Source organism: Ustilaginoidea virens, chromosome 2 (assembly GCF_000687475.1).
Source record: "Ustilaginoidea virens chromosome 2, complete sequence".
Classification (NCBI taxonomy): Eukaryota; Fungi; Ascomycota; class Sordariomycetes; order Hypocreales; family Clavicipitaceae; genus Ustilaginoidea; species Ustilaginoidea virens.
The window spans coordinates 2,943,574-3,077,271 of NC_057317.1; the positions used below are offsets into that span (position 1 = coordinate 2,943,574).

Sequence of the window (133,698 nt, forward strand, 5' to 3'; positions counted from 1 at the left end):
TTACTGGCTACCTTGGATGCCTGGGCCCACCCCTCCTTCGTGTATATATAGGATAGCTTTTCCCCTTCTTTCTAGATAGTAGAAGGGCAGTACAATCGAGTCTGTTAATGCACTATATGCCTCTTAACTTCTTACCTTCCCTGCGTTTTCTGGTTATCTTATATTTGCCTTGCCTTTACACTTGCTCTGCTTTATAGCACTTGTATAGTCTTAGGACTTGGTGAAAAATCTAGTATTATACTAAGATTAGTTCACAGGTCGCAGACAGTCTCGTGCTATCTAGCTAGCTAGTAAGGCTCTGCTTTTATAGTGACCTTGAGAATTGCAATAGTTAAGGTCGAACTTCGTTATAATAGCTATTAAGATTCGGAAGGACTTAGCAGCTAGTGTAGTAGCATAAGTCTCTTTATTACTATAAGGTTGAAGATTACCACGCACACAAATTCGGGCTTTAAATTTGGTGAGAAAGCTGTGTTTATTACACTTGTATTTAAATACCTACGTAAGTGGTATAGGCTTATAATTATTTGGAAGGTCTGATAGTTGGGTAGGCTTGAAGGTTCCTTTATTCTAGTTATCGTAGAATTCGCTCTTTGCGGCCTTTTTAAATTCTGGTTCGAAACGGTGACCTTTTAGGTCTTTCTAAAACCTTAGTTCAGGCGGTAGGGATAATCAGTATAGGCGTTCCTTAGTGCCTAGAAAAAAACTGCTAATAAAAGCCGTACTAGAAGCATTCTTACTAGCTAGCCTAGCTAACCTTCGTAGTATAGGACTGCTACTAGTCTTAGTACTTGCTTCGGAAGGATATGTATCAGAAGGATGTGTGGAAGCTGGGGTAGGTAGCTGGACTGTAAGATATTATTGTTTACTAGGAACAGCTTGTTTACCAGTAGGTATAGAAGTCGAAGGTAATATTATGCTAGTAGAAGGTATGGTAGGACTAGGAATATAAGGCTGGGTAGTACTAGGGGTAGAAAGAATAGGTATAATAGTAGTAGAAGGGTGAGATATATAGAGCTCGTTTATATCCTCATACTCAGATGCGTTATCGATATGTTGTGGTAATTGTATTTCAAGTCGTTGTGGTATAGCGGCGGATTTACCACTATAGTAACTATTTTCATTAAAGGTAATATCGCGAATTCGTCGTACTTTATAAGGGTCGGGAATCCACATACGATAGATATTAGTAGAATCGTAACCTACTAAATATCCTATTTTAGCGTGTGGTGCTAGCTTTAATTCTCGTCGATTAGTGCCTTTTAATGCTATTGTTATTAATAGATAGGCCTTATAACCGTAAGCCTTGAGGAATGATATAGAAGGCCTAGGGTCGGTATAATATTGAGTATCCCTAGCATTATTAGCTAGCCAGGAATAAAGCCGTTGATGTGGTGTAATCTACTAAAGGCCTTATTGTGGTGTGCGATTATATAAGAAGGTTGTGGCTTTCTATAGCTCCGGCTATAGGTCTTCAGGTAGGTTAGCAGCTAGTTGTAAGGTCCTAGCTTTAGCCCCTATAATACCCCCCGAGCGTTTAGCTGGGCCGTTTTAGGCTGAGGTATAAGGCGCTGTGACTTTATCCTCTATACCTAAGGATATCTTCCAATTATGGTATTATTGCTGGAAAGCAGGGTCGTTATCGCGATAAACAATAGAAATAGCAAGGTTCTACTGGCGCTGTAAATAGTTGTTAAGGTCTGCTAGCTTTCCTAGGATTTCCGATTAGGTCCTAGAATATAAAAGATAATAGAAGATAAATTTAGTATTATCATCCCGTAGTAATAGTACTGCAATAGCACTATTGTAAGCTTGGTCCAGTATAAATATGTTAATATATACCCGCCAGAAAGGTCTTGGGCTAGGTAAATGGGGCTGCCGGCTGATAATCCTAGTGGCCTTAGATAGTGAGCACTACTTACAATCAATAGTAAGTAATCCCTTAATTTTAGCGCCGGTAGTCGACTGGATTATCCTTTCTAAGGCTTCCTTATTAGGGTGGCCTAGTCGCTTATGCCATATCGTAGCCGTAGCTTCTGAGGCAGACGCATTATGGGTATCCTTCGAGATAGCCACTGCTGTAGCGGGTGCTGTAGTAGGTTAAGTGGGATGAAATGGTGTGGATTGTGTAGCCGCAGAATTGTTGATTAACGGAGATATATTTTTATCTGGTATAGTAGGGTCTTCTCTACTAATAATAGATGAAGGCGGCGTAGTATCTTTAGAGGTATTAGATGTGGAAGGGCAAGATACTGTAGTATCATCAGAGGGGTAAGATACCGTAGTATCCCTAGCAGTGGTAGTAATGGCGGTTGGGTAAGATACCGTAGTATCCTTAGTGGTAGTAGTGGTGGCAGTAGCAATAGCGACTTCGCTATACTTAATAACCTGCTGGCCAAATATCCGGTTGGTATAAAATAAACGGTCCTTATTGTATGTAATCCAGCCAGTCTGTGAGTTTTAGTAGTAATTTGTACGCATAAATCGCTCTAAGCTTGCCATATTAGTGTGAAATGTCGGTGTATATGCTATGTGTAGTAGCTCGAAGATGCCTTTATTAGTATTTAATCGCACTCTTCTATATCCTAGTATAGAAGGATTAGATTTGCCTGTAAATGCTGTTTCCGGCTCGATATTTGGTATATAATCTAGCAACCGGTCCTTATTGTTGGTGATGTGGGTGTTGGAACTACTATCTAGTATCTAGGAATCTTTAAGTAGATAAGATATAGTTAAGAGAGATGCTTATGGGCTGGTAATAGATAGGGATGCCTATGGGCTTGTAATAGATAGGGATGCCTATAGGCTTGCCTGTGGGCTGATAATAGTCGTTGACGATATAGTCGGTTCGGGTTGTATAACGTTATATAATATATTACTATCCTTATTAGCAAACGCAATTTTAAGTGATATAGAAGGAGAGGGTGGTTGTAATATAATAGGATTAATTGTGATTCCTTTCGCTTGTAATGCTTTAATAATTATATCCTTGAAGCGCTGGTTAGATGAAAACTTGGATTGGATTTTGTTAAGTATAGTAGTATTGGGCTTCTAATCTTTAGGCGCCTTTTGCTGGTTTAAAATATAATAATCTTCCTAGCGATATAAAAGGCCATAAATGTATGGTTGTTTTGGCTTGGTAATATTAGTTATTTTTTGTTGATTTTTATTGGTATCTATATCCTGGAAAGAGGCAAAGGCACTTTGTGCTCTTTATTGTTGTGAGGCAAACTCTTGCTCGAATAAATCACTAATATAATAACTGTTAGGTATCTTTTTCTCTTATCCTTCTTTATTATTGCATTGCTTTTCTTTGATTTTATTCTTCCAATAATTAGAAAAGGCTAGTGCAATAGATTCTACGGCGTCGATAAAATCCTGGGTTGGTCGGAGTCCTTATGTATCTGGTATGTTGATATTAATAGCTTCTATAAGGACTTTCTTGTAGGAAGTAATCCAGCTGGATATCTTAGTCCTATTAGGACTTCGCAATACAGCTGTATAGCGCTGGCGGATATCTTTTTTATGGTCCTAAGTGGTGGGCTGTAAGCGTTATTTTAATAGGTATAGCTATATAGCAATATCATTCTCCTGGCTTATGGTATTGTAGTAGTTGCCTATAGTTGCGATAATCTAATGTTGGATATTAACGAGAGCCTTTTTTTTATCTTTATAATCCTGTAGGGCAGTCCTATAGATATTCGTTATATACTGCAACCTAGTAAAATCAGAATTGTTGAGGTTAAGGATAGAGGAAGTATGAGGCTTAATGGTAGAAGTAGTAGGCTCAACGGGTTATTATAAAGTAGGCCTATCTTGTATAGAAGGGTTGATATAGGCCTAGATATTTTCGTTGATAGCGAACTTCTTAATAATCGAGATCTATTTAAACTCGTCTTTACTGCCTAATAGTTGGAAGTTTGCCGGGTTCCCTAGGTCGGTATTAGTAGCTATAATAGAATAGGTAGGAAAGGTAGGATAGGTAGGATAGGTAGGATAGGTAAGATAGATAGGAAAGAATAATAATAAGAAAGAATAATAACCTAGCCTTAGTTAAAGAAAATCTAATGGATAATGTAACGATGTGGCCCAATTGGGCCCTAAGCGGGTGTCTGCGCATATCGCTAGGTAAAAAACCTACCCTCTTGACCATACGGCCAAAAGAGTACGTATTGTACCAAGTTACTTTGACTTGGTACAATTGACACCTATATCACACTAGCCGCGCGCACTTACTGTGAGCTTGCCCTTAGTATGGAGACGGGCGTAGCCCGAATCCTTGACACAGCTCCCCTCTCCGCAGGCCCTTCAAGCTTATATGGCTGGCGCCGACCATATGATACCACACACCCCACAGAGGCTAGTAGCATGTCCTCTGTAAGCCCAGGTGAAGAGCACCGCATGCGGGATTCGAACCTGTGACCTTGGGTAACTTGGTACAAATGTAACGATGTGGCCCAATTGGGCCCTAAGCGGGTGTCTGCGCATATCGCTAGGTAAAAAACCTACCCTCTTGACCATACGGCCAAAAGAGTACGTATTGTACCAAGTTACTTTGACTTGGTACAATTGACACCTATATCACACTAGCCGCGCGCACTTACTGTGAGCTTGCCCTTAGTATGGAGACGGGCGTAGCCCGAATCCTTGACAGATAAAAGTCTAAGTAAATCTAAAGGGCAAAATAGTCCCGGTAAATAGTCCTAGGCAAAAGAGATTAATCTAGGTGGTCAATCCAGTCAATCCAGTCATAATATACTATACTTATAGTCTTCCGGCCTTAGTAGTTAAAAGTCGCTTGCCGGCTTCTTAAGTCAGAAGAAATATTTTACGCAGGCAAATATATCGGCACTACTGCGTTCTTTTGGGCTATACCTTATACTAGCAATTTATATGGCGGCACAGGTGCCCTAGTAGAACTTTTGCCTAAGGCTGATTTCTTCGTTAGAAAGAATATTTAATTGTAGAAAATTATCTAGTAAGATAGCGATGATATAATAGAAGGTGCGTAGGTAAGCAGTCGGTATGCCTATTGCGTATTGCACGGCAAAGGTCGGATTAAGGTGATAGAATTGCAATGTGAAAATGCGCGATTATGCTGGTTTGCATGCTATTTATCACGCGTTTATACGGTCCTAGTAATAATATTAGCATAGAGGTATAAGAAATATAGCAGCAAGAAAAGATTAATATTGCATAGAATGCGTAATTGCACTCTTGCAAACCTATACACAGCTGCGTGCAGCTAGCTAAAGTCAGTACGCAGTTGTTTGCGTATATAATAAAAGGGGGAAATAGCTGGTAATCCGTCGGACTAGCTAGTAATTTGTCGGTGTGTAGCTGGCAATAAATGCATGCGAATAATAGTTGGAGAGAAATCGAAAGGATAAAATAGATAGAATAAAGCGATTTACCGGGTGCAAACCGGGCTTATAACTGTCAAACGTTTTCGCCTGCTAAGATAATGCAGTATGCGAAGGATAAAGGCAGTGGAATGGTAAAATCGCAGTAAGGTAAAGTAACGGCACAGATAAGATACGAGACTAAGGCGTAGGGACAATCTGATATGCATTAATTCTGCATACTTGCTTGCATACATACATCTATACATTCCTTCCCACTATTTGGGTAGGAATATCTAGGGATTTAAATATATAATATTCCAACATAGAATATCCCTAGTGAAATCAATCTGACGTAAATATCCTGACCATACTGTGATATTATAGATATGTGGCGAAATGTGCATTTGTAGTGCATCGAGATTTGCGACGATAAAGTAGTGTGATCAATTTGTGATGCATCATACATTTGCGCGTAAGGGAATGTGTATAAGTATTGGGTACTCAACTTTGCTAGCAGCCGCCATATAAATATAAGTACTGAATACTTAATACCTTTTTCAATCTGATGATGCGGCGATGCGTAAGAATTGTCGGCGATTAATATCCAAAAATAATAAAATAAAATAACAAATAATTTCATTCTGACAGTATAAGCTATATCGAGAGTGGTAGGGGGGATAGGTCTGCCCTATTATATCACCGGGACTGGTTAGTATTCTAGTTAGGGTTTGCTCGCCTACTCTACAAAATAGGCCTATAAAGAGTTTATCTGCAATTGAATCTATTGTATTCCCTCGGAAAGTTGCTGTATTTAGGTGTGTGTATTATATTGGGGGCGCTGCTGCCTTGTGCTGTCTGCCCCTATCTTATTAGGCGTGTTCATTTCGATGTCATGTAATGCTTGCATTATTAGTTCTATAACATAGAGTTATAATAGTAAGGCTGAGAGAGTCTATTTAAATATAACGGACTAGCCCTAGGGCGGCTGCGAATAGGCATTAGTAATATATATTAAATAGACTAAAGAAGAAGGAAAAGGATCTAAGTAGGAACCTTCTATCTAGTCTATTTATATCCCGATTATGATACGTATCGGAGTCCTAATATAGTCCTGTGACTCCGTCTATTACCCTTCTTAGGCTAGACGCGGGCGCAGCCCGAGTCCTAGCCATATTATAGCGCGGGCGTAGCCCGAGCCCGTGACAATAATATTATAATAAAATGAAGCAGTTAGGGCTATATAATTAAGCTCTTTAGTGGCCCGATTATATATAAATCGGGTTAATAAGATACTATCACGATATTGTTAATAGAGGCAGAGCTTCTTATGATATTTTATACGGCAAAAGAGGTTATCGCCTTTAGGAGATTATACGAGGAAGTTAGGCTCTAATTATATACTGATATCCCTATAATTTAATGCGATAATACCTAGACTATTCGCCTATTAAAGGAGGAATTCTTTAAGCTCGTAATACGGCTTTATTATATAGATATTTATTATTATTAGCTGCGATAGGAGGTTTAGAAAGGAATAATTGATATTACATAGGTTCCAATAGGCGATATAGTTGCTGACGGTTTTATAAAGCCCCTAATAGGCTAGAAATTTGAAATCTTCTGCCGCTAATTTAGGCTCGTTATTTTGAAGGGATCTTATAATGCTAGACCGCAGTCTCACAATATTAATCTTAGTGGTAAGGAAGAACCTTAGAAGGACTAAAAAGACGCCCTATAAAAATCAGATTGAAAGAGGCTTTTCAATAGCTGCACTTATTTCCTATAAGAATTAAAATCTACGGTTTATTGCTATTTTCTTACTTTATATGTATGCTATTGGGCCAATTTACCCCTGTATAGGTAGCCTATTTAATAATGGCACTGTCAAGGATTCGGGCTACGCCCGTCTCCATACTAAGGGCAAGCTCACAGTAAGTGCGCGCGGCTAGTGTGATATAGGTGTCAATTGTACCAAGTCAAAGTAACTTGGTACAATACGTACTCTTTTGGCTGTATGGTTAAGAGGGTAGGTTTTTTACCTGGCGATGTGCGCAGACACCCGCTTAGGGCCCAATTGGGCCACATCGTTACAGGCACTATCATTTTGCGTACATCGTTTTAAGTGGATTAATATTTCTACTTGTTATCTTGCTTTATATTGAATTTAGCTATATGGCAGGATATCCTTGAGAAAGTATATCCTAAGAGGGTATATCGGAGGGAAATTGGCTTATCTGTAATGTGGATATCTATTATATCTAAGGTCGGATGTGCAGAGTTCCCCCTGGATTAGTAGGCCCTTAGGGGTACCCCTTATCCCTCTATAAATAACTGGGAATATAAGTCTCTTGGAGGAGACTTAGTTCCTTTAATCAAGGATTATCGCATTTTCCCTGTGCATTCTAATAAGTATTCAGTACTGTAACGGTTTGGAGAAGCGGCGACATTGCAAAATTGCATCGACTCCAACGCTGGGACGAATGACTAATCAAAGCCTACATGATCATGATCCACTTGGCCCCAGCCATTAAAAGATTGTCCGCCGCGCGCAAAACTTTGCTTCTCTTTTTTCCTCCTTTACTTCCTCGTGCGGCTGGCATGATATGAAAATCTCACCCGTGTTGCTCGAATCCCCTCTCCAATGGATTTTAAACTAGAGCGTCAGTTGTGCCACAGAGGAATCATAATTGCAGGCCGGCCACTTTGTGACTTGGGTCCTGGTGCACTCGCACTTGGATCGCCAACATGGAGGCTGGACATGATCTGACCTTTTTTTTTTTTTTTTTTTTTTTTTTGTTTGTTTGCTGTGACTCCCGCCGTTGCTCGGCTTCGTGTCTTCTCCCCCCTTCTTTTGACCTCGTCAGCTTTGTTCATGGCGCGGACATGTGCCTGAACTCGGGCTGTTTGGGCAGTGTGTCCCGAGGTTTACTTGCAAGGCTGCCTTGCCTGCCTGTATTGCTCCAGCGTCAATAACCCAGCACATACTCCGTACATAATAGTCTTGACTCCCTGAAGATTTGAATCGGATGCCGTAGTGTCTGATGCTTTGTGCTCCATGTCATTCCTACCTACAAGGACCCCAACTCCGTGGCTGTCTACCCATCACTTGGTCAAGTACTCGTACCATCTCTCTCTAACATGCCATCATGTCTATTCGTTGGGCTCGTTTTGCAAAGGTCTTGCCTTTTTTTTTTCTTCTTTCTTTTTTTCTCTCTTTTTTTTTCTCCCCATTAAAACAAGGTCATTCATCGTCCCCAACCTTTTGCAGTATGCCCATCTCTCTCTTGGTGCCAACTTCACCAATAAGCGCAATTCTGTCCAGTCGAACAGTTTCGGCGCCATCACATCCCTTTTGCACATACACAACCAAGGTGGTCGTCTTTTGAAATTTGACAAAGCGCAAGTTGATGTTGGCTGTCGCTTCGGAATTCCAATCCTCTGCCTTGAGAGTGATGGCTTGAGTCGGCTCGGTATCATCCGCCTCGCTAAAGTCCATGTTCCGGGGTCTGTTGATATATAAATGAATGACTTCAGGTCTGGAGACCTGGTCCTGTCCTTCTTGAACGGATGTAATCTGTACACCCGAGTTAGTGAAGCTGCAAATGACGACTTTTTCTCGCTGTTAACAGCTGACCTGCAAAGTATGTAGCTTCACGGAGCCTTGAAAAGGGACAAACAGCAAAAGTTGATCATCAGCTCCGCTCTGCACAAAATCCTTGGTCGCAACATCTCCCTCCTTGTTTAGAGTACTCGGCCTGGCGCTCTCGAAGAGTACCTTGACTGGCCCAGCGTCTTCACCGGCGTTCAATAGCTCGCAGTTGCGAATCTCGACTTGATCTGTGATGTCACTATATCCTCGGGGAATCTCTGCGCCGACCCATCGTTCACTGCTGCGGCCGGAAGCAGATTCGGAAGCCTCTCCGAGGGAATCGATCTCGGAGAGTAATTGCGGAATGATTTTGCTGACTTCAGCGGTTTCCGCCCCCTTCATTCTATGTATGACTTTCGCATCACGGAATAACAGGAAAGTGGGCAGCGCAGTAATCTTCCATTCTCGGGAAACATCGGCCGCCTTATCGGTGTCCACCTTGACGAAGACGACCGAGTTGGGACGCGAGAGAGCCTTGGAAAGAGCATCGTAGACTGGTTCCAGCTCTTTGCAAGGGGGGCACCAAGTGGCGAAAACTATCAATGGCTGATGATTAGCACCAGCTTCGAGCAACGTTGAAAGCCCACCATCAGTAGATGGAAAGCAAACAGCGGCTCCTCGGTTGTTTGCATCGGTTTGCATTGGGTCATTCGTTGGAATGTCCAACAACATCTGCGACGAGGCGGCAGAGACAGCTCAAGGGCGGAAACGAGAGGATACTCACAGTCCGCAACGACAATCTTTGAGCTTTTGAGGATGCTGTCGAATTGCTGCTTGGAGCTCACGATGACCGGTGATTGCGACATTGTCGTGGGCAGGGTCGGAGGTTGAGAGCACGGATGGAAGCTGTGCGATTGCTTGTAGCTTCCAAGTCAGCAGCCAGGACCGCAGCCACGGCAGGGCAGCACAGAAGTCAGCAGCCCACTCAACAGACTTATTAGAGCTTGAGGTCAACGGTAGGTACGTTTGACGGAGCAACTACTAGCAGGTACCCCCAGTCTCCTTGTAGGAGGTACCTTGGGGGAACTCGGCAATAAAATCCAGTCTGGTCTTCTCTCAGCCAGCCTTCCAAGTTCCAGTCTCCACACTCCACACTGCCATGTCAGTCAGTATGCACCTGCCGGCTTTCAGCCTGGCGCTACCAGACAATTCGGCCCTGTCCTGTCAACATGAATTCACCTCGAAGAGCATCGTCATGCTGCATCATCGACGCCAAAGGATCATGGTTGCTAGTTCATCAAGTGCCGAGCAAGGTTACTAAGTATTGTTGAGCAGGCAATCGACCCTAGGGCATTCAATAGCCAAGGCAAGCTTTTCGAGCTCTCATGCGTCAGACCGCGTTGCGTTGCCTGCTTGCAGCCTCGCTCACCTCCAGGACAGAAGAGCGCGTCTCGACACGTATAGCCGTCCTATAAATGAACATGCAGGGTGCTACTCTTTTTCATTTTGCTCCAACTTCTACCGATTTCATCTTGATCAAGAAATTTGGCCATTACTAAAATGTTACGCCATACCTACTACCGAGCAACCCGAGACCGAATCAAGCCCGCCAAAATCTTGGACTAGTGGCTGATTGATGTGGATTCTAAGATATTTTTGGATCACGATGCTTCCCGTTGCGGCCTACGACGTGCTACTAATGTCAATATGCCAAACTTTCAACTACCTAGGAACCCCTCGAGTGATGGCCGGGAACGTGTTGTCCCAGCCACAAGTGTCAATCCCAAACCGCGGCGCCGTGTACACTGCTCAGTTGTTGGATTGGTAGGTAGGTAGGTAGTTAGTTCAACTGCCTGTTTCAACTGCCTATTTCATTCCCGAGTGAAGTTGGCTCTTTGTACGGAGTATGCTGACTTTGATCAAGCGAAGGCCTTTTCTTTTTCTCCTCCTTGGGGGAAAAAAATGCGAAATGAAAAGCATAGCCGGCCCATCCAACCTTGGACTTTTTCCTTCCCCGTAATCTCCTTTCCCGGTGCAAATGTGTCATCGAGTCAACCAGAGTTTGAGAGTGTCGAACCGTTCTGGGGCGAATAGTCAGGTCCTGAGGGCATGACTCTCCATAGGGGTATGGACGGCGTTTTCCCCTCGAATTTTACTAAAATTTGCTCTCGATATTGGAATTTGGTACTTTTGCGCCGCTCAAAACGAACCAATCATGCGGCAACCACCACAGGGCAAGCTTCTATATCCTAGCCTCTAGGTACCCGAAGTCATAGTTGAATGCCGATGCAGGGGTCGGGGTCAACCATGGCGAACTGGTCGGACAAGGCAGGGCGGCGGCACACCACCAACACAACACAACACATACACACATACATACACACACCCCTGCAGGGGCAAACAGTAAAGCAGGCGCAAGCCAAACACTGTACTTGGCAACCGTCTGCATTTCACCTTTTCGTCACTTTACTTCAGTCCCTTTCTTATAAGCTCTCGGGCGCGTAGAGGCAGTAATGGTGAATTCCTCCTCCTTACCCTGTCTTAAGTTTTGTCAAGTCAAAGTCAGGCCGATGGTGCCTGATTGGCTTCTCAGTTTCACTCCCTTGACCTCGGATGAAGCCCTGGCTTGCCCGGACCACGACTCTCGCATCCGTTTGCAGGCTCATCGCTGTTTTTTTTTTTTTTTTTTTTTGGGCTGCAGAAATGTGAAATGCCCCCAAGCTGGAAAAGATATAGGGATTGCTTTCAATAATAAGGGCTCTTTGCTACGCCCCTAAACCGCCTGAAATCCTGCAGCGCTCCGCTTGGCCTCTCAAAGAGGCCTTTTCTAACGACCCATGACTCGGCCATCTCTGGACGGAAGGTCAAGAGGTAATTCAGAAAAGACGGACATGAAGGAAAAGCTGTGGACGACAGTGAGCCTCGAGAGAACGAGCGTCGATAAATTACGACCAGCATCACCACCAAAGACGAATCCGTGGACAGCAAGGCCATCTGCCACGGTTGCTGTCAGTCAGGATTGGCCCAGTATTACCCCAGATTTCGAAAAGATTGATGATGAAAGCGAGTCAAGTGGCGCGACAAGAAAAGCACTTCATTCTTTTGAGCGAGGCAATCACCAAAAGCGTGACGGCAATAGGATCGACACTGCCTCGACGACAAACCGGGAACGACCGGCACCACCGGCACCACCGGCAACACAAACTGGCGACGACAGGTTTGTTCATCTTCTGCCGACAAAGCAACAAACATGACACCCCCGACGCTGAAACTTGGCTCACAGCTTGTGGCTCCGACCTCTGGGTGCCGACATTGTAGTCCGAGTAGCGCACGAGACATTCCAAGTCCATCGTAGTGTTGTAGAGCCCCAGTCTACATGGTTCCGGGAGAATCTTCCAGCGCCAGACCTGGTAGGAATGCTCCGACAATACTCCCTCTCAGGCGAGCTTTCACACTGACCATGTACAGAACGGCACACCAATCGAAGTCAACTTGCAAGTTTGCCACATACCCATAGGCTACACGCTCAGATTCATGTACACAAAGAGTTCGTGGCCCTTCCTCACGCAGCGATCCTTGTATGCTGACAGTTCCGAGGCAGGGCTGGAAATATGTCGGTATGACCGAGAACACCCTCGCGACCTTATTCATATACCCCGTAGCGCCCTTCTCTACATCGGTGCCACGGACCTCGGCGTTGAGGCAATGCAACTTCACATCGTACAGCTCCTTCGGCAAACGGCACACGACTTGTCTGTATATCTGAGTACGGCCTTGGCCAATCGGAAAATGAATCACCAAGATATACTTGGGGCCTTTGACCACCTTCGCAATGCCCTGGAAGTCGCGCATTCGTATTGCTGCCAAGACGACAAATTGCAGCTACGACTGGCCTTGGCCCAAATATTGGATACGTTGCTCCCGTTTCTCATTCAACACCCAGAAGTTCTGGACCTCTTCTCTTCTGACGTCTGGAGGAAATACTCTGCAAACATCTCAATGGACCTCTTCACAGTTCGCCAGTCGAGAAACGTGGCTCCCCAAGCATTGGATGAAGAAGCAGAGGTGCCCTTTGGAGACGAAAATGACTTTCAGTGAGTAAAATCGTATTGGCGTCCCCTTATGGGGATAGTATTAGTTTCGTGGCGGACGGAACTTGACCTCTAGAATGGCACATCCGTAATGCCAACCCACCAAAGCAGGGGAGCCGGCGAGGATCAAGGTGCGATTGGCATGTAGTTGTCTGTATTCCCGCGCTGTTTGCATCCACTGATCCGGAGTGCAAACGGGAAGAGAAGCTTGTGTAACAGCAAACGGGGAGAGAGCAGCGATGTTGTACGCTTTTCCATAAGAATGGATGAATTGAACATAGCACGCAGTAGGGAAAGAACCCAGGAAAGGGAGGCCAAGAAACCATGCAGCCGGAGAATAGAGAATCGAATACAGCGCAAGGAGCGATTTGCGTCTGCGCAGGCAAATGCAACGACAACGACGACGACAACGCGGCCACTAGGAAGAAGCAAATTTTCAGTTTCGGCACATCTGGTCTTGTGTTGTCGACCGGGGACTCGACCCCATCCATCCCATTCATCCCAGCTCACATGCAGGCTTGCGAAGCCGTCATCCTTTTTTTTCCCTCTCGCGTTCTTTCCAATGTGGACGAACCTTTTGTGGCCTGGCATGGCATACGCTTAAATCCAATGGTGCATGACGCATTACTACAAGAGCGACAGCGGCGCACGTCGCCCCTATCACTTCGACCAAGACGAGCAACATACCCATCTGGTATGCTTCCCCGGTGTTACCAATCACAGTTGGCCGGTATCTGAATATCGGAACCGGCCTGTTTAAAGGTCCTGGAACGATGCTACATCGTCGTCAAGGCCTCGTCGACGGAACTCGCTGAAAACGCAACCTTTGTGCCTTTTTGCGTCCATCCCAGCAGTGACTCGTCTTGAAAGACTCGAGCCGTTATCGTGCAGAGAAGGTCCCTGCGGAAAATATGAAGGCCACGTCAGTCTCCTGCTGTCAAGTAGACCGAGCTACTGGATCCCCAAAGAAACGCTTCCGATCAAAATAATGTGCGAAAACTTGCAAGCCTCGATGGAAAAATGACGAAAGGTCTAAACGTGTAAATTCAGTCTGAGCCGCGGTATTTCGAGGCGGGCCCTGGAACCGTTCGTAAAGCAGCATACGGGTCAAGAGAAACTAACGGGCTCAGCAAGGTAGACCTGATGCGTCGTCCGTGGTTTCGGTTGCAAAGTTTGTTTCGGTTTACTTTCGGGGCTCGACAGCTCCCGCTCCTGCTCCCGCTTCTGCATTGCCCACAGCAAACCCTTGCACAAGCACGAATACTACCGAAGACACGGAGCAAGCTGTTTGCCAACCAAGCACGACAAGCAGTGGGCATTGCTTTGCCCATTTCCGCTAATGCGGTGATCTCGCCTTGGACAAGTGTGAGCGAACCGTGTTTTCTTGCAGCGCTGTGACCATGGCGCTGCTTGTTACTTGAGGTCATGTCCGAGAGGCCTTTGGTGGCGATTCTGTGGGCATTGGTTGTGAGTCATGTCCGGAATCCTCAGGTGCGACTCTACCGGGGAGGGGGGGGGGTGTGTTTGTTGTCCAGTAGGGCAAGGAGGAAACTTGGGCCTTTCCCGTTGATAAATGGTTTTAATAAAATGTCCCTTCTGGTTTCTACTCGGCGCCGTTTCTGTCAACTGGTTATATTTTTCACGGATACCAGCTACGTCAGGGTTATGGGGAGAGCACCATGCAGATCCAGAGGCTTCAATAATCATGGCATCATCATTAATCATTTCTCAGGCATAGCCCTCATGTCCAGGCTCCATCCTCCTCGTTACGTGACCTCGTTACATGGTTTATACATACAATCCCGCTAGACGGCGACAGCCCAAGGCCTACATGATATTCTTTTTCATCGGCGATGGTGACCGTATCTATCCCAGTCACCAGCATGATATGTCTCTTTTCCCTCTCTTTCTGCAGTGTGGACATGGACGTGGGTAACTCTGCCCCTATCCTGGATCATGAGGGGCGGCGGGGGGGGGGAGGGTTCAATAAATCTCCTTGGCGCCTCGACGTATCGGAAAGTGTCGTACTTGGGCTCCACGGGAACGGGAACGGGAACGGGAACGGGAATAAAGCGATCGCGTTCAATGTACACCTCTTTCTGGCGGGCCTGGGAGTGGCGCCGTGAGCGACTGTGACTGTGACTGCGACTGGACTTGTGTGACCTGACCGAGGGCTCGACGTCCACAGCGATGACTTCTATCTGCGTCTCAGGCTCCGGGACAGATGGCGAAACACTTGGCTCAGGAGCGCACGGTGGCAGACATGGCAGTGGTTCAGGTTCGGGCTCAGGCTCTGGTTCCGCGGGTTCCTCAACGACGGGGCAAGGCTCGATGGGCGGTGGCGGTGGCGGTGGCGGTGGAGGGATGATGTGCGTGATGTTGCGGCGGGTGGTGAGGAGATCGGGCTCTGGACGGGACAGATAGAATCGCTTCCTGGAGCTGTGTCGCGCTTTCGGAACGAGGTCAGCATGTCGCTGAAGGCAGCAGCGCAGACGGGAACGGCAAGAGGTTTGTTTTGTCGTCGACTTACCCATGTTTACCGTTTACCCTGGGTGGGTTGGTAGGGAAAGACCCGGGCTTGGTGGCAGCTGAGTACTGAATTAGCACTCGGGTAACGAGGTTTGCATCGAGGCAGAGTTGGCGAGATCAGGTTGGGTGTACGGAGTAAGAAGGCTTGGTGAGGGGAGAAGTGGGCCAAGGTTATATCAATGCAAGCACAGAGTTAGACCGCGGGTCATGTGGGCATATATTCCATTTACACAGCGCTTGGCGCCGGGCATAGACTGAAAGACCGAAGACTGTCGCGCAGCTAGGCCTGAAATAGGCAAACAGAGACACGGAAAGCACGGCGGACGGTTTGGAAGGAGAGATGGAAACTTTCAAGCTGTTGCGTGCGGCCTTTTTTGGTCCGATGACGTCGTGCTGGCTGGCTGGCGGGGCTGCAGGTTTTTGGGGGTTTTTGGGGGAGGGAAGGAGGGCGGCTCGGCGCTGGAGGGGGCTGGGGGAGGCGACGGGACAAGGAAGCCCAGTGCCCACAAGGCGATTTACTATTAGTGCCGATGGGCGGGAGGGCGCGCCAGATTCTAGCACGGCGTAGCACCGGGGGCTCCGTGCCAAGTTTCCAACGACGTACTGATGTTGTTTGCAGGGGCACGGCGGCCCAGGTCCGTTCCTTGAGTGCCTGGGGGGTACGGACTGGTACGTTGGGTACCTGTAGGAGTAACCTTGGGTACCTTAGGTACCTATAGGTAGGTACATACGTACATGTTCATGTATGTATGCAGGGAAGGAACTCCCGTGTCAGGCTGGCATGACAATCACTAGAATGAGGAAGACGGCGCGGAAGGATGCCCCCAGCCCGTTTCCCGCATCACCTGCGCATCATTCCCTCCCGCCAGGACGATGTTCGTGACCCTTTTTTTTTTATTTTTTTATTATTATTATTTTTTATTTTTTTTCAGCAGAAAGAGTGTCTGAAAGGAGCGTGGCCTAGAGCTGTTTGGCCTGGGCTGCTGCACCGAGCACGCAGCCAAGGGCGCCGAGGTTGCATGACGTGGGAGATTGGGTGGCCACGGTTGTTTGCGGCGAGAATGGCGATGCATATAAAAAGGATGGGGAAATGCGGCGAAAGCATAGCGTCAAGTGCCCTGGAATGTGGCGAAGAGGGCGGCGAGCCAGCCACATACACCCAGCCATTATTGACCAGACGACCAGACGTCAATAAGTTTAGATTAAGGACGCTGGTGCTGCGAGCTGGCAACTGCAGTGCCCGACCCGCCCTTTGCCAGTGAGCGAGCGAGTCACTCACTGCAGTGGAAATGAGAGCCATGCACGCCATCAGGTTAGGTTAGGTACCTTGGGTAGGTACCGGGTAGGCGGGGTCGCTGGGCCAAAACGACTTATATCGCCAAGTCACGTGGCTCCGCCCAACCCACTTATATCACTCCTTGCGTTGCTATGATTTCTTTTCCTGCCCATGACTGACTACCTAAGGTACCTAAGTGAGTGCACTCCCAGTCTCACACGACTCCCACCGAATCCACTGCGTGCAGCTCTACTGCGTCAAGGGCGAGATGCAACATGAACAGCTCAAAACAAAGCAGCGATGAGTCCATCTGCAGCGACAAGTGCACTTGGCCACCTGGCTCAACCTGATGCAACCCCCCTCACCCCCGTCGCCCCGTCCCCCTGTCCCCCTGTCCCCTTCACCCCGGTTCCGCCCTGGAGCCTGTTTTGTCCGTCCATTAGCGAGTGAGGGCTATCCGCTATCCGTCGACGGAGTAACCCTCTTTTGAGTTTCTGATTTAAAATTCCAGGCCTCTTGCAGTCCCTCGTGAACACATGGATCCCTGTCAGCCATGACGGTCAAAGTTTCAGGCCGTCATGGTGCCACGCACAGACGGAGGATTTGCGAATTGCTCGGGGCGGCGGGCTCACTCAGCCATCAATTTTACTCGCATTACGCCCACCACGCCCCCGTTCTTTCCAAGATCAGCGATCAGCCCCCGCGCCGCGCCATGCATTGCATGCATTGCATGCGTCTGGTCGTCTGGTTTGGTTTGTACCAAAAGATGTACTGTGGGGACCGGCAGCGGAGCCGCGAGACTAAAATCAGGGCGTCGAGCCCCGCCGAGCCTTTTAATGTTCTTTCACACGAGGCCTTATACCATCGACGTGCCTACATGACTACCTCATGAGGTCTGGTAGTATATAGTACGCGACGACCCCTTTGGGCCATCACGACGCAGCCAGCAGCAGGTCGAGCAGCAGTTCGAGCAGCAGGTCGAGCACTCGGTAGCCGTGCAGCTCACGTCAATACCTCGCTTGATCTTCCTCGAAAGTCATCACCTGCCTGTTGCCTTGCCTTGGATGAACTCGAGTGTCGTCCTATTTGCGCGCAAATCTAAAAAAATAGACGGGAATCGGGGTCTCGTTACCGAGTTGGCGCAGAGCTCAATGGAAAATGGAAATTAGTGAGTGCGTGGAGAAAAAAGGTTGGTTCAAAACGTTACATGCTTTGTGGCTGGCTTCTCGGATCTGAATTTCATTTTGCAGCGACGTGAGTTGCGCTCCGCTCGAGCCTATCGGTCCAAATATAAGAAAATATGACATCTGGTATATAATCTCACATCACTCGCCGTCTCACCCATGCTCATTACTCTTGATGGTAAAAAGCAAGCTACTCTCAACTACCTCATCCACCATCTGCCGACCTCCCAAGTTTCCCTTTTACCTATCCTTGTTACCGACAAGTTATCCACACCAGCCTTGTCCAAGCAAATACACCGCTCCCCGACTGTGCTCAGCTATCTACTGCAGCGAGCAAAACCGAACGCGCCCCTTGGCCATGCGCTTCTCTCAGCTGCTCATGGTGCCGTTGCTGGCATGGTCTGCGTCGGCTGGTCTGACTGGACCTTTTGGGCGGCCTGAAATCAGTTGTGGGAGACATGCTCCAGCCGAGTGTAGGGACTGGGATCTGTGCAGCTGCAAGTTTGGGCGTTATCAATGCGTTAAAGATATTCTGATTACGAAGTGCCTCGAAGGTCGCTGCTTCTGTGCTTACTGGGGGACCGAAAGGCGTTAATCAATCATTCAATCAATCAATCAATACGGCGGCGGCGTCTAGTGGCAGACGCGAGGCAGATGCGAGGCGGATGCGAGGCAGACTACCTCTAATTTAAGCTGCCAATCAAGTACGCACGCCTTGCGGTTCGCAGAACAAGTATTCGCATTGCGGGGACTATATAAGGGTAAATGCACTCACTCTCCAAATGATGCTCTATGTAAAGTGACTTTGTTGACTGTAAGTGATTGATTTTACGCCTCCCTTCCCTTAGGTAGGTACCTACCTCCTTAGGTACCAGGTACATCATATCATATATGCTGCGTTAATGCCCCCTTGCGTCCTCGGGCGCTTGCGCCTCAACGGCACCCATTTAGTTGACCTCTGGCGCACCAGACCCCACCAGTCCACCGCCAAGTGTCCGCCAAGTGTCCGCCATCGTCGTCAGCCCATTGACCCCAGGCCTCAACTTGCCACGGAGCAATCAATGGCTCCCTGCGCATGCGCCTGCGCCTGCGCCAGCGCCTGCTTTGGCCCACCAGGCCCAAGGCTGGCCGGGCGTCTCGCAACCGACATTGGACTCAACTGTGTCTGGTCGTCAAAGTCAAATGGCCCGCAGGTGCAGTGCAGTGTAGGTACCTGATGTTGGTTGCCCGTGCACATTTACATAATAGCATCAATTTGTGCTTCGGGGCCCCATGTCCCCCTACTCCGGAGAGTCACATCCCTGGACTGGACGCTGAGCCCTGGTCTGGTCCAAGCACCCGGCGCTGACACGCCCCTCGCACCGCACTGCACTGCGCTCGTCGTCTGCCCTGGCTCATTGACCCCCAGCCTGCAGTGCTGTGCTGGCCTGGGTGCTGGCAGCTGGCTGGAACTTCCGCCCGCCCTCTCCACCCGAAAGCTGCCGACAAGTCGCTGGGTTCTTTCCCATCACAGCTCGCGCTGCATGAAAACGGCACGGGGACCATGTCGCAGCCTACATCCCGCTGTGGCCTGTCCTCGCCCTCAGACGCATCCTCCACCTTGGACATTGACGCCGACGGTGCTGCTGCTGCTGCTGCTGCTGCTGCTGCTGCTGCTGCTGCTGCTCCTGTCGCTGTCGCCGACGCCGACGCCGACGCCGACGCCGACGCCGGAGTTGCGCCTGCGTCTCCTCGGGACCAACGCCCTTCTTTTGCTTCATCTTCATCCCCTCGGTCCCCGGCCTCTCTCGACCAAGAGCCGACCAGTCCTGCCAGTCCTGCCAGTCCCAGTTCGCCAACAAAGACGAGGGGGCCTGTCAACGTGCCGCCTCTGTCGTCTGTTCGCTCCCTGCCGCAGCCTGGACAAAGGTGAGTGTTTGAAGTGTTGCCAATGCCTTTCCTACGCTGCCAAGATATTCTTTCAGTGTCCCACTCGACTTGAAGGTTCTCGACCTCTTGCCTCCCATTCCCTGCGCTGCTGCACCTTTTTGGCGAACCTTGGCCAACATGGCATGGGACTTCTTTCTTCTCCCCCGGTCCTGAAAGGCTACATACATGTATATGCTTTCAAAGGAGAACGAGACCAAGAGCTACTTGTTTCGTCGTCTTCCTGGCATGTCTTGGTTGGCTCTTTCTTCTGGTTCTCTTTGTACTGTCGTTTTCGTCTGCTTTGAGCAACCCCCCAACCTTTTTCGGCTGCAAAAACATTTCTTCCCAAACCGAGGCTGACACGCATCTTTGTTGTTTCTCCCAGATCGCCTCGACCAACGGTACCTAGCCCGCTGTCCACGGCAAGCAACGTGGCGACCTCCCGGCCGAGTACATCTTCTTCAGAACTCGCTGTTTCTGCGACACAACAGGGATCTCAGCCCACTGGCTGCAAACCCACCGAGGAGGAGACATCCAAGGCACCCGTTGGGCAGACGACCTTCCTCCGTGACTCTTCGAACTCGTCCACTACAGAGAAGGACCTGGCAAGGTTTGTGATAAAACGTTTTTTTTTTTTTTTTTTGTCCCCAGGCACGCTCAGACTTGGCTTGACACACGCTTTTCATTCCCATCGTCGCCATATCAAACAGCTTCATTACTCCCTGCACGAGTCGAGCCTGCTCCTCAGCCTCGCTGACTCTCTCATGTCTCCCAGACCAAATTTCCCAAAACATGCGAATGACTCGAAAACTTTTTCCGGTCCTTTAGCGTCCAAGGTTGTCAAGGCTGCTCCTGGTCCGTTGAGACTGGCTGGATCAACCATGGCTGCCACAATTGCTTCGACTTCGAACGAAGCGATGACAAGATCACCCCGGAACCCCTCCTCGGACACGATTCTGTCGACAACGTCCTCGACACAAAGACGCTCCAGCATAGCCGCCTCACAGGACTCCCAGAGCTTTCCAGACATTGCGAGCCTGGTCAAGGCTGCTGGCAGCCCGGAAGCCGTGATACAGCACCTGCTGAAAGAGAAGCAATCCCAGTCACAACAAAACAGCCAATTGTGGAGACTGGTTGATAAGCAAAGGGCCATGATCTTGGGGTTGAACAAGGATCTCGAAGCGGCCTTGAAGGAAAAGGAAAAATACAGACGGAAGTTGAAAGAAGTCATGTCCAGTCCAGCAGTTGCAAGAGTTGCATCTCACCCAGGGGCGTCTGGTCATCGTATCAGCAATGCACAAAGAGACACGAGATCCCCACGTATCGAGGTGCCGGATCCAGGAACCCAACCTGCAGTTCCCGTCCCAGATTCTCCGTCACTCGACTCCGACAGCCAAAAGAATTCCCCTGTCGATCTGTCCATGGCACCTTATCCGATTACACCGCCGGCGGACAGGCCGCACGTCTCAGATACAGCGAGCGAGATGTCAAGTCCCAAACATTCCATGCCCAAGCCATCCGAACATGCTCTAGACAATTTCGATCATGAAGAGGAGGAAAAGGTTGCGGACACGGCTTGGAAGGATAAGGCTGAGCAGCAAATGGGGCAGCTTCCGTACGATATCTCGTTGCCGCCCTCTCGAAGCCTTCCGACTGGTCCGCCGAAGGTGCCTCCGCCCAAAGTCCCAACTGCGCCTCCTTTCTTGGCTGTGGTAGAGCCATCTCCCTCTTCTGACACAGACCTCTGCCACCAGCTTCCGTCTCCCCCACGGAAAGCGCCTCCCGCGCCTTTGAAGCTGCAGCAACAAGGTTGCCCCGAGGTGACGACACCTGCTGAAGAAGATGGCACAGACTCCGATTACGACGATATCCTAGAGGTTGAGGAAATAGTCGATGGGCACCGTGGTCGCCGAATAACGCGGGATGACAAGGATGAAGAACGGGAAAATGCCCGAGTTCCGGACCTTCAGACGCCCAAGGTTGATGTGACAAAAGGCCTTGCGCCTGCCGGTTACCCCTTGAGAACTGCTTCCGTGAATGCCCTGCTCCTCGCCACCAAGCCGGATCTTTTGGCTGCTCCGCCGTTGCTCAGTCCTGGTCTCCCGTCCAGCCCTCGTCCGTTTGGCAACTCTCAAAACCCGGCATCTGCACCATTGTCGGCGCGTTTTGGCCCCGCTAGCCCCTTGTCGCCTCGCCCTCCTCGCCAACCCATTGTACTTGCACCAAACACTCCCTTGATGTCCTCTCCTCTAGGCTCGACCAGCTCTTTGGCGACGCATAATATCCCTGGCGTTGCGAAATGCGAGTCCGATGGAGGTCAACCCAAAATATGCAGAGGTCTGGTCACGGAGGAATACCCTGATCTTTTGCTGCCTCCCAATGCGCTGCCATTGGTTGAAATCAAAGTGGCCTCTTCCCGCATGAAGCCGTCCCGCGCGAGCCTCTTGTCCCTGAACCAGTTGGAGGAAGATCCCGTTTTCACCCTCGCTGTTCTCTCACGAGCACATCAGAGTGAACTCTGGCGGGTAGAGAAGGACATTGCGTCCCTCAGCAGGCTGGACGCACGGCTGAAGCAGTGTCATGCTTTTACAGCCAAGGCACCGGAGCGATCACTATTCAACGGCCACGCCCCCGCGAAATTGGATGCGCGAAGGCTGGCACTGGAGCAATACATGGACGACCTCCTCGACACTCCCTTAGATACGGCCACGGCTGCGGAATTGTGCAAGTATCTATCAACGCATACCCTGCCGCCAAACGCAGACGAATCGAACTCGTCCTTCCGCCCAACTCCCGAGAACAGTGGACTTCAGACTGGAGCCGACGGTCGCCCACACCGAACCGGTTATTTGACCAAAAAAGGCAAGAACTTTGGCGGGTGGAAGGCCAGATTCTTTGCCTTGGAGGGCCCGCAGCTCAAGTACTACGAGGCGCCTGGCGGAGCTCATCTGGGCACCATCAAGCTTCAGAATGCTCAAATAGGGAAGCAGGCACCGACACAGAGCAACGACAATCAATCGCCAGCCCGGACCAACGCGGGCGAAGACCTGGACAATCAATACCGACATGCCTTTCTGATCCTGGAACCCAAAAAGAAGGATTCCAACGCTCGTTTCAAACACGTATTGTGCGCCGAGAGCGACAAGGAACGTGACCTCTGGGTGGACGCTCTCCTTCAATGGATAGACTACCGGGATCCGGACGAGGCCGAGTTGGTTCAAAGTGCTAAAGCAGGCGCCGACCTGCAAGCGTTTGAAGCGGACTACCCGGTTGGCGGCAAGCACAGAAAGGGCATCCAGAGCAAGCCCCAGCTTCAGACGTCCGGCTCCGGCACATTGATCGGGGTGAGGTACGATTCAACGCACGCTGGCGAGGCCCCTCAGAAGGGGGCAGCTGCGGTGTCGGAGATGATGGCTAGCCCACCAAAGCACGGGAACGAGACGTTGAGTGCGCAGGTGAACAAATCCATCTCTGCGCCGAAAGATGCCCACATCATCTCGGACTCTGCTGCCTGGGGAAACAAGCCTGGGCTAGTCCCTCCGACGCATGACGAGAAGAAGCAGAGGAAGCGAAGCTTTTTCGGGTTTGGTCCCAAGGCGCGGTCCTCGTCGGACGGTCAGGACTCGCTGTTTGGTGGCAGCGATGCAGGCTCGACAAATGGTCCATGCCAAGCCCACAGCCAGCAGAGACCCGTCCGACAGGTGTTTGGAGCGCCCCTGGCGGAGGCGGTTCGCTACAACCCGCCCGCGGACGTCAACGTGCCGTTGCCCTCGGTTGTGTATCGGTGCATACAGTATCTCGACTTTAAGAAGGCCACTGTCGAAGAGGGCATCTTCCGGCTCAGTGGTTCCAACGTGGTCATCAAGCAACTGCGCGAGAGATTCAACGTGGAGAGCGACGTCAACCTGGTCCTGGACGAGCAGTACTATGACATTCACGCGGTCGCATCGCTGCTGAAGCTCTATTTGCGGGAACTACCGACCACCATCCTGACACGAGACTTGCATCTCGACTTTTTGGCCACGGCTGAGCTGCAGGACCACGCGGAGAAGATGGCCAAACTAGGAGAACTCGCTCTTAGACTGCCGCAGGCAAACGCAACGCTGCTGAAGTACTTGATCGCTTTCCTCATCAGAATCATCAACAATTCGGATATTAATAAGATGAATGTCCGCAATGTAGGCATCGTCTTCTCGCCAACGCTCAACCTCCCGGCGCGGGTGTTTGCCACGTTTCTGCAAAACTATGAGGCCATTTTTGGGATCGACCCGGAAGAGTACGAGCTGCCATGCTCCTCGCTCACCACCGGGCTCGAGTCTCCCGGATGGCACATGGACGCAGCGACGACGCCAAGATTTGAGCCGCCGCGTCAACCGTCGACGTCGTCGGGCAGCGCCTCGCCACAAGGCCAGGCACGGACGGAGAACGTGCGGGAGCAAAACTTGAGGGAGCGTTCGAGATGCACGCCGACTCCGCCGTTGATTTCGACGGCACAAGGCACTCGAAGCACGCCGACGCCCCCGCCAGGCAGCCGCGCAGTACACGAGAGCGGCCACGCTGGTCCTGCCGGGCACGACGGCCACAACCACTATCCGTCACCAAGGGCTACTACTACTGCGCTCTCGCACGACAGACAAAGCAACCAACCCCCGAGCGACGAGCAGGGCGTCAATGCTGCGCACCATCAAGGATCGAAGAGCCGTCCTCGGGAAGAATCACGACTGCACAAATTTTCCGAGTGACGGGAGACGCGCACAAGAAGACGCCTTGGGGGTCTTTTTTTATTTTTATTTTATTTTATTCTTTGCTTGCCTTTTTTTTATGCTTTTTGCGGGTTTTGAAGAGTGGGATACCATGCCTCTATTCACGCCTCGATTTGATGACTCGATTTGACAACCTGGAGGCTCTGTTTTTTTTTCCCCCCGTGAGATGAACGGGAAGGATAATACTGGACGATGAGGGGAAGGTTGATAATTCTGCGTACTATACGATGGAGACTACTTGTCTTTCGTTTTTGCTCCTTGGCCGGCAACAAACGCTGTTGGGGCACGGCTCAGAGGTCGGCAATTTCATATCTTGAAGACATACGGACCAGACGACTGGCGCCAAGGTTGGCCAAAGATGGGCCAGAATGCGGGATTCAAAATGCTCGGCCGGCGGACATGATGGCGTATAAGCGCATGTATTCATATAATAATATCCGAAGGCATTGTCTGTTGCTGGGGTCTGGAAATAATGATGCGAACGATGCGAACGATGCGAACGATGCGAACGATGCGAACGATGCCACCTCCTTGGCTCTGGAGTCGAGGAGTCAATCAAAGAGAGAGAGATGCTCGCTGCGTGCTCGCGAAAAGGGCCATTTCCGTTGGCTGTGTGTCGGGATAGTCGTGGCTACCTTGGGTGCCAGCCAGCTCTGCTGGCCAGGTCGGTACCCCATACATGTGTACAGTATGTAGGGACCTAATGAGGTCAATATGTATGAGATGTCTGGTCGTCTCTGCCTTGGGCCACCATTCATTCATTAGCCGCGGCTGCCAGGGGGCCCAGTGGCCCCGGCCCCGCTGGACCACGTCGCCCCAGGGGTGTCGCTGCATGTGCTGTGCTGCCCTGGCCTGGGCCCCAGCAGTTTCCAGTCGGCACCTGGTACACGCCCTAACCCGCACGCTAATCCGCCCGCTAGACCGCCCGCTAGCCCGCCCGCTAACCCGCCCACTAACCCGCCCCGAAACGGGCTCCATCACCCGCCCGTCACCCGCCCAGACCAGACCAGACCAGACCAGACCAGACCAGACCAGAGTTGACGCTATTCGCGCCATCGCGCCTTGCCACGGCTCCTCATGGACGTGGATCCTTGGATGTTACGACCCAGTCGTCCCGCAGAGGCGTCGGTTTCCGGCGCCGGAGGACGTGCCAACGACTCGCAGCTGCCTCGTGAGCCGGGCGTCTCGACACGTCATCGTCCGGCGGCGGAAACCCCGCCCTGCGGGAGAGATGATTGGGAAAGCCCATCGACGACGTCGACAAGCCGCGGCGGCTCGCCCGGGCAGCATCAGCATCAGCATCAGCATCAGCATCAGCATCAGCACCAGCACCAGCACCAGCACCAGCACCAGCATCGAGATGGCGTCGGCCAAGGTGCCGGTGGCGCAGAGGCCGCGGATGCCAAGAAGCCCAGGGCCTGCGAGGCCTGCCGCGGACTCAAGGTCCGGTGCGAACCTGGTCCCGGCGACGGCCCCGGCCCCTGTAAGCGATGCAGCAAGGCGGGGAGGAGGTGTGTCGTGACCGTCGCCGCGAGGAAGAGGCAGAAAAGGACGGGTAGTCGGGTGTCGGAGCTCGAGAAGAAGATTGACGCCCTGACGGCCAGCTTGCTGGCTCGTACGGCCGCGCCGCCCGGCCCTGTCGAATCTGGACCGGCTTCTCGAGCGAGCATTGCCTCGGCGAGCCAAAGCCGGGACCATTCTCCTCCTCCTCCTCCTCCTCCTCCTCCTCCTGCGGCAGCCGGCCGTAAACGAAGGGCTTCGTCGTCGTCGCCGTCGTCATCGCCGTCATCGGACTGCAGGGCCGTCGAAACCGAGGCGTCCCCCGCGACCGCGACCGCGACCGCGACCGCGACCGCGACCGCGACCGCCCGGCCCTGGTCGACTCCACGACCCGACATCGTCGACCGAGCCGTCATAAGCGCCGAGCGGGCGGCAGAGCTGTTCCGGCGCTACAGGGAGCAGATGGCGCGGCACCTGCCAGCCGTCGTGTTCCCCCCCAGCACGACGGCCTCGGACCTCCGCCGATCCCGGCCGCGCCTGCTCCTGGCCATCATGGCGGCGGCCTCGGGCGAGACGCCCGGCCTCCAGCGCCTCCTGCACAGGGAGCTGATGCAGCTGCTCGCCGAGAGCATCGTCGTCGTCGGCGACAAGAGCCTCGAGCTGGTGCAGGCGCTGCACGTGGCCGTCATATGGTACCGGCCCCCCGAGCACCTGGACGGGCTCAACTTCTACCAGCTCGTGCACATGGCCGCCGTCATGGCCCTGGACCTCGGGCTGGGCCGCAGGCGCGCCTCGGCGAGACGCGGCACCCCCATCGACCCGACGAGCCTGGAGTGCCGGCGGGCCTGGCTGGCGTGCCACTTCCTCGCCGCCAACGCGGCCATGTCGCTGCACCGCCCGAGCCTGGTCCGCTGGACGCCCTTCATGACCGAGAGCCTGGAGCTGCTGGCCACGTCGCCCGAGGCCGGCCCGACCGACGCCTACTTCTGCCACCTGGTCTGGACGCATCGCATGGCCGAGGACATTGGCCTCCAGCTGGGCGCCGACGACCCGGACGCGCGCCCGAGCATCACGGACGCCGGGACCCAGCGCACCCTGAGAGGCTTGGAGACAGCCCTGGACGAGTACATTGCCTCGGTGCCGGGAGGCATGATGCAGCGTGAGAGCAAAAACACACCCTTGGCCCTTGCCCTTCTTTTTGTTTTCCCCCTTTGCCCTAACCGTTGTCAAAACCTCGTCTGTTCTTCTCTACGTATATATCCCTCCCCCTCACCTTTCAACGGCTGACAAAACATTTGTCGTCTGGTTTTTCAAACCGTCTCCCTTTTTCTTTTGGCAGCCACGCTCAGAATGGGATTGAGCATCTTGAGCCTCTACATGCACGAGCTGGCGCTGCACTGCGACGGCCGCGTCCAGGATGACGACGACGACGACAACAACAACGACAACAACAACAGCAGCGGCAGCGAGCCCTTACGAAGCACGGTGCAGATCAACGCCCTGTCGGCTTGCCTCGCCGCCATCGACAGCCTCTTCCAGACCTTTCTCGCCATGGACGTGGCGTCCATCCGGTGCCTGCCCGTCTTTACCTTTGTACGGGTCGCCTACGCCGTCGTCGTCCTCATCAAGATGCACTTTTCCGCGCCGAGCCGGTCGTTGCCGTCATCATCATCCCAATCATCATCATCGTCGTCGTCGTCGTCGTCGTCGGAGCCGGGCAAACCCGTCGGCAGGGACGACCTCCGCGCGGCGTACTACATCGACGCCCTGCTGGAAAAGTTCGCCGCCGCCGCCGCCGGCGACCGGTGCCGCCCCGCGTCCAAGTTTCTCCTCGTGCTCGCCATGCTAAGGACCTGGTTCCTGCAGCACGGCGAGAAGCTCCGCGCCTCTCCACCCGCCCGCGTCGCCAGCCGGCCCGGCCTGCCGTCGTCGTCGTCGTCGTCGTCGTCGTCGTCGCCCGCGCCGTCCGTGCCGCACCACCACCTCCAGCAAGACCAACCGGCCGACAGCACCCCTCTCCAGGTGCTGTCCGAGGTGGCCACGCGGCGGGATGCCAGCGTCCCCCGCGCCTTGTACCCCTGCTTCCTCCCGGGCGGCGGGCAAGCCCCCCAGACGGCGCATTCCGACCCGCCGGGGCCGTTTGCTCCTCCGCCGCCACCCAGGCCCCAGCAGCAGCAGCAGCAGCAGCAGCAGCAGCAGCAGCAGGGCGTGCCCGAGGGGCCGGCATACGCGGCGATTGACCCCTCCGCCGGCTTCAAATTCGGAGGCTTGGCCGCTTCGCCAGCCCAGTCGGGCGATTGGTACGGCGGGGGGGCCAGGATGGCCCTGAGCGATCCTCTGTTTGGCGACTTGTTTCACGCCTTGCCTGACTCGTCTTTTTTCTCTTTTTGACGTGACGGTGCGTTGCGTTGCGTTGCGTTGCGTTGCGTTGCGTTGGGTCTGGGTCTGGGTATGGGTTGGGCAGGACATATGGCCAAGGTTTCAAGTTGAAGAGAACAGTATATAACATTATATAACGTCATAGAACATCAAGTGTAAAAATTCTACTCAGAACACGAGTTACAAAAGTATAACATGGCAGGTAAAATAAGGCGTATAAAAGTCCAAACTCCAAGCTCCAAAACGAGACTGGAACTGGGAAAATATCATCAAAAGAAAAGGGCAGGAAAAAAATGGCCACACACAACGACCCCAATTTCTTTACTTACAATGCCCTCAACAAAGCACAGCTCGACGCAAACCCCCTTCATCATGCCTCCTAGTCAATGCACAGGCAAAGGCACCAAGTCATATCCGGTCACTGCCAAAGACTTCTGTTCAATCTGCCCGCTGCGTAGCCACGTAACCATCTCACTACTATTTCGCATCTCTACTAGCACACGTAGGTAGCTAATACAAGGCAGCAGTGGAAACAAAGAAAAAAAATTGCGACGGAGAAAAATCCATGGCAAAACAAGCGTGATGCGAAGCCCCGTCAACGCCTGTCGTCGCGTTTCCACGCAACGGCAGCGATTCTGCGCACTCACGAGGCGCCGTCTGCCTAGCAATTTGGCCTTGAACCCGTGCGAGAGCGTCTCTTTGCTACCTCCTGTGCTTGGAACCACTCAGCAAACCAGCCCAAGACAGTTAGATCCCAATGTGAGCCCTACATCCACAGCTACATAAAATACATGATCATCAAGCTGTACGCCGCATGTTCCCCGAGGGAATGGCAGCATAAGAAACACAAGAGAAGATGGAAGAAAGGCCTGAAAACAAAAAACACATCTCACTTTGCCGCTCAAGTCGCTTTCGAGGTTAAAAAATGTTCGACTGTTTGGGCCGATTCGCGCGGTTGTCTCTCGCGAGAGAAATGTCATGGCCATGCCCAAAATGATGTGTGCTTGTCGCAGCAGTCCATCAGTATCCGATTGTGAGCAGCTCGCTCACAACTTCGATTCGGATTCGAGACCCTTCCGACGTAATATGGGGAAACAAGAAAAAAGTCGCCTCAGTCAGATAGGCCGATAAATATCCGTCACTCATTCGTTCTCAGAAAAAGTCATTGTCCTGAAAAGGATTATGACAAAGGGGCCTAGAAGCCGGTTTCTGGTGAAATGAGAGGTAAGCGGCGGTAACCCGTGGATCCTAGGCATTCCTGTTCATCCTCCAGTGCCATTTTGCATGTCGTCTGTCAAGTCTCCTTGGAGCTCGGGTTCGCTCATGTCAATCTTGCTGCAACGCTCAAAGGGAAACACGGAATGAATAAACGAGCAAAACCACGTAAGAGTCTACTCAATCCATGTAGAAGTCGCCCTTCAGGATTCTCTCCTGAAAGGCATCTGGCTTACGAGGCGCCGGCTTCGGTTGGTGGTGAGGCGCCGGCGGTGCTTGAACAGGCGGTTGCGTCATGTCGGAGACGGACCTGGCCCGATCGTGGTGAGGTGCAGCTCTTGGAGGTGAGGAGGCTAGCGAGAACGAGGGGCGAGCACCTGTGACGGAGCTCTCGGCTCGAGACCTAAGTTGCTCGGACCAGTTGAAGCCCTGCTGGTCTGAACGAGACGTGGAATTGTCAGAAGGGGCTCTTGAAGGCATGGTGTTGCTTGCCTGTGGAACTGTAGACGAAGCCATGGCAGTGCTGCCTCGGCGGCCAACTGCAGAAAGTGCTGCGCCAATGGCGGAGCCTTGGCTCTGCGAGGCTTTGCGAGCCAGAGACGATGGGGGAGAAGCTGGGTTATTATTACCATTGCCAGGACTGTTTCCGCCCGGTCGGTAGCTTCTCATTGTAGAGCCGCCAAAACTCATACGCCGGGCGAATGGAGTGTTGGGGGCTGTTCTGGACATGCCCGGAACGTCTTCATCTTCAATGGCACTCTCGTCGATGGAATCGGAGCTGGTCGACATGCTGCCGCGGCGCATACTGAAGGAAGGCGGATTGGCAGGCGATGTGCCCGAGAGGCCGATTGTGGTGACGGAAAGTCGTCGTCTCTGAGGGTCGAAGCCATTGTTCAGCTGAGCGCTGCCCCCAATGGAACCGGTGCTTGAGCCACGCTGAAACAGGTTGGATAGGGCAGCTTGGGTGATGGAGCTGCGACGGTGGCCCATGCCATTTGGAGAACCCTCTGAAGACATTGCGGATTGATGGCCAACTTTGTGCGAATTCCGACTGTATTCGACTGAGGGTCCAGCCTAACTGCGGTCCAAAACGGCGGGGGGTGAAGGGGGGGGGGGGGGGGGGGGAAGCGGATTACTTTTGTCGACAGGATTTAGGGGGTCCTCTACTTCTCGGCAACTTTTCACGACGAGGTTTGGGGGTGACAGTTGACAAAGAATTGAACGGGTCAAGACTGGTTATCGTTTGTTTGAGCGCAGTCCGCGGAGATGGGAGAAGGGAGGAGATGGGTGTGTATGGGAGATGGGAGGGCATACAAGTAGGGGCCAGCTGGGGCGACACGGTGGGAAAATGTAATTATATACGTCAAGAAAGCACGGACAAGAAAGCACGGACAATTGGCGGCGGGAGGGCTGCAAGCATTACTGTGGCAAGCACTGAAAGCCGGGGAAGTTGCGGCGCTAGAGTTGATGGGCGGGCACGCAGTATGGGGAAGGAGCACAGGCATGCATGGCATGTATGTATGTACAAGGCAACCACTACAGGCCAGGTACCTAACCCAAAGTAGGCACTACCCATGCCCTCGATGGAGGGGATAATAATTTTTTTTAAAAAAAAAAAATTAAACAAAAATAAAAATAAAAAAGAGGAAGGCGGAGGCGGGGGGGCGAAGAGGCAAGAAGGGGAAAGCTGCTCTGCTCACCTTGGCCGGCAGTCATCAGTAATCACTGATCAGTCCATTTGGATACACGATGTGCGGAGAGTGAGTAATCACGCACTAGACTAGAGCGTCAAAAGAGAGAACTTTTTGGAGTGGTGGGCTGATTCAACACAACACTGTGGCCGAACCGTTAACCTCCGTGAGCACCTTTCCGAGCAGTGAGCAAAGCAGACCAGAGCAGCAGCGAGAGCGGAGGAGGTGTGGCCTAGGGGACCCTCGATTCGAACGGCAGAAACGGCAGGCCATGCCGTGCAAGTCCACACCAGACTGGCACACTGACCTGGATGTTACTACAGGCACCCCGTGATTCGAGGAGACAAAAGTGGGTACGAACTTAGCCACGCCAGCAGGTTCGAGGGCCTGTGAGCCAATCCTGATCCAGCCCAGCAAAGTTTGCCTGCATGGAGAAACGGGCTCCATGCCTCCTGTCTCGGTACGCCGTGATCGACACATTTGCTTTTTGCTCACGTGCCAGGACAGTGACGACCATCGCATGCCGAGGACGAGTGGGTTTATAGGACGAAAGCTTGGTCCCGAATCCTGTGCTGGCGGCCGAGACTCTGAGAAAGCCGCGACCGGGGGTTTGCAAGGAAAGCCCAAGGAAGAAATGATTCGACGGCTCGAAGATCTGGGTGGGGGTGGAGAAAGCGTGGCGTCCATAGTGGATGCTTAGCTTCGCCAGGGGGGTGGGGGGGGAGGGGGGGTGGAGGGGGGTGAGGGGGGCACTGGTTTGAATGGCACGGACCTGGCTTGCAGGCACGTAATGGAGAGTGCGTATCTTGAGTCTGGCGCATGTCGAATGTGCACACTCGCGTCTGCACTGTGCAGTATCATGACATTTCCGACTAGGATGAAAGGAAAAGTGTCTGGCGAGAAAGCATCCTGGGGGACCGCGAGGTGGGGAGATATTCATTGAGGCAAGGTTCCAACGTTTTGGCTCCCGTCTGCGGCCTGGGCCCTGGACTACCGGAGGTTTACAGTGTACATTGTACAACCACCGGCTCAGCCACCGGAGGCCAATGACGACGCAGCTAAAAGGGGCGGGCAGCTGCAAATCTGTCTGCTGCATTCCTTCGGAGCACATGCCAGGCCCTCGATTGGCTTTTCGATTGGTTTTCTCGCCATGCTCGCTCGAGGGAAGGAGCTGCCAGGCACTTTGCACTGCATTGGAAGGCACGAGCCGGCGAGGTGACGATGTTTGAGTTTGTCGCCACTACCGGTAGATACGATGAACGACCCTGCCAAGGTAACTCGACTGCCCCTCGAACTGAATCAGAAGGTGGAACGCGGATGCGGATGCCTGCTGGATCGGCATGTTTTTTATCCTCAAGATATCATCAACTGGTGAAATTAACCTGGGAATTTGGCCCCGGGGCGCGGGTGGGGATTGGGACGCACTGTAACAAATCGCTGCGTGCAGTGGGGAACAGTACAGGCCTCGTAAGGCCTCGTACCGTTTGGTACTATGGTGACTTCGTTTCACGGTAGTGAGCCGTGGCCCTGCTCGTGCCATAGGGGCTTGGCGGCGTTGGCTTTGGCCGCCTTGGCCAAGACTCAATTACGCTCAGTTACCAGAATGGAAGGGATGCTTCCGTACCAAGGTGTAGTTCCCCCCCTTTCATCCCATCGACGGGAATAAGACGCTGAGCGTAGTTATTCTTCATCCCATCGACGGGAATAAGTCGCTGAGCGTAATGATTCCTTTCGCCCTCCCTCTTCCCTCTTCCCTCTTCTCTTATCTGGCGGGCAGCCCTCTGCGTTCCGCCACAACTTGCGGGGCGAGCGAGGAGCGCGCCTAAATACGTACTCCGTTCCGTACTCCGTACATGGGCCCGACTTCCCCACCACCCAGCGCTAGTCCTTTGCGGGGTTGACACACCCAAGAACGCACTTTATATCTCCCGTCTCCGTACTCCGGACTCCGGACTCCGTGGGCTACCTACATACATGCCTTGGGGGGGGGTCTTGAAATATCAAGGTACGTGGAGCCCCCAAACCTCCCAAGGGCAGAGAACCTGACTTCACCTTTTCGTACAAGAGCCATGCCATACTCGGTACAAGCCACTGTGTCAGTTAGCGGGGCAGCAAAACCTGGCCAGCCAGCAAACAACATGAAGACAAAGCGCCCTGGTACGTACCTCCTAGACCCGCGTTGCTGAAAGGAGGTTGCCGTGCCGTGCGACGCCCCACAAGGCCCTAGTGACAAGTGACGTAGTGACGCAACTGGAGGGTCCACTTCCGACGAGTCGGGCTGCGGAAACCCCTAGGGACTTCTGGCATTCAAAGCGCCTCCTACCGCCGACAACGGCCAATTGGCATTTGAAAGGCAACATGAAAACATCTTCCGATCGGTTGGAATCCCCAGGGGATGAAGGTACCATGTCAGTACCTCGTTTTGGGGTCTTGTGGAGCTATCCTTGCAGCGCGGACGGAATGTTTTGATTCCCCTCCTTGATCAGGGAAGCCGCGTTACCATGTACCGAAAATGGAAAAAGGCTCTTCCCAAGGCCTGATCGCTTCTTTCATCGAATTCTAGACTACGATTTTTATACTGGACGAACTTCAGCCTTGGTGCAAGAGGGTCGAAAGCCTGTCTTGATGTGGCGTAGCTCCGCAGTTGCAGGCCCCAGTCGTCCATCCAACATTACATGTTCCTGGACCAATCTCCCTCTTGTTGATCATACTAGCCACAAACCTACCAATGGCCCAAGGCCACAAGTCGCGTTTGACCGCGGATCTGTCGTTCTGGGAACGCCCATGGCTGCCAATGAGATGAGATCGGCCCCCCGATAATACCTTGAGCGAATCACGTTTCGCAGCTCGGGCTGATTGGCCCCATGTCGAAACCCAATTTTTCACCGACACACAAAACGTGGTCGTCGGCGGGTTCTCGAACCAGTCCTCGTTCGTTCTTGACGTGCCACGCGGGCGAAACCCTTGTGTTGCTGTAGAACAATCATCCGATCCAGCCTGCACAAGACGCTTCGGGCAGAGAATCCATGCCAATGCGGTTCCAAGGGGAGACAAGACTCCCACGTCCACGTACCAACTCCGATTGACTCTTACTCGGGAAATTTGGTCCATAGGCGAAATCAAATAAGGGTTAAAGGCCGACAGGAGGTACCTTAGCTAAGTACCCGAGGTACTCCGTACCTAGGTAATGAGTGTAAGTGGGTTGCGGGGAATCTGACTCGGTACGGAGTATTCCGTACCCGCGCTACAAAGCTACAAAGTGGGACTGCACTAGGAACATACTCTCCCTTAAAACGGCTGCCTCAGGCACAACGCTTCTGATCTAAACAAGGCACGCCCAGTACGGACCCAACGCAGCAGCAGCAGCAGCCATTGACGCCATGGTCCATTCCCCAGGACTTAAACACAACACATTCCTGAGTCGCCACAAAATTAAAGAGGCAAAAGTGCTGTCTGATCTCCGTGCAGATACTCCGTTCCGCACACACCTCTCAAACACAACGAGAATGACCCTGGTCTACCGTCTTTGCCCGCAAAGACCACAAACTCCACAGTCATCCGAGTTGACGTATCCGCTGTTTCTGCATGATGAGGTGCTGCATGTCCATGAATCCGGCCAAAGTGCAGGGTTCAACACATTCGCGCACATGCTGCACGTAACTGCCAAAATGTTGTTGCTGAATGAGCACATTGAACAGGCTGATGATGATCGGGCTGATGAAGCTAGCTGCTGTGCAGGAGTCGACCCTGCTCGCCCGCCATGCCCAAGCTTGGTTTCGGATGACTTTGACCAGCGTGACTCGGAGTGGGCCGGTTTCTCCCGGGGACATGGCCCTTCTACTTTGGGCTCTTTCTTGACACCTATTGTCGCGGGTGGCTGCTGCCATGATCGTTCACTCGGCTCCTGTTGTTTGACGCACACTGCGGGCCGCAAAGACGTCTCTGGCACAGGGGACTCCATCTTGACCCTGGCGCGGAACACATCCTGCAGTTGGATGAGTTCATCCCTCGCATCTGGATTGGTTGCATCTTCGTCGGAGCATACTCTGACCATACTTCTGCCTTTGGCGTCTCGCAAGGGCGTCACGCCATCCAAGTCGATTGCGTCCTGGCGGTCGGTTTCGGCAACGTCGTCGTCTTCGTACTGGCTCTCTCCGGTCTCGCTTTCTGATGCTGTCGCGTTTTCTTCGACTTTGCACTTTTTGCCGTCGTCTATTTCTTGATCCTTCTGCTGTTCGAGTCGTGCCAATGCGGCTGCCGCACGGAGTTCCCGACCTCTCGCGCTTCCTGCCACTCTAGGTTTCGCTTTCACCCTCTTCCCCTTTTCCAACTTGATCTTGGTGTCTTCATCTGCACCCAGCGCAACCCCATTAACACCAAACTTTTTGAGAACCCTCCGCTCTTTTCGTTGCTGGTGCGTCAGCGCAGTCTTCGCCTTGCGTTTCCTCCGGGGAGAACGATATGTACCACCGCACAAATGCTCCGGGAGGACCTCGTCGGAGTTGACCTGGTTGCGCTCCCACTCTCCCGTAGTCAGATTCGCACCACGGCCCCATAGGCCCTCTCCAGTGTAGCCTTCGCCCCAGAGATCGGTCATCTGGGCGGCGAATTGGTTCCTTACGACCCAGAATGCGCGCGAATGATTCATTTGCTTGCAATGGGCTAGTTCGTGCATCATAACCATCTGAACGCAGTTGAAGGGCAGCCAGCGGCCTGTTTGGACCGACCGCAGCACGAGCTGGACAACTTCTCCTGCGTTGAAGTTGCGACCGACAAACTCACGGTTTGGTTCGTATTCTTCGAGACTCATTACCGAGAGGTGATGTTTGCGCATTACTGGGACTGAGAACGATTAGAGAGAGACCGGTCTACTTTCTGCTCTTGAACAATGCTGGTCAGTGCAAAGTCGCGATTCTCTGTATACTCACGGCATTGTGCTGCAATCCTTTCCAGAAAAGCCTGCGCAGACTTTTCGTGGGGACCCGGTAAAGGCTTGATGAAGACAATGTTGGGGTTTGGTTGCGAATTTCTGGCATTGAGTCGCTGTATGCCGATTGGCATCTCGAATGCGTCATGGAGTGTTCAACATGACATGCAGGGGTTGGAACTCTGCTTGGTTCTGGAATGATGGTCAGGCTCGAGAGGTCGGGACGTGCTTTATTTGTGATGGCCAGCCGAAGTTGGATACCACGTCGACTCGTGGTTGATTCCCGAGCATTTGCCTCTTTTCGGAAGCAGCGTGCATCAAATCGAGTTGAGGAATGGAAATTCCATGGAAGCTGCCAAGTGCACCAACTCACACGCGGAATCAGGTGACTCCACTCATACAAGCCGCGCCAACTACTTCACTTTTCCTCCCCAAACCCGCTCACAAAATGCTTTTCCATTCTAAGTTTTAATGCCTCTGGATTCTGCCAGCTGGGAAAGTAAAATATTTTACCGGATACGGTAACTATTCCCGGGTTGATTTTTCCCCAGTCAAGGACTCTTGTTCCAATATTTGATCCGCAAGGCCCTTCGACTACCCGACAGAACAGGTACTGTAGCATATGTCTCCTCCCGCAGGAAAGGAGGAAGGACATGCACGGACATGACAAACAACCGTTGTCTCTGAAGAATATGGACATGAGATTTCGAGGGCTGCTAGAGCCGGCGTCGATGTGATGCATATATTCATCCATATAAAAGGATCTACTCAATTCGCTCGCTAAATGCTGATTATGATCATACCTGAAACCTGCAAAACGCCCAAGCGCCGTCGAACTGATTCCCGGCCGGACGAAGCACCCGAACGAATGGGAGGTTCAACCCGTTTCTTTATCATCCTTGCTCATGCGGGAGCCGCTGGTTAGCAGCTCCCCGAAACTTGCGTCATCCTCATCTCCCGCTGCAGCGGAATATTTCCCGCCAACCTCGGCAATGGGGGTCCGGAAAGAGGGAGACCTCTGCCCGTGTTGGAAAACCGTCAATACTCCCTAGCAATGCTGGAACCAGGACTGTCACGTTCAATTCTGGAGGTTGGACCTCTCTCCGTGGCCAATTGGAAGGGAGCTGTTTCTTGACGAGTCTCCCCCAGACACGTGAAAGGTGCCATATTCTGCAGAAATCTTGGGATCATCGCCGACGACATGTTCTCCGAAGAGTGAACGAAACCGCCCCGTGCTCAGGAACTGGGCTCGGGCTTTCAATATGCGGTATAGACGAACCGCTGCCGAAATAGAAACAGTGGCATAGAGGCCATCTTCTATCTGAGAAAGCACGCTGACAAACACCCCCACGAAGAAGACGAAAACCTCCATGGGTGACACGCGCCAGAATTGCTGGACGGTTTCGGGTGGCGTAACGAGATCTCCTACCGCGTGGATAATGACAGAGGCCAAGGTGGCGCTGGGGATGTAAAAGAAGACCGCGGTCAAGTGGTAGGTTGTCAAAAGGACAACAAGACCCGTGACGATGCCAGCAGCCGGTGTGCAAACACCAGCCTTGGACTGGATTGCCGTTCGGCTGAAAGACCCGGTGGATGGATAACCGCCGAGAAAGGGTCCCAAGACATTCGTCATGCCAATGGCTACCATTTCTTGTGAGGGATCTATGGTATAGTTGTTAACTCGGCCAAAGGACTTGGAGATGGCAACATGCTCGACGAGCATGACCACGACAGTAGCGGGGAGATGGGATGCGAAATGCGAGACCAAGTTTCTGGACAGCTCGGGAACGGCGACGTTGCAAAATCCTACGGGGCATGAGTCAGACGGCTTGATTTGATGGAAAAGGGTGTAAAGCTAAGCTTACCCTTGGGGACAGTTCCCAAAAGGCGGAAACGAGGGTTTTCTCTTGAATCCATGTTGACCAGCCAGCTGATGATGGTATACAAGACGATGACAAGGACGGTCCGCATGGTGCTGATGAAGAAGAAGAAGCGCTTGCGGCCGGGATACCGCTCAGCAGCAGATGCCAGGGTATGTCGGATGAGGTATAGGAGGAAGAGGGCGGAAAGCCCCACGGCGGCATCGAGTTTTGCTTCAGAGAGATGCTTCCATGTGTTGACGAAGACGTCGAACGCAGAATCTCGGTTGGAAAAGCCGGCCAAACCCAGAAGGGAAGGCAACTGTCCGGCAGCGATGGTAATGGCGGAACCGGTCATGAAGGCTGATAGGCAGGTTACGGAAATCAAGTCGACGATCCAACCCCCGCGGAGAAGGCCAATTGACAGAACGATGGATCCGGCAACTATGGACAACGCTGAGGCGACAAGATGGGGCGCAATGTCTTTTCCCTCTGGTGAGGAGACGACATCCCGAACTACGCTACCGACTACCGTGGACAGGACGGCGACAGGTCCTATGGAGATATCCTTTGACGTCCCGAAAACCCAGTATATCATGACTCCCATGAAGGAGGAGTAGAGTCCGAACTGGGGCTCTAGCTCCGCCAACAAGGCGTAAGCCATGCCCTGAGGTACGACGACGATACCGACAGTGACACCGGCAACCACATCGCCGGCGAGCCATTGTAGATTGTACCGGCCGATCCAGCCCAGGAAAGGGAACAAAGACTTGACGTAGGCGTCCGCAGCCTTTTGCCGAGCGGGTATCCGATCACGAAGCCTTTCAGACGCGGCGGGGTGGCCGTCGGCGACGCCTTCATCACCGATGTGGACGGGCAGGATGGAATCTCCGGAGTGTGCGGCGTTGGCGCCATCCTGGACCGCATCTTTCAGCTTGACGCCGAGCAACTTCATGGCGTCGGGCAAGTGAGTGGCAGACCCGCGTCTCAAGGGCTTCGAAGCGATGGGGGAGGGAAGGGGGGGGGGGGGGGGGGGGCAGAGAGCTCCAAAGAGCTCGCTGTGCCAGACGTGTTCTCCAAGCCGCAAGAAAGGAACGATGGGTGGCGCTACGGTGGGCGTGGAGATTGGGACCTTGGGAGAGAGGGAGCGAAGGGAGCAAAGGGAGCGAATGCCAGACACAGCAGGAGACGGCACGTTTACACTGTTACGGCAAGGCATTGATCAAGTCAAGCAGCTTTGGTATGGATGCAAATCCCTCCCCTGGTGGCAGCTTTGAAGGCTCCCCAGGTCGGGCCAGGACGCATGGGCAGGAGGGGGAGGCTTTGAGCTTTGAGATTGTTGGAGATGACCAGTGAAAGAAGGGAGCGATGAGGTGCTCGGATTGCCCCACAAAGTCGCTGATGTCGCCATCGCCGTCGCATAGCCCAGCGCTTACATGGGGTGGAGGAGAGGAGAGGAGAGATCAGTTGCTAATGCTTGGAAACCCCGAAACCCCGAAACCCTACGGTGGAGTTGGGCCTCGCGCCAAGAGCCAAGAGCCAAGAGCCAAGAGCCTCAAGAGAGTCGGGCCTTGTGTTATTCCCGGCTGCCGGGGGGCGGTTGGATCCAAGTTGCACAAGTCTGGTACTGCGTAAGCCACCCGGGCACCTAGGAGTGCTCTGTACTCTGTACTCTGTACTCTGTACTCTGTACTCTGTACTCTGTACTCTGTACCAGACCCCTTCGAGACCCAGTTCGAATCGAGCTTATTCCCAGCCCCACACGAAAACGCGTCTTCTCCTTCTTCGCCCTCAAGGCTATGTATATGCATCATCAAGCATCGTCAGAATCCAAGCCGGGGCCATCGGAAAGCATGCCCGGCTCCTCTCCCGAGGCAAAGGCTGCCGCCTCTGGCTCGCCATCCTACATTGCCCACGTGGACCTTCAAGTGCCTCCGTCTCCGCGAACCCATCGCGCTCTCCGACGCCTGCAGTCCGCGCACACCTTGGGTGCCTCTCGGTCATGCACATCCAGCCAGCCGTCCCTCATCACCCAGCAGCGACGCGATCTGCAGCGGAACGCCTCGCCCACCCGCGGCTTGAACACAACCCGCTCGCCTCAGCGAGGCCGCGCCAACAGCGATGCCACCTCGGCCTCGGCATACACGGGCGCCGTGGCCGCGTTAAAGCGCACCGGCCTGAAGAAGCCCGTCTTCTCGCACGGCCACCTGTCCCTGCAGCAGATATTTCGCGACGGGCCGAGCGACGGCGACTTTCTCGGCGCCCTGGAAAGCGCCCGGTGGAAAGTGATTGACGAGGGCATCAAGAGCGCAGACGATGGAATGGTACAACCGCCTCTCTCTCTCTCTCTCTCTCTCTCTCTCTCTCTCTCCCCCTTGCCCGCGTCAAAGTTGCGGTGGCTGCTGACGCTTTCTTTGCTATTCGTTCCAAACGGCCCTTTTTTAAAAGTCACCGCTTAGAATCTACGTATGGCTTGTTCTGCTAGACGCACCCATCATGTCGACCAGCGACTACCTCTCCCTCATTCACCGCGGCGCGTCGCCCGCCTACTCCAAAATTCGCAACGACACCTTTCGAACATTGACTACAGATCCCCTCTTTCGTCGGCGCGTCAGCGAAGCGAGTCTCATCCGGCTGCTTAATGCGATTGCTTGGACGCTGCACGACGAGAAGGAGCAGCAGCGTCAGACCAGCCGACCTAGCAGTAGTCAGTCCTCCGCCCCGAGGCAAAGCCTTGGAGGAAGCGTTTCCGGGCATTCTCAAGGCAGTGAGTTGTAGCACGCCGCTTACACTTGCCAAAGCGCGCTCAGCGACCTCTGGGCCCCTTCCGTCCTGCATCTACCCCGCCCATGACCCATCTTCCTGCTGTGCTGTGCCCATTGCTAACCCGGACGACGCTCTCGTCGTAGGGTCGGGGACTGGGCCAGAGCCCGGCACATATGTCCAGGGCATGAATGTGCTGGCGGCCCCCTTCTTGTACGCTGCCCGCAGCGAAGCCGAGGCTTTTGTCGCCTTTCACTCTCTCCTCACCAAGGAATGCCCTGGGTATATTCGTGGCGCGATGGACGGTGTCCATCGTGGCCTGGCTCTTGTAGACAAGGTTCTGGCCATTGTCGACCCCAAGCTCAGCATGTACCTCACGGCCAAGGGTCTATCCGCGGAGATATATGCCTTCCCATCGGTCCTGACCCTGTGCGCTTGCACACCCCCGCTGCCCGAGGTCCTGCGGCTCTGGGATTTTCTGTTTGCCTATGGGCCGCATCTGAACATTCTCTGCATTGTCGCCCAGCTCACCATCATGAGGTCGCAGATTCTTCAATCGCCTAGGTATGCTGCAAAGCCATCCTCTTGTCCAGCAGCTGCACAGCTCGCCAGCTAACATGACGCCAAAGCCCGAACAAGGTCCTGCGATCGTTCCCCCCTCTGAACGCTGACCTGATCAAGAGCGTGACCATCGGAATCATCAAGAAGATTCCCGACGACGTCTACGCGGAAATCGTCGCTCACGCCATGTGAATGGCTCCAGGCTTGGAATGGAAAGCCGACGCCTCGCGTCCGATGGCTATGATGATTTGATGTATGATGATTGACAATGCTTGGTAACGGGAAATGTCTACTGAAACGAATTATGCGACGCACGGATATGGGAAATTGCGCAGCAGCAGCAGCAGCAGCAGCAGCAGCAGCGGCGGCAGTTGGAGAATGAGCACGAAGCTGGCGTTATTTGGCTTTGTGGTTTGGTTATTTGGATGTTTTCGAACATGTGGCAGCTGGGTGAAACTCTACCCGGTTCCGCAAAGGGGCGGGCCGTGTCATAGGAACAGATCAGCAAAACCAGGAGATCAAAATATCAGACGGGACTGACATTGCGTCTGACAACGGCTCGTTGTTCCCGTTGCTGATGTCGATAAAGAAAGCCGCACATCGGAAACTTCAGCGTCGTGTATAATCAACTCTATGAGATTTATGCATTTGCATCCATGCAATGTACACAGATAAGTGTGTGCTTGTCAATGCCCCTGTCTATATGACTCCTCGTAGACTCCTCGTAGATAGTCCCCCCCCCTCCCCCTTCCATCTTTTAACAAAAGAAAAAGAGACAAAATGAAGAAAAATTCGGATGGCGCTGAAGCCGAACCGGTGGTGAATGCTTCGCCACCGAGAAACAAAGTGTATACAAGACCGCGATTCATTACCCGTGTCGCATATCGCATATCGCGTAGCGCATTGTACCAAATCATGTGGCCGCAGCCCCAGTGTTTTTTTAAAGGTGCTTGCGAGCAAGCTGATGTTGCGACGAGGACGGAAGCACGGCGAATCGGCTACATAGGCCCCGCCCCCCCTAAACGAAACGAGACGAGACGAGACGAGACCGAGCCGAATAAAGAAAGGGTTGCCAACAGAAGGGGCGTTCGCTACGCCGGGCAACCTCCCTCGGCACGGTGGAAGGCGCTGGAGAAAAAGGTTTGCATGGCAGTGTAGTGGAAAAGAATGCCTCCCAACACGGCGGCGTGCCACAGGTTGTGGCTGCCGCCGACGTAATCAAACACGCCCGGCCACCAGCGCTCAGGGATCTTGCTCGCATAGACAATCGCGCCGCCAAAGTAGACGAGAAGAGACTTGAGAATGGGCGAATAGAAGGTGATGACGAAGTCGGGGCCGTGGGTGAGCGACAGCTGCAGCATGGGCATGAATCCCGTCAGGGCGAGCCCGACGAAGAAGGCGACCCTTGCCCAGGCCATGTCCGGCCCGTTGAAGCTGGGGTGCCACGGGAGGACGACGCCGCCGATGCCCAAGCCGGCCGTGAGGGTCATGTATACCCAGCGGCTCCAAAGGTCGCAGTAGAAGGCGGTGTACTCGGTCGTCAGGATGGAGGCCGCAATCAGCAGCGAGATGCCGGTGTAGTCGACGCAGGCGAAGATGGAGATGGCGTTGACGTCGGCAACGGCGTTCATGGTGTGCCAGATGGTGGAGCAGACCAGGGTCAGGCAAGCCATGGCGAAGAAGACGGCGGCCACAAACACGTCGCTCTTGGAGCTGAGGGAAAAGTTTGCGCTGGAAGGGTAGAAATACAAGGCGACGGCGAGGACGAGGAAGAGCCCGACGACGTGGGACCAGATGTTGATGAACTCGTTGGACATGTTGAAGGCCGACTGCACGCATTCAATCTTGGTCTGGGTGAAGCGGTAGCCCTTTGTGATGTGCGGGTTGTTGCGCCAGGGGATGGGCAGGTCGTGGTAATGGAGCAGCCGCGTCTCTCGCGCCTGCGCAATGGCCTGCTGGATATGCTCCTCGAGCGACAGTGCCGCTCGCCTGGCCCGGCCCAGCCCCTCGTCGACGACTTCTCTGGCCCGCTCAATGCTCTCGCTGGCCACGCGGCGACCCTCGCCCATGAAGGCCTCGGCGGCGTTGGCCAGCCCCTGCTCTCGCAGCTTGAGCGCGCGCGCCTCAAACTCGGAAAGCATCCCCTCGAGGAGGTCGACGCCCACGCGGGCCTTTTCGTGCAGCGAGCCGGTAGCCGCTAGGGTCTCGTGGTACCGCGTCTCCAGGGTCTCTACCATGATCTGCAAGCGGCGCCTGCCGGCACCGAGGACTTCCTCGGACGCCTGGCAACAGCGCGAGCGGACGGCTTGAAGCGTGGCCAAGGCGCGGGAGAAGCTGTAGTCCTTGCCGGGGTCCCCGCAGTAACTCTCGATAAAGTCCAGGCGTCGCTCCAGCTCGGAGAGGAACAAGTCCACCTTGAGCAGGAGACCCTCCTCGCTGTCCATGATGGTTTCCACTATCGACCTCGGGCGAGGCAAGACGGACGACGAGTGCCGTCGCCGCCGAGTGCTGGGGCGGTCGGCAGTATGCGAATCGGTACCGGACGATGACGCGGCGGCGGCGGCGTTGGCTGAGCTTTCGTCCTCGCGCAGCTTATAGCCGCAGGCGGACGTGAGCGCAGTGGTGACGTCGCTCATGATGGAACAGAGGAATTCACCAGCAGTGGCAAGTCCTTGGAGTTAAACGGGGTTTGATGCATATATATGATGGTAGCCGCTAGGTCTTGCACAGCAAACCAGAGGGCGGGCAAAGCGTCGAAGAGAGAGAGAAGGTATGGTATGGTATGTTGCTTGCTGTGCTGTGCTTGGTCTTGGTCAAGCGTCGATGGGAGGGGGGGGAGTTGCCATTCTGGGCGCAGCCGTTATAGAGGGGCGGGACATAGGTAGGTAATCAACAAGCAGCCCTGGCACCCTGGCACCCTGGCACTGAGCAAGGGAACGTCTCAATCGTCTCGAAACGGCAACCTGGGAAGGTGCGCAGCTGTTGGGACGGAGGGGCGGGGGGGGAAGGCGCGCTTTCCGCTCTTTCCATTGGACAAGCAGAAAGATTGCCGATCTTGGTCTACAGTCTGCATGTAAGTAGTCCGTCCACATTGATAGTGGCTGCAGTCGCCACTCGGGCACCACCTGGCCGACCAGGGGCCAGTGCTCTCAGCAGGTGCCCTAGTAACCCAAGGAATTTGATCATGGTTGACCTCATGCACGGTGGACCCCTCAAAAAACTAACATGAACCAGACCAATCAGCTGGTTCCAGGCTACCAGTGCTTGGCGTACGTACCTAATGTACCTTACTGTAGTTCAACGGACTCCGTACATAACCGTTGAGGTATTTCCGTATTGACTGACCTAAGGTGCCTGCCTCCTCTGGTGCCTCCGTCAACCACTTGTCGTTACGTTGACGATCCCGTGGTTCTCGAACCAACGTTGACGTCTGGTTGCTCGCAACTCGGACCTTAAAAAAAAAAAAAAAAAAAAAAAAAAACAGAATCTTGGGAAATTGGGTGGCTGAACGCAGCCAACTACGGCGATTCCAACCTTGGGCAGAACTGAAAGTAGAAAGCATTCATCACTTGTTTCAATCCGATGAACCACCGCAGGTAGTATTCGGTATGCTACAAGAGTGCGGCTGCGTGTCATGAGCTGGTGCAAGCCTGCAAGGCATTATTCGGCCGAGGTGTCGATTGTTTGATGCCCTTCCGTCACAGGCAGGACACCCCAATTCAGAGTGTGGAATCCGCGTGATTTGACCAACTTCCCCAGCATTGTATAGTAGGTTGTGATCGCGTGATCGCTACCCGTTCGTTTCTGACATCGTATCCAGCAGCTAACACTCTCTGCCCGCGGCCATTCCCGCTTGGGTGTGAGCAGAAGTTGGCACAGTGTGCGACAGACAGTGTTTCTCCACCTCGCGTGGAACAACGGCGTCCGTCCACACGTGCATGATAGTGCACAGTAATCCGTAGGCATGGGCCCCTCTCCCTTCCGCACAGTGTGTAGTGTGCCGTGTACAGTGTACAGTGTGCAGTGTACAACCTTGCGCAAACCTTCAGAACAACCTCGTCTCCATCAACAGGAGCCTCATCAACCATCTTCCAAGAAAACTGCAAGCCGACGAACCCACCCCACCGACGCCCGCTCATCCTGCAGCAATGGTCATCGACAAGATTGTCTCCGAACCTAGCCTTGTAGCCGTGCTAGAAATTTCGGACCAGGCGCGCGACCAAGCACATGCTCTCCTCGGCCTAATCGACCAACAGAGCGATGCTCCCCCTTCCGCTGACACGCACGCAGAGATTGCCAAGCAGCAAAAGCATCTGCTCACAAGCATCTCGCACCTTCGCGGTTTACATCGAAATGCCTGCATATCTGCTCGCGAGACCAAAGCCCAAACCGCCGAGGCACGGCAAGAAGTCGATCGCCTGCATCTTCAACTGCAGAATCTTTACTACGAGCAGCGTCACTTGCAAGGCGAGATCACGGCCTGCGAATCATACGAGTAAGTCGCGAGGTCTCTTGAAACGCCCTGACGCCCGCTCCCTGCCTCGTTCGCGCACTTCTGACTCGTCTCGTTAGCCACAAGTACCAACAGTTGCCCTTGATCCCTGTCGACGAATTCCTTTCGCAGCACCCCGAGCATGCCGGACATGACGACAACGAATTGATGGTTGCCAGGATTGATCACGAGCGGACAGAACGAGAGGGGCTGGAGCAGCAACGCCAGGAACTTTTAAAACGCAAGCAGAAGCTCATCGCCGAGAACAAGAGGCGCAAAGATGATTTGGCAAATCTGGATCAAGACCTCGAAAAATTCATTGACGTAGGTTTCGCCTCCAAAGCTACCTCCTCTCACCCCCCCCCCCCCCCCCCCCTCTCTCTCTCCCCTTTTTTCCCTTTTTTTGTTTGTTGCGTCGGTTTGCTGTACTGACACTTGGTTGCGCAGGCTGCAAAACCCATCCTGGAGTTGTTTGAAAAAGCACCCTGAGCAGGAACTACTTCTGAATCAGCACGTTGCTGTCAGCTGACACTATCCCCGACTTTCTTACCTTTATTAAACCCATTTGGGGAGGACACATTTGCATACTCCGAATGATGCACTAGAGGAAGCTAACTAGCGAATGGCCATCGTGGAAACTTTAGCAATTCTCGTTCCTTTTGCTTCTCTCCATGACTGCGAAGCGTCTGTGGACCAAGCTGTCATGCAGTACAACCCCAAGTTCTCAGTCGAACTATCCTTCTATTCCGGGAAATCATTTTCCAGCGGTCATCCGGTTGTTCATGATGACCCACTGATTCTGGTTGCAGAAGACACAGCCCCGGAAACTGGCCATGGTCTGATTGTTCCAGCTGTTTGTGTTTCCTTCATCTCGACGTCTGTCAAAACGCTGCAAGCACAATTATGGATGGTGGATTTGCCCTCAAGTCGGGCATATCTCTGACCCGCGTCGATGTCTGCCATTTCTTTACTCATTACCACATGGCCAGGACAACAAATTGGCCGTTTCCTATCGCTCGGTTCAAACACCATGGGGCAAAGGCACTGAGAGGGAATATCTGACAGAAGAAGATAGGGACTACTCATAGGCTACGGGCTTGGGTGATTCATTGAAGCCTCTCATTTCACGAGTAGCTGAACGTACCGCATGCATTGCAGGAGCGCGCTTTTTTCCATTGCCCCACCGTTTGACAAAGACTCTTGTGGCCTGATTCCCTAGATGCTGGGCTCTAGCAATCGCATTCGCGACCACCGGTGCAACCAGCCCCTACAAGACGGGTCGTTTTCCTCACGTGGGTGAGAGTGACGGGAGAAATAGTGGGTAATCAACCTGGGGGTTGACATCCGTTGCCAATGTTTGTTTGCCCGGCATGATCCTGCAAGTTTGCTGGCGAAATGGTGCTCCTATGAGCCAAATCGATGCCACAAGGTGCTTGGCTATGATGCCCTAGGGGCGTTTCGAAGTAATGTAACCTGAGCCGGTAGATAACGTCATCGCAAAGTGCCATGCATCGTATCAAGCAACGTGAGTCGTTCCGTCAAGCCAATGATGGGGGCCGCCTGATAGATAAAGACGAATCTCAAAGTCAGGTTTCTTCCAATCGAGTTCATCCCATGGTCTTACATCTCGAGTGTCGAGAGGGAGATGAAGCAGGGCTTTTTGGCCGCTTTATGTGAGACGACGGTGCATTTCAGTCATGCTGTTTTCCTCCCCGCAACTATTACCCAGTGGTTTCACAAGAGGCACTGTGTCTCAACAAAGTATTGATTATTTCGTCATGTTCTGCTGGAAGAGTCTAGCTACATAGCCATGAGATGAGCACGGTGAAGCGATGTCGACGCATCTCTGGACACGGCCCTTCCTCGCGACGGGCATTCCAAAAAGAGCGCTCCAAAGGGACACTGCAGGAACTAATGACGCGTTAACTGTCGATCAACTTGTGCCGCGGGTGTTTTGGCATGTATCAACTACCAAATAAAGCGTAGGCATAAAAGTAGAAGCTAGTCCCGTCTACAAAATCCTCGTATCGGTATTTGGGCGGCAGAAGTGGCGCAGTCGACCACAACCAAGCCCGTGATCTTCAAACAGGTAGTGAACCAATCGACCCTCGATATCAAAGACTGTTAGGAGTCTGTTCTCAGCCGGGCTGTGATTGTTTCTCTCGACGTTCCAGAGAGGCCTGGGGTCATGCGGAAAGAGTGAAGCATGCCGGTTTGGTAGGAGCCAAGAATGTATCTATGCTTGGCAATTCTGTTCCAGCTCCTCCAGACTCCAGACCCCCAGGGCATAGGGAAAGAGGGGTCCGGTTTGGTCTGGGTTGTACCTTCCCTCCTTGAGCATACCCCTTGAGTCCTTCTCTTTTCCCCTAAAAGCTAATTGATCCTTCTGCTTCCTTAAGCTTTAAACACTCAAAAGCCCCGGATCGACTTGGAAGTAACATTCCAGCTCGCCACCGGTTTCTCTTGACACAGAAGAGGCAACCCTCGACTTCTTCGTCATATACTTCCAGTGCCCCAGAGTCTTCGGAATCGCTATTCGGTAAAGATGTCTCTATTTGTGTGGTGCTCAAGAAGAGTTGGCGCGCTCAGCATCATTGCGCTGACAGCTCTGTCTTTCTGGGTTGTTTCTCAAGAAGCCGGCGCTGAACGACCATTTGGCCAGCTTTCGGATAACATGAGAGTTGAAGAATCAAGTGTCACACCACTCCAGAAATTATCCGGAATAGGGGCCAGGGTTTTTGCCTACTACAGTCTCCTTGTACACCTTCTGGTGTTTGTCTTTCCTGTAAGGGCTTGTTGGTCCGTCTGGACCATCGCCAAGCTACTGAGAAGAGATGCGCAGAGCAGGGCCATCATGGAATATAAAAGACGCAATAGGCGCCGCCGGATATCTTTGACATCTGATTCTAGCTCGGATACCGTCGTCTTCGACACGCCACCTTCGGACAGCACTGCTTGCTCACCGGCGGTAAGTGAGACGAGCGACTCTGACTTGGAAAACTACACCGACAGCACCGATTATTCAGATCATCTTGTGGCTCATGCAGTTATCATTCCAAACTATAAGGAGGATATGGATACTTTGAGGGAGACTCTTGACGTTCTTGCATCCCACTCGCAGGCTGAGTATTCGTATGATGTAAGTCAATGATGCGCTGCTATTGTGGTCACAAACTCTTTTTCTGGGCCGTTTTTCGCCATTTTTTTTTTGGTTTCGCGTTACTTTTCAGGGCAATCCATACGATTCCGTCGCAAGATGACTGGGAAGAAAGAACGGGAGAAGACGAGAAACCACTCACTGAGTCACTATGAGCAGTCTCAGGCCGTATACTCGGAATCGGAAAAGACTGGCTAATGATCGATGACGTTTTTCCAGGTCTACCTAGGAATGGAACAGCGTGAACATGAGGCAGAGTCAAAGGCTCTTCGGCTGATTCAAGATTTCGCCAAAAAGTTTCGATCCATAGACTTTACAATGCACCCAGCCGACATTCCAGGAGAGGCGGCAGGCAAAGGCAGCAACCTAGCATAGGCTGCTAGAAAGCTCAGTGCCAAGTACGCCATGGGTGTCCGACACAATATCATGGTGACTGTGATAGATGGTAAGACTACTACTCAATGTGGGAATAGTAGAATCTGCAGGAGTTGACCAGACGTTTTGTTCATTTAGCCGACAGCCATCTCTCGTCCAGCTACTTCACTAGCATCACCGACATGCATTACGCTCACCCCGAGACCTCTGCAACGACCCTGTATGCCGCTCCAATCATATTCGACCGCAACGCACATAATGTTCCCGCCATTGTTCGCGTTGCCGACATTATGTGGTGTGCCGCGGGCATGTCAGGGCTTTATCAAGGCTCAACTATTGCTCCGCCAACTTCGGTATATTCGCTACCGCTGACCCTAGTGGACCGCGTGGGCGGGTGGGATTGCGATGCTGAGGCCATTGGCGAAGATTTACACATGTACATCAAATGCTTCTTCGCGTTGAACGGTAATCTGACCAGCCGCACTGTCCTGAGCCCCGTCAGTCAGAGCAACGTCGTGGGAGGTGGCAGCGGAGGCATTCACGCGACTGTGGCTGACATTAAAGCCCGTTATAAGCAGGCTCTTCGTCATATGTGGGGAGCATTAGATACAGGATTCGCCATGCGCCAAGCTGTCGAGATGTGGAAAGAGCGCCAGTGTACAACGAGAACCTTCCGGCCTCTTCACAACCAAGGTGCCCATGCGAGCTTATACAGTCCCGACATCGATTTCAGGAGTGGCGAGGAGGTATCCTGCGAGAATGACTTTTTCTCAGACCTGACTCAAGGCAGCCTCCGAGAGCCTCATTGGGAGAAAATCTTTTATCTCTTCCACCGTCTGTTCGAGGCGCATTTTCTGCCTGTTCACATGACGATTCTGGTGTTTGCATCTTCGTTGTATGTCTTGTTTGCTGAGGGGAATGGAGATCCCCACAACATTGCCTGGACATTCAGTGCATCGAGCACGTTGAGGATCATGGGCTTCTTGGGCGTTGCAAGTTATTTGTTCCTATACGAGAGCTTTCACCGGATCGGAGTGGCGGCTCGCGAGAGGGAGATGACCAAGGCAAATTTGGCGGGCGGCATGTGCTTCTCTCATCGACGCATCAAGAGGAACTATATCGATTACGTCCTCGTACCCATCGTGGCCCCTTTATACGGAGCCATACCATGCGCCCAAGCCGAAATATCGCATCTTTGGACAGTAAATTTAGCCTACAGTGTCAGCAGGAAGGCGGCGCGACAGACGGCAATCTAAAGCAGCCCAAAGAAACGGGCATAATATTGGTCAACGTCTCTTGAATGGGTGTCATGACATAAAAAGTGTTTGTGATGCTTCACATGCGCCTGACAATGCATGCTTGGGGACGAAAGCGATTGAAGGCTCCGCCAGATGCAATTTTCGTCTTTCCACTGGTCCTCCGTGGACGGTGAATAGCTGAATAGGCCTGTAAGAACGTTGATCTAGAGCTCTCGGGGTTGTGTTAAGCACATGGCATGGAGGCCAAGTTCTCGCAATACTTGGAAAAGAGGGTAGGGTACTTGACCAGCACTAGGTAGCAGACGTAAAGGCTGTTAATGAAGTCACAGCACCTGAGCAAATCTTTGCAACTCGGCGAAAATGACAAAGTCGTCCATACCCGAGACATGGTTGGTGCGTGCGACTGAGATTGCGGTATCTGGTGGCATGGATATGGAAAGGGCCTGTCATGCCATGCGCGGCTCAAGACCAGACGAATGGTGGCTCGATGCTGGATTACACATCATGTCAAAATTGGGAGCCTTGGCGCCTCGTTGGCAAACGTCAATCAACGTACGTACTCGACGTTGGTGAGAAGCGCCTGGTGCAAGAGCCCAAATCCCCATATCGAGGCTGAGGCTTGACTCGTACTTTGCACTCGCCCCGGCTTTGCATTTGTCAGGCCAAGGACCCCCCTTCGATATATAAGAGTCTATAGCTCGACCCAAGCAAAACATAATCAGGCAGGTCCTGAGAAACACAGGCAAGGTGTCCAGAAATGGCGTCTTCATCCGCACTGGCGCTCGACTTTCAGATGTTGCACTGTGTTGGTTCCTTGGGGATCATGCATAGTTCAAAACCTACCTTGGCTTTTACGTTGCCGGCAGACACCATCTCGCTGCCACCAGACGTCCGAGCCGTCAGAGACTCTTGCAGAAGGGGGGTTGAGGTGGCTGTGAGCAACAGTCAGTTGCGGACGGCGATGAAGTCCTGTCGATTTGCACTGGGATGCTCGTCTGCGCCGCGCGGCTGCAATCGCGGACGGAGCCGAGTGAGTCCTTTATCCAGGTGAAGCTCGAGGGCGACCTCAGCCCATCGAAGAAACGGGATTGTGGAGAATTCTGTCAGGAAACTGTTTCTGGATTCTGTTTGGACAGGACCAAGGATCCTGAGTACGGAGTAACTGGAATTGGTTTAAAGTTAAACCCTCTCTCACATTTTGCCAAAGTGGGGCTCGACTTGACGGCCCACTCAACGATAAGCCTCTTATCACCATCGTTCATTGGGTAAACGCTCGAGTGGAAAGACGGCGAAGAAAAATTTCCATCGACTCGTCGGCTCTGCGGCCTGCATTTTCTGAGCCCAGGAAGCATCTTGCATTCTTTCCTTACCTCGAGGTGACCTTCTTTGCTATTCATAAACAGCAACGTGCTGCGACACCGTTGCATGCCCATAAATCCGACAAGGATCCCTTCTCCGCACCGCCCTCAAATCCATCTCGTTCATCCTCCGTCAGTTTTTGAAGCCTTTCAGCAACAATGTCTGCTGTTCCTGGTCCCGTCTATGGCCTCGAGGTCCCGCCCGGCGAGATCTTGATCCCGGCCTCTATGGACTTTCCTGCATCTGTGAGTCTGAGTTTTTAAATCCAACTGTAATGCGACGCCAATGCTCTTCTACTGTGGTTTCAATTTCTCGTTGCAACCCGCCCATGCCTTCAGCCCAGACACGGACCCGACTACACCTTGTAGTCCCCACGGTTTCAGAGACTGACCATACACCCTCCGCAGTTCCGCATCACCATGGCTGCCCTGGATCCTACTGCGCAGCCCGAGGCCGACGAAGAGGGCAACGTGCCCAGCGTTCCTCGCTCTACCCTGCGGCTTGTCAAGCGGGCTTTTCCTGGTCTCGATGAGGATGAGGATGAGGATGATGAGATTGACGACGAATACATGAAGGCAATGCTCGCTGCCTCTGATGATGACGACGATGATGAGGAGGAGGAGGCTAATGGAGGCCCTAGCGATCCTGCCAAGGCTAAGAAACAAAAACAGGCTGCTGCCATCAAAGCCCTCCTTGAGGCCACACAGGATAAAGACGATGATGATGATGAAGAGATGGAAGATGCCAAACCCAACGGTGCTAAGTCCAAGGATAAGTCCAAGGATAAGTCCAAGGTCAAGCCCAAGGATGAAGCCAAGGATAAGTCCAAGGGCAAAGGCAAGGGCAAGGGAAAGGCCAACGCAGTCGAGGAAGAGGAAGAGGACGATGAAGAAGACGACGAGGACGAAGACGAAGATGACCAGAGTGACGAGGGAGCCGACCTCGAGAACTTCGTGGTGTGCACATTGGACACTGAGCGAGTAAGTTGCCTGCCAAATTCCTCCAGGTGCTTGCTCCAAGGCTAATAGCATGCGGCAGAACTACCAGCAGCCCCTTGACATCACTGTTAACCATGGCGAAAAAGTCTTCTTTGTCGTCACTGGTACTCACTCCGTCTACCTTACTGGTAACTACATCATGGATGATGACGACATGGACAGCGAGGACGACGAGGAGGATGACGGCTTTGACCCCCGAGAAATCGACTATGCCATGGGCGAGGACACAAGCGATGACGAGAGTGACGACCTTGACGACGTCGAGAATCCCCGTGTCACCGAGGTCGACTCGGATGAAGAGGAAGCTCCCAAGTTGGTCGAAACCAAGAAGGGCAAGAACAAGCGTGCTGCCGAAGAGGCCGAGGGTCTTGACGAGATGATTTCGAAGGCTGCTGACTCAAAGAAGCAACAAAAGAAATTGAAGAACAACAAAGGCGAGGCTGTGGCTGCCGAAGAGGCCAAGAAGGATAAGAAAGTTCAATTTGCCAAGGACCTCGAGCAGGGGCCTACAGGCTCCAGCAAACAGGCCGGCAAGCCCACAACCGGAGTCAAGGTTGTCCAGGGAGTCACTGTTGACGACAGGACTCTCGGAAAGGGCCGAACTGTCAAGAGCGGCGATACTGTTGGTGTTAGATACATTGGCAAGCTCGCCAATGGCCAGCAATTTGATGGTGAGTTGACTTTACTCCTCCCAACATGAAAAAATATGCTTTTTTTTTTTTTTTTTTTTTTTTTTGTAAGGGATGAGACGTGTTACTGATGACGATCAAATTATTAGCCAACAAAAAGGGCAAGCCATTCTCCTTCAAGGTCGGCAAGGGCCAAGTCATAAAGGGCTGGGACATTGGCATCGTTGGCATGGCCATTGGTGGCGAACGTCGCTTAACAATTCCTGCCCATCTAGGATACGGCTCTCGCGGCATGCCTGGCATCCCTGCCAACAGCCAATTGACATTCGATGTTAAGCTGCTGGAGATCAAATAAGTTATTCGACAAGTCGTCTTTATGTAGACCTTTTCCTTGATAATCCCTGTGCAGGTCGGCTTGTTGTACGTGTAAAAAAAGAAAAAAAGTTATGTCACAGTGGCCGCTTGAAATTGATACTGGCCTGAGCTGGGCAATGGCGTTTGTCATGTGTTTGTTCTCTTTCTTTTGATCACTAGTCTGATGCTAATGAGTCTTGATCCCAATTTCTCTACTCAAATCCGTGGACATGCTGATGTACGTCGGGGCGCAATCTGCAGTCGGTAATTATAGGAGGATGAGATGAAGACATGCCCTGCATGTGTTGCAGCGTACGGCTAGGTACATAGCTATCTATTTAAACAGCAGTCATGCATTGCTCAGAACAGACCGTGGCCGAGGAAAGACAATCAGTATGTTTGAAAGCTGCATCCTAAAAAGAAATTGCGATAATGTTGTCGCTCGGTAGGGCAATTCCACACGAAAGGTGCAACAGGTTTGTCCCGCCTCTCTCTCTCGAAAACCTCAAGTGGTATCTTGAGGCGTACTTTTGAACCAAATAAAAGAAAGGGGAGGGAAAAAAAAACCACCATCGCGTTGCCGTGGAAGGAGCAGTTTGGGCGTACGCGCTTGCGCAAGCCAATCTGGAAACTCAAAGCGAAGCCCCTCCACCCTCCTCTTCCACCTCCTCCCTCTTCCCTCTGCAAATGGTTCAGCTATTCCCATTGCCTGCATCTTTACTTACCTGTGTATAGGGATGAGGTTCAAACTCGACCCTGTCGGTGGCATGCCCTCATTCGAGTCATAAGCATCACGATTCGCCCCGATAAGGTCGCGGGAATCGACACGCAATCTTTTTCGTATGCTCGCTCACGGTATTGTTAAGGCATAAGAAGAAGTCGTTGGTGCGTGGGTTTGGTCGACGCAGCCCCTTGACATCACCATAGGCCGGGCTGAAGACGGATTGATCAAGAAGAAGCCATGAAGGCCAAGCTAGTCAGTAAGCCAAGTAGTTGCGCAGCATTGGATCCAGTCACAAGACCGCCTCCACCACCGGGCTCAAAGATGGACTGTCAGAAGGACGATGAACAAGCTGAAGCGAGTTCGGTCAAGGTGAGACCGGGAGGTGCAAAGGTCTTCTCCGAAATTCGCAGTGCAATTCGGGCCATCAGACGAACACCATATAACTGTTTGTAGAACAATCTTCCCGTCAACTGACGCCCTTTGGGAGCATCCAGAACTAACCCCAGTTTGAGCAGGCTCAGATGGCTCTGCTGCATTTGAGTGGAAGCAGAGACGTTCGTCATCGGCGAACGTGGACAAACGTCAACTCGGCCACGAATTGAACAACATTCCGACTCCGATCCTGCAACGCAAGCCCAAAGGCATGTCACCAAAGGCAATAGCCAAAAGGCTTGGGTTCGACAATATTGGAGTGTCCTCAAACGCTACAGTAGTCCTTCGAGGCTCGCCGCTTCGGCGGCGCACGTCACTTCAAGCCCTACCCAGCTCTCCAAGCTTGCAGCTTGGTGATGCTGTTAGCTCAATATCCTCCCTGTATACGGATAAATCGTCAAACGTTGGCAATAACTCGACTCGGAAAACTTCTGTAGATTCTCGCTTTTCCGACTATACGACGACCAAGTCCAGCTTGAAGAGGCGTCACAGTCGCAGACACCCGTGGTCCAAGTCAAGTCCCGACGGCGGAACTTTGCAAACCATAGATGAAGGGCTCCATCAACCCCAACCCACCATTCTGACCGTCGAGAAGGCATCGGCAGCAAAAGTGTACTTGGAGACTCACTTTAACAATCTTCTTCATAAGCCAAGTGCCAGAACTACTCGCTTGCAATACTTGGAGTCACAGCTTTACTACAGTCCCCACCTGGACTTGCAAGAAAAGGACATCATCAGACAGTCGTTTTATTATCAAGAGATGTGCCATTCGAGGGAAGTACGAGTCACCAAGACAAAGTCCTTGACCTCCCTCAAACAGGGAACTTGGTCGCAAGCGGATGGCTATGATTGCCTAAAGATTCTTGGCCGCGGGAGCTTTGGGGTGGTCAAGTTGGTCCGAGAGAAGGCTGATGAAGCACATGCATTTCCACGACAGGTTTTCGCCATGAAGGTGATACGTAAATCAGAAATGATTCGTAGCTGCCAGGAAGGTCATTTGCGAGCCGAAAGAGACTTTCTCGTGGCATCCGAGGGCTCGAACTGGTAAGAATGGGGTGACGCCAAAAGCCAAAGAGAGGAAGGGGAAGACATGAACAAACAAAATCTTCATTGCTAACCAGGTTTATCCGCAGGATTGTGCCGCTGGTGGCAAGTTTTCAAGACCTGAACAGCCTGTACTTGGTCATGGAGTATATGCCGGGCGGTGATTTCCTCGGCCTCTTGATTCGGGAAAACATCCTGCACGAGTCCGTAGCCAGGTTTTACATTGCTGAAATGATTCTGGCCGTTGAAGAGGCCCACCGGCTCAAGTTTATTCATCGAGACATCAAGCCGGATAACTTCTTGATATCAGCTTCCGGACACTTGAAAATATCGGATTTCGGGCTCGCTTTTGACGGACACTGGTCCCATGATGTTTCTTATTACAGCTGCCAGCGTTACTCGCTGCTTGGAACATTGGGGATCCAGATAAACGGGGATGCAGACGACCGAAAGAAGCAGACGAATATCAGCTCACAGATTCCTTGGTTGCAAGCAATGAGGTGTATCCTGGACCGTCACGAGAGAAAAGGGGTAGAGAATGACGACGATTTGCCTAGCCTATTGGGCTAGAGGAACAGATGTGGCAACCGTGTCTCTGCAAATTCTGTTGTCGGAACGAGCCAATACATGGCTCCAGAGGTGATTCGAGCTTGCAAAGGATCAGAATACGATGGACGATGTGACTGGTGGAGCATCGGCATCATTCTGTACGAGTGCATTTACGGACATACCCCCTTCTTTGCTGACGATGGTCGGAAGCAGACCAAGAGCAACATCCTGGTAAGTTGAGCTGCCCGGCATGAATGGAAATGAGGAATTGCCTGACAAGCCACGGAAAGGACCACAAAAACATGTTTTCATTTCCGCAGCGACCGCTCGTCAGCGACAAGTGCAAAGATTTGATTTTTCGACTGATTCAAGACAAGGAGGTTCGGCTGTGCTCGAGGCGGTATCAGATGAAAGATCGCTGCCAAGCTGACGACCGGAGGTTCGCCGATGTCTTTGGGCGGCATGTCTTTCCTGACGACGCAGAAGATATCAAATCTCATCGATGGTTCAAAAACTTTCCGTGGGACCGCATACACACCATCAGCCCACCATTCATACCACGAATTACTAGTCTCGAAGACACGCATTACTTTGACGAGTCTGGCCCTTTTACCGAACCAATAGGCTCGTACGAGCTTGATACTGTGGACCACAAGGCTGATGATGTCCGCTGGGTGCTGAGAGAATGTCGGCCAGTGGTACAGAACATGGCCGCCGACATGCTCGCGACGCCATATGATTCCGCAAGACTGCGAAGTGCTGATCGAAGGATTGACAGGACCTTCAACATAACTCCCGAGGAAAGGAAAACCCTCAAAGCGTTTCTCCGCATGTATGGGAGAAAAGAGCGAAAACGGCCCAGGGACATTTTATTGCGAGACCAGAGCACCAAGAACGTGGCCATGGACGTGCGGAAGAAGACGGCGTTTCTGGGATACACCTGGCGTCGAATGCGTCCCGGGGGTTACATAGCGTCCAACCTGGGCATCGTATGAGACGAGTCAATTCTGAAATCGACAAGACAAGAAAAGAAAAGGGAAAAGAGAAGGGAAAGGGGCGAGACGAGTTTGCTTGCGCAAACGGCACCATCAACACGCCAGTGCAAAAAACGAAGACTATGAAAATACATTAACGAGACAACGAAGCCAGATGTGGTCGCGTGGGGGCTAGCAAAAGTAGCGTTAACTATTACATGTATTATTTATCGATACACACTTCAAGATGGGGGGCATGTCCAAGTGGTAGCAGCTTCGTATATGCTTACGAAGTTGAAGCTTTCCCATTCGCAACGGCTGCCGCCCTTGCGTTCCGAATCTCCCATTCAAACTCTTTGAGACCACGAATCTCTCGAGAGAAGAACAGCAGGGCCAGAAGACCATCCACCACCCCGGTAGTTAGGCCAAGACTAGCCAAGACCGTGAGAAGGAAAGAGACAAAGCTACGGGGGCTGAACCAGACGGCTACCAGACAGGCAATCCAGACGATGAGTGATGCATAGAAATGCATCGCACGCCAGAACTGCTGCCTCGTCTCCCTTGCGGAGTACTTGAGCGTCATGGCAAGCATGTCGTCAAAGTCGTACAAGGTAAGGGCACTGCTGTGTTGCTGATTGTAGCGCAGTTGGGCGTCGTAGGCAGCGGTTTCGGAGCTTGGGCCGGAAGACGCGGCATGTCGTTGCAGGGTTGCCCGAACACCGAAGTGGTCGGAAAGGGAGCAGTTCAGCTCTGGATGACGACCCGTCATTTCTACAGCTGCGGACTTTACGACCCAGCCAGCTCCGTCGGAAAGGTCGCCGGTAGAGGCAAAGACATAGTCTATGCGCTTGCCTCTGGGGTCCTCTGTATCGGGATCAACCGGGCAGGGGTGAGATTTGAGCTTCTTCTGCTCCTGCTTGGTCCAGCGCCACGTGTTGTAGACGGTGTCGCTGGCGGCTCCGTTGATGCTCAGATTGTATTCGGCAGTGGGGACGGGCAGACCGCGAGCCTGTTCCTCGACCTGGTCAGACGCTCCGACAGAGGAGTCGGGGTGGAGGACACGCCAGGTATCCCGGATAGGGGAGAGCGAGGTGATGATGCGGTACGGTAGGGAGAGCGGGATCATGTTGAAGTCGCCGAGGGCCACGACCAGGCGTCCTTTGGAGATGGCGGCGCGGATGAGCTTGGCTATGTCCCATGCTTGCGCTGTCCGGTGGCAGAGGTACGAATCATTGGGACCGCTTTCATACGGAGCATGAGTCTGGGTAGCTCGAACGACGCGGCAAGGGCAAAGCAAAAAGAAAAAAAGAGAAAAAAAAGAGGGAAAAAATTAAAAAAAAAACAAATCAACCGGATGATTCTGCAAAGGTTTGATGGCAGGAAAAGGGGGTGGGTACTTACGTGAGTGTTGAACACGTCGACGACGTCCCTCTCACCAGGGCCAAACCTCAGGGTGGCTGCGGCCACGCCCTTGCCCACGTACCAGTCGCCTCTCCAGAAGGCAGTAGGGCGGCCGTTCAAGGTATATGGGAACATGGTGCTTTCCTCGAAGGGCCAACGGCTCAAGATGGCCAAGCCGCCGCCAAAAGCTCCGCTGTGGTAGAACTTGCCGTGCGGCAGGACGGCGCGCGTCGCGTCGCGGATGGCGCGGTAGTCGTCCTGGACCCAGCATTCTTGGAGACAGACTACGTGGGGGGTGGGCTCGAGTGCAGCGATTTGCCGACCGATTTCCGCGAGACGGGGCTGGCGGAGGGCGGAAATGTGCAGCAGGCCCCAGCAGTTGAGGGTCAACAGGGTGATTTCGGACGGGAGCGGCGTGGTGTCGCTGTGCTTTGTGTCGCCGAGCTTGGTGTCGCTGAGCTTGGTGTCGCCGAGCTTGGTGTCGCCGTGCTTGGTTTCAGAGAGAGCCATTTCCATGCTTGTGTGTTTGGATGCAATTGTCGTGACTTGTGATGGATTGTTTCCAGTGTTTGTTTGTCGGTGGGCCAGTGGAGTGGTGGTGTGGTGTCTAAGCCGGGAACACGGGACAAGCGCAGCGGCACGTGACTTGGGGGCGATGCTGATGCAATTGCAATTCCTTTTTCATCCGGAAAGTGCGACCATCAATACATGGGGATCTACTATTGATGGGGGATTTTTAGATCGCATTGCTCTCTTTTTCCCCCTTTCATTTCCCCCTCTCATTCCCCCTTCCCCCCCCCCTCTTTCTTCCCCCATTTATTTGCGCCCGAAATGAGATGCGTTATCGTGGCAACTACGATGTTCATGCATCAAGCCTGGACTGGACAAGCAGGCAACGAACGGCAGCTTCTCCGGTGCTGCGATATCGGTGGGTGCAAGCCCAAGCGGCCAGCCGCATTGATTGTTCGGCAACCCAGCCCGTTTTGGTTTTGCTTTTTCGCCTGGGGCCGAGCGGCTTGGCCCACTAACCGGCTCTCGACTTTGCCTGCCAAGTTGGGAAATAAGCACCGCAGCTAGTTGGTGGAAGAGCCGTACAAAGGACAAACGAGCACCGAGCAAACGAGCAAACGAGCAAACGAGCAAACAAGCAAAAACGGGCGGGAGAAAAAGGAGCGACAAAAAATAATAACAGGGAATAGAAAAGGAACGGAGAAGACGCGTCCCCTTCCGGGCAGCCATGTACGGGTACCTGCCTAGGCACCCCGTTCCCAAGGCGCCTAATGTATATGCCAACTTCAACAACTTGAGCTCCGCCGCCGCTGCCGGACCACCAGTGGCACTTGGCAGGAACAAAGCACCGGGCTCGGAGGACCTGGCAGCAACCAAGACACGAGCACGCACTGTCGCTTGGCGGTACACCAGCGGTAGTCGGTACTTGGCACAGACGGACAGAGCACGCAGTGGTCACGACATTTCAATGTTCCGATGCGCGCTGTCGGTCCGCTGTCGGTCGCTGTGTTTCTTATCCTCGGCCATGTTCAGTGGACATGTGCTTTACAGCAACCCCCGGCTTTGTTGGCCGCTTTGCTGCTGGCCGGCATCCTGGATTCCGGCCTTGAGCAACGGCACGGGCACGGCACGACAGCGACCCCTTGGGTAAAGTCCTACTTATCCGGCCATGGGCGCCTACAATTCTGCTGGGTAAACGCAAAAGGAAAGAAGCAAAGAAGACTGATTGTCCGTCCGACTGCACAGAGCGCCGCGCTTCCTTGTGCCGTTGACAGCCGGTCTGGGTGGCGACGTGCCTTAGGTTAGGTACCTACCTAAGGTACCTAGGAGGTAGGTAGGTACCAATGCAGTCAACGGCAACAAGCGCTGGTCACTGGTACTTTTGCTAAACTCGGGAACCACCTCCTGAGCCGCCCAGGGACCACCACGGGGAACCGCCGCGGGAGGGAACATGAACCCACCCACCCACTGGCTCGGCGGGGCCACCGTGCTCCAAGTCCAAGTCTGGTCCTTTCTGGCATCTTCCCCAGCCCATCGACTTCAACTGCGAGTTCCCGACTTCTGCGCCCACACCCATCCTTAACATTCCTTAACTTCCCCCCCCCCCATCCCTTCCGTTATCGCTGCTCGGGAGGAAGAGGAAAGAGGGGGGGGGGTAAGGCAAGTTGTTGCTGGTGGCCGTGCTCGTGTTGCGCTCCGGTAATCCCTCTCAAAAAGGCTCCTTGCTTTGTCTCTGTCTTTGTTGCGTTCCTACTATTTTCTCTTTTCCTCTTGCTTGCAGAACAGGACGAAAAAGGAAAAAAAAAATAACAGGAATCAACAAAGAATCACCAAAACACCATAGCCGTCCCCGTCCCGGCCCCCTTCAGACCGTTGCTCCGTATCGCCCCGGTTTCCGCCCACACCTCCCGCTCAAACCTGCCGAACCACCCAACACCAAGCAACCATGAATCACATCATCAAGCAGAGCATCGTCACCCAGGAACGCATCCAGATCGCCACGCTGCGGTTCAAGCCCTCCCTCCAGCGCGGAAGCGAGCTGCCCCTGTCCTTCCGCGACGTCTGCCGCCAGCTCCAGGCCGTCCCCGGCGTCGCGGCCAGCTACCTCGGCGAGCAGCTCGAACGCCCCGGCACCTGGACCTGGATCATCCGCTGGGCCGGCGCGGCCGCCCACGACGCCTTTCTCGCGTCGCCCAGCTTCACCAGCTGGCTCGCCTCGTTCCGCGCCGTCGTCGACTCGTACATTGTTTGGAAGGCCAACGTGCGCGGGAGCCTGAGCGCCGCCCTCAACGCCCCCTGCACAGAGGTCTTCACCGCCTACGGCGCCTCCGACACCTGGCTCGAGATGCGCATGAAGCCCTTTGCCGCCGGCGTCGACGCCGCCAGCCCGCCCGCCTACCACGGCTCCTTCTACGGCGAGTACGACGTCCTCATGCATGATGCGCCCGCTCCTCCCGCCGGGAACACTGTCGGCATCCTCCTCGGCTGGGACAGCAAGGAGGCCCACCTAGCTCAGCGCGGCGAGGGTAAAGGTGAGAGAGAGAGAGAGAGAGAGAGAGAGAGCCCACGACGACGACGGCAAACGGCGAGGGGAGCGTTGCAAGCTTTTCTTTTGCTGCGCGCTCAGCCTCGTCGCCCATCCCACTGCCGAAAGCACACGCACGACGCTGACAGTCTCGGGTGTAGCAATCGATCAAAACATACACTACGTTAGAGAGGAGCGAAAATCTGTCGACATGGTGAGTGGGCAGGTTTCCTCCATCTTGATTCATCCTCATCCTCGACTCCGTCTCCGTTTCCACCCCTCCTTGCGCCCACATCGTGCAACCACCGGCCCCTTTTGCTAACAACTCCATGCAGTACCACGTCAACTTGAAACGACTTTGACCACAACGCATCTCATGTCCTCACGCCCTCCTCATTCATGCCTGACCATCCTTTCCTCAACAATAGCTCCCCATTTCTTGTCAGATGGAGACATGGCGCTATTGATTCTTCAGCGTTGAATTCGAAGCATTGGGCGTGGGCCATGCACGCCTCAGCTTCCATGGCAGCCGCTGATGCTCGCCGCTTGTCAACATGACATGCACATGATTTAATCTCCCTTGGGGCGTTTCTTCATCCAGACGTGGACTTTTTCACCAGCGGATTACATATGACAGCTTGCGTATTACGTCCTCCGTTGCAGTCCAGACTCGAAAGCGCCACTGGAACCAAAACTATACCCGGTACACTCCATACAAGAACCATAACTCCTTTCTCTTTTTTTTTTTTTTTTTCCCTTTTCCACCCCAGTCATCCTCGACCGTCTGACCAAACTGCCCCCTCATCCTGGTAGTGAAAGCTACCTACCCATCACAAGCGTCATGTAATGTGTTTCGTGCTGCTATTACCGTCGTTTTGACGCTCATGCCGTCAGACTACGAAACGGCAAGAGCTGGCACATGTTCAGTCTTGCTTACGTTTTCGGCAACCCTTGTTACAGACCAAAGGAAGAAGAAGAAGAAGAAAAGGAGACGAAAACGTCAATAACACGGGAGAAGGGGTTCCAACGGTTATGAATCGTTGGGGGGGGGAAGAGGGAAAAAAAAGACGTCATTGTCATCACACTCGGTGCTTCTCCGATTCTGCGGTGAAAACAACCAGTCAGCATCTTCTCGCTAGTCGTCGTCCCAAGTCGCACAAGTTCACGTGTCCTTACCAAGTCTGGAGTAAAGCATGTACAGCGCCATCCGGTTGCACTCTTCCGTGCCAGTAATGGTGACCAAGCGCTCGTTGCTATTGTCTTGGGGCTCGTTGATCTTGATAACACTACCGCTCATTTGTCGAATTTCGTTAATCTTCTGACCTCCCTTGCCAATGATGGCGCCGACCATATCGTTGGGAATGTAAATCTGCTGGGTGAGGGGACCACCTGGCATCCCCGAGTGCATGGGCTGCGCTTGCGAGCCGCCGTGAGGCTGGGGTCCGACATGCGGAGGCAGATGTTGCTGAGCGTGAGGGGCAGCTCCGTATGCGCCCGCTTGTCCGGCGTACTGGATGGGCATGGCCGGGTTGGCCGGCGCTGCTCCGTGCGGATAGTGAGGGGGATACGCGGCAGGCGTCATTTGGTGAGCGCGGCGGTCTTGGTGACGGCTGTAGTTCTCTGGACGCCCATAATGACCAGACGCTGGCTGCGGGGAATACGGCACCACCTGCATGCCTCCAGGGATGGAACCAGCTGGGGCTCCGCTACGAGTCGCGTAGGCAGAGGCAGCAGGGCCGCCAAATCGCTCGTTAAGCTGCTCAAGAAGAGTGCTGCCAACATAGTATGTGGCAATGTGGACCGCGTCAGCAACACCCATCACAACGAGCGATCGTTCGCTCGACATGGGGAGGCACGAGTCGGAGGCGTTGAGACGCGCGCCGGAGGCTTCCTGTATTTCGCGAATTCTAGCACCACCCTTGCCGATGATGGAGCCAATGAGAATGTGGGGGATGAGAAGACGAAGGGGATACGTCTTGGAGGAGGCGGTGGAAGCTTCGCCCAGTGGTTCGTTATTCAATGTGCGGATGATCAAGCCGAAAGCCTACGACGCACGTTAGCCATACGAGCAAAAACAAGGGCCGTTCGCTTATGCAGGGAGAATGGGGCGGGTAAGACGTGAAAAAAAAAGAGAAAAAAAAAAAAAAAAAAAAAAAAAGAGAGAGAGTGGAAGAAAAAAGGGCCAACCTTAGCGACAGCATCTACTATACCGCTGACTGTCAAGATACGTTCGACAGCACCCTTCTGGTAGTCGCTAACGGTGCATTTGGCGTTTGACATTTTCCGTATGTTGGAAACATTCTCCCCCCCTTTGCCAATGATTGTGGCGGCTTCGGGACTGGAAATAACAGCACGAATGTGAATCCACGAAGTCTCGTCATGAGCAGCAGCAGAATGGGCAGCATTGTCGTTTAGCGGAGCTGTCGTCGCGGAGAGCTCAATGGTTTTCGTGTCGCTAGTAGCATCGGTTCCAGCAGTGTCTGGTAGGTCTGATTTGGTGCCATTGACATCTTCATCTCCATTCTTGTCGAACGCATCAAGCGTAGACTCACTGGCCTCGGTCTCCTCATCGTTCTTGATCACCTTGTCGAGAGCTGGTCGCTTGGCATCAGGTTGGCCCGTCGCACGGGAGGGTGAGGAAGTCTCCTCCAAGGGACGCTTGGTCGACGTAGGTTGTGGCGGTGATGTGGACATTTTCCCTTTTGCTTTCCTTTGTTTTAAATCAGATGGAGGAGAATTTTTTTTCCTTCCTTTTAAATCACAAGCACCTCAGGAACTCGGAACGAGACGATGCCTTTCAGCTTTGAGATATAGCAATTAAAAAAAAAGTATTGGAGATGGCCAGGATCTCTCTTTTGGTTATATTGAACGTCTTTAATCTACACTCAGGGGTTTTCAAAGGAAAACGTGCTGGTGCAGTGACGATGTTCGCTGGGATCGAAGTGACTTCTGCAATGCTCGTGATGTGACTGGATTGTTTTTTTTTTTTTTTTTTTTGCTTGTGCCGCGAAGAGGGCGATGAGCGAGGGCGTAGACCAAAGAAGTGAAAACGGGCGGAAGTGGCAGGAGTGGTGATGGTGTTGGTGTTGGTGTTGATGGTGTTGGTGTTGGTGGCTTCAAGCAGGATGAAGTCCTTGAGTCCAGATGGCAAGGGATTTGTTTGCCAAGAGCAGACAAGAAATGCCGAATGCCAGAGCTTTCCGCGGTAGAATGTTCCCGAATGATGGTGTAGCAGGCAGATCTGACAGAGAGAGGAGGAGGGAGGTGCGATGACAGAGGTTGCTTGGCTGGCAAACGGACAGGAGGTGAAGCAATCGATTACTGGGATCAGGATATTCTCGGAAGGAGAACAAGAGGCAAAGCTTTTTGAGCCCGAACCAAACCTTTGCAGCCGCGCTTCAGATCCACCCGCGCAGTATAAGCCGTTTTTGCAAGGGGGCGGGCCGAATGGCAAGGCAAGGTCGCGATCGAGGCCGCCGACCAAAGGGGCTTCTCCCGACGTTCGCGAGGAAACTTGAGCGCCCAAGGAGGTCGTTGTGGAGAGGGTCAGGCCTTGTCGCGGACCAAGTGGCTGCGGGCAATCACCCCAGGGTTTCGGAAACGAAGTGATGGAGGAAGAGCGTGGCAAGCACAACGAGATGGGAACCCTCCTTGCCGCGTGGGTAGCTGATGCGGACTGGAGAGCTTGCTTCAGGAGGCGTTGTGTCGTATGGGAGCAAGTCGGAACGGGAAAGTCGGTCAGTCGGTGGGAGGTTTGGGAAGGGGGGAAGGCTAAAAATTGCTGTGCGAAGTCACGTGCGCATCCACGTGCGCATCCACGGCTGGAACCACCTGACCTGTTTGTTTCATCTGGGAGAAACTTGGCCATCGACGACACCAAACGACGGGGTGAATAGCATACGGAATCCATGTATTGATGCTGGCCGTAAGTCTCGGCCTCTAGACTTTCATCCTCGTCACCTCCGGGCATGCGCGTTCAAATTCCAAGGCCCATTGCCATTGGCGCCGAACCGTGTGCGGGCTGATTGACAGTTGCATCTGTGACGTGACGATGCAAGCTTGCGGCAAACAGTCAAGCTCCTTGCGGTCAACGGCCTGAACCTTGTTGAAATCGGCAGATTCTTGTCAGGAGAGGCAAGGCATCAAGTTTCGCAGCAGCTTCTGCTTCCCACTTGTCGGGACAAAAGGCTCGGCCCAGACCATCCATTTCCCTTTGGCGGAAAAGTCCAGCCACGACAAAGTCCATCAACCAACCCTCGTTCACGCGTCGAGACAAAGAGGGGGGGAGAGGGGGGGGGGGGTTGGAGTGGAAGAATAATACGACGAAGACAAAGACAGAATGGACCAACCGACGCGAAACTCCGAGGCTGAAGTCTATGCTGCCAACCTCAACTTTACTCTCAAGGAGCTGCAACGCCGTGTGCGTGAGCATCAAGAGGAGCTGGATAGAGTGAGTTTTACCCAGGCGAAGCCGCGCCGCACCGCTCACCCATCCTGCAACGCTCTAACCACTTTATCTGGGCTCATCTCTTCACACAAAGCTGCGCTCAGCCCAGCCCGATGCTGCTATGCTGTCGGCAGAGGGCCAAGCCCTCGTGATCAAAGATGCCCTCAACAGCATCAACGCTTCGGAGCCGTTTCTCCCCTTTGCCGGCTCCGTCCTCCCGGCGCTTCTGGCCCAGCGGCGCACCCATCAAACCATCTCAGAATCCAAGGCATATCTCGGGTCGGAAGCCGCGTCGGCAGACAGCGAGCGGAAGCAGCTGGAGTCGGACCGCGCCGCCCTCAAAGACCAGCACCTGCTCACGGAAGCGCTGACGTCGCGCCTCTCCGCGCTGCGCGCCGAACTCCGATCCAAGGCGGAAATGAGACCCGAGGACAGCGCCCGCGAGAAGATGGACCAGCTGCGCGCCCGGGACAAGACGTACGTCAGGGAGACGCGCAAGCTGATGAAGGCGCTGGGCGACTTCACCGACACCCAGCTCGCGCCTATGCTGGCGGCGGAGGAACTGGGCGGCCCGGTGGTGGGGGACGTCATGGAGATCGACCCGGACGAGCTGGCTGCCGGGTTTGATGAAAAGGGCAAGCTGAGGAAGTCCAAGGCCGGCGGCGGCGGTGACGCGGATAAGCGGCAGAGGAGGATTGACGAGATATGGGGGCCGGCGACCAGAAACCCTGCGAGGCAGGCAGAGGCACCTGACGGCCAAGAGGAGATTGCCATTGCGGGAAGGGAGATGCGCGGCCTGATGGAGGAGCTGCTCAACAGACTGGCAAAAGCAAAAGGGGACAATTCTGCTTCCTACGTCGTCCTGGAGAGGGAGTCCGCCGCGGCGAGGTTCCTCGTCAGATCCAAGGTGGCCCAGTTCCACCCAAAGGACGCCAACAAGCTAAGGTTGATAGATTTCGGCAGAGACTTGGATGACTGAAGCGAGAAAACAAGCGAGCGAGCGAGCGAGCGAGCAGCAAGAAAGCAAGAAAACAAGCTTTTTCCCGACAGTCACGGGCTCTCTCCGAGAGTGGGCGGCATTGCAAAAATCCGTGTGAATCAGGCCTAGTCCTTGTAGTGAGCATACGCAGCCAAGATGAAAAAAGGGAATCATGATTAAAACAATACAGCGAAAGAATGCCAGGGGCTACCTGCCAGCTTTTCTATGGCCATTTCGCACAGAGTGCCAAATAATATACATATATTGCACAACAAAATTGACAAAGAAAGAAAAGAAAATAGAAAAGAAAGAAAATCAGCTGCAGCAGGAAACTCTTCCCGGCTTTCAATTCCACTGTCACTGGCAAAAGATTTCTGAGGGAGAAAAGCCTTCCTCGTTCACCATAGTTGAAATTCCGATGTCTCAGGTTCCTCGACAGCTGCCCTAGCCTTTATGGTATCATTTGCGCGTTCTTCCGAGTTCTTCGCCTTGGTTTTTCTCGTTGCCGGCCCCTCGGGCTTGATTTCCCGAGGGTTGCCGTTTGTTTTCTCGTTCAACTTTGTCTTCTTGGTCCGGCGGCTTGCCCACTCTTGCGATCGCTTCAACTCAGCAGGAAAGTCCTGCAGTCGTGAACGTACCAGATCCAGAAACCTGTCCTTGACTATAAAATAAGACGGTATGCCTCCAATCTGACTGAGCTCGTAAAACACGTAGCAATTCTCCCACCAAGCATCGTCGCGGAAGAGATGTCTCAGTTGACAGCCGGGGCACACAGCCTTTCTCAGGGACGTCGATTCAGCCTTTTTGTTTGACGTGGGCGGCTTTTCCTTGACCAGCGTCTCAGGTTTTGGCGAATCCCTGGGTTTGGAGACGTTCTCCGGCAACGGCGAAGCGGCTTGTTGCTTCACTGATTTGACAGCTTGGTCAGGCGCGCCTGAGCTTTTATCAACTAGTTGGTCTTGCGCTGCGCGTTCCGACGCATTGTTTCCCTTCACGCCAGCGGGAGAGGCTGGAGAGGAACCCCCCTTAATGTGTCCGTTTGCAGGTGTAGGTGTGGCAACCTTGTTGTTGCGCTCTGTCACCGAGTCATTTTGAGCCGGCTTGTGAGTCGCGACCGTTTCGGAATTTTGCATCGTGTCTGGGACAAAAGACTTGTCCTCCTGCTTGCGTAGCTGGTACTTGAAATCTTCAACAATATCCAGGACTGTAGCTGCCGCACCATTGCCCTCTGCTTTCCGAGACCAAGCATCTGCAAAGGGTCTATCAAAAGCCTGGAGCGAACGAACGAGGTCCTTGACAGCTGTGGCCTCGTCAAAGCTGGGCGACTTCAAACGGTGCAGTTCAACTACTGCCAGGGTAACTGCCTCGATTAAATCCTGCTTGTCTTTCGTAGGCTGCTGCGTGTTGAGCTTTGCGTTTAATTTTCCTAGCGCTGCGGACGCTCTGTCTTCGTCTGAAGGGGGATTGATTCTCGCACGTAGAGACTGCACCATGGATCGGGGCGTGGCTGCGTTATCTAGCTTCAGATAGGCTTGATACTTTTCGGAAACGCTTCTGTAGATGATGCGGTAGAGTTTCTGAATGTCGTTTTTCTGCGAAGCGTGGCAATTTAGGCGAATGATGTACTGTGTTGCATCCATACGATAGCGCTCGTATGAAATGTCGTACTCGCGCATCAGGAGCGCGTAGTAGTTTCGTTCTCGCTCGACTCGCAAATCGTAGACTTTATCCGATTCATCCTGTTCTCTCACGGGAAGATGTTCCGGTTTCGGCTTCGAGGGCATGAATGGCATGAGCGGTTCCATGGGTTCGGTTCGGGAATCCGGGTCCACGTACTGCCAAATGTCCAGAGCTCTGGCAATGGCGCTCACATCATCAATCCAGGATGGCCAGTCCATCCGGTCGCGCAAGAAAACCATGGACTCGAACGGACCTTCGGGTGTCGAAACTGTGAGCTTCATGGTGATGATGGATACGACGATATTCGGTAAATGCCAATGAAGTTGCTACCAGAGGCTGCCAGATGGGGTTTGTAGGGTTGCAAAAAGTGCTCGAAATGGCTTCGAGTCCCTGAAATCTTGAGCCTACAATTAGAATCTGTTGAGAAGGGCGAGGTCGTCGTAGTAAGACCTCACGTCTTACCAAAAAAAAAAAAAAAAAAAAGAAGAGAAAAAAAAGAAGAAGAAAAACGAATCCACACCACTCCTGATAGTAAAACGGCCTGATTTATGACAAGGAAAACAAAAGCACAACTCCAATGTCGAAGGAAAAGCGGGATGAAGAAGTCATGTCTGGCAAACGAGCACCTTTTTTTTTGTGGGGGGGGGGGGGGGGGGGGGGGGAGGGGGGGCCGCCTTCACCTTCAGGCTTCGTAGTTATGTGCATCGGCGCAGTCTGGCCGGGCTGCCCGCGTGCCCTACCGGGCACAGGGGCAAAGGGGCAAAGGGGCCACATCGTGTGCAGCGGTGCGCGGCACATCCGTCGTAATGTGCCCAATTGGGCACCTTGCGATAGCGATTCCGACACCGTCACCTTATATTGAATTTACCCTTCTACTGACTTTATCCTTTGCATACTGCATTACTTTAGCAGGCGAAAATCTTTGACATTTCTTGTCTTATATTTATATATTCTTTGTGTGTTTAAAGCTTACTAAAGCGGTTTAATCTCTAACTCTAGCGATCTTAGAAAGTTCGCAATTTATATCTGCTAAAAACGCAGGTGTCATATAGCTCCCCGAAGTAGCTTGTCTAGTCTAGTCCGCTCCGTAACCATTAAAAGTATCAACCTTGTAGCGTTTATTGCAGCCTCTCACATCCCTATCGAACGAATCAATAAAACTTTGACTATATGCTTGCGAACCTGGATTGCCCCTAGCTGGGTTTGGGCAATCTGTGGTAGACGACGATTTCTTGGTCGGATCTCCGCTAGATGAACCATCTGCGTTTGGTGTCGCGGGGAAGTCATCCCGTAGAAACAACGGCGTATTCGGCCCTGAGGTGGCAGCTTGGCTTCCGTATAGCGGAAGGATAAGGTCTTCGAAAGGCATTTTTGTTGGTGTTACATCAAGGGGTACCCAGTTGTACGTAGGGTCGCGCGCGTGGTATCGTGTACCGTAGGGTCACCGGTCAAAGGTATGATTCTTCTTTGATTTATGACTAACTAAGAAAAGTAGGAAAAGGAAGCAAAAGAGGAATTACACGATGTGGCCTTTTTGTGCGTGTGCTGTAGTCACGTGCATCGGCGCGGTCGGGCCGGGCTGCCCGCGTGCCCTACCGGGCACAGGGGCAAAGGGGCAAAAGTGGCCACATCGTGCGCAACGGTGCGCGGCACATCCGTCGCGACAGACCGCCGGGGCACCTATCTTGTCGGGACAGGCCGCCGGGGCACCTATCTTGTCGTGACGGGCCGGGGCCTCTATCCTGTTGCGACAGGCCGCCGGGGCACCTATCTTTTGGTAGGATTAAGCCCTTTGTATTGCAAAGTCCCTAGGGGTTAGAGAGGCTTGTAAGGGTCTTTGTGAGGGCATTCGCATCATTCGCATTTCTTGTTCGGTATTACCGATGGGTAGTGAGGCTTTCCTGGTAGGGTTAAGCCGGGAAAGGAATACCTTGCGAGCAAGTTGCCGGGTTATTTCCTCTTGAGGCTATTGTGGATTTTGTTGCTATTGAAGGCATTCAAGTAGGGTTGGTGTTGTTGCAGAACCCGATGCTCCGATATATACGCCGCGTTCCCGCAAGGTTGAACGGAAATGCCGTAGGACCTGGGCGTTGATACGGTTAAATAGGTCCTCATTCCACTCGCTGCAATCCTCACGGAATTGTTCCCAAAGGTCATCATCCAGGTGGTTGTTTTCCTCGTAGGTATCTATCAGGAACGCGATACGGTTGTGTAGCTGTACATCCGTGGTATTATTAGGGTCGATAGGCTCTATCGCATTGGTCTAATTGTCGTTAAAGAGTGAGGCAAATCGTCGTATCCGGATAGGTAACTCTTGCGGTTGTTGTGATGAGGCCATGGTGTTGAGAAGGGGGGTTGTTCTTGTAAGGGGGCTTTTGACCGTAGCGGTAAAAGAAAGAAGGGGTAGAAAGAGGAAGAGGTCATAAATCGTTCTTCCTAGATGCTGAGGGTATCTTCAAAGATCGTGATATTCAGCGTATATTTCTTTCCTTATGATAGACGGGGGGAAGGAGAGGTCATAAATCGTTCTCCCTCTGGTTGATAGTGTATTCAGCCGTTCAAATGAGCTGTCTATCTTCCTTATTAGCGCAGCCTAGAAAAGCTAAACTGCCTCTTCGAAGTCAGTATCTTGCTGATCTGCGGTAAACCTTCTTAGCAGGATAGTAAAGATTTTACACCCTGTGAGTGGTGCTGTTACCACCACTGATCAGTGTTGATATAAACTCGGTATACCCAGTTGTCCGTAGGGTCGCGCGCGTGGTATCATGTACCGGGTGATCACCAAGCAAAGGTATTATATTACTTTGCTAATGACTGTCTATCAAAGGAGGAAAAAGGAGGCAAAAGGAAGGAATTACACGATGTGGCCTCTTTTGTGCGCGTGCCGTAGTCACGTGTATCGGCGAGGTCGGGCCGGGCTGCCCGCGTGCCCTACCGGGCACAGGGGCACAGGGGCAAAAGTGGCCACATCGTGCGCAGCGGCTGCGCGGCACATCCGTCGCAATATGCCCAATTGGGCACCTTGCGACAGCGATTCCGACAGATAAGATACAATGCCCTGAACTGGGCTATAATCTGTCGAGCGTATTCGTAGTTAACTTCTTTTATATTTGGGGGGGCTACCATTGATGCGATGTCCTCTTCATCTTGTTGTTTATTTGGCGAGGCGGAACTAGTAGAGCGTCGTTTGAGTGATTGGGTTCTACTTCCTGCTTTAATAGTCTTTCTAAAAGGCATTATTGCGATTCGAGGATCAGACGATGGTTTCTTTGGCAGTAGATACTGAGGTTCAGGGCGACGAGTTGGGCGAGCAATACGAGTTGCGCATTAAGCTGGAGAGTTAGTAAAATATAGGCGAAGTCGCTGCCGCAAGACAAACTCACCTTTCAAATGAGTATTTAATGGTGAATTAGAAGGTAGATTGTATAGAGACAAATGGCGCACAAGATGATATCGTATAATAGCTTTTCCTTAGGCTTCGGGACCCGTAAGACTGGGGACCCGTATATCTCGATGTTTATTTGTTATTAAGCGAGGAGACTTAGATAACGAAGTATCCTGAGCAACTAACCTAAAGGCAATGGCATTCTATGGGTCTTTTTCCTGTGTCTGAGTGTCGTTATTGCATATTGCATCAGATAGCTTAAAGCAGAGACGAAGTTTATTAATAATATCGCCGAAGGTAAGGAATCCATCCTTGCGGCTCTGAAAAATACCAGAAAAATGAAATGCGTTAGTATCTGCTAGGAAATATACATTCCAGCTATATGCGTGCATTTTCGGCGTTACTGCTGCACTCGATATTGCTGAAATAGTTGATGATGGTTGGTTTTGTTTCGCGTAAAATTAAAGCCCAAATGATTTAGTAATAGTTTGTTTTGTTTTGCGCAAAATTAAAGCCCGATCCTAAAGATGTTTATCGATAAGTTATCACCGATAAGCGTCTGACCGAGCAACAACGGCCTAAAACAGCCCGTTTGATGCGACCCGGCTGACCCACCTGAGGTACCTTGTGACGTACCTTGGTTAGGAAGTAACCAATCCTGGAGCGCAGAACATATTAGGTGCTGTAGCCTGTTACAGTACATGTGGTCGGCCCTGAGTCGGAGCGAAGTTCACAGCCGCACGTAGCGTGATTCGCCAATTCACCTCAGCAACTTACCTAAAGTAGTCCGTGTGCCTGGTGCACCCTTCAATGCAAGGTCCTCGATACCTTGGGTACTTGCCCACGGCAGGTGGGCCTGCTCTTTCCTTTGGTACACCTATGTACCTCTCAATCCAGCATTTCTTCTCAAGCGCTATACTTTGCCATGTCATGTTCGATCCAGAATTTCGATCCGAAACCTCAACAGGAACTCGTCATGTGCCCAACCTCTGAAGCGCCCACGACCACCTCGCCCCCAGCCAAGCGCGTCAAGACGGATTCATCGACCATGGAAGCCCCCCCCGCCCTCCAAGTCAAGAAGCTTTCCGAAAAGGCTCGCCTGCCTACCCGCGGCTCCGCCTTCGCTGCCGGATACGACGTCTATGCCTCCAAGGAGACTATTGTCCCCGCAAGAGGGAAAGTCCTGGTTGACACAGACATTAGCATTGCCGTGCCTGCGGGAACTTGTACGTCTAGCGCGAGAACGCAACATACGCAAACTATCTCCGAGAGGAGAACGCAACATGCACGTACGGAGTACACTTGCGCTAACCCTGGCGTAGACGGCCGCATTGCCCCCCGCTCGGGGCTTGCATCCAAGCACTTCATCGACACAGGTGCCGGCGTCATTGACGCTGATTACCGCGGGCAAGTAAAGATTTTGCTGTTCAACCACGCCGAGACCGACTTTGAGGTCAAGGAGGGCGATCGCGTGGCCCAGCTCATCATTGAACGCATCTACACCCCCGAGGTTGTCGAGGTGCAGGAGTTGGAGGAGACGGTGCGCGGAGCAGGTGGTTTTGGCAGCACTGGTGGGTTCGCTATCAACGGCGCTCAAGTATGATTCCTGGTTGAGAAATTTGTTGAAACCTGTATAGAGAGGTATTTTGGATGACGGAGCAAGGTGGCGGCTATCTGGAAATCTTTGCGGCTACTCTTTTGATGTCCCTTGATTTGATCATGTCACGAAACCAAAGCGCTTCCCTGATTGGAAACAAAAGGCGGCATGAAGAAACGCAGGCCACAAGGACTGTCCCAGTTGTCCAGCCCAATGATCCGGGCTTCCGAGATTGTCGACACATCCAGTGAAGTGTGAAGTGTGTCTCGAGCACTACAAATACTTCAAGTATGGGACTGACATGCCAAATAGGGTAGGGCATTCTGGCCACGACGAAAGTGTGACCTTTGACCTTTTTGTTGTATTCAGGCTCACTACCTGTCAAACATCCCGTGCTCTAAACTGAACCCTGGGATCTTGCAAACTTGGCAGATTTTGCACCAGCCTCAGCTCTGATGCCTTGGACTTGATTTGCTGCTCCCCCTTGCCACTCGCTCTGTCCTCTTCCGCCAGGCTTGCTCTCGTTCGATCCATCACGGCCTGCATGTCGTCCCGCGTCTTTGTCAGCACCTCATGCATGCTAGCCAGAACCTTTTCCGTCGCCCGCGCCAGAGGCAGTTCTGTAGGGGCGACGGAATCGTCGCTCAGCCAGCTGGCGCGATCTACCAGTCCCGGCACGCGCCCAACTGCTTCCCGCATGCGGGCGGTAATCAAGGCCCCGAACATGTCACCGGTACCGCAGAAGTAGCAGTCGATGGAGGGGAACGTGATTTGGAAGAGGCGCGAGTTCCCGGCCGAAGTCATGCTGGAGCCAACGACTGACGAATGGGAAGGTGGTTGACCCGATGGGGAGAAGTTGACGGACGTGATGACGACATGGGGAACGCGGTACTTTTCATGGAGGGCTTGTATGGCTGCTTTCAGGCTGGCCATGCCCACAATCTTCAGGTCTGAGAGAAGCCTAATTTTGCCGGTCAGTTACAAGGACTCGCCGGTTGGGATGCAGCCTGCCGCGGGAAATGCCATGCGTACTCGGCCTCGAACTGGTTGGGCAGGATCAAATCGGCAAATTGGATCAGCCCCTTGTAAGCCGGCACCACATCTTCTTCCACGTAAATCTTGCCGTTGTCGCCCATGACGGGGTCCAGAACCCAGAAGAAACCACTCGGCGAACGCTTATTCTTCTCCTTTAGTTCCTTGGCGATGTCGCCGACGGCCACTACAGCTTCCGCCCCGGGAATGTATCCCGAGAGCATCATGTCGAAGTCGTCAAGGTACGACTGTCGCAGCCCATCGTAGAGGTCTGTAACCTCCTGCGCAGAGACCTTTGTGCCTGTCCATTGCCTGTAGCCTGTGTGGTTGCCTTTTTATTTTTTTTTCATTTTTTTTTTCGGTTCATATCCTGGGTTAGGGTCTGGTCTACCGCCGACAACGTCAGGGATCAGGGGGGAAAAGCTGATGAGCATACTAAACTGGACAGTATTCAACGCAGCGACGTCGTAGCCAAGGGATTGAAGAGTAAACACTGCGATTTTGTTTCCGACGTATCTGATCGAAGCGATTAATGTTCGGCGTTTAACCATGTTGGAACCCATTTCATGCCGCTCCGCGGCCGCAAGCCCCGTGGTCTCAATCTTTTTTGGGTTTGATGCAGCCAGCAAGACGAAAAGTACATACCCCGAAACTACCTATATTTCATGGATCAGCAAGAGGGAAGCACAGGATTGATAGCTTTCTCTTCTGAGCGACAGCCACAGACAGGAAGTAGCTGCTTACGTGACTTGCCACAGCAAGCACCCTCGTGGCTTGATCAGGCATTTTCCAGCAATCAAAAGCCGGCCCAAGTCGATGACTCTTGTCAACAACTGCCCGCTGCACAGGCTGGAGAAGGAGGCTGCGGGGGGGGGGGGGGGGGGGGGGGGGGGGGGGGATGAAAAGAACGAGAATGATGAGCAAAGCCGAAGCGAGTGTGACGGGCGCGCGGGGTTCTGGTAGCTGAGAAATTCCAAGTCTAGACCAGACCGCAGACCGCTCCTCCAAGTTGGTCTTTTGCGCGAGTGGCCTCTCGACTGTTTCGCGCTTCGGAAAAGGTGTGAGCCAGCCCTTCGTATCGGTTTTTCCGGGAACGGCGTAACCTCTTTTTCTGAATAGGGGCAGTAGCAGGCAAGGTTGGAATGTTGCGACTTGCAACTAGCTGAGCAAGCGAATTTGATTTGACACCCCACCCCATGCCCATGCGACCAGACACCTACCATGCACGAAGTACCTAAGGTACCGAGGCGTAGGTACGTACCTCTAAGCTGACATATCGGGCGGGGCCCCTGGTAACCAACCACCAGAGACGGTATGCAGTACGGAGTACTCCGTACTTTAGAGATATCGGTCGGTACTTGAACTCGACATGTCGGTACTACGGAATACAGATTGGGGACGCCTTTTATCGCAGTGTTGTATGAAGCCAATTACACCGCACCTTGTGTGGCGTCACATTTTGGTGCAAACACCTTTTCTATCAAGCCCGTTGCAAGTTTCCGTCTTCAAGGTGCCTTGATATTAAACGTAAAAACAACCCGAAAAGTAGAGGCAGAGGCTGCAACACGACAATCAACATGCTTCGAAACATGGTGCAACTCATCATCGGTTGAGGGGCGGGCGCAACCTCAAACGCCCAAACTACCTAACCTAACCTACCTAAATCAAGGTAGCTAACGAGCTATAGTCAACCAAGCACCGCATTGCGCATCTGATGGCGAATCCAACAACCCGTGGGTGGCCACCATTCGAAACTCGGCAATATTGAACCCAGTAGTAGTTCGCGCTCACCTGTCCGTCGTCCTCGATACGTGCTCCCCAGAGCGGCCCTAACCCGCGACGGGGCCAATATCCAGCTCTCCGTCATATGCGCCAGCATACAGACATGTTACCAGATAGCATTGTCCCTTCTACGGAATCTTTCTCCCACCGCCTGTTTCGCCAAGTTTTTGGATTTGCTTTGTTTCACGTTTGCGCTTTATTTAGTCCTCGTCACCAATCTGTATTTGTAAGGGTCAGTACAAGTACAGGAAGCCATGACGCCACGAGCGCCAGCAAAGTCTTGTGCGGGTCGCAGGTCCCCATACCTTGGGTGCCAGGTAGTAGCGCAAGTAACTGCTTCCAGAGACGATGTACTCGACCAGCAAGGGGACCTCGCTTGACAGGCAAATCTTCACCTGGGACGACAAGGCCGCGGCCTTGCAGAAATTGACGAGGTACTTGAGCGAGAAAGTCAATGAGACGGGTTCCGCAAGCTCAATGTCTATGTTGAGCTCAGGCTTCTCGACATTGGTGTGGCTACGCAACGTGACAGAGCCATTGCCAATGTCGCCGTTGCAGGCGAACTTGACGCCGTCTTTGTTGGCCTCGATGTTGACTATCATGAACATGCTCGTCAATCAAAAGCCTCCAAACCAGATGGGGCAAAACCACTCTGAATTCCAAGGGGAAGAGTAGAGAGGAAGGACAAAAAAAAAAGGGGGGGGGGGGGCAGGCAGAGGTCGGGAGCAGCAATAAGCGCGAAAGTGTCGTACCTGACTCAGACATGGCGATTAAATCGGTACAGATTCGTCGAAACTCTGCGGATGGCATAGAAATGGTGGCCGCATACTCAGTCTGCGGAATTCCTAGATGCTCCTGGTCGATATCCATAAGTTTCAGATCGTACTCGCTGACCCTATCGTTCTCGCTGCTCTCAAACAAAAGATTCAGGACATCAGGAGCATCCTCGGCCTTGAGCGTGACAATGTCATCGTTCTGAGCAGCGCGAAGCACCTTGGTAAGGGAGGTCAAGTTGACACCGAGGGCGATGTTGCGATCACATCGGTAAGGGACGAAGCTTTCTGCTTTGAGCAGCATTGAAACCAGGGCGACATGGGAGTTATCCATGGCCTGGAGCGCGATGCCTGAGTCATTGCAGTCAAAATTGCAGTCCTGGACTAGGTCTTTGATGGCATCGACAACCTGGCAACGAATTTTTCGCGTTCAGTCGGCCTGTCAATGGAACAAGAAGGAACTGCAGGAAGGGTACTGTGGGGGGGGGTGGTGTCATACTTTCTTCAAAATGTTGGCTTGTTCGAGCCGTGCTTCCAGCATATCTACCATGGCTGTTAGCAGATTGAACTGTAGATGGCATGCTCGATCGAGGCTTTGACTAGGGACGCGGCAGAAACCAACAACGTACTGGGCTGATCTAGGCGTGGACGGAGAAGATGATTGAATTGGGCGCTGAGAAATTGCAAGAGTCTCGAAACAAAAGAAGAGGAGGTCTCAGACAGCTCGAGGTGCAGCAGTGACTAGTGACGGATGGTATTGCGGGAAAGAAGACCAAGCGACACGAGTGTGATGTGCGGGAGGCGAAAGAATGGATCCTTTGCAAAAGTCGACGAGGTGCGCGAGTGGCGAGGCGGGCAAAGCACTTAACGCGCGGGGCGCCAAAGGCAAGACGCGTCTTGGCGGGGTTGGCGCACTGCACTGACGCCAACCAAGCTGAAGGGCGCGTGGGGCAGCAATATACCTAAGAGGTATGTATTCACCTGTGGACAAAGTACCTCCTAGGTGGACTTGGAAGCCACTCCTACCTGATTTCTTTTCATGGCGGCTCGACTGTTTCCTCCTCGTCCGCACATGATTTATCCGCCTGGCCTCCCAGAATATCAGTTGGTTTCACCCCTTACTAAACATACAACCTCGATAGGTACTCGTTGGCTGTAAAATGCGTCTTGCAATGTTCCTACAGAGACAGCAAGGACAGGAAAAGCAGGGAAACAAAGAAAATAGAAATCTATGAATTAAGATACAAGTGACTGTGAAATAAAAAAGTATTCCCAAGTACACAGTTTGTGAAGAAGAAGAGCAAGAAGAAAAAGAAGAAAAGACTCATCTAAAGCTCAGAATCCAAGATGATGCGATATACGTCAGATTCGAACATCGAATCTTGAAACACCAAAAACGCCCCGCTGTACCAGCTTGTAAAACCAAATGATGCCACCGCAAGGGGGTGGCAGAGAGGGCCAAAAAAAAAAAAAAAAAAAAAAAAAAAAGAGGAAAATAAAAGAACGCGGCGTCTTCAAACACCCGCCCCACGTCAAAAGAAAAACTAAAAACGAAAAACAAAAAAAAAAAAACCCAAGGGAAGCTTGTTATATACGAAGGGCATTGTGCTACATGCTCTCCTCACAAGGAGATTATTCCTCCCTGCGACGGGGGAGCACTCACAGGAGCCTTGGGTCGTAAATGAATGACGGCTTCCAGCTCGCGCAGCATGCCCTGTGTTGCATCCAACTGTTTCCGAGCTTGTTCCTTTTGCTCCCTCTCCTCCTTCATCTTGACGATCCTCTCCTCTCTGGTGAGCAAGCTTCTTGGCCTTGGTCGCGCAACTGCTTCAAAAACCTCGGGCATATCTGGCTCAACCGGCTCGCTCCCTTCCGAGGTCGTCGGGGATTCACCCGTAAGCGCCAGCAGCGCGTCCGCGGCGGTCCCTTCGCCGACAGTGGTCATGCCGCTGAGCGAGCTTCGTGGTGACAGGAGCGTGCTCATGGACGACAGTCTCTTTTCGTTCCTGTCGATTCCCAGTGCCAGGGCAGCCTTGCCCTCTTCCCATGCTGACATGAGTTCCTTGAGGTCGACGCCGATAGATTCGTACTGCGTTACTAGGTTGGGCACAAGCTCGCAAATGTCGTTCGAGTCATCCAGTGCTCGGTCAGACTCTTCTCGTAGTAAATGAAGCTTGGCCTGCAAGCCTCTAATCCCCGTAGACAGCGAATTGAGTTTTCGTAATTGCGAGCGCCAGCGCTCCCGGCCTGGCGTCAAGGGTATCTTGGGAGTGCACGGCACGGGAAACGCTGCAATACGGTTCAGTCAGTGTCAGAAACGAAACCTCCATCGATTCCGCGAAAAGCGAAGCAATGCATAAAAAGCGACAGGGAGTAAAGGGAGGGGAGCCTTACTTTCCGCTTCGCACAGAATGCTTTGGAGCCCTTGGTAGGCTCCGTTGGTGGACTCATTCAAGCCTCGAAGCACTTCGACAGCTGTGGTCCAACGAAGCAAGTCGGGCCCTTCCCCGTTCGCGTCCAGAGCAAGCAAGGCGCAGAGAAGCATTTTGCGGGTGGTGTGAAACCGTGCGGCCAGGACCTTCAGTGTTCTTAGCGACTCCGAGTCCTCAAATTCAGTCTCGCTAAATCCCAGCCGGGCATCAGAAGCATCCACGTCATTGATGTCGTACATGTCGTAGTACTTTTCTAGCTCCGCCCGCTCAGCAAAACCTTCGATCAGATTGGACCTTTGATTGTAGCAAGTGAGCACATCTGCGAGGGTATTTCTCAATGCTTTGCGGAGACGAATGCATTTCCTGGCTTGGTTTCGATCCTCTAATCTGCTAATGGGAGGCAGGGGGGCACTTCTACAAAGAGTGTTAGAGATTCTCAAAAAAAAAAAAAAAAAAAAGAATGAAACATGCAAAAAAAGCAAATAGAAAAATCCAAATTGGGGCAAATATCTGTCACTAGAAAGAACAAGTCACTCACACGCGGTACCCGCGCGAGACAAGCTCTACCTCCTGAACCAATGATAATGTAGCGTCGGTAGCGCTATCAAGGTTATTGGAATTGGAGACAAACAGAGCAATCTCTGATAAAGACTGGTCCCGTCTGTAGCGAAGCCACCGCCTGCGGATATGTATCTGGCCAAGCAAGGACGCAGCTGCCAAAATAATCAGGAGAAAGGCCAGTCGTTTACGAGTCACATGCGAAGGCCCATTTCCAAGAAACCAACTGAGGATCACAGCGATGGCAAGGGCGACAAGTATCGAAGCAACGACCCCTTCCGTAGACAAGAGAGACTGGTGTTTTTCGTGGGCATGAGCTACACTGGGCATGTGCGAGGCGAGTGGGCGGTAGCCAAATATCGACGTGCCGCTCAGTAGCTGAGACGCAATGATTGTGTATCGGAACTGTTCGAGAAACTTGGCATTGTCGGAACGGTCGATGCTTGCGACAACAGCAGCCTAGCCAAGGGAAAGAGAACAGAAATACAGTAGCAACGTCAGCCAGGCAATGAGATCACCGAAGCCTGGGTCGACAGATAAAGCCTTACCGAGCAACTTCTCCTGATGGCTTGCAGCGTGGTCGATGGTTTCGGCACACCGGTCTGCGACGTAGCGGGAGGTTTACCCCGAAACCTGGTCTTCACCATTGGACGACCCGTGGGTGCAAAGGACGAAGGACTTGAGGGAGGTGAGGGATCGGATCGTGTGGACGAGAGGCGAGGAGATGAGCTGTCCATAGCTGCCCAGTCTGCTTCTGAACCGCTGGCGCCATCTTGGGAGTATATTAGTTTCCAGGTTGTGTAACAGCGGACCCCCCCAGCCCAAGGAAGGAGTCGCTTCTAAATTGCGTACCTTTCAGATAGTCGGCTAAAGGCGACTCTTGATATACAACAGGCTCCATCAACGATATTGCATGTAATAAAAGACGCCGCAGAAGCAGTCGAAGTGGAGAGCCATGGGGCGACGCACTGTCAGCGAGCACAAAACCAGGCAAATGTGTAATAATAGTAACAATAGTAATAATGATAATAAGAGAAGGAAAAGAAAGACCAAAACAAAAACAAAGGGGAAAAAAAAAAGTGTGTTGTATCTCTTGGATCAAGTGTTGCGCGCGACGAGGCGACACAACACGACACGACGCTCAGGGGATGGTTGATGTGTCGGTGCAAGGAACTGGAATCTTGCGAGATGACGCTGGTCAGTTACCTGGGACGCGCTGCCAGGTGGCCTGGACATGGAAGTACCTCACGTGTTAGCCACGGGGGTTCGTCTCCCCGTCACTTGGTCACTTGGTCACCCCTCCCAACCCCAAGTCTACCTGCATGACCATCGAGCATATCGGAACAATGGCTTGCTTGTATTGATTGATTGGTAACTAGCAGCTGTTCCTGCCTCGACCCTGCCTCGACCCTGCCTCGACCCTGCCTCATCTATCCGTTTGACCCATCCCATGGCTGCAAGTCTCGAGCCCGTGCTGTGTGTACTCTGGAGAGACGAGACGGCAGCCATATCGTCCCGAGCTTGATCTGATCGTCCCGAGTTTGATCTGATCGTCCCGAGTTTGATCTGATTGTCCCGAGTTTGATCTGATCACCCCGAGTTCGAATCACCTTGCCTGGCTGGTTGCCCAACATGACTCTTGCTGGCTACTGACTGCTGGTCTTGCCACTACTGGTGCCGTTGGCTTCCTCGGCGGCTTCCTCCTCTTTATCGCGAGCAAATGCTGCTATGATGGCCTTGCCCTCTTCCGCGTCCTCGTCAACCCACGGCTTCAGGCCCATGGATATCATAAAATTGGTCCAGCCACCGTATGCCTTGCAAATCTCGCGCTCCGTCTTGCTCAGCATGGGCTCTTCAAGGCTCGATCATTAGCCACCATTTAACCAACCCATGGCCCGCCTCTTTACGCGAAAGGGGAGAACGCTTCCACCTACGAAGACAATCGAATTGGCCCCCCATATTGGAATCACAACCGACTCGCGGCCTGGATCACGATACAAGCGTGACGAAACAGCTTTCAGGAACTTGGGTCAAGATATGGCGAGCCCGGGTTCTGCGTCGCGGCGCCTAGTCTTTGCTTTGGTAGGCGAGACTACTAGGTTTTGTTGAATGTGAATACGATGCAAGGAAAACAATGAATGACTCGTTCCGTTCTGACAAGGAAGCGCAATATAGCTACCTACCTACCTATCTATCTACCTTGTCTATCTACCTCCTAAATAGCGTCTGGTGCTTCTGCCTGGCATGCGAGGCTGCAACTTGGCCTACTCTAGCAGGCTAACAAGCCACTCGGTTAGTAGTAACATGCGGCTTTGCTCAAAGAAGTGCATAGCAAACCAAACGAGTCTGGTCCTTTACAGGTCTGCGCGCCGTGACGTTCTTCTCTTGTGGTTGATATAGGTACCTGCACACCTAGTTACAGTTAGGTAAATACCTTGGTTATATGTTGTGGAGCAAAGAGCCACGTAAACATGACGCAGTCGCCTGGCCAATCGACCTGATGCTACGAACGTCAACACCTGGTGAGGCACGATTTGCTAGCGGTTTGGCGGCCACGTACGTCACTTTTATTGCAGCAAAGACCAGACCACCCAAGGCCAGCTTCGCATCAGGCTAACAACTCCCCAACGCGCAGCCATTGTTTCACGGATGGCGCATCATATTGCAGCATGTCTTCTTCATGCTCTTCTTAAAAGCAAAGCGTATCTGGTCAGACAGGGCTGAGGATGGAAAGTCGAGCCTTCCTACAGCTATGGTGGCAACAACCAACTAGTCTAGTCCGGCGGACTCCTCACATACCCATCGCATCGCATCGCCTATCATCAATGGGTGCGATAATTCAACCCCCCCGCTGGTGAAATCATGGCGTCTAGTTGCGCGTCAGCAATCTCCTTTTTTTTTTCTGCGGTGTCAAAGCGCAAGTCTCGGGCTTCGCGTAATGCCGCTTGCCGCATCTCGGCTATGCACAGCGCTCGTCAAACGCTGAAGAATAGAATCGACCCAATGAGAGACGTCGCTCTGCATGATTCTCCGATAAAGCGCAGCGTGCATGTCCCGGCGCACCTCTGCAGTCATGCCCAGCGCTTTGTGGATCTGTTCAGCAACCCCAACCGTGTTCCAGGGGTTGATGTGTATTGCTTCCTCCAGGTTGCTGGCCGTGCCGCTGAACTCGGATATAATGGTGCATCCATGTGCGTTTTGCTGACAGACCACGTATTCCAAACTCGTCGTGCTCATGCCATCCCGTATGCTGGTGAAGAGGGCAACGTCGCCTGATCGCAAGAGCGCGAAATAGTCGTCTGTGGAGAGGCTCTGGGCATGCAGCCGGATCGGCATGTGATCCAATGAGCCGTGTTTGCAGTTGATCTCGTTGACAAGCGCATTGACGCTGCTGGCGTACCGACTTTCCTCGCCGTCGTCGTCTTCTATGGTCGTTTGACCGATGACCTGCAACAGCACGACTCCATCTTGCCACTCTGGGTACATTTGAAGGAAACGGTCGAAAGCGATGAGCTTCTTGTCGACGCCCCCCAGCCTGTCGATGGGGTCATAGGCCACAATAATTTTCTTTCCTGCGTACATTCTTCTCAGCATCGAGTATTTTTCAGTAACGGAGGCTGACCAAGCCAGCAAAAGTATGTTGGGCACGTTTATTCCCGCTGGAGTGATGTCCAGCTGAACACGCCTTGTAGGCATGTAGACTGCCTTGCTGCTGGCCTGCAAGCCCAATATCCTCGAGCATGAATTTGCAAAGTGTTGGGCGTAATCAAACGACTGAAAAGCGATGAGATCCGACCCCAGAACACCTTGCAGAATTTGCTTGCGCCTTGCCAAGCACCGAACTAGCTCGCTGGACGGGAACGGCGTGTGTAGGAAGAAAGCCACGCGTATGTCGTGGTGTCGCTGGCGAAGGAGCTCGGGTAACAGCATCAGGTAGTAATCATGAACCAGCACGACGTCTCCGGGACGGTACACTTCGCTTATCTTGTCTGCGAACGCTTGGTTCATCCGGCAATAGTCAGTCCACCTGAATGCTTCTTTGTAGCCATCCGTAGGAGGGTGCTGCTTGTAATGGAGCAAGGAGCACAGATCGTGCTCGGCATACCGCCGCCATCTGGACTGGTCTCGCAGGGTGACCCCCCTTTCTGACGCATTGCCGTCATCGTGAAGCCAGATTGGGACAATCTTTAGTTTATCCTCACGCAACTGGCGTTCCAGGCGCATCTGATCTTCAGCAGTTATATGGACTTCGCTCGACTTGAGCTCGGTAGGGACGTGCGGGCTCCCGACGAGTGATATGGACGTTGAAGTTGGGATTACCGCCGGGCGAGTATCCGGCTCCAGCCGATGAGCGGCTGCAGAACTGGGGTGAATCTCACCCGTCCATGCTACCACGGTGTGATCCCAGGGACTGTCGTCTGAGAGGTAATGCAAGGCATCCAACAGTGCCGAACGCTGGGAGCAACGACGTAATTCCTAAATTCCGGATTAAGGTTGAGTCCTCAACAACTACACACGGCTCCACGATGCTCTCTCACCCAGTCACAACCTTGGTTGTATTCCAAAGTATGTGGCATCGCAAACGTGGCCGAAATGACTCTACTCGTAAATGGAATTCCCCCGTTCCATGTGCCGTTTGACGCGTCTTCCGCCGGTTCTTGGGCGTTTGGGCCAAAGTAACCCTTGTCGTAAGTTCCCAAGGCCACGCCCGGCGTGACGGGGACTTGTATCACGGATTCGCGTTTGTGGGGAGGTAGCAGATGAGCTTCACTGGCTTCACTGTCATCAAAGCCATTTTGGACATGAGTTGGTGTCGTCTATTGGCATACCTCATCCCTGGTCAGCAAAATCAAGGGTGCGTTGCGTGTCTGCGCTATGTACTTACCATGATCCTCCGTAGGGCTTGCGCAGAAAGTATCTAGGTAGTCGACCTGGGAGAGCGTTTCCTCGGATCAAGGCCAAATCATTATTAAATGAGGATGGGTCTAAGAGGCAATGATATGGGCACGCAGTCTTTCTATGCGCCAGGTCCAGAGCAGTGACCGCTTGATGAGCTAGAGCCAGTCATCACTTCCATCAGAAATGACTGATTACTCCATTCAAACAGGATGATGTCACGGTCAAGTTCGTAAAGGACCAGGTCCGGCGACGGGGAAATTGACCGAAAGCCTGCTGAATCAGGCCCCCAGGCCCACTTTGTATCACCCAAGCCTTCAGATGACAGAAATGATCCGATCGACGCAAGGAGTTGGTCTGTGGAGGACGAGGCCATGGTCCCGGATCCTGTCCGAATGTGGCGATTGGCGATTGATATGGCAGAATCCTCGCCGAGGGATAGCCAAGCCAAAAGAGGCCCCATTATCAATGGCACCTTCAAGATCTACAGGGAGTCCTCAGAATAAACGAGGAGAAAGTTGCACGAATGGAACCCGATGACAAAGTTGACAAGGCCGCAATGCAAGCTCAGCCAAGCCGGAGTATTTTCGGCCGAAAACCAGGGCCTTGGCTGCGCACGTGCACGGTCCAGGTCTGACGAATGAAAGTTGTGGGACGACGTCGAAACCTCCGGGCTCCAGAGCACACCCATCTGCCGACCATCTCCTGGGGGCCGTTGGAAGGCTAGAGAGAGCGCTTTTAGACTGCGGGTTCTTGATATAGAAAATGCCGAATTTTCATTGTCTCTAACTTTTCTGCTCTAACTTTAATGGCATCTGCGAGCCGCCAGAGCTTCTGACTCGATAATGAAGAAGAGCTTGCTGCATACCACTCAGGTACCTGCACTGTGTAGAGTAGCATGGCATGCTTATCGATAACGCGCCTTCTTTTTTTTTGGCATGCATCCCCGTTCCCGGTCTACGGATACTTCCGTACCGACCGACTGACCAACCAAGACGCAATCAATCGCAAAAACAGTTTCAGTGCCATCGCGTTGCTCAGAGCCTCCGCCCAGCCTCTTCATCGCCCATCAATTGATCGATATCGATGCATCCATAGGCTACGCCCACGGCTCGTGTCTACGGTTTCAACCCGTGAAAGAAAAAAAAAAAAAAACCCCTCGTCGAACCAATGCCGACCCGTCCCCCGGCATCATGCCGGCCAACCCCTTCCCGACGAGCTGTCCATGTGTCCAGCTTTGGCGCCTGGATCACCGAAGCGATGCTTGTGCAAGCCATTGATCAATACCTTCGATGTAGCAGTGGAGGAGCATGTCGCCGCATCAACTCGCATGCAGGACCGCTTGAAAGCCGGCGCCGGGCGGCAAAGCGGCGCATGACGGGGCTGATGCCGACCTCTCAGCCGTTCCCGACCCTCTGGCAATACGACGTTGGTCCCAGGACTCCGAAATGGGAAGCTCCCACTAGTCCAGAGCGTAGGCGGCAGAAAAGGGAGCTGTCCAGGCCGGGCTTTGTCAACAAAATTGTCGGCTGGCTAGATAGCTCGGGTCCCGCCCGCGAGTCTACCATTGAGCCTCTAGCGCTCCCGTTGCAATCCGACTCGACGCAGACCAAAGCTCCCGCCTGGGATTCAACTCTCGGGTCCGTAACCCTTCAACAGCCAACAGTCCAGAAAGTCGCGGCGAGTCCAGACTTTCCAGAGGAAATACTTTCATTACGCACCGGCATTCTGAATCTGGAGCTAGCGGACTACGATGATCTCTTCACACTAGGCAAGAACTGCATGGCCTCTCTTCGAAAAAGCATCGTACTAGGGGCCTTGTCCGTCGAGGGCTTAAAAATCGCTCTAGACCCTTTGGACGAACCTTCCAAAGACCGCTTTCCGAACGTCGACGTGGCCAACAAAATGTGCGCCATGATTCGCCGTGGAATCCTACATGCCATGTCTGACGCCTGGCGGAATGATCCGGCCGCTGTACCTGGCACCCTATGGCTTGCTTTCACGGAATCCATCCTCAGCGACAAGAGTCACTGGCAAGATGCTCAGCTGTTTTGGAGGTTGATGGACGTCTTGCCCGCAGCACTCAAGGACGCGGTGTCCTTTCAACATGTGCAAAAAATATCATGCGCCTTCGTCTTTGCGCAAGCCAACCGGCACAACGTGTTTGCCCACTGGGGGGCTCGAGCAGCCAGGTTCAGCCAGGCTCTTCAAAACCTAGATCAGGAAATGCGCAATGAACTTGACGGCCGGATGGAAAAGTTTGTCGAAAAACAGAGCCGCCCTTCGAAAATCGCCGACCGGGTGCGCTTCTCATGGCTCACCGTCAAGGCATACGGCAGTGCGGATCTGACGACCCGGGACTTTGTGGCGACGTATTACAGATGCACCGGGCCAGAGTATCGGTTGGGCAGCATGCAGCGATGGCAAGTCCTCGTCGCCAGATTAGCTGCGATCGGGGCTCTGGACCCGAAGATATGCGAGGGGCTTCTCTCGAGAGACTGCACCTCGGTGCGTGAACGATGGTCGCAGCTTTTGGAGACAATCATGCAATCCGATGCTCGCGATGCCGGATTTCGAGAGCTCTGCGCCTTCTTGACCGGGATCGGGGAGTTTGCCGCTTCCGTGCGGCCCTTGACATTCCCACCGGCTGCCTCGGACGCGTTGGCGGCCGTCGTGTCAGCGTTGGACGACCACAAGCAAGCTCTCGAGCTGTTTTACTGGGCCGACCGAAAACCTAGGCGGAACCCATGGATGCCTGTGCTGCCTTGGTCGGTGTGGCCCAAACACGTCGAGAAGATCATCAAGGACCCAGCGCTGGATCCCGCAATCATCTGGCAAGTCCTCAAGCTGACATACGTACGGCCAGGCTTGAAGGACGACGAGGAGGCGTTTGAAGAGGAGACGCGGGCAAAGTCTCGGCTGCTGGACCAGATGGGTCTATGGTTCGTAGAGGCAGACCATCTCAGCGATCGCCAAGTCTTGCGGAGCATCCAGCGGTGCATCAACCAGCAGCGCGCATTGACAAAGGCCGTCTCGCCAAAGAGCCTCGCCCACGTCCTGCAAGTTCTTTGCCGAGACTTGGAAAAGGGCCAGCACGGGCGTCCCGCTCGTGTGATGTGGCTGCTCGGAATGGTTGCTCAGAATCAGGGTCAGCAGCAGGCCGAGCAAACTGCGCTTGCAATTGAGGGCTGGCAGGACGCGATGGACAAGTCTTGTCTTCGGACGCATTGATACATGCCGGGTAGGGCCCTTTTTTCTTTTTTTTTTTCTGTTTGTTTTATTTCTTTCTTTTTAAATGGCAATGAGTAGTAAAGATGGATTGCTGGGGCCAATAGCACGCGAGCCTGTGTCCTTTCAATCCACAAGAACATGACGTGGTTCATTCATCCGTCATTATTGCGAATCAACATTACAAGGGGGCCTCTTCTTCGCGTGAAAGATGACCAACTACACGAGCCAGGTGGACTGTAGTCAAAGCAACACCAACTGAACCTGTAAACAGTCAAATAGATTCTCGATTGAAATAGATTCTTGAATGAGAAATAAAAAGGAAAATGAATAGCTCAGTTCCTCACTAATGGAATCAAATAACCCAGAGCGTTGAAGGAGAAGAAAAACTCGCTAAACACACAAGAGAACTACATATATCGACAAGGTAGAATCTCGACAAAGGTAAAATCCGAAACAAACCACAAACAACTCGCAGGATATCGTAACTCGAAAGAAACATCGAGAGTCAACAAGCAAAAGAAATCAGATAAAAGACCCCCGTCACCCAAGCCTATACCTAGAACCCCCCTTTTTTTTTACATCGTCCCATATACATCAATGTGCCCATTGTCCACACCCGAATGTCCCTAGTAAATAAATGCATACATAGATCGTGAAAGCAATGCAAGAATAATAAATAATAAGAAAAAGTAAGAAAAAGAGAGAGAAAAGAAACAGAGAAAGAAACAAAAGAAAGAAAGAAAATAAAAAGAGACAAAAAAAGGAAGAAGAAAAAAAAACCGCGTTTAGGCAAGGCCGCGAAATCCTTGGCCATGGTTCAAGTTGCTTACTTCGTCACAGCGTCGCTAGATGCCGCCTTCCAAGTACTGAGCTTCCGGTTGCCCCGTCGATTCCGTCACCACACTGATGTGGCTTGGAGCGCCGAGAGATGCGCCGCCAGCGTCGCTAGATAGGGCAGCCCCTCGACGGTGTCGGTCATCGGAGACGACCAAGACTTGTGCGGGACAAACGACAATTTTGTCTTCCCCAACACCGTCGTCATCCCCTCGCTTGACAACGAGAGGAAAGAGGACGACCCTGACGACGGCTTGACGAGCCTCGAGCTCCTCGTTTGTCGCGCCAACATGGCCGCTTCGTTCGTTCATCATGGCGGCTTCAAAAGACACGGTTGCAGCCAGCTCGCCCTTGGCATCGTACTTGGGCTGCAGGGGCGGGAGCATCATGTACTCTGCTCGTTGCGTCCGCATCTCAATGGACAAGTCGACCGCCTCGCGCATGACCCTGCGCAGCTGCGACTGGATCTGGCCTTCCAAGTTGGAGGGAGGGGGCAGGATCTTGCAGAGGGTCTGGAACACGGCTTGCACGACGGCCTCGGTATCGAGATCCCGCTGGTCTCTGAAGCCGTCTCTTTTGGAGAGGAGGGTGAGCGTCACTGCCCGCCACTGACGGACAGCCTGAGCCGGGCCGACTTCCGTCAGCAGCTTCTCGAGCGACTTGAGCTTTTGCCGCTGCTCTCGGTCCATGCCAAACAGGTACCTGGTGAAGACGAATTCCCAAATCATGTTCATGGTCATGGACATGAAGATGTCCCGACGCTTGACGCGGTCCCTGAGGTACGCGTCGACGTCGGACCCGTCCAGGACGGCGTTGTCCAGGCGGTCAATCGTCTTTTCGTCGTTGATCTCGCTCGTGAGGCGGCAGGCGCGCATGTCGGAAAACTTGGAGAAGCGCAGCACCCACTGCTGCACGTGCGAGCAGAGCTGCTGGCATCGGTGGTCGAAGTAGTCCTCGTCCTTGAGATTGAGAAAATGCGAGTTGGCGGCCTTGGCTTCGAGGATCTTTCGCTGCATCAGGCGGATCTGCTCCTTGGCCTCGTCGAGCCGAGCCCGCAGGTCCGCAATCTCGGCGTCCTTGTCTTGGAGCGACCTTGTCAGGGTGGCGTGGGCGCCGCGAGCCTCGCCGAGCTCGCGGGCCAAGTCGGCGTGGCGGCCGCTGTCTTTGCTGGCCAGCTCGGCGTTGGCGCTGGCGAGGCCCTCGTTGACCTCGGCCAAGCGAGCGGCTTCGTTCTGCAGGAAGTGCAGGGACTGCTTGAGGGCCTCAATCTCGGCATCGCGCTCGGACAAGACGCCGAGGGCCTTGTGGTTCACGTTTTGCTCGGCTCGCACGCGGGCCTCGTTGAGCAGGCGGTTCTCGGCGATGAGCTGATCGACCCTGGACTCGAGCTCGAGGACTTGCATGCTTTGACGACGGCGCATGCTGTGTGGGCGCGTGGGCGACCGGGGCGAGCCAATGCGCCCCTCGCCGTAGCCATCGTAGACGTCGGCCATGTCCTTGTCGTCGCCCTTGGCGCGGACACGGCTCTCGTTGGCGAGGGGGGCGGCGGGCGGCGGTATTATCTGTGACTGGGACTGCGACTGCGACTGCGACTGCGACTGCGACTGCGACTGCGACTGCGACTGCGACGGCGTTGGCGTCGGCGTCAGCGGATTGCTGCTGCGTTGCTGACGAAGAGCTCGAAGGTCGCCACTCATGCGCTTATCGATGCGCCGCAGTGGGGGGGTCGGGGTTGGGGTTGGGGTGGGGCGAGCCACGCTGCTGGTGCCTGGACTTTCAGGACGCAACCTCGGCGGCTCAAGCGCGGCGCGCTGCCGGCTGAGGCTGGTGTTGGACGCGGTCCGGCGCGCAACCGGAGTCTCGGCCCGCGCAGCACGGCTGGTCCCACCTGCCGACGCCGCCCCCGACGCCGCTCCCGCCGCCGCTCCCGCTGCCGCCGCCGTCTGGCTTCCATGTCTATGTCTGTAGTCGTAGGGGCTGTCGCTTGTACTCCGTCGACCTCTGGCGTCTTGGACATCTCCCGACCCTCGCGAATCCTTGGCTGTCCCTGCGCCAGCCGCAGCAAATCCCGCAATGGCGGCCGTGCCTCCCATCGCCCCGACTTCTCCATAGCCCTTTTTCGACTTGGCGCCCCTTCCGCCCTTGACCTTCTTCTCGGGCTCTGGGGTGGTCGCCGAGAGCTCCGGTTTGCGCAGCACAGGAGTTGCCAGGCCCCGGCGTTGGGGGTCCTTTTCCGTCGATGGATCCGGGCTGTGAATCTTGCTGTCCCTGTAGTCGTCGGTATGAACGCCGCTGTCTCGTTGTTGCTCGTCCTTGGTGGTTGCATCCTGCGGCGGCTGTGCATCCGCCAAGTCGGGGGCAAAGCCGCTGTCGCGGTTCATCTCGGGTGTCGGCCAGTTGCACTCGGATGCGACTGCTTCTGCCTCTGTCTCTGGGACTTCTTGCACTGGCGGCAAGCCTCTCGTGGGGGATCGCCCGACATCCGAGTCCGACCCGGGGTGGCGTGTTGTCGTTTGCGGTTCGACAAGCTCCATCTCCTTGAAGAGTCCCCCGACCGGCTCTTCCAACCCTGATGGCCGACGTAGGAGGCCCTTCGGCTCCGTTGACGTCGTGGGAGTCGCCTCACCAGAGTCGCCGCGGCCCAGCACAGGACTCTCTGCAATCTCATCATCGAGGGGCACTCCTTGACCAGCCGTTTCTTTCCAGCCGCCGTCGGACTCTGTCAGGCTTCCGCTTAGAGACACTTGGAGTGCCTCCTTGGCTTCCGCTGCACCTTCGCTTGTCGCTTTTCCCCCGTCCTTTCTCAACTCCGACTTCTCGTCTTCGTTTCCCTCTTCCGCTTTGATCTCCATCTTGTCGTTTTCTTCCGCCCCCACCCATCCCTCTTCCTCGTCCTTTGTCGCTTGCATCTTCTCGGGTTCTTGCCCTTCGTCATCCCTCTTCTTCTCGTCTCCTTCCAGTTCCATCTGATCCTTTTCCTCCACCCAAACTGCCCCTTTCTCCATATCCTCATCCAGTCCCATCTTGGCCTTTTCTTCTCCTTCGGCTTCCCTTTGCTCTTCACCCCCTCTCACTTCCATGTTTTCATTCCCCCTTCCCTCTCCTTCCCAGAAACCTTTCTGCAAGTCAGCGTCGTTTCGGTCATCAACTACCTTCTTGTCGGCTCCCTCCCACAAAACGAGATCATCAAAGAGATCGTCCTCCTCAGGTTGCCTCTTATCCAAAATATTCCTCTGCTTTCCCTTTGTTCTCTTTTTCCTCCCACCGCCGAATTTCTCCGCCAGAAGAATAACCGATTGTCCAATGGGCTCATTCTTTTCAATATGCCCTACAGCCAAGATGCCGTCTTGTCTGTTTGAATGATCCGGGTTCACCGCGTCCTTCTTTGTATTAGTCGTCTCCATGGTTTCAGTGCCCTCGACTTCTTGCGCTAGCACCATCGCGGGATCTGTAATTTTCCGGTTCTTATTCTCCTTGGCCTTGAGAACAGAAATATCTTCTCCCTGTTCATATTGGGCCTCTTCTTCTGCCAGAGAAGCCGCCATGGGACACGGCTCAGGCTCTGTCATCGTAGTAGGTTCGGTAGGTGAGGGTTCGAGCGCCACGGTTAGACTAGATTTGGGCTTCTTCTGCAAAGCAACTTCTGCCAAAGTAGCGGCCTCTACCTCGTGGGGAATGTCTGCTTTCACTGTAGGGCCCGAGGCAGATCCAGGTGCTGGTGTGTCATCCGTGGGTAAGTCTGCAGAATCATCAGGTCCTTCTAGAAAGGTTGTTACCGCCACATTAGACACGGGGCGATTGCTTGTACGTTCCATCTCCATCTGTGCCTCTGTCTTCGCGTCTGGGACCGGATGCCCATCACCCGAAAGAGCGGACAGTGATGGTTCCGAGAACTTGTCGACTCTAACCTCCGTTGTCCTGTCCACAACGCAGTCTGCTTCCGTATTGACCAGCTCAGGAGCGGCAGCGGTTTCCCAGAGTGACATTGCGTCGGGTTGAAGTTCTGGTAGAGCTTCTGTGGTTTCCTCATTTTGGGATCCCTTGCCCTCGGCCATCTCGCCTGCTGGTTCATATGGTGCAGTTGGAGCACGTAAGCCGCTCTCATCTTTGTCGTGGTCCCCCCCTTGCCCATCCTTGTCGGAATAGTCTCGGCTCTCGTGGCCAATGTTGCTCTCAACAAGTGGTGGCAGGCAGGTCGTTTCTGATGTACTGGATGCTTCTTGTGGCTCGGCCGGTGGCTGCATGAGCAGCTCGTCCTCGAGTGATGGCGCTGAGCTAGCGCCCTGGTCTTCTCTGTCCATAGCCGGTTCCAGTTGGGCCTGCTGCTCTCCCGGCTCTATGCATGCCTTCACGGGACTCGCTACATCACTACCTAATTTGCTCTTCTTGCTCTTCTTGTTCTTCTTCCCCCTTTTCTCCGAAGAAACAACCAATCCCTGCTCGGCACTGAGAGTGGCTGGATTGTCAGGTCCTGAGAGAATTGGCTCAGCAGCCTCTACCGCAGCAAGTGAGTCTAGGGCTTCCGAGGGAAAGTTGGTTACGTCAAGTTCGGCGACGGTGTTTGGTTCCGCTCGCGCTGTTGTTGCGCTGCTTGACTTGGCTTTTTTGGCCTTTTTGCCCTTCTTCTTCTTCGTAGGTAGAGTCTTTTCATCGTCGGTATCAACAGCTCTTAGCGGTTCGACTTGCTGCGACATGCTTCCGGTTTCCATCACCTCGGGAGCCAAGTCAACGATATATTTGGAAGTCTGTTGAGCAATCTCTTCGAGTGATATCTCAGGAGCTACTGTATGCTCCCCACCTTGTTCAGGGTTGCTGCCTTCCCTTGCCCCAAGAGCAACTTCTGGGGTAGAGTCAGATATCTGCTGGGGAACCCCTTCCAATGGTATCTCGATAGCTGTTTGTTGTTCACTTTCTTCTGTCGCCTCGACAGCTGCTTCAAGGGGGGGCTCAGACGCACGTCGAATAGCCTCTACTGGCGGTATTTCAGTAGCTGCAGTTTGCTCCTCATTCTGGTCGATATTTACAGCTTCTGTCGCCTCGGCAGCTGCTTCAACGGTAGACTCGGATACAAGTGGCATACCCTCTCCTGGCGGTATTTCAGTAGCTGCTGTTTGCTCCTCACTCTGGTCGGCGCCCTTCGCCTCCGTCGCCTCAGCTGCTTCAACCATGGTTTCGGTCAGGTGTTGGCTAATCTGTCGCAACGACGTCTCAGCGACTGCAGCTTGCTCCTCGCCTGGGCCCTTATCACTGGGCAGCTCTTTGCCCTTCCCCGTTTCCCCTTGGTGTGCCTCTTCGGATGCGGAAAATGCAGTATCGCCCTCATCGTGCTCGGGCACCCTGATGATCGCAGCGTCTGGTTCATCAGAAGGAATGAGCGCCGCATATTCCATTTCCTCAGCCCAGGAGCTTTTCTGTTGAACCTGACCAAGCTCTTGATTTTCATCATGCTGTTTGTGCTCGCCCTCGGGAACTGTGGTTGACTCGTGCTCAACCACAGAGGAAGCGCCAGCAGCAGCAGCAGCAGGAGCAACCGAAACCGAAACCGAAACCGTGGAAGAGAGGTCGACTTTGTCAGCTTCAGCCTTGTCCTTTTCAGATTCTTGCTCAGCCTGCCCCGCGTCCAGCTCAGCAGAGTCGGCTCCAGCAATAACTGGCTGCTCTGGAGTGTCATATATCATGCAAGTTTCCAAACCAGCTTCCGGGGCAGCAGCAGTCTGGTCGTCGGCAAATTCTGCATTTATGGGCTCTTCAGAGTCCCCAGCACTGTTTGACTGATCCCCCTGGGACAGCTCGTTCCGAGGCAAGCTTTCACCAGCATCTTCTGCTGGGTCACCGTGTCCCGGTTGACGGGTGAGGCTTTCGTCGACAGATGGGCCTGCCATTGTAGAAAAGGTGTAGACTCCTCCGTGTGCTGCTGGAGCGTCCTGCAGGTTCTGCAGCTCGGGCTTGGAAGCAACTATATCGAAAATTTCCTCGCCGATGTTGGGGATGGGTCGTGATTGTTGGTCTTCGTCAACACACGTAGGTTCTGCTCCCAGTTCGGCGGAAGACTGCGGAACCTCGGGCTGAATCGCACCATCATCTAAAGCAAAGTGATCTGGCAGCGGCCCTTCATCTCCTGCTGGCTGGTCCTCGGCCGCTGGCATATCAGAGCGGCCGCTTGGCGCGACAGGCGATCGTTGAATGACGCGCAGCTCTTCTGAAGCGGGTGAGGGAGAACTTTCTCCTAGTCCAGGTTGTTGCGGAAGGGCTTGAGTCGCGGCGACGACAGCGTCGCTGAAGTCGTCAGGTTTCTCTTGCACAGCTGTAGTCGGCGTATCCTGTGTCTGGGAAGTCACATCACGCTGTAACGCATCACTCATTTCAGTGTCGGTAACAATCTCCGCTACAACTGCAGGGTCCAGGGGTTCGGCTTTTTCGTCCTCTGGTCGTGCATCAGCGGGTTGAGAGATTTCGGCTTCCTGACTGGAAGTAGACTGTTTGGGGAAGTCATGGTACTCAGAACCCTGCTTGGCTTTCTTGTTCTTCTTCTTCTTGTCTTTCTTTGACATTGTACCACTCCATGAATCCTCAGTAGCTTCGCCCGCCTTGGTTGTCTCAAGCTCCTCCGAGACTTGCGTCTCCTCAGCAGAGTTTGAGCTCACAGCACCTTCCATTCCCGACGCCTTCGCCTTCTTGTTCCTCTTTTTCTTATCCTTCTTAGACAAACCCGACTCCCCTTCGTCATCGTTTCCAGTCTCACCCGCTTCTGCGACGTTCTTGCCCTCCGCCAGTGTCTCTTTATCCATTTCGTGCGTGTCGCCGCTCTGCTGCATCTCGACAGATGTTGCGGGCTCCGAGGCATCCGCGGTAGTTTCGTCCTTTCTAGCGGCCTCCTTCGGTGTCACCTGGGCCGAATCAGCCGCAAACTCGGTCGCGAGATCTGCCTTGGGCTGGCATATCTCCTCGAGCTCTTCGTCTTTGGTTTTGCCGCTTTCGTCATTCTTGGATTCATCCACATTGAGACCACGACCCAGACTTTCCTCATTGGCATCGATAAAATTCGAGACATTACTGATGGTTGATTCTCGAGGTAGGCCACTAATTGCTCCCTCCTCGGCAGTTGCTTCTGTAGCAGGAAGTTGTGCGCTGGGAGTGTCAACGTCTTTTGTCTTGCTGTCCTGCAAATGTTCAGGTCGCAATTCTTGTACCGAGTCTTCCGAAATTCCTTGCTGTTTTCTCTTCTTTTTCTCTTTCTTTGACAGCTTCCTAGTTTTTGTGGCAGATGCGTCTTCCGTACGAGATTCGCTAGCAGGTAGTGCTTCATCAGGTATCAAGCTCTCCGTGGTTTTAACCACGTTGTCGACATGCAACAAAGTTGCCGTTGCGCCATGTTCTGCAGAAGAACCCTCGCCTTTCGGTTCATCTGGGTTGGTGACGGCGGTTAGAGTAACAGGTTCGTCTACACTGACCGAAGGCTCATCAGAGTGGACGTTCTCGCAGGTAGCTTTTGTCTTGTCAAAAGAGGGAACTGCCGTGTTGGGATGCTCAAAGTCGGATGAAACCGGCGTTTCTATCTCGTGGCTTTCCTGAGAAAGAGAGTCCGTCTTGCCTTTCCCTTTCTGCTTGGAAGTTTCTAATTCCTGCTCTTGAGCAACTGCGGCGACACTAACAGTCGTTTCGGGTTTGACAGCAGTTATAGTCTCTGCATCGACGTTTGACCTTGGCATCTCTTCTTGGGGATAATCTATGCCCAGACTCTGTCGCTTTTTATTCTTTTCCTTGCCAGACGCCTGTGGGCCTTCATCATCGGCGGGAACCAGGCCTGTATGTTGAGTATCCACTTCATTATTTTTGGCCTCGGCAAGAAGCTCGCTACTACCCTTCTCTTCTGCAGTCGAGCCAGCAGTCAGGCTTTGGCGCTTCTTCTTTTTCTTCTTTTTACCAGCGGCTTGTGACCCCTCTTCATTGGACGTCGATTGCGATGGGGGTTTGTCTTCGTCCAGGGTACAACTATGGTCATCTTCACCTGGGAGTTCTTTGCTGGACGGGATTGCCTCTATTGGGTCCGCTGAAGTCTCTGGAACAGCTTGTGGTTCGCTGGTTGGTGTCGACTTGTTGCTCTGTTTCTTTTTCTTGGATTTTTTGCCGCTCGGAGTCGTGGTCCCATCTTGCTCCCTTTCATCATCACAACTCGTCTTGACAGTGTCGATATCAGGAATGGTTTGCATAGCGTGAGCCACGACATGCGAAGCCTCAGCGGCTGGAATCTCTAATGCATCATCAACGGGTTCAGCTTTGGGAGGCTCAGTTGCGTGATCTCCAATGACATTCTCCTTCAAGAGATCCCCAGCGTTAATTTGGTTATTCCTCTTATCGTCCTCCTGAGAAGTGCTAGGTTCTGTCAACGCAAGATCGACAGGGGGCTCTTGCGAAACATGTTCCTGGGTTTGCGGAGGCTTGCCACTTGTACCTTCCTCTTGAGCTGGTTTGATTGCAGCGTCGTCCTGCGAGAAAAGAGCTTCAGATATCTCGCTGTCCACCGACCGCTGCTGCTCTTGTTCCTGGGGCTCCTCAGCATTTTCTTCGACCGCATTTCCTGCCGCATCAGCTTCTTCAGGAGCATCAACAGTGGGCACGGAGGAATCAGTCGCTACGGAACCGGGCTCAGGGATGGTGCCTTGCCACTGGACAGACTTCTTCTTGTAAAAGTACTTCTTCTTTTTCGCCTTCTTGCCAGAGGTAGACGTAGCTTCATCGAGCTCAGTATGCCCCGTTGCCGGCGCAACCGAGCCCGCTTCACTTGACACAACGTCGGCATCACCCAGTCTGTCGGCACCCGACTCTGCAGTCGGGAGCTGGCTTTCAGGAGTAGGAGGGGCAGTTGGTGAGTTTGTTGGCGAGGCGTCGTCTGACTGGGGCGACTTCTTCTTAGTCTTCTTATTCTTCTTGCTCTTCCAAGACAGCGGTGAAAGACTCGTTTGGGTCGATTCCTCAGGCTTTTCCAAAGTAGCGGTTGACGTGGCAGAAGTAGATGGCTCGTCGGCGGCGAGCTGCGCCGATGTGGTAGTAATGGTCGGTTGCCCATCCTCGGCGGCAGAGCCACTCAATGCCTTGTCTGTCAGTTTTGAGGCGGACGCAGAATCTACCGCTGGTATTCCCTGCGGTGCAAGTGAGTTTTCGTTGACGGGAGCATGCTCCTCCGGAGGGTAGGAATCGGTAATCACAGGTACTTCCCCGTCCTGTTGCACTTTGCAGGCATCATCAGGCTGCTCGTTCTCTTGGCTTTTCTCCTCATCTGTCGTTGCGGACACTATCTCTGCTTTACCAGCGACTTCCGAGTCGTAGGACGCTTGAGAAGCTGGAGTAGGCTGGTCACCAGCGCACTCCTTTGACACAGGAGGTTTCTCCTCCATGGCCGCCGTGCTTTCTAGTGTTTTTGGAGACGAAACTGCGTCATTGACCTGCTTGCCTCTTCTCTTTTTCTTCTTGCTCGTCTTTGCTTCGCAAAACTCTGTTTCGCCAGCCATTACAGGTCCCGTAGGTTCTTGGTGGGATAGCGCTGGCTGCTCGGTAGTAGGAATTTCTTCAGCAATAGCAAGCTCTTGGCTTTCTGCAGGCTGTTGGCCAATCGAAGGCTCGATCGCCACTTTCTCATCCAGTTTGAGATACGGCTCAGCACATTCAACAGGGTCAGTGGTACTGTCTTCTAAAGGAAGCTTCTCAGTCTGCAAGCTCTCCCCCCTTTCTGTATGGCTCGCTGATGATTCAGTCGCAAGATCAGGCCTAGAAGCTTCAGGAGCCTTCTCAGTTGGAGGACATTTCGGCTCAGACACTGTAATAGGTTCTATCTGCGTGCTTGGAGATTGCTCAGGCTCGAGAGGTGCTGGATCGTCTGGCTGTTGGGCAGTCTCCAAGGATTCGTCCATTGGGAGACTCTTATTTCTCTTCTGTTTTTTCTTTTGTTTCTTTGAAAGAGGTGTCAACGACCGAGAGTCGTCCGCAACGGCAGAGACAACTTCCTCGACGGGATGCAGTGTAGGCTGGGGCTCCTGTTCAACGGTATCCAATTTAATGGTAGTAGCCTGATCGACTGCTCCCTCTGCAAAACTATCCTTGTCGCAAGGCTGGGGATCCTTGGCAATAGCCAGGGTGGCATCTGCTTCGGACTGAGTGCTAGTCTCAACACTCTGAGACGACTCCTGCCCTCCCAGGGATAAAACATTCTTTGACGTCTTTTTCTTCTTCTTGCTCTTCTTGAACGACGCTTCACTACCATCCGCATTTGGGGTTGCGTCGTGAGCAGCTTGTTGGCCAGAGTGTTCCGCATTCCTCGAAGTAGTCACCGTAGATAATACATTCGCAGCGTCTTGGGTGGTCGTGTTGGTCACCACCTCTGGCAACTGTCCAGTCGCCGCTATTCCCACTCCCTCAGGAGCCGGATCGGTAGTGTCGCTAACTTGGTGTGATACACCAGCATTAGCATCACCATGGAGTTCATTCTCATCTGTACATGGTAAGGAACCTGTTTCGACACCACGGGGAACGGTGCACTCTATACCCAACATTGTCTTTGACGTCTCTCCCCCGTCTTTTTCAGAAGAACGAGTCTCCTCTTTGCCCTCTTCCTCTTTCATTATGGCCTTGCCCTCTGTAAGTGAGAATTCTGCTGCAGTTGGGGAGCTTTCGATCACCGGCACTGGCTGGTCGGCTGTCTCGACAATATCCGTGCTTTGGACAACTGGATTGGATGAAATGGCATCGTCAAACCAATCGCGGGCCTCTTCGAACGTATCTGAATTCGGCCCTTCCAAGGCATCGGAGAAATGTTCGTCAGCAGATGTCAGATCTTCCGGGATATCAGGTAGTATGCTCCCAGCTGTGAGATTTTCGGTCGGTGTGGTGATGAACGGCGCAGAGCCGGGCAAATAGCAGCTTCCGTCCTCGGATGTTGTGCTGGCAGGTGCAGTGTCACTTTCGGTAGAGGTCAAAAGTTCTGGTGAATCCTTGCCTGGGGTCAGAGGCGGCAGTTCTGGCTTCGTCGTGGCCTTTGGTGTCGTCTCTTGAGAGCCTGCAATATCTTGGACTGGGGCGGCAGACGCCAGCCTCGTATCGATACGAAGGTCAATGCCGGCAATATCACCGAGGCTAATAGCTCTGTCAATCGCATCATCGGGCGTGCTTGATTCGAAACCAGGGGCAGGTGAATCTCTCGAAGATGGCTCGCTGGGTTCACTTGGGGGAAGGGCTGGCAGATCAATCAAGGGGATATTGTCAGCGGAGCCTTGACGAGAGTGTTCCAGAAGATAAAGCGGCTTGAATTCTCTGCTACTATCCCACGAGATGCGGGCAGATCGACGTGAGGACTCAGGTGTTGCCACAGGCGATCCTCCCGGGGATGATCGATTATTGTTTGGTGAGCTTGGGGGGAAACTATGTCGTTGCCCGATACGGAGGGAAATGGGGATGGCAGTGCTGCTGGGTGATTTGGCATGTGCTTCCTGGGCACTCCTGCGTCGACGATGAGACAACCAGTCGTGTTTGCGAGCTCGTTCTTCCGGCGGAGTGTCAGGGCGACTATCTGGCAAGCTAGGTAGGTCTTCAGGTGTCGTCTTTGGGCTACCTGGCTCACTCGGGGGAAGAGGAAGCAGGTCGCCATACTGAGGATCGATGGCGGGCTTGATTACACGAGGGGCTATTTCGAGATCGAAATCTTCAAAGGCTCTCGAAGTGTGCGTTTTGACATGTCTGAGAGCTTCGGAATGCAAGTCGGGAGAGGAAAGGGCGGCATTGGAGCGAGACGTGCTGGAGGCAAGAGAAGCAGCTGCGGTCGCTAAGCCGACACCCGCGCCAAGGGTGCCGGCATCATCTAAAAAAGACTCCCTGTCCAGTTTCTTGGAGTCTTCTTTACTGTTTCCTTTGAAGAAGGCGGCAAATAAGCCGCCAGATTTCTTCTCGCTCTTGTCGCCTTCCCGATCTTTGCTGCGTCGAGATGACCCTGCCAGGGAGGAAGAGGACTTCGCAGCCACTTCGTCATCGTAAATTGATGATCGTTTACTCCTGCGGGACAACCCTGGGGCAGAAGCAACGGACTTGGCGTCATCGTCATCATACAAGGACGACCGCTTGCTTCGTCTCTCTCTACGACGCTCGTCACCCCGTGCCTCAGACACAACGGAACTTACGTCACGATCGTCCCACGCCTCCTTTCTCCTATCGGGGGGATCGTCTCCGTAGTTGTCCAACTCGGTTTTTCTTGAATGCTTGGATTTGCTGCTGCGCTTGCTAGAGCTCTCGCCATAGCCAATCTCAGAGCCCGGTGCGGATCTGGAGTAAGTTTCAGGATCCCTATTTGATCTCGACCTCGACTTCCTTTGCGAGTCCCAGTCATCATCAGGATTCACCATGCGGATTGTCGACACGCTGTCGAAAGAGTCTCCTTGGTCAATGACTTTGGAACTACTGTCTTCAGATTCGCCGTTTCTTCGACTCCTTCTAGACTTTTGCTTGCCACTCTCCTCCCCACCCGCACTGTCGCCGATGCTAGGAGGCTCATGTCTGTCGTCGCGAGTGATTCCTCCGTCATCAGTAGCACGTTCTGGGGCTCTCTCCTCCCCTCTTGCTTCTTTGTCAGTCTCGAGTCGCTCCATCTCGCTCAAGTGGCTCTCCGGAGCGTCTTCTCGCAGACAAGTCACGGAGGGATCATCGGCAACAGGTTCGGATGCTCCCCTGGATCTCCGCCTCTCTTCCTTTTGTAGCCGTTTTTTGTCCTTTTTGCTGAGTTTTCTTGACGGCTCGGACCGTTCTTCAGTAGAAGCTATTGGATCTTCTTTGCTCACGTCGACAGGCCCGGAGAAAAAACCTGGCTCGGACACATCCTTTTGCTTGGACGTCAGGTCCGTCACCACATCCGAGATTGACAAAGGATTCCAGCCATCTCCACTTGGCTCACTAGAATGGGGAGGCGAGTCTCGCCGTCGGTATGCTGGATCGTCAATGACAATGTTGGGATCGAAGCCAGTATCCTTGAGTCCCGCAGCAAGAGTAGCCGCGAATTCGATGTCCTCGACAAAGCCACCTGGCATCTTGTCAGCAGTCGGTCTGACAGGCTTGGGACCCGGAACAGGCGGCTCGGATTTTGCATCATCCAAGAAATCGCTTCCACCAGACTCGTTACGATGACCAACGCTATTATCTGAGCTTTCCGTGTTCTTGGACCCTGAAACTTTAACATCGGGCTCAGATTTGGGCTCAGAGCTGTTGCCAGCAATGGCAGCTGCAATTATGCCCCACTGACTGGTGTTGCTGATGACAGCACGAGGCTTGTCCTGGTAACCAATCCCATCCTTCAATGACTCGTTGGTATCCCGGGAGTAGGGCCTCTCTACCTCAAAACTCTTTGTAGAGTTCTCTCCCCAGGTAACAGATTTAGCAGTGGAAGAGATAGCAGAGGGAGTTGGTCTCGTCTCAGCTTCCTTGGCTCCAACAACGAAGTCATCAGTGGCCCAATCTTTAGACGTGGACATATTTTTCGTGCCCTCTTGCTCCTCGTCCAAGTCCTTGTCCCTGTCGTTGGTTTCGAACTTGGATCTATTGCCGACTTCAGCTGAATGTCGTGGCAGATTTGGCGTTGGTTGACGACTGGGTATAGGGGTCGGGTAAACAATGTTTACTAGCGGGCGTTCTCGTTCACAAGAAGGATCTCGTGAAGTAAACATAGGGCCGGGCTGATCCGTTATCTGGAACTTTTGCAGCTCTGGGGGGAAGAATTTGTTGTCAATTCTAACATCTGCATCAGGAGCAGCATATGGGCTATTTTTGAGCTTGAGCTTCGTGTCTTCCATTTCGGGAGGGGTCACAATGGTGTAATGGACATCCTGGCTTTCGTTCTCGTACTTGTTGAAGATGGATGTATGCGGTGATGCATCACGCGAGCTGTGTGCTTTATCCGCTACTTTTCGTGCCACTACGTCTTCTCGGTAGCGTCGGTCCGCTTCTTGCTGAACAGAATCCCTGGACGTCGTTCTAAACCTTTCCGGGAACGGGTCGTCGTCTTGATGATAGCCCTTGGATCGAGTTGATTCCACAGCTACGGCGGACGCTACGGCTGCTGCTGCGATTGGGGCAGTTGAGCGCATAGTCTCCTTGTAAATGCTTCGTGCTTCGTGCTCTCGGCGGCCCTCGTCGCGGTAGCCATGATTACCGGAGCTATCGTGTACTTCCATGTTGAAACCTTCGGTCATGCGCTCGATTTCAAAGGAATCTTTACGACTCAGCCTGTCGGACTGAGGCAGCGGTGCTGGTTCCTCATTGAAGTTGGGTTCTCGGTCAACCGTCACGACAGTCGGGGTCAGGGGTTGAGCTGGTTCCGTCGCGGCAGAGACCAGTGGTGCTTCAAAAGCCCCATCGGCAACCAGAAACTGAAAGGGATCTATTGGCGCTTTTGGAGGGTTATAGCTGTTCGTTTCGGTCGTCTGTTCAAGGTCGCGCTCCTGTGCGCGTCCTTGATGGTCGCCATCCTCGTGTTTCCGGCTCTCCCGTCGCGAAGATCTCGAGAGCTCCCTCTTGGAGTGGCGATCACGGTCTTTGTCTTTCTCCCCGTCTCTGCGCCTCGATCTGCGAGATGACTCCGCTTCAGCGTAGTGGTGGCTTGCACTTCTGTCACTGCGCTTTTGAGAGGTCTCGCTTACTTCATGTTTTCCGTGGCGCTTGTGACCGCTTTCATCGACATACTTTGAAAGAGTTGAGTCCCTCTTTGATTTGCGACCGAGTTCCGACTCGACTTCCTTTTCTCGACGTCGCAAGTCTCGCTCTCTGTCTCTGCTGTTTGTCGAATCAGCGGCAGACGGTTCCTCTGGTTGCTTCCTGTGTTCGGGGGCGTCGCGCCCGAGTTCCCCGGACTCCTGGACACCTTCCTTGTTTTTTTGAGCTCCTTCCTTGCGTTCCTGCCTACGCTCCTCTCGCCGAGACTCTCTCTTTGATTTACGGTCAGAGGCCAGGGCGACGGCCGCTGCTGCCGCAGCCGCAAGTCCTGCAAGCTTGACGTCTGTGCTCAGGCCGTGTTCATCGGATCGCGTGTGTGAAAGCTTAGGCGCGTCGCGCTTGCTCTCCTCCTCCAATTTTTCAGCTTGATAAACCTTTGAGGAGACGGGTGCCTTTGGACTCGGCTGCTGGATAGGAATCGGAGAGGGTCGGGACCGATAGGGAACGTCTGTATGAGAGGCGAGAGGGGGTGTAGCACCAGGGTGCAAGCTAACGGGAGCTGAAGTTGTCGACACTTGGTGAGCACTTGGAAGTGGACCCCCGTATATGGGTTCGGTTTCAACGCGGCGCAGTCTATTGAACTCATAATGGTCGGCTATTGGCTGGCCCGGGCCAAATCCGCAGGGTGTGCTGATCATGCCTCTGAGAGAGTTTTGAGGGCCGAACAGCCTAGGGTCGACGACTGAACTCTTTTTGTAGTTTTTCGCGGGGAGACTTTCTGTCGCCTTGGAAGAAGGACGTGGTCGTCCGGTCATTAATGGGACACCATCGCCCAAAACTAAACCAGCAGCTCCAGACATGGCAGGGGTAGTCATGGATGGCTGGGCGGGTTTGAAAGTGCGGGACACAACTGAACCATAGGCCAATGCCGACTCGACGTCACTAAACCCAGCATCATGATCGGAAGCATCTTCCCAATCCGAGTCGTCGCTGGAATCGGAGTAGAATCTGCGGGGCCTAGAGCGTCCGGTACCACGAGTCTGATTTTCTTGTCTCTTCTTGCGGACTTCGTTCACGGCTGCTGCCGCTGCCACCAAGCCGGAAGCTTTTATCTTGCCTGAAGTTCTTGAATGGTGATCATGTTGCTGCGTCGCCATGTGAGAAAGCTCCCGACCAATGGCAAGGATTTCCGCATCAGTCTTGTCCCGCTTGGCGGCGGGATAGCGGCTGGAGTCAGCCGCGGTGCTTCTTTCGGACTCCCTGAGGGTCCTTCGATCACTGTCTCTGAGACTGTGGGTTGCGTATCCTCCAGAAGCCGTCCGGTTTCTAGTCAACTCACGACTTCTAGATCGAGGAATGTACCCATTTCCGTAGGCGAGGTCCGAGTTTACAGAAGACGATGATGAGTTGGCAAAGTAGAGCACGCGGCGCTTTTTTGCCCGACCGCTTCTTCGACGGCGGGCACGGCGCTCGGAGGGAGCACGCCAGAAAGTGCCAAGAACGCCTCCAAAGCGAGTGTCTGAGGGATAATGCCGAGAAATGTCAAGAAGGGATGATGCGACAGAGCTTGAAGAAATTGAGCTAGAGCTGTCAGAGACAGCCCTTTGTCTGGATGAGCGCTCTTCTCCCTGATGGGGCCGCCATTTTTGAGCTCGGTCTCGGTCTCGGTCCCGGTCCCGGTCTCGGTCTCGGTCTCTCGCCCCATCTCTGCGTGTGTCTCGCTCTGTATCGAATGCGTCACCGTTTCGGGTCCTCGCCGTGACTGTGGCCGTGGCGGTTGCTGTAGGACGTGAAGCGCGATAATCAGGCTGGGACGAGGATGAAGGCATGTTCATGTTCATGTTCATGTAGGTGAATGGATTCGAAGGTGAATCCTCGTATATGGGTTGGGGAGGGATATAGGTGAGGTTTTCGCGTGAGTCTCGCCTCTGATCCTGACTCGGGGTCCGAGAGCTCTCCAGGCTCCGGCGGCGGGAGTCTCGCATCATAGCTGCCGCTCAGTCGGTCAGTAGGGGCGGAAACGCATCTAGCTACCTTGCAGGTCTTTCTGGCCTTGAATCGCGTGATACGGAGTAGAGGCTAAAGAAATAGGAATAGGAATAGGAATAGGGGATAAAGCGGGTCGGTGGCTGGTGGCGTCTGGGAATTGCGGGAAGATTCTGGATTTCAAAAAGGGAGAAAGAACGGAGTTCGCAATGCTAGAGCGATGAACGTAGCCAGAGGTTCTTACGGACATACGGAGCGTGGTCCATCGGGAATGAAGGAAAAGAAGAAAATCCAGGTTAGGCAGGACTGGGCAATCCTAGCAGCCCTATCTGGACGGCGAGGTTTTGATTTTGGGCAGAAGCTCAGATTCCGATTGTGATTGGTCATGGGCCAGGACCACCAAATGGCGGTGGCTGGGAGCCGGGGAGCCGGGGAGCCTCCAATGGCTTCAATGGCTTCAATGGCTTCAATGGCTTCAATGGCTTCAATGGGACAACGGGAGACGCCTAGCTGCGGTTGCCCCAGCAGCCTCCACAGCAGCCTCCACAGCAGCGGCCCGGCGCTAACCCGTCGTCGATAGCGGGGCTCCAGCTGTTGTAGCCTGCTGAAAGTTGGGGACCCGGAAAACGGTTCTTGGCCTGGCTCTTTTAAATGTCGCCACCCTGCTTGCTTGGATGGTGGGGGTGGGAAGCCGCGTCGTCCAGGTCACCGTGCTGGTCGCTGCTGAATCCGCAGACAGTGCAAGGACAGGACGCTTGCAGCTACCTGGAATGCAGTTGACATCACCTCTCCTTCTCCCTTGATCCCCGTCTTCTAGCCTCACGAGGGGCAAAAGTCGATCGCTCCCTGGCGCATGACCATGATACATACATAGCCACTTTACTGCTTTGTCCAGATTATGTTTCCGGTTCGTCGTTGATGCCGGTCTTTACCATGGATGTCGGCTTCAGGTGACATGATGGATCCTAACGGGTCTGGTTTGTTGCCTAAAGGAAATCTGGTTTGTTGCCTGAAGGAAATCTGGTTTGTTGCCTGGATGGGCGCCACTAGCCAACGAGTTTGGCGCCTCCCGTCGTCCCGAGCCTTGTAGCAGCATCGCGACAGCCTACAGGCAACAATACAATGGGAGGGGCCGCTCGCTCCTGCTCTGCTCGCTCCTGCTCTGCTCGCCTCAAGCCTCTTTTTCGTGCCTGCCCTCTTGGCTGGCTTATCTGGCTTATGTCTCTGGCTGGCTGCTGCCTCTCTGGTTGGCTGCCTCTGGTTGGCTGCCTCTGGTTGGCTCTGCTCTGCCGCTGCGGGGCGAACGCCATCCGCCCCGAGGGCATCCTCCTACACCCTCCCTCCCTCCCTCTTGTCTCTCGCAGAAAATTATGTATGCATGCCAGCGTGGCAGCTCACGTCCTATATCTTGGACGCCCAACTCATCTCTGTCTGCCGACGACCTTTATGCAATTGCAGCAGGACACGATGCAAGCTCACGCCGCAGAGGGTCTGGAATGCGAAAGCGTACCGATACATGACAAGCCGTCCGTCTCGTCACTCAATTTGCAACAACCGACCACGACGAATTCCGTCATTTGCAGAATACGGGATCCGCGTTAGCCCGTAATGGTTGGTTGACTTGACTTTTTGCCCTTGGAGCAATTATTCTTTGCAAGATCCGCGCTGCAGCCCCGCCCTCGCAAATCGGAAGCGGGGTGCATTATTTTCACACGTCCATGCAATCCATGCAAAAGACTAGGAGTGAAAGGACTCAGTGGCATGGCAAGGAACATACTCTACCTCTTAAACCAGGTTACCCCAAAGGTTCCTCCCTCATCCACGGCAGTTGGAACCAAACTCTCAAAACCCTGGCACGACCTTTGCTTTGACATGTAGCCCACCCTTGGGCCTCGCCGTCACACCAAACCGTATCGCCAAATTCCCTCTGTCCGTCAACTTCTCATCTTGTAGCTCAAACTCAAAACGTCCCACCCATGCAGCCAGCAAACAGGCAAACTCAGATTTGGCAAACGTGGCGCCGATACAGCTCCTCGGGCCGTGCAGAAATGTCAATAACGCGTAATTGCTGCTCGCGCCACCACCGGCCGCGGCCCTGGCATCCCTCCCCTCCGTGACCAACCATCTCTCCGGGTTGAACTCTAGCGCATCGCTGCCCCAGAGCTTCTCGTCTACGTTGGTGGCCCAAGGGGCAAGGACCACGACTGTCCCTTTGGGGATGTGCTGGCCCTCGATGGTGGTATCCTCCGCCGCTTCTCTCGACGTTCGATGAACCGGGGGGAACACGCGGAGAACCTCGTTGCACACAGCGTTTAGGTACGGCAGCTTGTCGATGTCTGAGCTGGAGATGTCGACGGCCGAGTCCAGCGGGGGTAGGCTCTGGCGCACTTCGCGGCGTAACCGCGCCTGTACCTCGGGGTAGCACGACAGAACATACGTGGCCCAAGTCATTGCAGTGGCCGTGGTCTCATGGCCGGCTGCCAGAAAAGTCATGAGCTGATCGACGAGGCCGTCGTCGCTAAAGAAGCCGCTCTCCAAGGCGACGGAAAGAATGTCCACATCTGTGCGTTCTTTTTCGGCTGCCATCTTGCGCTTCTTGTCCCGTATGAGACGTTGACACGTGCGGCGGATAGTGCGGTTCGCTTCGGCAACGACGCTGCCACCCGCGGGGACCAGACGAGCCAGGCACTTGGGGAGCAGGGCTTGGAGCAATACTGCAGGTCGAGAGGCCACTGGCTGAGACATGAGGGACTTGTACGTCGTAGCAAGTGCATTGCTCGGATCCTGGATGCTGCCAAAGTCGACTCCTAGCCCTGCCACTCCGATAATGTCGAGGGTACTGCGGCTCGCCCAATCGAGGGCATCGAGCTGCGCGATGCCCTCGCCGTTTGCCGTAGCCGTCATGGCCTGCACGGATTCTCGCGCTTTCTTCCAGAAGACGGGGTACAGATTCTTCACATGACGAAAGGCGAATGCCGGCATCAAGTTCCGCCGCTGGGCCTTGTGGACTCCACCTTCGGTCAGGAGGATTCCCACCCCAATGACTGGCTCCAATAGCTTGCGAACGAAATCCGGTCGCTTGAACTGGTAGCTCTTGGTGACGAGGACCTCGGCCAGGCCCTTGCTGGACGTAATGAGGACTCGGTCACAGCCGAAGAGCCAGAAAAAGCGAAGTAGTCCTTGGTGGGGGATTGTTGAGGCCCTTGACAACATTTTTGAAACCAAAAAAAAAACGTCAGCAAAGCAAGCTTTCGGGAAGACACAGATTGAGCCTTGGCGGTCATATCAGCAGACCTTTTTATAGGAGCTCAAGGGATGATCGCGACTCACCATTCTCTTGTAGGTTCCTCCGTTCTCATAAGGAATATCCTTGCATGTCCAAACAACCAATGCGCTCCTTCAACCGTTGGTAGACTCCGCAACGGTGATGCATAGTGCGGATATACAAACACGGACCAAATGGCCCATACGAAACAGCTCGCCAGCCAAAATCCGGCAAAGGCCTCAGCTAGCATGACCTTTGACCTGACCATTTGCGCCGAGGCAAGCAAGATGCACCCGGCAAGGGAAAGCGCCGCGATTCTGCATTGCGTGGAGATCATGCCCACGGAACGCTTTGCACTAAACGGAGTCGACGGATGAGATGAGCTGGAGCCAAAAAATAAAAATAAAGATGAAAAAAATAAAATAAAAAATAAAGGGGACGCCAGATAGCAGAAGGGAAAGAGAAAGAAAAGGAAAAGGAAAAGGGGGTGTGTATACTTGAGGCCAGCGTGAAACCGATTGCTGTGGATGGGAACTCCGGTGTGATAATGCAGCAGGAAAAGGCAGGCCGGACAGGAACTGGATAATGGATGAAGAACGGCTGACAGCTTCACAGGTTCATGCCTGCCGATTCATGCGGATTGCAATGATCTCCCTTGGACAGAAAAGGGGGCCGAGGTCGTTGACGCCCGGATTTAGCGCACGACGAACCGCAGCCCTGGAGGGTTGCGGTGGCCGCTTACTCTTATCCCCACCGACTCCGTCAACGGGACTAGCGCGACCAATGAAAAGCAAACATCAATCGTGACCTAAACCGGAAAGAATGGGGAAAGGAAAAGGAAAAGAAGAGGAAAAGGACAGATGATTCAGCCGGTCCAGTCGGCATAACTCGACGTGCAATGACTCCAAATCTACGGAGAACCTGGGTTTGTGCCCCGGTCCGACGTCTGATGTCTCTTCCATTAAAGGCTTAGCTTCTTTTTACTGCGTGGAAATACGTGGAACGGGAGTACTCCGTACTGCGTGTGGACTGCCGCACGAGGCAAGTACATTAGGTACCCAACCCAGCCAGGGGGCAGGTAGCGTGCGCGTACTCCCAGTCCCAGGTATCGCACGCAGTACCTAATATACCTTATGTAATGTAGTAAGATATACAATACCCAATAAAGTCACACATTGTGTGGCGTGTCACTTTCGGTGCAACACCACGGCATCCGACAGGGGGATTCAAGGCCACACGGCCAAATCCTGGACGGGAGACTCATTCGTTGCTGAGGCTTTGCCAGATGGACCGTTTCCGACCCCTTGCTTGCTGGTGTTGGTGGCTCGGCTGGCCCGATGACTGGTTCCCCAATTCTTGGAGCCCAGGCCAAGTCAAGGGACCTTGATCGAATCAAAAGGTCGCCGTGGGGCCCAGCCAAACGAGCAGAGGCGATGCGATGACTCAAAAGACTCCCAACGATTTTCTACAACGTTGCTGTGTCTTCCTCCACGACGCAGCCATTTCTTCCCATGTGTAGCTGTTGCCTTTGGAAGCTGCCGGTCGAGCGAGATGCCCGCGACGAGTCGCCGCCGTCGCACATGGCAGCCGTGATATCCGACCCACGGCCGCGTCAGGTCAGCCGGCATCAACATGGGGCTCTGTGGACGTGACGAGGATGCCCGTTGGTACGGTCGGTACGTGCCCCAGCTTTGGCGTGAAGCCTGAACATATGTGTGTGTGTGTGCGAAAGAAAGGAGCTTTGCTGCACAAGTCGTCACAAGTCATTCCAGAACCGTGGTCCCCTCGACAGCCCAGGGCTGCCTGTTTGCGCTGACATCATTCCTCGTCGCACCGATTCGCGCGCCACATGCTCTCCACCTCGGCCACCACCTCGGCGCTTACGTCGCGCCAAATCTCGCCCGCAGCCAGCGCCTCCTCGTGCCTCTTCAAGGTTGCAATGTCGAAGCCATGTCCCGCCCAGACGCCTCGGCTGATCCGGCCGCCGGGGTCCTCCATCGAGATGGAAGGATCAGACGTCCAGCAGATGCGGCTCAGCACGGCGGTGCCGAGACCCTGGTGCTCGAGGAACGGGCCGCGGGGCGGCGAGCCGGGCGTCTGCTCGAAGCGATCGCCTCGCACCATCTCCTTGGCGGTCAGGTTGCGCAGGATCCAGACCTCGTCGGCGGGGTACAGGTCGTCCAACTTCATGTCGTACAGGCGGCTGGCTTTCCAGACGGACCAGCTGCTCAGGTCTCGGTAGAACTCCGCCATCGTCTCGTAGCGCAGGCGCCGGGTTAGCATGGCGTCCTCGTCGTCCTCGTCGTCCTCGTACCTGTCAACCCCCTCTATGAGTATCTCCAGCTTGGTTTTCTCGCCACATTTCGACCAGGCTCTTGTAGCAGGTTGGTTCGTCCTTGAACCTGCGGCTCACGGTTTCCCACAGCGTCGTTGGCTTCTCAACCGATGCGGTTTCGCCCGACTGGCTCGTCTGCTCGGCTTCTTCCTCGTCTCCCTCGCTTTGCCATTCGCAGTCCTCTTCGCCTCTTCGTCCGACTCTGCCTCGTCCCCTGATCCGCGGGCCTTCCTTAACAGCAAGTCTTGCTTTTCCTGGTCCGACTCGAACAATCCTGGAGGGTAGTGGTCATGCCTCATGTAATCCCCGACACCGAGCAGTCTCTTCCCGGCCCAGCGGCCCAGACAGCTCATGTAAAACTTCAGCATGCGGCTCCTTGCCATGTCCCAAAAGTATCGGCTCGTGACGCCCAGGCTGATAATGGTAGGCAGGCCATGGCTGCTGCAGTGATCGAAAATAACATGATGAACTTCGGGGGGGGGGGGCGCAGCCGATGCATGGCCCTGGGCCCCTTGTCTGGCAGCGGAACCTGGCAAGTTTGGTTGGCCCCATCAGCAATCGCGGGAATGAAAAAGGCCGGTTCGGCACGAGTTGCCTGACGTGTTGCTGCTGCAACCAACCCTCTTCGTGGCCCGGAGAGGGCTGATCGTCGTCCTGAATTTTCGCGCCACCAGGCTTCACTGGCACGGCAAGAAGTCTTTCCAGCTCTCTGGCCACGCCCGGACAGGGGAGAATTTTCCCCCAGTGTGGGATTGCACCCTAGTATGTAGTCTCTTCCGGCCATCCAGAGCGACTATTTCCCAGTACTGTCGCATGATGGGCAGTTCTCCGTCCGATACTGGGCTGAGGACAAGAAAAGAAGTTCAATATCCAACAGAACCAATTTTCCAGCGACCAAGCACTTTTTTTTTTTTTTTTTTTTTTTTTTTTTTTTTTCATCTTTCCGTGTAAGCAACACAGCAGCTTCATTAAAGCAGCTCGTTTAGTTTGCACCAATCAGGCGCCTGAGAGGAAGAAGGGGGGGGGAGGGGGGGGGAGGGGGAAGTTCACGTTCACTGGTGCACGAACTTTGCACTGCGGGCAGCTGCCGGCCATGAGTTTGTGAACCGTCAATCCAGGGAAAAAGAAAAAAAGAGTGGAGTCTTTTTAAAGTGATCTATGCTTCGATGCCGTGTCACGACGTCTTCGGTTCATTGGAGGATTTTCGGTGATGATCGGTGGTGCCCGCTGAAGACAGTTGACGTGCTTGACCGCTCGCCAATCCTCTGCATATCGCGAGGAATTTGAAGTTCTAATTACAGCCCGGCGACGACTTCTGCCGCAACACCGGGGCCTAGGACGATGAAGAGACAGACATGCAGCGACGAGGGACGGGTCAATGCCCACAACCTCGTTTTGTCTGTCGAGCATGGCTGCGAAAGGCACGGATTCACTTTCAGCTCATGACACTGGTCCCCTTGCAGGTTGGGTTCTCCGCGGTGGCGCCGCTCCACGCCACGCCTTCACGCTGCGCCGTAAACGTCAAACTCCCGCCATCTGCTGCTCCGTTGCAGGCTTAGAAAGGGAAAAGGAAAAAAGAAAGGAAAAGAAAGGAAAAGAAAAGGGGACCTCGGTCGGTGATCTACGCACGGTAGGCTAGGCGCGTCAAGGGGGGGGCCCAAAGGTTCCTTTATGCTTAAACCTTCAATGTCCCAGCTCCTGAGGGTCATGGTTCACGCCTTCGCCTACGACTGCATCCGTTTCCCGACAGACTACGAGCGGGCCAAGGTGCTCGGAATCGAACCTTTTAATACTTGTCCGTACTTGCATCATACGTCCAACATTTGCCGTGTAGTTTGCTGCCTCTGCATCACTTCGCTATCTCCTGTCTTCGCTGTCTACCATACGATCAAAAGATACGTGTACACAATCTATAATGAATTGCACAACGACCCTTCCATGCTTTATGCTGTTCCTGATAACAAAGATTCAACGCCATGCCATGGTCGTAATTATTTCCACATCTTCGCACGCCCCTGGAGCGCCAAACAACGCGGAAAAGAGATACCCAACTAGCTTGCTTACCCCAGCTTGGCCACGACAAACACAAGGAGATTTTCCGCGCGAACAAATAGAAGCCGAAAAAAAATGGGCAAACAAGGAAACGAATGCATGTGGGCTAGGAGGCTCCTCTAAAAGCCACTATAACAATCTTGGCCATGTCTCAAGACTGTTGTTCAAGACGATTTGCCAAAAGTGTTGATGGATAAAAAAGGAATAAAAGAAAAAAAAAATCGAAAGCGAAAGTCGAGAAACGAGAAAAAACAAAGCTGATGGTTGTCCTGATTTTGGGATTCATAAGCTCTGGATTGCACCCAGGGACTTTAACTGCCTGCATCCTGGATAGAACCGTAAATCCCAGGGCACCCCTTTGGACATGCTTGCCTCTACCATGGCCTATTCCTGCTTGGCCGTAGAGATGACGGCTGTGCCTCATCTGGTTGCTGATTTGCAGCCGCCCGACCGGACGGCAAGGATGTCTGGTCAGAGTCGACAGAGGTCCACATACTGGTAGTAGGACGTTGGGCATTCCTCGTTGTATGCGTCGAGCTTGACAAGCTCGGGTTTCGGATTGATGACCCATGCGCAATCACCGGAGCCTCCGGGTCAGTATTCCGAGTTTGTGTCCTGGTTGGGTTTGACGTTTCTGCTACAACCCGTCTCTCATTCAGCTCGTTCGCAGGCCTGGTTTGCGACCTTTGTTGAGGATAAGGTTGCGCAGCTCCGCTTAGTGCCGGGTACACGCTCCATGGACCTTCTGCCAGCATCAAGTTGCGAGACGCGGACTGAAGCAGGCTGGACGGTGACGAGTCGGGAACTGGGGTAGGACCGTTGCGGCGTTGGCGTGTTCTTCGTTGATCCTGACCAGCTGCGTCGTCATCCGGGGGCGATCGGCGTTCTGCAGGACGCACTGCTCGGGTGAATAACTCGTGGAGCTCCGACTCTGTCATCGGCCGAGTCGCTAGCCTTGTGAGTAACTCGTCGGTTATGCTACATTCGGTCAACTCCAAACATCTATTCAATTTATTGGCGGGGGGAGGGAACCTTCTCTCGCCGCGCCTGGGACGACAAAACATACCCAGCCGGTAGGGGCAAGCCCCGCATCCTCATCATGTTCATAAACGTCCTTGCTGATCCATAGGAGTGTTTTTGCTCCGATTGAAGTTTGTTTCGGCAATATGGGCAGCTGTCCGAATCCTCCAACCATTTCTTAATGCAGTGATCTCCGAAGACGTGCTTACACGCAGGTAGACGAAGAGGCGCTTCATTCACTCCTTCTGGACTAGCTACGCCATATGCATTGTAGCAAATAACACATACTAGATTCCCCCACAAGGCGTTAACAACAACAACAGCAAACTTGATGCGATACCCACACAGGCAGAGGTAGCTAAGGTGATGGGTGGACTCTTGCATGTAGTGTGACTCACTCTTCTCGTCGTTTGGCAAATCAGAGATGTCGACACTCTCCAGTGATTGCAAAGCCGCTTTGGAAGCCACCAACTTGCTAGACACGGCGCCGCGGAGCATTTGAATTTGGCGGGCTACGCTTTCATCCGAATGAATTGCTCCATGGGTGTTCCGGCGGTTCAGCCTCGGTGCCCGCGTTGGGCTGTCACCAAACGCATAGTCATTCGCCTCCTCCAACGACCGACTTGGGTCAGACCCCGATTGACGGGAGCCAGCGATCCTCCGGGCTCTAGCGTGAGGTTGTCGACGGCGTTCTGAAGCCGGAGAAGGAAGACCTGTAAAATCACGATATCCAAGCGAAGAAGCGGCTACGAGAAACTAGTCAGCGAACCATTAAAGGAGCTTGGGCACTGGCGTAGGGAGATTTTCCCAGGCGAAACGAAAAGCCCCGAGCATTGATATGGGGAATCTTCGAATGTTGATGTCGGGGTAGAACGCTCGGTGCTGGCTATGGGATCGCGAGCTTACATGACTGTGAACGATGCACTCTTTGGGAACTGGGTGACAGTAGCTGGCTGGCGCGGCGAGGCGAAGTTGGCGAAATAGGGTAGGAATGGCCCGTATTTGGGAAGCTGCTCGGACGTTCTGATTCATTGGACAGACGCTCGGAAAAGGCGAACCGAAGGGGAACGTGTGACTGTGCGTCCGAAGTAATACCTGGTGATGATGTCCAATCAACTGTTACAGGTGGCTGCAGCATGAAACCTCTTCCACCCGGATTCATACTTCCAAACCCTGCGACCGATGCTGAGTCACCGCTACTCGAATTCACCGCCGAAATATTCACGGGTAAGGGCACTGAGATGGCCGGCATTGGCTGCAAGGTTGAGGCCCAGTACACGGGTGATGCAGATAATCCGGGAGCAGAGTCGGAATTTTGCAAAGCTCGAAGGCCACGGTCGGGATGAGGTAGTGTACCAGGCTGGATCGGGAGCGGCGGCTGCACGGAATCCGGGGCTATCGAAGGCCGTCCAAAGGCATGTTGATGAGAATAGTAAACCGAACTCGAGGGCAACGGATGCTGTTGGTTCTGCCACGCTGACATGCGCGAGTGGTGGGATTGTATGAGCCAAGAGTTTGGAGAAGCTTGTACAGGAGCTCCGCCGGCAGAAAATCTCCGAGAGTTATTCGGGAGAAAATTCATCTGGTCCATTTTCCGGCTCGTTGTCGCTGGATAGTCCTCGTTCCCAGTGGCACTGGTGCCCGTAGGCCGTGACCGAACGCGCGAACAGCCAAGGGCGGAAGTTTGGCAGCCAGCGACACCGGTCCTTTATCACCAAAACCAGCGAGAGCACGAGGTGGCCGCCGGCTTGTTTAGAGCTGTGGCGACGGCTGTGGTGAGGCTCGCCGTGTTCGAAACGACGGTGTCCTCAATGACGCTTCCTTACTTCCTTGTCCCTTGTCCCCTGCGCTCTCTGGGTCCTGTTTCGTCGCAACAAGTACACTTGTTGATTGGCTGGGTTGGTTTTGTAAGCTCGGATGAAGCGGCGCCGGCATCAGGTCAGAGAGTAAACACGTAGAGGTGTGGCGAAGTGACGGAGAACAAAGATATCGAGTAAGAATGCGCAATCGCTGTCGGCAGAGACGTAACTAGGGGAGTGATACGAGCTAAATGATGGTAGATGACGGAGACAGGAGATTTTTTTTTTTTTTTTTGAGTATCGCAACGAATGGAGTTAGATGCCACGAGATTCAAAAAAAGGAATAGGTCGTATCAAGAGGATGAGCGAGCAGCGAGCGAGCGAGCAATAGGTTCGAACGGCAAGCGTGAGGCAGCAGCGAGGAGGGTTAGGGGGGGTGGTGCGTTGAGGATGGCTGGTTGGTACTGAAGTAGCCGGTACAGAACGTGGGCATCGGCAGCTATTGCCCTAAAATCAATCTCAGATGCGATGATTCAGAGAGGCTCGGGCCCCGATGGGGTTATCTTTGATGGTGATTAGCCTTGGGTGAAGGAGGGGTAAGGTATTGTCCGACATTCAACAGTTGCTGCTTCCTTTCTTCTCTGAAGTCTCGACTCGGGCGCTGGTCACATGTGTGGGAGGGAAACTCGGGACACAGCGGAGACGGGAAAGGGAAGAGCGTAGGTCGGTCGATCCTTGGTGAAAGGGAACCCGGTTGAATAACGACTTGTCCCTCAGCCCGCCGCCCGAGTCATGGGTGAGGAAGGATTGACGTTCTTGCACAAGTCGGCAGCGCCAAAAGAGTACGGGCAAGAGGACGACAACAAAAGAAGCTCAAGTGGCGAGCGGAAGAGGCGGGGACGATGGAAGAAGGCGGGTGTCTGAAGACGGAAGAGATCAGTGGAACTGAGTTGGTTTCGTCGGACGAGCCAGCCTGAGGTGAGGCACGAGCGTAGCGAACGCGACTCTGGAGCTTATTGTGCCAGTACTGTGCCGAGTATGTCCAAGCACTACAGGTGGAGGCGAGAGCCTATAAGCCTGGTTGAGTTGGACGGCGAAGGAAGAGGCGGGTGCTAAAAGACACAAGCCCATAGAATCAGCCAGCAGGTGGTGGTGATTCAACCAAGGACGGACGACATGGACGGAGTGGCCAACGAGCACACACACACACACACACACACACACACACAAGACCACAGCTTCAAGAGAAGACACGGGCACTGGCACGGGGGAGGAGAGGAGGAGAGAGGAGGAGAGAGGAGGAGAGGAGGAGAGGAGGAGAGGAGGAGGAGGAGGAGGAGGAGGAGGAGAGAAGCTAGGGCATCAACTGGTGCGTGTGCGTGTGCTTGTGTGCGTGCGTGTGCGAGTTGAGTCAATCGGATGGGTGAGTTTGGCAGTGAGGCGTAGGCCTAGGCCTAGGAGGCATGGAAGGGGAGACTATTAAGAAGTGCGGCAAAAGAGACATGGAGTCATGAAGGGGCAAAAGGCACCAGACGAGTTGGCCGGCGGTGGTAAAGGGCGGCGCAATAGCAAGCTTCCGTGCTAAGAGGGGTGTAAAGGCTCGTGCTGCCAAACAAGTGATGTGGTCATTGACGGATTGGAGGGGTTCGGCCGCTGGAATAGTCTGCAGAGACAAGCAAAGCAGCCTGGCGCAGGAGGGCAATCAATGAATGAATCAAAGGAGGAGGCAAAAGGCGGCGGCGGCCGAGAACGGGACACTTTTGGGGGGGGGGGGTGTGCAAGGATGGAAGTCAGAAGATTAATTGAACCAGCGTTGGGTTGCGGACATGATGGGGACGCACGTACGATATTATCCGCCAGGCGGCGCCAGTCGACGCCAGTTGACACATCAGAACTTGTGGTGGTGGATGATGGATGATGCGAGCAAACGATGGGCAGAGGCGAGGCAGCCGATCCGTCGTACGTACCGGGTAGTGCGGGTACCGAGTACCGGCTAGCAGAAAGCAGGTAATAGGGTAATAGGTAATACCAGACCAGACCAGACCAGACGGAACCCGGTGGGGTGTCGAATGTTGAAATGGGGCATATGAGGGATGGGCAAGGCTTGATTGCGGGACATCGGGACATCATCCTCAGTGTGAGTCAATCTCTTGTTGCCTTAGTCACAGTCAGCCATGGCATGCCCTGCCGCCAATGCGCATCCCTGGGGCCCGCATTTCCAAGTGGCCGACTCCGATGGGAAGGAAGAAAGGAACATTGAAGGAGTGAAGCTTGAGTGAAGCTTTCATATTGCGCTCTGAAAAAGTTGGAACAGATGGAATGGAACGGAGCCAGCAGGAAGTTACCAGACGGTCCCCCAGTCTTTTTCGGGGAGCCAAGTACGGACTACCTCGGGAAGGAGCGGCCTGCCATGGGACCACCGACCTTACCTCCAGGTCCTCAGGGTACTGTAGGTACCTGGTACTTGGTAGGGTGTACTTCAATGGCTGGTAAAAGAATCCTAGGGAAGCATTGACCCAACCAAGGTGAAGCCATCAATCAGTGTTGTTGCATGGCCCTGGTTCCGGTTCAATAACACGACCCAGGGGCTCTCACGGTATCAGAGGCGCATGCAACCAGGCAACTCAGTACGTACGGAGTAGTCCAGGCAGTTTGATGGCGGCAGAGGGGCCCGCACGACAGGGGCCAGTTGCGTGCGACATGGCTCAAAGGTTCGGCGGGGGCCCAGCCAGCTCAAGGTTGGCGCAACGAGAGAGCCTGGGCTGGGCTGGTCTTTGCGTTGACCAACGCAGACGGACCAGGCAAAGAGCGCACAGCGCCGTGGCTGCGACTCGAGGCGGGCACGACCAGCTGCCTCAAGGCAGGGCGTGGCAATTGGCATCAATCCCAAGGCCAGGGTAATCAATCCATGATTGATTGGTGCTGGAGGCGGCCGTGTCGTCCGAGACGGCGGCGCAGAGCGGGGGGATGGATGCAAAAGGTGGTGGCCAAAGAAAAAAAAAAAAAAAAAAAAAAAAAAAAAAAAAAGGGGTGGAAAAGAAGAAAGGCCGAGAGGGAGAAGGAAGTGAGGAGGAAGGAGCGGACGTGGTGCGGTACGGAAACGGATGGATGGGGGATCAATCCAAACGAGCCGTCTGGACTCTGGAGTACAGGTTGCTTGGCGAGATGGTAGCATAGATACCAACCAGGTACCTAACATAACATACCAAGGTATATGTACATACCCAAGGTAAGTGTGCGCTACAAACACGCTAGGTCCGGCTGCGCCGATGTGACCAAGGCCGACGTGACCAAGGCCGGCGTGACCAAGGCCGACGACAAGGAGAGCAGCAAAGTCAGATGTAGATGTAGCAATAGTTACCATGGCTGTTTGGAACAACATGTCATCGATGATGCATGAATGCGATGGCTTGTGTAATCATGGCAAAATGACGGACGGACGGGCGGACGGACGGACGGACGGACGGACGGACATTGGGAACGGCTCTTGAGACTCTGAACCAGAGACGCACGGCCAGACGCAATTGCGCACGGCGGCACAGTGCCATGTGCGACGCAGCAGCTACGTGCGCACAGTGTATGCGTCGGTCGTCCCAAGTCGAAAGTCTTGGACTGGGCCATGGATTACGACAGACCGACGACCGAAGCAAGACAGCAAGACAGCAAGACAGCAAGACAGCAAGACAGCAAGACAGCAAGACAGCAAGACAGCAAGACAGCAAGACAGCAAGACAGCAAGACAGCAAGACAGCAAGACAGCAAGACAGCAAGACAGCAAGGCAGCAAGGCAGCAGACAGCAAGACAGCAGACAGCAGACGGTAGACGGTAGACGAGCCGTTTTCAACCGGGCCACGAGCTAGTAGCTTTTATCATCCAAAAGAGAGTAGCGAGCAGCGAGCAGCGAGCAGCTCGTTCGCCACCCGCCCTGACGTTACGTTCCCCGCCGTAGCAGGCGGCCAGGCAGCTGCGCCGCGGCTTGCTTGGGGGTGTTGGCTTCCCAGACGGTATGGTATGCAGGAACAAGGCGTCTTGTGCTGGTAGGATATCGGGCTGAACATGCGTGTGTAATGGGCGACTCATGAGGTGAACAAAAAGATGCACAACCGAATCTACCTTTGCATCTTTGGCTGTGCTGGCAATGCCTCTCGAGACATGGATTCACACAAAAGTCCAGTATGGGAACTTGGGCGTGCTGCTGAAAAATGCAACAGGGGCACCTGGGATTTGCAACCAAAGATGCAGGTCATCTATCAACATCAACATCAGCATCAACAACATCGACAACATCGACATTGAAATCGACATCGACATCAACAACAACAACGGCCGACGGCGTCGCATACATGGCCTCGACGCCAAGCTTCAATCGTCCCGGGGAGCGCTTCCGCGTCTATTCCCCGTGCACAGCACCGCAGCCGGGGTTGAACGAGGCCATGCAAACTGCAATGCTCCCCATCAGCCGTTGTAGTGGTCGGGACGGAAGACAACGTACTGTCTGGTAGCACCCATGCAGCGCGCGCGCAAGGGGAGCGGGCTAGCGGTTGCGGCCAAGACGGCCAAGACGGCCAAGATTAATTGGGCTCGGGCGACAAAGTCCTGTCCGATGCGGCGCAGGCATGACGTGGGAAGATGGCACGGAGCGAAGAGACGGACGAGGCAGGAAGACGGGCTTTCCTTTGGGGGATTTGTATGTATAAATGGGCGACCACCCGTTCCAGTTTGTTTCAATTCTTCTCGATTCTTTGGTTGTTTTTTTTTTTTTCTTTTATTTATTTATTTACTCATTTTTAAAAAAGGTGCCCCCCTCCCCTCGGGTCCTTTTGCATTGAGCTTCTTGGCACGGTTCGGCGGCTTATGTAGCATTGCGCCAGACAGCCGGACAGCCAGCCAGTCCAGCAGCAGACATTGATGACATGGACGACCAGCTTCACCAATTGCTTTCGCAGTCAACGTCACTCGCTAAGCTGGCGGGGTGGGGGGGGAGGGGGGGGGCTGGGCTTTTGCGCCGAGGTTTAAGTGATGCAAGAAGCCCATCCATGACTGCGGGTCGTCCTCGTACAGTAGCCATGCAGACAAATGGACTTGTTAATAAAGTGATGAGCCGCCTCTTTCTTCCTCTCTTCTCCTCTTCCCCCGCCCGAGGGCCGCGGGCAGCGAGCGAGTGGAGTGGCGTAGGAGTCGTCAATCCTTTCCTTTCCTTTCTTTTCTTTTTCCCACCCCTTTTGGGCCCCCCCGTTGACCGGTGCCGTCGGAATGACCAATCGCTCCAGGATGCGACGAGTGCGAATCCGCCGGGGGGGGGGGATGATGTTGAGAAAGGTCTCCGGCATTTGCCCGTCAACTGGTCGACTTGTCCAAAGTAAAACGTCACTGGTCTGGCCCGTGGCCGTCGTGACTTGGGCTGGTACTGGGCTGGTACTGGGCTCGTTCTGAACTGTACCGGACACGTGCCCAGCCAGCTCAACCAAGGTTCGAGGACTTTCCCCCCCCGGTCAGCCCCAGAGCTTGCTAAGGTAAAAAATACCTGTCATGTATCCGTTTCCAAGGTGTGTGCGCACAGTAATACGCATTGCCGGACCCGGATTCTTTTCATCTGCCTCGTGGGGAAAGGGTACGTAAACGTAACAAGCGGCATGTAGGCCCGGATGCTTGTTGCTTGCCCGTCCGTCGCGTGGTTACGTGAATAAGGATAGGCACCTACCTGGTATGTAGGCTTCCTCGCTGTATCGTCTTGAATGCTGGATGCAAACTGCTAGGCCGTGTCAACATTGAACTGGTAGACTGTGCCATGTGTCAGTCAACTGCTCGCTGTCTGGTGTGGTGTGGTGTGGTGTGGTGTGGTGGTTTCTGGGCACGTCGCTGGCACAGCCCGCACTCGCACTGTTCAGGACTGTACGACGCCTGGGCGGCCCTTGCTGGCTTGACTGACTGACTGTACGTGGCCTGATAACCCCCCGCGCCTCGGTCGTGGTTACTGACATTATCCAAGCCAACAACAAGCATCAAATTGGATGCCGTGTTGATGCCGTGTTGGTGCCGAGTTGATGCCGTGTCCCAAGTTCAACCAGTCCCGCTTGCAAACCAGCTCGTCTCGTCATTGGAGCTCTCTCTGGCAGCGGCCGATTCCCACCCTCTTCATCGTCATCGTCATCGTCATCGTCATCGTCATCGTCATCGCCGTCGCCGTCGCCCATCTCCTCTATTTGTCTGCCCCACGCTTCACTACAATAGAAACCCGCCCTCCAGCGCACGATGAATTCGATACGCCCTGGACCGGATGGGAGCCCCAAAGAAACGCTTTGGGAAAAAAAAAAAATTGAGGCCTCGACAACTCTTCCGCTCACGCGACTCCGCTCTGCGGTGGCGCTCGGGCACACGCGCAGCGACAGCTCAACTCTTGCTGATGCCAGCCAGCACCCGCTTGAGCGTGCCCGTGCCAGCGTGTGCGTGGGGGTTTGTGCTTGCTTTGAACAGCTCTTGCCCAAGTGCCAGGCGACGATGATTCCAGTCATCAACAGCCAAACCCTAGCACTGTCGCCAGCGGGCAATCGACAGCGACAGCGGGCAATCGACAGCGACAGCGACAGCGACAGCGACAGCGACGTGACGCGACGTAACGGTCGCCCCCCTTGATCCTCCGTCTTCAACTCAAACGGCCCAGTCACCGTGCCATGGCTCCAGGGGGAATAGAGAACAATGGCCCTCTCCCCAGCGGACCAGTTATTGTCCTTGCCAGCCAGGGGAAGGAGCAAGGCGGCCTCTCGTATTCTTGTGGTGTGTGTTTTTTTTGTGAATTTTTTTTTTGTGAACGCCGTCATTGGCACATGGACTGTGAAAAAAAAAAAAAAAAAAAAAAAAAAAAAAAAGTCAATCGCCTGGCCATTGTTTCCCATGCCGTCTTCGGACCCATGCCATCCGACCACGGATATGGCTTCGCGCGTCGGCCCCAAATCCAAAGTAGAAAATGCGTCTCCAACCCGCCCCGGGACTTGCCTTTCCAGCCACGATATGATGGCTGAATTCCGTCCTCCGGGCATGGTCCCGGTCCCACAGGGAAAATTTACCTCGTCTTCAAATGCCCTGCGTTGCTGACTGGAAGGCGGGCATCATTTCTTCACCCACCGACCGGGGGATTGTCTCGGCCAGTCTCGTGTGAATGGACTCGTGTGGAAAGCCGAGGTGAACTCAGCTGTTGCTGTGCCCAGATTGGCTGCGCGACGTAGGGCGGACACATGGTAGTCCAAAGGGTGCCAGCTAGTGCTTGCAGTCATGGTTCGCAGGAAGCAAATACACCTTCGCAGTAGCATATAATCCTGTGCATCTCAACACACCATCCTTCGCGGCCCTTCCATAAAACGTTTCCCCACACAGCACCTTCTATTCACCCAGCGAAGCCGGGTTGCGCGCAGGGGGGGGAGATGACGAACCGTCATTTCTTCACCAAGCGATACTTGCCCCCCGATAGCTCCAGCACACCCTCCGAAATCTTGTCCCCCAGAAACTCCTGCAACTCCTCGTTGCCCCAGGAACACCCGTCGGCTATGAGCATCTTCATCATCATGGCTATCTGCCCCAACGGCATGGCTGGGCCCGAGTTTGTCAACATGCCCACGATGAACTGCCAGTATACTCTTCTCCGCTCCTGCTCCTTTGGATCAATCCTCGTCCTTCGGCTGGACAGCGGCCCGGCGTCTTCTCCGCCGGCTACCGAAGCTGCATCTCCCCTTGCATCCGTCGCCGTTTCCCCGTCCTGCACCCTCTCGAGGACCACGTAGGTTTGGTTGCCGGCATCCTTGAGAACACTCTTTGAGATCCAGAATCGCAGGGCCGAGTCCAGCAGGTCCTCGTCAATCATCAGCTTTTGCCACAATTCGGCCAATGTGTGCTGCTTGGGGCCAGCTTGGCTGCCGTCGTCGCTCTGAAACGCGTAAATGACGGCCGCCTCGTACGTCTTGCATTCCAGCTCGATGGATCGGTCTTGCAGGTTGAGCTGAACCGTTGCTGATCCGATGTGGTCCAGCCAAGTCAGTTTTCGAGACGTCTTCAGGCGCTCAAACCCAGCCTCGTACTGGGCCTGAACTTCCGCAACAGGAGCAGGCACGGTGAAGGGTTCCCTCGGCAGACTCGGCCAGAAGAGGCGCGAGAGGATCTTGGCATGATACTTGTCGCAACTCTCGACGTGGCCGCGGCTACCCCGTAGGCTCTTGCGTAGCAGAGCGTCCACGCGCCTCGAGTCGTAAATGTCCTTGACCATCACGTCGCAGTTCTGGAGAGCACTGTCGCCGAATCGTCTCTTCAGCAGGGACAGGACCTTGATCTCTTGCTGAAACCCAGCTTGGTTGGAAAGCAGCCGTTCTGCCATGATGGACTGAAATTCCTTGATGAAAATCTCTTGCGAGCCCAGTGCGCTGATGAGCGTGCCAATGACGTCTTCGGTCTTGGGCCTCTTGTAGTTGGGCCCCGCGTCGACGGGGTCGGGGACCCAGCTCATGTCGTCCCAGTCAAGGTCGTCTTCATCAACATGTGCACGCTGCTGCTGCTGCTGCTGCTGCTGCTGCTGCTCCGATGCTTCATTCAGCAAGACGCCCAGTTCCACGAGTTGCGTCCTTGCGTCGTTCGTGCTTGTGCCGGCGGGGTTGGATAGCAGGCCCGTGACCACGATTCGTATTGCATCGTCTCGCTGACATAGATAGAGCTGCAGAGCGTGCGCCACTCGATCGAGCAGGACTTTTGAAGCGTCCAGTTGATGGAACGTCTTGATCATGGAGATGTACGTCTGCAGTATGTTGAGCGTCGACCTCCCGGGATGCAACAGCCTCTTCTGCACAGAAGCCGAGAATGTGTCGGTCAGCTGCAGCCGCCGTTGAGGCGTTGCCACGGCACACCGGAGATCTTCCAAGCCTCCTTTGCTCCTGGGCCAGTCGAGCACGATATCGAACAGCTCTTGCATCCGCAGCGAAGCCAGTCTCCCGACGGCGATTTCTCGCCATTGCTGAACATGAGCCCGGGCGACTTGACCACCAAGCCGGCTGAATACCTCGGCAGCCAGGCGGGCGTAATGATTCTCAACCCAGTCGCATAGGTGTGCCATGCAGCCAGACGAAGAATCCGCATCCACCTTTCCGTCCGAGTCCAGCGCGGTCCATACGCCAGCGTAAGTCTGCTGTATAAACTCGCCCATGCACGTGTCCATGACCTCGGCAAACAGGACGTGGAGTCTGTCCCCCCCCAAGCCAACGTTGTTCAACGACTCCAAGAGGCTCAGCAATTCTTCCCGTGCAGCAGGCACTCGACGCTCGTCATCGCCTTGCCATCGGCCAGACCCTGCTGCTGTGCTGCACCGGCTGGACGCCAGAATCGCGGCCAGCAGACGGTACACGACTCCGCGCAGGGCTTCTACCAGGCCCCTAGCCCATGAGTTTCCGATGATGGCATGCAGGTCACGGCTGAACCTGTCCCTGGCGAGCTGTCCCGCGGCCTGGTCTCGGATGCCTCGCACAACAACATGCAAGCCGTAGAGATACTGACGATGGGCCGCTTCCAAAGTTTGCACACTGCTCAGTAACACTTGCGCGTGATGGTCTTGTGCTGCGCAGGCGGCCAGCAAGGGCAGAACGTGATGCATAAAGTGCTGGCGCACCTGCTGGGTGTGCCACTGCAGGATGTCCTCGGTGTGGTTGGCGCAAGGCACGCTGAGGTGGGCGTCTAGCACCAGAGCTAAGCTCTCGCGGAACGACGAGTCGTCACCCCGAGAGTCCGGGGCGGCTGTGCCAAAGGAGTCCTCGACGGCGACGGAGCTCGGAAGCTGGATCTTTGACGTGACAGCATGCCACGCCCTGTCCCAGCGAACTTGATCACCAGCCGGCTGCAAGGATGGGGTGTTGGCGTCGCTGACGGCGGCGGTCGACGCAAGTGGTCCACCAAAAAGCTCCCCGGGCGCCGTCGAGACCAGCAGGGGCGTGGGCTGCGAGACGTCAATCGGGAAGACGGACCGCAAGACCTTGTTCTTACGGGCGCGAACTCTCGAGGCCGTCATCGTCATGGTCACTGCAACTGCGTGTCCTCCCAGCCAGCATCGCGTTTCCTCTGCGACGGCAGAGCATCAGCTTTGCCGTGCCGTCGTCTTTGCCAGAGCCTTCCCTTACTTTTGGGCTTTTTTGCTCTTTAAGCGTGTGCCAGCGGCAGAAGCCCCAACCGGTGAAAGCAGAAGCAGCTGAAAACTAAAGGAAGCAGGTGGATTTTTGTCCCGGAATTTTGGCGGCTTTGACGCAAGATGTTGCTGGTGCATGATGTTGTGGTCATCGATCGATTCAGGTTCAGGCAACTCAGAAGTGGGTGGGGGGTGATGATGATGAGGTAAGCCAAGTATGTATGTAGGTAGGAAGGTGATAGGTGGTGATTGGTGAAGAAGTCTGGGTTGGGTGGCGGCACTGGGTTGTTGTGGAGCCAGACTTCGTCGTCGCTTAGCCGCGTCTTGTCATCTCTCGTTGGCGCTTTCTCATTGTGGCGAAGACAAAAGGCAAGCAGGCGACACTCTCTTGACTTCTGGCTACCAGCCAGACCTCTAGAAACTCTGCACCTCCTCCGGAAGCACCCAGTGGCGTCTTCGATCTGCGACACCCTCGGCTTACCCTTGCTTGCCTTGCCACTTCATTCGCAGCAGCATCACATCACGTCACGTAGATTACGACGATAACGGCAACATGCGCATGCCAGACTTTACGGACGGCACGGGAACGCACCCCGAAATCCGCATTCCGACGACGCAGGTAAAGCAGGTGCCTGCCCACCTGCGACGTAGGAGGTGGGAGGTATTCTGACGTTCACCGAAACATGCACCAACTGAGTATATGCTCTTGTACGTTTGCGGACGCTTTGCTTGGAAGGCCATATATTGGCCCAGGCGTCGCCCTGCTTCATGGCCATCATGCCGAAAATGGCCCCCGCGCGAAGCCTTGGCGGGCTCACACTTGAGCTCAAAGGAATAAAAGGGGAAAGCGCCGGGACCGGCATTTCGCAAGCCAAATACTGCAATGCGGTATCCGTTGATGCTGCTGCGCTGCCTCCGCATTGCCCAGCAACCCAACCTCCCTGGGTGCGCAGACTCCTGTTTGGCCGGCATGCCAGCGGCGATGCCGAAGCTGCTTTTATCCATCCAGCCCGCGAGCCCTTGCTTGGTATCGGAGGTTGTCCATATCTGCCGGACGCACCCACGCACTCACCTTCATGCCCATGCCTTCCATCTACTCGACACACAGACACATGGACGCAATGGACGTGCATGGATGATGGATAATGGCGGTGCAGGGTTGGTGCAAGGTGGTGGCCTCCGTCACCCGTCATGACAAGGGGTGTACGCAGTACTGGTGACTGTGCAGTTCTTTTCTGGGTGGACTTGTGCTCTCGAGTCTTGCTTGACCTTTGTAACCGCTCCGAAGTTGGAACCCGGCGGTTTAAGCAGGTCACAACCCCGCCCTTTCTTGACATATGCTGGCTGACATCTTGACCTTCTAGAAGCCACGCTATGGGACGCAGCGGCTTGTACCTAGTGGGCAAGGAGGCTGTGGATACTGTTATACTGTAAGCATATTTGCTGGCACGTATCCAGTAGGTTTTTGTCGTTGGTGGTTGCTTTCCCTGCAGAACACCCGCTTGTTGCTTCGTCATCTCGTCGCAGAACCGGTGACCAGGTCCGGGACCATTCTGAAATGCTTGCTTGTTCGGAGGCGCGGGGGCGCGGAGGCGCGGGCGGCGAAAGCCACCCTGCACAGAGCCGTTGATATAATAAGTACGGAGTAATATATCCGGGTAATGAACCTGCTGGCACAATAGCGGAATAGATACTTTGCAGTGGGCATAGGGTGTACGCTACCCTTCCGACCCCCCCCCCCCCCCCCCCCCCCTTTTCTTTTCCATCTTCCCCAGCCTCGGGAGAGCTATTCGCCGAGTTGGATTTCGCCAAGTCTTTTTTTATCGACAGCTGCATCAATCAATCAAGCCCACGGGTGCGATTGCCCAAAGACAGGCTCAAGAGTCGTCATGGCACGCCTGACATATTACCAGGCCGACAAAGCAGCGACGAGGTGGTAGTGACCCGGGGCGAGGCTTCAAATGTCTCGTTTCAACGTCATCTGTTTCCGGCCGATCCGTGATTCTCTGGACATGCTGTCTGAGAAAAAAAAACAAAAAAAAAAAAACCCACATTTTTCTCATCTTCCAGTAGCAGTCGCATTCACTCGCGGGCGGGCCAGCTGAGGTCACGTCTTCCGGCCGTCAAATCCGAAACCGTAGTGGGTTGAACAAAGACGCAAGCAGGCATTTCGGTCGTTTCCCAGTTCTGCTGCAGCTCCTGCAGCTAGTTTTCGCTTGATGAACCGGATTCAGCTGTCGCCGCAACCATGGAAGATATCCATTTAGCCATGGGGGCGTAGGCAGGGCCCGCAGGGGCTATTGTCTGGATAACCCAGCCAGCTCGACCAGCAGGGCGACCGTGGGGCATCGATACCCCCATTGCTGGCGGCGTGGCGTCACGCCTTGTTTCGGGGGGGGGGGGGGGGGGGGGGCAGACGACGGTCCAAAGTTGTCCGTCAGCAGCAGTACGGAGCACGGACTCGGGAGTAGTTACGCGGCAGCGGCAAGCTTCCTTGCCCGTCTGCACCTCCCAGAAGCCAGAAAGACGCGGGGCAGGGGAGAGGGGGGGGGGCCGCGCGGCGATCGGGTTTCATATTTGGCAGGGAGGCGTGAGATGCTGGGGGACAAGATTTGCCTGCCCTGCGTGGCGTGTGGACCGGGTCGAGGAAGAAAGATGAGCAGGTCGGAGGGCTCGGAGCCCTGCACGGAGCATGTCCGTACGAATCATGACATCTGAGTCGTCCAGGTTCCAGAACCTGTCTGGAAGCAGGGAAGCAGGGAAGCAGGGAAGCAGGGAAGCAGGGAAGCAGGGAAGCAGGGAAGCAGGGGGGCAGTCTGGTGAAGCAGGGAAGCAGTGAAGCAGTGAAGCAGTGAAGTAGATACTAAGCAGTGAAGTACAAGTGAAGCAAGGAAGCAGTGAAGTAGTGAAGCAGTGAAGCAGTGAAGGTGAAGCAGCGAAGCAAGTGCGGCCACGTGGGGTTCGGGCCAGCATCCCCTCACGAGATACCTGGTAACTGGTACTCGGTACCTGCTCCCAAGTACGTCGCAGTAGCTGACGACAAGTCACGCGATGCGCGATGCGCGATGCGCGATGCAGCCATCCGTACGCCCTCTTGCTGCCGTTTCTCGAAACATTCCCCATCACGCCGAGCCGCAGAGATCGGTCTAGGGAGCGAGTGAGATGGGGGTAAAAAGCCATTTCTTGTTCCCCTTGCAAACAAAATTCAGCTTAGCTTGGGCGTCCTGATGCATGAAACATGCGTCCGCTTCCCTACAAGCAAGCTAGTGCGTTAAAAGCGACGGCGCTCCAGCGTGCAAAAGTCCCGCCTCGTCCCATGCATCATCATCATCATCATCGTCATCGTCATCATCGCCATCATCCATGCCACGGTTTCAATATCCCAAAACGGGGTCCCCCAGGTCCCAGCCCTGGGTCCCGAACCCATTGTGTTCAACAGAATCAACTCCCGCGGGGTAAGTAAGAAACCAGTAGACCTCGCTTCCAGAAAACATCAATGTGCTCCCCCTGCACCCGCTCCTCAGAACTGGACCCTGGTGCTGCAAGGCCCAAAAAGCCCCCCCCCCCCCCCCCTGGCCCTGGGTGTCCGGCCCCCAGCAGGACCGCTTGGCGGGAATCAACGCCTGGCGGGGACGTAATCAGTCATGCGGAAACGGAGGGACGCGCGTCTGTTCCCTTGCGTCTTCTCCCTCTCCGTCCTCGTTACTGTACTCAGATCTGGGGCCAAGATACAGCCGCAAGGGCGCCGGATGGCAGGCCAGTCGGGATGATCTAAATCCGTCCCCATCCCACCAGTTCCAGTCTGGCGCACATGGCCTCGTCGGTTCCCCATCAAGGTGCACTGGCAGAATGGCTCAAGGCGTATTCGCCGGGTGCAATGTGCAAAGTACCTGGCTCTCCATGGCACGGTGCGACACGGCACGGTACGGCACGGCACGGCACGGCACGGCACGGCACTTGCTGGAAGCCAAGATTGGCCCATCGAGATGCGGAGACTGCCCTATTTATAGCATCTGCCAATTTGATGCCCATTTTATGTGTGCTTTCATTTCGTCTCTTGTCACCTGTAATGGAAGGTGGTGGTGGCTGAACTTGGCGCCGGGTGCTCGGCGGGCGCTGCCGTTTCCAGCATCGTTTCTTGTGGGCCTTTGCGGGTCAAGTGGAGCCTTGTACACGGGATGCGCGCTTATCTCCGTACATAACATGGGATGGCCCTTTCTCGATAAGGGTCGATTCCTGTCTTTGTTTGGCAGCCCTCCCGAGTCCCATGACAGCTTCAGCACGACTATGATGCCCAACAAAGGCCAAAAACTCATCGTGCAGGGGACGACAGGGGACGGCAGGGGACGACAGGGGACGACAAGGGACGACAAGGGACGACAAGGGACAAGCCAAAGCACGGCACCCCGCACGCCGTTGTTTCAGGGTGAATATTCAGAAATTCAGCAAACTATCCATCTCCCAACTCTACCATGTCCACCACGGCGGCGCCCCACGATTGGCCCGAGCCAGAAGCGGGCCGGCATGGCCCGGTGAGCCCGGTGAGCCCGGCCGGCCCCCATTGCCTTGGCCCCAGGGCCCAACGCAACCCTTCCGTGTCCCACTGAATTCAGGCATGCCCCCCCCCTGGTCCGGCGCCGGGGGAGGGTGTGTGAGGGGGGCAAAGGTTCTTTTGCGTCTATACCTCTTCCCAGCTTCGTTATCGAGGCACGGGACTTCCTCTGAAAGTCCTGGACGGCATCTCTGGTTGCCTTGCCTCGGCAATGAGGCGCGGCGCGTCATCCGTGTGCCGAGCCTGGTTGTGCGAAATCCCGTTTCGGCCTCTCGTTTCCGGCACAACAAGCGGACGCAAGGTGCATCGGCCCCGATTCTGCCAAAAAGGGAGCCCCGCTCGGCCGTGACCCCAAACTAAGGCGCGTCTTGAGAAGCGTAGACTTGGGAAAGGGGGGTTTGCTTCGGCGGCTTTCCGACTCATCGCCATGTCATGGCTTCTGGCGTACGTGGTGACTTGTTCGGTTTCAGCAGGGGAACGGGGGCTGGTTTCCAAGAGCAGTCTGGTCGATTCATCACATGCATTCTTCCCGTGGTTTGCTGCTAAACACATAGTGCACTCACCGAGCACAGCATGGTCCACCAAGATACATCATAGTATATACGCTACGATGGGGTACAGTCTGGTAGTTACTGGCGGCTGGCGTCTAGCGTCTAGCGTCTAGCGTCTAGCGTCTAGCGTCTGGTGGCTGGTGGCTGGTGGCTGGTGGCTGGTGGCTGGTGGCTGGTCTGGTCTGGTGTCTGGTTTAGACGACGCACTCCCCCGCCAACTCTCGCAACTGGTATATGTACCCAGCCAAGAAACCCGACAAGGGGGTGCTAGGTTTTTTTTTTTCTTTTTCTTTTTCTTTTTTTTCTTGGAAAAAGGAAGAAAGAAAGAAAGAAAGAAAGGGCATTGCGCCGCAGAACCACGCAGAACCACGCAGCACCACGCAGCTCGTCTGACAAGGGATGCCGACCAGACGTCATGAGCCATTTATTACTGCTTCAACGGTGTCAAGGAGGGCCTTGCTATGCACGGGCCCGAGTTGCGTGGAGTTGCCTTGGCATCCCCCCCCCTCCTACCTCCCTCACCCCAATCTATCCCTGTCAAACATGTGGCGATGCGCGATGCGGCTGCCTCGACGGAACCCCGCGCGCGCAACTCCTCATCCCACCCCCAACTAAACAATCGTTGCCCAACAGCCCGTCGTTTGGAGCCTTGCCAGATACCATCATGCAGCCGAAATGTATGATATGCAAGCTCGGACGAATCTGTGCTTGTTTTTAGAACCGGAGTACCTGGAACCTAAAGCACCGCTGCGTGCCGAGCAGGTACTACGGCGTCTCCCTGGTTCCCGACCACCTCGCCGAACACCCGTGACGATGACCCAGTGTTCTTTGAAGACGCGACAGACTGACAGAAAAGAGACAAAGATGATGGTGATGGCGGTACTGACGATGGTGACGATGGTGATAATTTTGCTGATGATGATGGTGATGGTGATGGTGATCATGTTGATCATGTTTGGCAATGCAAACAAAACAAAAAAAAAAAAAAAAAAAAAAAAAAAAAGAGAGAGAGAGAGAGAGAGAGAGAGAGAGAGACACGACCGTACATGTCCATCTCCGTGGCCAGCAATACCACCCTTGTCTGACGGTTGACCCCTGCTTCGTTGTCTACCCGAGGGGCAACCAGCCAGCCCCAGCCAACGTCTTCAGCAATCGGCATTCGGCATTCCAGACTTCCGTTGCGCTGCCACTTTTCCATTTTCCACCGAGGCTAAGAGTCTCCATGACGGCGAGGACGCAAGAAGCGCGCCAAGGTGATTGTCGAGTTTATCCATGCAAGGGATAAAGAGAACGAAATAAGAAAAAAATAACAGCGAAA

The 133,698-nt window shown here is 53.8% G+C and overlaps 38 protein-coding genes across 38 annotated transcripts; 17 read left to right on the plus strand and 21 right to left on the minus strand.

Annotated features, from left to right (window-relative positions):
• Positions 1-8,586: 8,586 nt before the first annotated feature.
• UV8b_02557 (uncharacterized protein) lies at positions 8,587-9,800 on the minus strand (the record flags this gene model as incomplete). The annotated part of the gene is made up of 3 exons (XM_043140055.1): positions 8,587-8,919; positions 8,980-9,530; positions 9,719-9,800. 3 exons carry the CDS (start codon positions 9,798-9,800, stop codon positions 8,587-8,589), a joined length of 966 nt encoding a protein of 321 aa, XP_042995989.1.
• Positions 9,801-11,825: 2,025 nt separating this feature from the next.
• Positions 11,826-13,032, plus strand: UV8b_02558 (uncharacterized protein; the record flags this gene model as incomplete). Its single annotated transcript, XM_043140056.1, has 4 exons — positions 11,826-12,151; positions 12,218-12,344; positions 12,403-12,481; positions 12,536-13,032. 4 exons carry the CDS (start codon positions 11,826-11,828, stop codon positions 13,030-13,032), a joined length of 1,029 nt encoding a protein of 342 aa, XP_042995990.1.
• A 1,837-nt stretch (positions 13,033-14,869) lies between these two features.
• On the minus strand, positions 14,870-15,559 carry UV8b_02559 (uncharacterized protein; the record flags this gene model as incomplete). Its single annotated transcript, XM_043140057.1, has 2 exons — positions 14,870-15,474; positions 15,556-15,559. The coding sequence occupies 2 exons, from the start codon at positions 15,557-15,559 to the stop codon at positions 14,870-14,872; spliced, it is 609 nt and encodes a 202-aa protein (XP_042995991.1).
• A 3,998-nt stretch (positions 15,560-19,557) lies between these two features.
• Positions 19,558-24,664, plus strand: UV8b_02560 (uncharacterized protein; the record flags this gene model as incomplete). The annotated part of the gene is made up of 3 exons (XM_043140058.1): positions 19,558-19,922; positions 20,308-20,532; positions 20,698-24,664. 3 exons carry the CDS (start codon positions 19,558-19,560, stop codon positions 24,662-24,664), a joined length of 4,557 nt encoding a protein of 1,518 aa, XP_042995992.1.
• A 1,098-nt stretch (positions 24,665-25,762) lies between these two features.
• On the plus strand, positions 25,763-28,576 carry UV8b_02561 (uncharacterized protein; the record flags this gene model as incomplete). The annotated part of the gene is made up of 2 exons (XM_043140059.1): positions 25,763-27,344; positions 27,525-28,576. The coding sequence occupies 2 exons, from the start codon at positions 25,763-25,765 to the stop codon at positions 28,574-28,576; spliced, it is 2,634 nt and encodes an 877-aa protein (XP_042995993.1).
• A 1,383-nt stretch (positions 28,577-29,959) lies between these two features.
• On the minus strand, positions 29,960-30,796 carry UV8b_02562 (uncharacterized protein; the record flags this gene model as incomplete). The annotated part of the gene is made up of 2 exons (XM_043140060.1): positions 29,960-30,216; positions 30,409-30,796. 2 exons carry the CDS (start codon positions 30,794-30,796, stop codon positions 29,960-29,962), a joined length of 645 nt encoding a protein of 214 aa, XP_042995994.1.
• Positions 30,797-35,024: 4,228 nt separating this feature from the next.
• On the minus strand, positions 35,025-36,531 carry UV8b_02563 (uncharacterized protein; the record flags this gene model as incomplete). The annotated part of the gene is made up of 3 exons (XM_043140061.1): positions 35,025-35,331; positions 35,391-36,312; positions 36,399-36,531. 3 exons carry the CDS (start codon positions 36,529-36,531, stop codon positions 35,025-35,027), a joined length of 1,362 nt encoding a protein of 453 aa, XP_042995995.1.
• Positions 36,532-37,475: 944 nt separating this feature from the next.
• On the minus strand, positions 37,476-39,211 carry UV8b_02564 (uncharacterized protein; the record flags this gene model as incomplete). The annotated part of the gene is made up of 2 exons (XM_043140062.1): positions 37,476-38,203; positions 38,263-39,211. The coding sequence occupies 2 exons, from the start codon at positions 39,209-39,211 to the stop codon at positions 37,476-37,478; spliced, it is 1,677 nt and encodes a 558-aa protein (XP_042995996.1).
• An 898-nt stretch (positions 39,212-40,109) lies between these two features.
• Positions 40,110-41,772, plus strand: UV8b_02565 (uncharacterized protein; the record flags this gene model as incomplete). The annotated part of the gene is made up of 4 exons (XM_043140063.1): positions 40,110-40,580; positions 40,705-41,023; positions 41,166-41,583; positions 41,649-41,772. The coding sequence occupies 4 exons, from the start codon at positions 40,110-40,112 to the stop codon at positions 41,770-41,772; spliced, it is 1,332 nt and encodes a 443-aa protein (XP_042995997.1).
• An 899-nt stretch (positions 41,773-42,671) lies between these two features.
• Positions 42,672-44,216, minus strand: UV8b_02566 (uncharacterized protein; the record flags this gene model as incomplete). The annotated part of the gene is made up of 1 exon (XM_043140064.1): positions 42,672-44,216. One exon carries the CDS (start codon positions 44,214-44,216, stop codon positions 42,672-42,674), a length of 1,545 nt encoding a protein of 514 aa, XP_042995998.1.
• A 1,512-nt stretch (positions 44,217-45,728) lies between these two features.
• UV8b_02567 (uncharacterized protein) lies at positions 45,729-46,561 on the plus strand (the record flags this gene model as incomplete). Its single annotated transcript, XM_043140065.1, has 3 exons — positions 45,729-46,075; positions 46,153-46,396; positions 46,520-46,561. The coding sequence occupies 3 exons, from the start codon at positions 45,729-45,731 to the stop codon at positions 46,559-46,561; spliced, it is 633 nt and encodes a 210-aa protein (XP_042995999.1).
• Positions 46,562-46,694: 133 nt separating this feature from the next.
• Positions 46,695-47,015, plus strand: UV8b_02568 (uncharacterized protein; the record flags this gene model as incomplete). Its single annotated transcript, XM_043140066.1, has 1 exon — positions 46,695-47,015. One exon carries the CDS (start codon positions 46,695-46,697, stop codon positions 47,013-47,015), a length of 321 nt encoding a protein of 106 aa, XP_042996000.1.
• Positions 47,016-48,617: 1,602 nt separating this feature from the next.
• On the plus strand, positions 48,618-49,604 carry UV8b_02569 (uncharacterized protein; the record flags this gene model as incomplete). Its single annotated transcript, XM_043140067.1, has 2 exons — positions 48,618-49,211; positions 49,449-49,604. 2 exons carry the CDS (start codon positions 48,618-48,620, stop codon positions 49,602-49,604), a joined length of 750 nt encoding a protein of 249 aa, XP_042996001.1.
• A 30-nt stretch (positions 49,605-49,634) lies between these two features.
• On the plus strand, positions 49,635-50,860 carry UV8b_02570 (uncharacterized protein; the record flags this gene model as incomplete). Its single annotated transcript, XM_043140068.1, has 2 exons — positions 49,635-49,674; positions 49,743-50,860. The coding sequence occupies 2 exons, from the start codon at positions 49,635-49,637 to the stop codon at positions 50,858-50,860; spliced, it is 1,158 nt and encodes a 385-aa protein (XP_042996002.1).
• A 51-nt stretch (positions 50,861-50,911) lies between these two features.
• On the minus strand, positions 50,912-52,125 carry UV8b_02571 (uncharacterized protein; the record flags this gene model as incomplete). The annotated part of the gene is made up of 5 exons (XM_043140069.1): positions 50,912-51,154; positions 51,243-51,353; positions 51,424-51,638; positions 51,707-51,871; positions 52,059-52,125. The coding sequence occupies 5 exons, from the start codon at positions 52,123-52,125 to the stop codon at positions 50,912-50,914; spliced, it is 801 nt and encodes a 266-aa protein (XP_042996003.1).
• A 255-nt stretch (positions 52,126-52,380) lies between these two features.
• UV8b_02572 (uncharacterized protein) lies at positions 52,381-54,204 on the plus strand (the record flags this gene model as incomplete). The annotated part of the gene is made up of 4 exons (XM_043140070.1): positions 52,381-52,467; positions 52,630-53,202; positions 53,261-53,891; positions 53,999-54,204. The coding sequence occupies 4 exons, from the start codon at positions 52,381-52,383 to the stop codon at positions 54,202-54,204; spliced, it is 1,497 nt and encodes a 498-aa protein (XP_042996004.1).
• A 960-nt stretch (positions 54,205-55,164) lies between these two features.
• On the plus strand, positions 55,165-56,973 carry UV8b_02573 (uncharacterized protein; the record flags this gene model as incomplete). The annotated part of the gene is made up of 3 exons (XM_043140071.1): positions 55,165-55,372; positions 55,443-56,403; positions 56,493-56,973. 3 exons carry the CDS (start codon positions 55,165-55,167, stop codon positions 56,971-56,973), a joined length of 1,650 nt encoding a protein of 549 aa, XP_042996005.1.
• Positions 56,974-57,030: 57 nt separating this feature from the next.
• On the plus strand, positions 57,031-57,947 carry UV8b_02574 (uncharacterized protein; the record flags this gene model as incomplete). The annotated part of the gene is made up of 2 exons (XM_043140072.1): positions 57,031-57,183; positions 57,243-57,947. 2 exons carry the CDS (start codon positions 57,031-57,033, stop codon positions 57,945-57,947), a joined length of 858 nt encoding a protein of 285 aa, XP_042996006.1.
• Positions 57,948-58,212: 265 nt separating this feature from the next.
• Positions 58,213-59,843, minus strand: UV8b_02575 (uncharacterized protein; the record flags this gene model as incomplete). Its single annotated transcript, XM_043140073.1, has 2 exons — positions 58,213-59,187; positions 59,328-59,843. The coding sequence occupies 2 exons, from the start codon at positions 59,841-59,843 to the stop codon at positions 58,213-58,215; spliced, it is 1,491 nt and encodes a 496-aa protein (XP_042996007.1).
• A 1,939-nt stretch (positions 59,844-61,782) lies between these two features.
• Positions 61,783-62,723, plus strand: UV8b_02576 (uncharacterized protein; the record flags this gene model as incomplete). The annotated part of the gene is made up of 3 exons (XM_043140074.1): positions 61,783-62,368; positions 62,523-62,575; positions 62,697-62,723. 3 exons carry the CDS (start codon positions 61,783-61,785, stop codon positions 62,721-62,723), a joined length of 666 nt encoding a protein of 221 aa, XP_042996008.1.
• Positions 62,724-63,440: 717 nt separating this feature from the next.
• UV8b_02577 (uncharacterized protein) lies at positions 63,441-65,055 on the minus strand (the record flags this gene model as incomplete). Its single annotated transcript, XM_043140075.1, has 3 exons — positions 63,441-63,463; positions 63,538-64,405; positions 64,549-65,055. The coding sequence occupies 3 exons, from the start codon at positions 65,053-65,055 to the stop codon at positions 63,441-63,443; spliced, it is 1,398 nt and encodes a 465-aa protein (XP_042996009.1).
• Positions 65,056-66,700: 1,645 nt separating this feature from the next.
• UV8b_02578 (uncharacterized protein) lies at positions 66,701-67,787 on the plus strand (the record flags this gene model as incomplete). The annotated part of the gene is made up of 2 exons (XM_043140076.1): positions 66,701-66,811; positions 66,903-67,787. 2 exons carry the CDS (start codon positions 66,701-66,703, stop codon positions 67,785-67,787), a joined length of 996 nt encoding a protein of 331 aa, XP_042996010.1.
• Positions 67,788-68,185: 398 nt separating this feature from the next.
• UV8b_02579 (uncharacterized protein) lies at positions 68,186-69,748 on the minus strand (the record flags this gene model as incomplete). Its single annotated transcript, XM_043140077.1, has 1 exon — positions 68,186-69,748. The coding sequence occupies one exon, from the start codon at positions 69,746-69,748 to the stop codon at positions 68,186-68,188; it is 1,563 nt and encodes a 520-aa protein (XP_042996011.1).
• Positions 69,749-73,777: 4,029 nt separating this feature from the next.
• UV8b_02580 (uncharacterized protein) lies at positions 73,778-74,455 on the plus strand (the record flags this gene model as incomplete). Its single annotated transcript, XM_043140078.1, has 2 exons — positions 73,778-74,078; positions 74,175-74,455. The coding sequence occupies 2 exons, from the start codon at positions 73,778-73,780 to the stop codon at positions 74,453-74,455; spliced, it is 582 nt and encodes a 193-aa protein (XP_042996012.1).
• Positions 74,456-74,830: 375 nt separating this feature from the next.
• On the minus strand, positions 74,831-76,267 carry UV8b_02581 (uncharacterized protein; the record flags this gene model as incomplete). Its single annotated transcript, XM_043140079.1, has 5 exons — positions 74,831-75,410; positions 75,482-75,812; positions 75,918-75,997; positions 76,127-76,137; positions 76,226-76,267. 5 exons carry the CDS (start codon positions 76,265-76,267, stop codon positions 74,831-74,833), a joined length of 1,044 nt encoding a protein of 347 aa, XP_042996013.1.
• A 1,196-nt stretch (positions 76,268-77,463) lies between these two features.
• Positions 77,464-78,586, minus strand: UV8b_02582 (uncharacterized protein; the record flags this gene model as incomplete). Its single annotated transcript, XM_043140080.1, has 4 exons — positions 77,464-77,481; positions 77,569-77,858; positions 78,016-78,445; positions 78,536-78,586. 4 exons carry the CDS (start codon positions 78,584-78,586, stop codon positions 77,464-77,466), a joined length of 789 nt encoding a protein of 262 aa, XP_042996014.1.
• A 1,071-nt stretch (positions 78,587-79,657) lies between these two features.
• UV8b_02583 (uncharacterized protein) lies at positions 79,658-81,927 on the minus strand (the record flags this gene model as incomplete). Its single annotated transcript, XM_043140081.1, has 5 exons — positions 79,658-80,325; positions 80,431-80,882; positions 81,007-81,485; positions 81,575-81,798; positions 81,879-81,927. 5 exons carry the CDS (start codon positions 81,925-81,927, stop codon positions 79,658-79,660), a joined length of 1,872 nt encoding a protein of 623 aa, XP_042996015.1.
• A 745-nt stretch (positions 81,928-82,672) lies between these two features.
• UV8b_02584 (uncharacterized protein) lies at positions 82,673-82,985 on the minus strand (the record flags this gene model as incomplete). Its single annotated transcript, XM_043140082.1, has 2 exons — positions 82,673-82,878; positions 82,961-82,985. The coding sequence occupies 2 exons, from the start codon at positions 82,983-82,985 to the stop codon at positions 82,673-82,675; spliced, it is 231 nt and encodes a 76-aa protein (XP_042996016.1).
• A 951-nt stretch (positions 82,986-83,936) lies between these two features.
• Positions 83,937-85,914, minus strand: UV8b_02585 (uncharacterized protein; the record flags this gene model as incomplete). Its single annotated transcript, XM_043140083.1, has 3 exons — positions 83,937-85,502; positions 85,565-85,843; positions 85,912-85,914. The coding sequence occupies 3 exons, from the start codon at positions 85,912-85,914 to the stop codon at positions 83,937-83,939; spliced, it is 1,848 nt and encodes a 615-aa protein (XP_042996017.1).
• Positions 85,915-87,092: 1,178 nt separating this feature from the next.
• Positions 87,093-89,153, plus strand: UV8b_02586 (uncharacterized protein; the record flags this gene model as incomplete). Its single annotated transcript, XM_043140084.1, has 1 exon — positions 87,093-89,153. One exon carries the CDS (start codon positions 87,093-87,095, stop codon positions 89,151-89,153), a length of 2,061 nt encoding a protein of 686 aa, XP_042996018.1.
• An 845-nt stretch (positions 89,154-89,998) lies between these two features.
• Positions 89,999-106,657, minus strand: UV8b_02587 (uncharacterized protein; the record flags this gene model as incomplete). Its single annotated transcript, XM_043140085.1, has 3 exons — positions 89,999-96,636; positions 96,730-101,983; positions 102,152-106,657. The coding sequence occupies 3 exons, from the start codon at positions 106,655-106,657 to the stop codon at positions 89,999-90,001; spliced, it is 16,398 nt and encodes a 5,465-aa protein (XP_042996019.1).
• Positions 106,658-108,497: 1,840 nt separating this feature from the next.
• UV8b_02588 (uncharacterized protein) lies at positions 108,498-109,868 on the minus strand (the record flags this gene model as incomplete). The annotated part of the gene is made up of 1 exon (XM_043140086.1): positions 108,498-109,868. The coding sequence occupies one exon, from the start codon at positions 109,866-109,868 to the stop codon at positions 108,498-108,500; it is 1,371 nt and encodes a 456-aa protein (XP_042996020.1).
• Positions 109,869-111,738: 1,870 nt separating this feature from the next.
• On the minus strand, positions 111,739-112,638 carry UV8b_02589 (uncharacterized protein; the record flags this gene model as incomplete). Its single annotated transcript, XM_043140087.1, has 2 exons — positions 111,739-112,322; positions 112,383-112,638. 2 exons carry the CDS (start codon positions 112,636-112,638, stop codon positions 111,739-111,741), a joined length of 840 nt encoding a protein of 279 aa, XP_042996021.1.
• Positions 112,639-114,691: 2,053 nt separating this feature from the next.
• UV8b_02590 (uncharacterized protein) lies at positions 114,692-116,918 on the minus strand (the record flags this gene model as incomplete). The annotated part of the gene is made up of 5 exons (XM_043140088.1): positions 114,692-114,720; positions 114,804-115,285; positions 115,374-115,614; positions 115,726-116,073; positions 116,234-116,918. 5 exons carry the CDS (start codon positions 116,916-116,918, stop codon positions 114,692-114,694), a joined length of 1,785 nt encoding a protein of 594 aa, XP_042996022.1.
• A 3,754-nt stretch (positions 116,919-120,672) lies between these two features.
• On the plus strand, positions 120,673-120,987 carry UV8b_02591 (uncharacterized protein; the record flags this gene model as incomplete). Its single annotated transcript, XM_043140089.1, has 1 exon — positions 120,673-120,987. One exon carries the CDS (start codon positions 120,673-120,675, stop codon positions 120,985-120,987), a length of 315 nt encoding a protein of 104 aa, XP_042996023.1.
• Positions 120,988-121,329: 342 nt separating this feature from the next.
• Positions 121,330-121,629, plus strand: UV8b_02592 (uncharacterized protein; the record flags this gene model as incomplete). The annotated part of the gene is made up of 1 exon (XM_043140090.1): positions 121,330-121,629. The coding sequence occupies one exon, from the start codon at positions 121,330-121,332 to the stop codon at positions 121,627-121,629; it is 300 nt and encodes a 99-aa protein (XP_042996024.1).
• A 2,927-nt stretch (positions 121,630-124,556) lies between these two features.
• UV8b_02593 (uncharacterized protein) lies at positions 124,557-127,169 on the minus strand (the record flags this gene model as incomplete). Its single annotated transcript, XM_043140091.1, has 1 exon — positions 124,557-127,169. The coding sequence occupies one exon, from the start codon at positions 127,167-127,169 to the stop codon at positions 124,557-124,559; it is 2,613 nt and encodes an 870-aa protein (XP_042996025.1).
• Positions 127,170-133,116: 5,947 nt separating this feature from the next.
• UV8b_02594 (uncharacterized protein) lies at positions 133,117-133,333 on the minus strand (the record flags this gene model as incomplete). Its single annotated transcript, XM_043140092.1, has 2 exons — positions 133,117-133,206; positions 133,268-133,333. The coding sequence occupies 2 exons, from the start codon at positions 133,331-133,333 to the stop codon at positions 133,117-133,119; spliced, it is 156 nt and encodes a 51-aa protein (XP_042996026.1).
• Between the last annotated feature and the right edge of the window lie 365 nt (positions 133,334-133,698).